This window comes from Ammodytes marinus (genome assembly GCF_949987685.1).
Source record: "Ammodytes marinus genome assembly, chromosome: 3".
In the NCBI taxonomy this organism is placed as follows: Eukaryota; Metazoa; Chordata; class Actinopteri; order Uranoscopiformes; family Ammodytidae; genus Ammodytes; species Ammodytes marinus.
In genome coordinates this window covers 29133500-29277678 of record NC_137232.1, presented here as the reverse complement: position 1 = coordinate 29277678, position 144179 = coordinate 29133500, and the positions used below count along the sequence as shown (strand labels likewise).

At 42.2% G+C, this 144179-nt stretch overlaps 1 protein-coding gene across 1 annotated transcript; it reads right to left on the bottom strand.

The window, feature by feature from the left end:
* Positions 1–46992: 46992 nt before the first annotated feature.
* On the bottom strand, positions 46993–116105 carry clmpb (CXADR like membrane protein b). The gene is made up of 7 exons (XM_080054112.1): positions 115716–116105; positions 66808–66959; positions 61445–61649; positions 58712–58879; positions 57194–57316; positions 56519–56660; positions 46993–52244 (listed from the first exon to the last, which is right to left on the bottom strand). Exons 1-7 carry the CDS (start codon positions 115762–115764, stop codon positions 51905–51907), a joined length of 1179 nt encoding a protein of 392 aa, XP_079910238.1. The 5' UTR covers positions 115765–116105; the 3' UTR covers positions 46993–51904.
* Between the last annotated feature and the right edge of the window lie 28074 nt (positions 116106–144179).

Sequence of the window (144179 nt, the reverse complement as noted above, 5' to 3'; positions counted from 1 at the left end):
CAGAGGAAGTAGGAGCAAGTGTCTCTCTCCCTCCTTCCTGTGCGCCTCTCTCGCTTCACTACAAAGTCCCGTGTTACATTAGAGGGAGCTGTACACCACAAGCGGGGAAATCCTCTGTGAGACTGAAGCCAATCTGAAGCCAGTTTAAATCTCTAAAGAGAAGATTGAGGATGGACCTCCCTTTTTTTCCTGGGGAGTCGCGACTTGCTCCTGTCAATGCACAAAGCCCTCTCTCTGTGCCTTTCTTCTGTCTCCTTCACTGCTCTCTTTCGCTCTCCTTCCTGATCCTGCTCCAGTTGTACCCTTGCTCACTCGCTCGCTCGCTCACTCACTCACTCACTCAGGCAAGCATGCATTCTTATCCACTGAGGTTCAGGCATCCACAAACACTGTAGCGATTTCACAAAAATACAAATAACAAGAACAACTCACCTTCATCACATATTCACGTATTTCTCTATAATGAATTTGGTTACCTCCTGCTGTTACACGGTGGAACATTTTGTGTTGGATTTCATACTATCTGTTCTTAATCAAATTAAAAAAGGTAGGAAAAGGTAAGCTCTTTTCGCTATGAAAAATGTGGTCCTTTTTCCGCTGTCATTAAACTGAATTACATACATCCCTTGCTTTGTGGATGACAAAAAAATTACTTGCATATTAGGCAAGAGGCAATGTGCGTGGAGGGACTCAGACAGAATGTATGGTGCCTCTGCTGTCATGAAATGAATAAAACCCCCTATTCAGACTAAGCCCCTGTACAGGAAGATTTGCAAATTAAATCTCACCATTATCACATACAAAAATGGGCTCAATTTTAAGTGTGTGTGTGTGAATGCGTGTGTGTCTGTGTACCGATGTGCTTACGCGTGATTGGACGGTCTCTAGAGATGTTCTATTTTGAGCTTGCACAACAGAAAAAGGAGGACAGCAAGTAACTTACATGAGAATCTCCCCTAAAACTACAGCCCTCCCCGCTTCTGACCAATAACGCCTCCCCATCTCTTTCCCTTCTGAAATTCTCTGTGCTTTGAGGGGATAACAGCAGGAGGGAGGGAAGGACAGGGTTATAAATAATGCTAGAGTGACCTGAGCCATTAGCAGCTAACATAATGACAGCTAGTTATAACGGTTGGCTTGGAGACACATACACAAACCAACCCAATCTCAAAGTGAAATGTGTTATAGCCTATACAGAAACACACACACATCTGCCCCTGTCAAGTTGATCTGATAGTTAAAAGTCGTAATTATGGAAAAATATTCAACCAATAAACTATATGAAGATCAAATCCAGTAATACAAAAATAAAAAAAACATATGAGTTACTTACATTTTTGAATTGCATGCAAGCTAACAAAGCTGTAATGAAAGAAGCCATGATATTCATCCAAGATAATTAAAAAAGCAAAGTCAATTCATTGTGATTAAAGCGTAAAGCATGGGAGCTCTGATCTGTAAATTAGAGATGGTCGTCTGCAGAAAAAGCCTTAAAAAGCAGTTATGTTTTACATAAAATCAACTCAATCCATGTTTAATTCGTTGAAATTGAATGATTAATTATTTAATTAATGCTCCTGTAAGCTCATTCATTCTATTATAATATCATCAATATTGTCCAGTGGTTGTTGATAGATTTACCATACAAGTGATTTTGTTTAAGTATTGTCAGCCTAAGCTACACAATCTGACAGCATATTAGACGGGCCATGTACATTTGCCACAGGGCCTGCAGGACAATAATAACCTAGTTGCCATGGAGTCTTTATGTCTCAGTTCAGTAGATACATTCATGATATTAAAGTGAGGGCAGCTTTTTCCACACAGCTAATGAGAGACCAAAGAACAATGTGTTGTGTTTAGTAGTACTTTCTCAAAATGTGTGTACATGCTGCATTCCTGTTTCTTACTGTATATTGTTTGTGGGCTTTGTTAAAAATAACTGTGAGAGTCAAAAACGGTTTAATGGGACCTTTGTGAAATGATTGTGGAGGCTCATATGGAACCTTTCTAAACGGCAATAACTTAAGATGGCCCATGTGCTTTTAGAGGGGATTGTCCAAAGAACAGGGTACTTTATATGAGATCCTGTCTGCAGCTTAACATTTAAAGATCCATCACTAAAGTAAATATATAATGCAGTATGAGCCAATATTAATCCACATTGATTTAATAGAACTGAGTGATAAATGTGAACCCTATGCATTTTCAATTCACCAACATAATTGAAAGGCTGTCAGCTCAACAGAACGTCTCTCTCCAAATCAATGAAAGAAGGAAGCAAAGGTAGAGGGTCATTACAGAAGGGAGGTGAGGGAACTTAAAATCATGCCCCAGAGGGAGATAGTGTTATATAGTGACTAACACCCTAATATTGTACATTTGAGAAGGCTTAGTGAAAATGGTCTTACTGTTTATTGTATGTTCACTGAGGATACAATTCTATGTTTGAATTTGATAAGGCAGCTGTGTTGAGGTGTGGCACTGTATACACTACATGAAACAAACTGATATTTTGGCTTAATAATGGTCTAATGGAGTGCAGGACAGGCCATTTCACATTTTCCATATAGGCATGACCCTTGAAGAGGATATTGAGCATGACCATATGTTGCGAGAACGCAGTTACAGGTAAAAAGAAAAAAAAGGGGGAACAAATAACATTTATTGCATTACATTGCCTATATACTCACTTGTTGTGCTTTTTTCATGTGTGGGAGCAGGTTGGTAATTACCTGTGTGAACAGTTTTTTTTGTTTCATGTTTTTTCAACTTAGTCACATGTATATCTTGAAGAATATGAAGAATCTATCATAACAACATATATATAATATTCAGTTTCCCGATCCATGCATTAACTGCTGGAATCTACGCCAATATTGGCAAATTTGGGCAGCTAAATATGATTCACTTCATTTGAATAGACATGTTTAATGGCTTGTCCTTGATTCCCATGACTGATCCAGAAGCCAGTGTCCCTCCACAGGCCCGTACATGTCTATCATGGGTGCTGGTAAATTTCTTCCTAATTTTCCACACTCTACTTAACCTTGGGAGCTGGAACATCTATCAGTCTAAAGTGTGTGCCTATATACTGTGTGTGTGTATGTGTGTTTATATACTATGTCAGGGATTTGTATAGCAGTTTTCTTGAACCTACAGCCTTTACAGGATCCTGTCCTGATTTTGAGGATAAGCTAATGGTAGCTGGTCTTAGCTTTGTTACTAAATATATTTTTCCTTTTTATGTATCTTAAGAAGTTGAAAGATTTTAACTTTATGATGTTGTTTGCCTACTCATACATAACTGCTCAGTAATTCTAGGCAAGAGTAATGCCATTGTGCCACCATGTGGACAGTAATCTACACCGCAGTGCTCCTCAAGTTCAGGTGAAGAGCACACTTATTAAAGAAAGTCTAAAATAATAAATAATGACAATGTGACTGCAATGGCTCAATTGTGTCTCTAATTGAAAAATTATGATTATAATTAACAAGCTTTGCCTCATTAGAGTTAACCCAAGATATTATTACAATTTAAATATAAATCTATTACTGGTTTTAAGCTCTTTTCGCAATCTTTTCTTTAGAATCAGAATATACTACATGATTACATTATTTCAATCTTGCCTGTGTGACCTCTGTGGTCGGTCTCTCGCACAATAACGTCTCGGAACCCAGGTTTTGGCAACAGCAGTTTTTAATGGCTCTGCATCTGCATATTTTATAGAAAACAACAGCGGAGAGAGTCATCAACGTGGGCACGGACAAGAGTGTGTTCACTCATGGAATTCTCTCAATGGCTTTTTTTAACTATTACAGTGTGATCGTATAGTGGTATTTGGTTCACATAAATAAAATAAATAAAGCATAACAGAAGTCTCACTCTTCTTTTAAACAATAAAGAAATGTCCTACATAATAACAAAAATACATTCTTAATTTCACAGAGCTCACATAAGTGCATTAACCTGCTATTACCATATTTTTAGTAACCTCTTAACATGTATTACAAAGTGACAATAAAACACATAAACCAGCAGACAATATTATAGCTGCACAATATTAAAACACCTTGCAAAAGTAACACATAGCTACTGTACATACCTGCATATTTTATAGAAAACAACAGCGGAGAGAGTCATCAACGTGGGCACGGACAAGAGTGTGTTCACTGTAAAGACGGCACATAACGTGAGCTGGCTTAAAACAGGAATTTTCCCGACCAATAAAACATACAAAAGGCGACTTGAAAACAAGCAAAAAACATGGCGAAACGTATCTTTAACATATATATTTTCCTACTTTACATAAACAGCTCAACTTCTAACTACAGTTCATATAGTTAATTATTAAATATGCGCACAGACTCAACACACGTATTACCTCATGGAATTCTCTCAATGGCTTTGGAGAATCCCCAGAATTCATTGCCCTAATGACCCAACTACTCCGTGCAGGTACACGTTTACGACAGTAGATGGCACTGTTGAACCATTTTAGCTGGATTTAAACAAGAACTCAACCAACCATGTTACACCTGCAAGACTTATGCCGCTCCTCCTGCGCTTGGTGCATGCGAGAGTGTGACAGTGTTTACGTCATTTCGCTTGAGCCAACCCCTTAACGATAATATCAAACATGTTTGATAATGTCGGAACGTCAAGACGGGAAGAAGACTGGCTGAAATTGGGTCGGATGACCACCTTAAGGCCAGGACACACCGGCCCGATAATCGCCGTCGTAGAGTTTCGAGGGGACGGAGACACGAATCTGTTTGGTGTGTGCCGTGAAATCGGTCGTAGTTGATGTCGTCGGGCTACTTTTGAACATGTTCAATCGGCGGCGGGCAGTCTTTCAGTTTGAGCAATTTGATTTGTGGAGGGCTAGCGAATCAGTGAAGCCCGGAAGTGAAGCGGGTAGCACAAACAGCTAACAACAGTTAGCCATCGTTTTAATGTGTTTGTTTGTTTCGTTCAGCGAGTACTCACATGCATCAACCCTTGTTGACTGCTCGACACTCTTTGCTAAAAATGGTGCTCTTTATGGTCCATAAATATAAATACGTATTTCTATCTAGTTTATGGTCTAGAGAGCCGTCCCATCATTTCCGGCTTCCGTATTTTTTCGGGCCACAATACAGATTAGCGCCGCCTGCTGTTATGGAGACATTACGTCCCGCGCAAGCGCAGAGCGTACGGAAAGTCAGCAGTCGGTTTGGTGTGTTCTTTGCACTTTTTCGGCCGCGACGGGAAGACTCGAGCTCCCTGAATCGGCAGTCACCATTTTCGGGTAGTCGGACTGGTGTGTCCTGGCCTTTACACCAAACGACTGAGATTACGTGCGCGTGCCAAAACTCCAGCACGACTTCTGTGATTTCAGTCCGACATTGGAAGATTGTCTGCGACTGTCAAAGTGCGTGAAAAGTTGTGTAGTGTAAGCCCAGCATTACATGCCTAACTAATGCTGGGCTTATACTACACGACTTTTCATGCGATTTGACTCAAGCGAAATTACGTAAACACTGTCACACTCTCGCATTGCACCAAGCACGACGCAGCAGGAGCGGCATTAGTCGTGACCTGTGTCCGCCTGTGCAGGCACTTATTTCGGACACTTTTTCCTTGAAGCCTCGGTGGGAGAACCAGCCTGACAGCCGCGCAACCTTAAAGGGATAGTTCAGGATTTTGGACATAGGGCCTGATTCCCAAGTTAGCCTGAGTGTTATTTATCATTGGAGACAGTTTTCAACACATTTCATTCAGTCCTTCTAGTTGCAGAGTTGGCTCGTGCTAGGCTAGCGCACGGGATTGGGGTCAAGCAGAGCTGCTACTAAAACAGTCTTACCCACTCCACAGTACACCCGAGGCTAATCAATTATAACGCTAGACTATCGATGTAAATGTCTGTGTTGATAGAATCATTTTAGAAATAAAAACAACCTCGCATTGCATGAATTATCGCATTTTGAGGGACTACTTTCTCAGCAGAAGCGGAATTTTACTTTGCTATGTAACCGAATCACTACAGCAGAAAGTAAACAGAGCAGCGTGGGACAGAAACTGAAACGAACGACTAGGCAACATGGTGCGTCAGTGTGCATTCAGGAATTGTACAAATACACCCTACAGATGGACACCACAAAGTTTCCACAAATTTCCAGTGCGAGATCCAGAAAGGACGCAACTGTGGCTTGTTGCTGCTGGCTTGGACATCAATACACCGGCGGAAACTGTTCGCGAACGGTGTATTTGTAGCGATAATTTCAGACCGGACGACTTCGAGAAAACCCGCAATAAGAAATCCCTGAAAACTAATGCGGTGCCATATCCGTCTTTTCAGATGCACCAACAGGCACTGATGAACAGGTAATAACTTTTGGTAGGCTACATTAGCTAATAAAGCTTGCCCCTTTCATAATGTTAGCCTACTGCTAGATTGATGATGACGTGCATTTTGGAGAGTGACAACGTTAGCTAATGGTATAGCTACAGGTACCTGGCGGGGCTAATTGCAAACTCCCGTTGTTCTGTCCCGGTCCTCTACTGCAGCTCCAGCGGGGGCTGTCTCTATAGACGCTCTTTCTCTTTCTGCCCTTTGCGCATTCATCTCTCTCAGTTCTTCATCAGTGTATTCCGGCTCGTACAGGTACGGTTCGGTGGATACAACAAATTCCTCATAATCATCTTCAAAAGCAGACGCATCGCTCAGTCCTCCAAACGTGGCCATATCTTGTTTATTGAATAGGCTAATAAAATTCCTTCGTTCACTGTAGGCTACTCTGCGTCTGTAGCAATGACAGCGGCAGGTGAAATACCTATTATAGATCCGGTAACCTAGGTATCAGTCCGCCGCTGCCGCATATTTAACACTGCTGCTGAGACACACCAAGTCTCTCAAAATGCAATATGCAAGGTTTTTTTATTTCTAAAATGATTCTATCAACACAGACATTAACATCTGTAGTCTAGCGTTATAATTGATTAGCCTCGGGTGTACTGTGGAGTGGGTAAGACTGTTTTAGTAGCAGCTCTGCTTGACCCCAATCCCGTGCGCTAGCCTAGCACGAGCCAACTCTGCAACTAGAAGGACTGAATGAAATGTGTTGAAAACTGTCTCCACTGATAAATAACACTCAGGCTAACTTGGGAATCAGGCCCTATGTCCAAAATCCTGAACTATCCCTTTAACACTTTACCGTCAAATACAGGGTTAGGAGTTAAAGTTATTGGGGGACGAGATCAGCAAATAAAGATGGTAAAATAACTAAAGGAAGTCCCCCGCTCGGAATATTGAATTAACTTTTTTTAAATTAAATAATCACTATCGTGTTTGCGGAAATAATATTAATCTCAAAAGGAATCTACTGTAGTTGTAGTCTTGCAATATGAGACCCCCTGTCTTTTCAAAATCTCACTCTGCGACTGAAAACTAATGACTAGTTGTCTTCAGGTGTGAGTTGATTGTCTTTAGATGTAATGGCGCTTTTCCACCGCATGGTATCAGCTCAACTCGACTCGACTCAACTCACATTTTTGGCGTTTCCACCGCAATTTCATGGTACCTGGTAGCGGCTGCTTTTTTGGTATCGCCTCGCTCTAGGTTCCAAGCGAGCTGAGCCGATGCTAAAAGGTGAAGTTGGCAGACGGCCGGCCACTGATTGGCCAGACAATAGTCTCTGGCCAATCAGTGGAGGGCCAACTGCCAACACTTCTGATTGGCCAGAGACTACCGGCTTCATTCTGTTGTTTATTCTCCCCAATTCTACAGGACTTTTGTCGAGTGGCAGAGTCACACATCGGGACAACAACCATCCCTTTTAATGGCCCGTAGCAATATTCTTCTACTTCTTTTAGCAAACAGATACAAGGGGGGTATTTCTTAAACATTTTTCATCCGTGTTTTTGGCGGTTGGTTCAGTTAATAGTGCAACAACTGCTCGTAATTTCTGCTTTGCTACTTTGCTCCGGAGTACGCTTTCAGCCCCTTACGACAACCCCGCCCACGTTCAGGAGGTACTATTTGCGGTGGAAAACGACCCGTGCTGCTACCAAAGAGTCGAGTCGAGTCGAGCTACATGTGCGGTGGAAAAGCGCCATAAGTTTCAGTCTTCAGTCTTTTCAAAGTCTTTTAATAGTCCTCTCGTGTAAGCCCAGCACAAGTGTCACCATATCTCGCTTCAACTATCGCTCTCCAAACCCCTTAAACCCTATGATTAGATTAAAACCCACAAATGTGTAAAATAGCATCCTTTTAAGAAAGACTGCACGCCCCTGATCATTTGTTTTCTATACTTACATAGTCTCTCAAAGCCAGACCAAACTACAGCAAGTAACAATAGCTACTATCATTCAATCTTCATACTGGAATTTGACCATGTGGGCTAAAATCAGTGGCGTCACTAGGCTGTTTTATCCGGGGCTAAAGCCCCGGATCTAATTTGATTAGACCCAAATCTTTTTTGTAAAAAATAAAAAAATAAATATACAGTATACGCCGTCAGATTCGCGTTGAGTGATGGCATTATTCAGCTGCAATTTTGGTCCCCTCTGTCACTTGCTACATTGTTTTTGTTGTGATGGTAGTAATATGTGGTATTTCTGGATTGCGCTTTAAGATTTTCCTGCATGGCCCCACCAGAGTTTCCAAACCAAAATCGCCACTGCTCGGAGGTATACGCCATTTAGATGGGCCAATCTCCCTCCCCCTAATATCACATCAATGCCCTTTTTTTTGGTAAGAGGAAATGAGGCGGAGTAAAAATCTGACAATATAGCGACGCACATAGGCCAGGACAATGGGATGCAGTTGGAGTAACTGAGATTAGCCGGGATGCTACATCCATTTTATATACCATGCGTTCCAATCCTTCCCTACTATTTAGAATGCCAGAAAAAGATTTAGGATGTCCCAATACATGCACGTCAATTGTAGTATTATGAAAATACATAAATTCCCCATTAACTCCAATAGCATTTTTGAGTATTTGCTTACTTAATGTGTCTGCTGGAAGTTGAACTGTGCATTGCCTACAGATGAAAGGAAAAGACAACTTGTACAAAATCCAAATGGCTGATAGGAAAATGTTTCACTTTGATCTTGAAAGGATTACCTACTTCATTCAGGACAAACCTAACAAGCTTTGTACAAGTTGGCATGTCTTATACAACTTTTTGAATGAAATGGCACTGCTTGTCTTTAATAAAATCTTGTTTTAATTAATTCAATGTGCATTGTCTTTTCTTATGTGATTTATTTTAAATTTGATTAGTTAACTGGGTAAAAAAAAATGTCAGTCTGTAGATGTGCAAAGCTGGGAGAGACATACCCCAATAAACTTGCAGCTGTAATTAAAGAAATATGTGGTTCTACAAAGTAGAACCAGGGGGGGCTGAATACCTTTCTCTCCATTATTTTCGACTTCACAATTATATCACATAAAATAACAAACTAAATGAGTGTGTGTGGTTGTAATGTGAGAAGCCACTACAGTATATGTATAAGCTGTGTCTCTTTCTCTCTCTCGCTCTCTGAGAAGCTTACTCAGAAAATAATGTATGCACTATTCATCCTCTTCAATTGTTTTAAACCCATTTATATTAGGCATAAGTGTACGAAGCAATATTAGTTATTATTGAAGCCGGGTTCAGAGAAAGAAGTTTGCTCACACCTGTAGGAACTGATGTGTTAACTTAAATAGATAAATAAACAAGGTAAACTACAATAGATAGAATTATTCAGTTTAATACCACATTACAAGTAAATAAGTCATACATTCTAAATCCTTAAGTCTCAATTGAAAATGTTGATTCTGCAGAAGAATATCATGCGACTGATATCTTATCAATACAATATTGTCAATGTATAAGCAGCATTTTGCTATTGTAGCCTTCGTAGTTAGTCAGGTGGGAATAAAACTGCAATTCACTTATTTCACATAAGGTAGGCCTAACATTTTTTAATTTTTTTTTATAGTGATGAGAAAGGACTAGCACCAAGTAGGCCTATTACCACGAACTTTGCAGCGTAACGACAAAGGTATTGACACAACTTATGTAGGCTGATAAGAGATGGAAATGGGGTCGCTGGTTCGACTGACAGATAGACTAACTATATCTTTTTTGGTTGGGGGCAAATGTAATGATCCAGATCAGGGCAACTGGTGACAGTTGACTCGATGCCCGCAAACGTGAAATTATTAGGCCTACCTACAATATGTTCATGTTGGCCATATGAATCCGATCTACTTAATATTTAGACTTCCATAGCCTACAGCTTGTTAGTGGTACAGTCAGTGTGAGGTAAAATTTGTGTCACACGTGCGTAACAGCACGAAGTTTGGAGTCAGTTGTTGGCTTGGGGCAACGTGTGGCGATCAGATTAATTTGTGGCAGCACATCGGCAAAAGCCTACCACCGGTCGTGTTTAATATACATCACTTGATATTCTACATTACGCGGAACCGTCCAGATTATAAATGACTGTTTTTAAATCGGAGGACAGTTGCCTATACATTTAGAAAACTAACGCATGGGATACTTTTCTTGTAATTATAATTTCGTACTGAATACATCCTATTGTTCATGTTTTCTACTTTGGTTATGTGACTGAAATAAGCTTATCATGATGTTTTAAAAATAAACCACAAATGTATGTGACAGAGATGAAATATTCCTGGTTTATTTGTTGGATTATCTGGTGACAGGTTTGCATAGGCTATGGAGCGTGTAGTTGACTGTGTCGATGCCTTGTGAAAATAACGCAAACCTAAATAAATTGATAGACTGTGTGTGGTTGTATACAAGATGTTCTCGTCAGTTTAAAAAGTTGGACATATATCGCCATTATTCGGAACTACTTGAGAAGGGTCGGGGATTATTCTTCCATTCAGTTTTTTTGTGAAATGTACAGTTTGGGGTAAACTAGCCTATTAGTGTCACAAATTAAGCGTTAAGTTGGCCATGTTAGCTGTGGCTAAGTGTGATAGAACCAGTTTAATTTGTAATTACACTTGGACAAATACCATCGTATTTCAGACGTTTTTCTATCACTACAATGTGTTATTCACTACTCGGAACCAGAGTCATTGCTTAGAACCAATGTAGATTTTAGCCAGGGGCGTTACTAGGTTTCTGTTCTGAAACATCCGGGGTTTAGCCCAAGAGGGAATAGGATATTGCGCATGCTGAGCGCGCGCTGCAAAGAAGTTTGTATATGTAATGATTGGGGGGGGGGGAATAACCACTAAATCGCACATGCGACTACAGGGGCGGGGGAGAAAACAAAAAGCACAAAGCTGTAAAGGGCCACACAGGCTACCTTTTAATATAGCAAACTAAAGCACAAACAAAACCAGCGCTGCCAAGCAGCTGACCGGATAGACCAAAGTAAAACAGTTGACTTGCAACACTAAACACAGAAAGCACTCGGAGACAACCTCTCACTACCTCTGAAGGTGAGACAATGAGCAGCACAGAGCACTGGGGGTCTCAGGGCATATATACCCTCTTCACACCTGGGCTCAATTAGCCAATCAGTGCCACACACACCTGATTGCAGTGCGTGAATCAGTCACCCTTCTCACGGCTCACGGAGGCGAAAGATTTTGTGCCCTCACAGGGCTGAAATATTCTGTGTCCTCACAGGACCACCCCTCTAAGGAAAGGCACCTGACGTTCCAACAGGACCCCCCACCCACCCCGGGCGGAGGCCTCCCTGGAGGTGCTAGTGGATTGGAACAGACTGGCTTGAGGTGGGAAACATGAAACAAGGGGTGAATACTCATGGACCGGGAGAGCAAGAGGCGAACAGTGACAGGGTTTATCATTCGAATGATCCTGAAGGGACCAACAAAATGCGGCGGCAATTGGCGAGACTCTACCCGCAGTGGGAGATCCCTTGTGGAGAGCCACACCCTCTGACCCACCCAATAGTTTGGGGCTGGTCGGCAATGCTGTTGTGACATCCGGGGCCACCAGAATCTCCGTTTGAGTAAACCAATAGTGCGACGAACACCAGGGTGATTTGTGAGGCGTGCAGAGTGGCCCCACTCAAGCACTTGTGATGGCACTCCTGCCGGAACATACCGACAGCATTGGGGCCCCCCTCCTGGGTCAGGCTCCTGCTGTTGAGCCCCCTGAACCACTGTGGCCGTGTCCGGACTGCCATACTAGCGTCCTACATCCTACATACTCACCATCTATATACTACATACTGTCTACTCAAAGATCGATTGTGTATGCGAGGTGCGTCGAAACGTTTTCAGTTGAAGTATACTCAAGCCATGAAGAATTTCTTCTTCTTCTTATAAGATTCAGGCAGTTTAGACGCTGTTTAGCGTATAACCGCCCTCTACATGTTAGATATTGAACTCGATTTTTACAGTCCTGTGTTCATCATCTGTGTTTTAGACCTCTTGTTTTATAATTGTGTTTTTTTGAGGCGGAGGATCCCTCCGACGCTCTCTGTCCGGCTCATCAGCACTCAGCTGTCTGTGAGTTGAGCTGGGCGAGCTGCGGTGTGTGGAACAGCGATCTGTTCTGATCTCTCTCCACTATCAGACTCACAACACTCATTTCACTTAGTGACTCTAATGTTGTTAGGTATTTATCTTCATCTCTTATCTATTGTAAGAGTTTATGAATGACTGCACGTACAGCTGTCAGATCGCGGACCCCAAACAATGTCGTTGCCTAGCAACTTGCTCGAAAATATTTCATTTTCCTGGGCTGGTAGAATTGACCCAGTGCATTGTGGGGCGGTTGAGTAGGAAAAGTATACAATCGATTCATACCCAAAATATTCCCGGAAGTTAGTACTCATCCGGGAATTTCTCGCATACCCAAACTCGCATACCCAACCGTCACATACTCAAATTGAAGTCAAAATGAGTATGAGTAGGACGTTAGTATGGCAGTCCGGACACGGCCTTTGTCAATCTCCCCGGTCAGTGGGGCACAGATGCGAGTAAGGGGCACAATGGGCTCTGGAGAACTGTCACTATCTGAATACTGGAATCGTAGAGATAAGGCATTTAGCCTCCGATTTTTCGAACGTGGACGACCCTTATGTTTACCAATGACTTCACTAAGTTGAACGTACTCTGCAGGAACCCCATTTGCAAGAAGAGACACAGAGGATGAAGAATCAGAGGGAGTCAAGGTCTCAATAACCCCAAGAGTCAGGCGGTCACTGGGGGCAGCACAGGGGAGGCCTACTGAACTGGGAGATTTTGAGACAGAGACACTGGTGGCAGGAGGAGGCTCACATCCAACAGGTTGGAGTTGAACACAGTCTGATTCCATCATGTGAGATGCACAGTTTGGACCCCAGCTCATCACCCTCCCAGTCCTCCAATTGATGTGAGGGTTGTGTTCCTTGAGCCATGGGTGTCCCAGAATGAGGGGTAACTGAGGTGTATCAATAAGAAAAAACGTAATCTCTTCCGTGTGATTGCCGATGCGAATGAAATTGGGCAGGTGACCTTCTCAACCCTACCCCTACCCAAAGGTTGCCCATCCACTGCATTAATTGCGAGGGGACAAGGAAGATCATAAATGGGTAAATTGAGCTTTCGGGCCAGGGTTGAGTACATAAAACTACCTGCTGCTCCTGAATCAACAAATGCCGAGAAGGTGCGCCAGTGTCCATCCCATAATAACTCAAAGGACAAAGGGGTGCAACTATTGGCCACGGGAGGGGAATTATTAAGACTCTGCAAGACCCCAAGGTCTGACAGGCCTACCCTGATTCCCTGCTTATTGTGTTTTTGTGTTGAGGGGCACTGGCGAATGAAGTGACCCACACTCCCACAGTATAGACAAGCTCCACTGCTCATACGCCTCCGTCTTTCTACGGAAGTAAGCCGTGTGCATCCTATTTGCATGGGTTCCTGATCATCATTGTTAAGGGACCCCTCAGGCAGGGTAGGTCTTTCACAAAGGATATCAAACTCCTCTGACATCTGGCGGGTGTATGCCTGTTTTCTCTCTCTATTGCGCTCACAAATTTTGTTGTCAATTCTTATAGCCAATGAGATTAAATCCTCGAGTGAATCTGGAACCACACGGGAAGCGAGCTCATCCTGAACTCTCTCAGACAAGGTATGACTAAAAGCGGTCACTAGAGCCTCCCTGTTCCAACCTGATTGCGTAGCTAAAGTCCGGAATTTACGCTTGCAGAGCCCTGACGTAACCTAAGGAGGCATTTGGCTGCTTTGTGGCCACTAACATTGTGGTCGAACACCCGCCTCATCTCCGCCATGAAGAGGGAAGCGTCAGCGCAGACTGGAGTCTGCCTACCCCACAAGGCTGTAGCCCATGAAAGGACCTTTTCCGAAAGAAGGGATATTATATATGCGACCCGGGCTCGGTCGGTGCTAAACATATAGGGTTGTAACTCAAACACTAAACTACATTGGGTGATAAATCCCTTACACCTCCCTGGATGCCCGTCATAGCGGGCTGGGGTTGCCAGCTAGGTCTCCTGGCCTACAAAAGGGTCATGGGGTGGAACTGGAGGTGCTTGTACTTGGGTAGGGGTTGGCCCAGGTGGTTGTAAACGGGCCAGTATCTCCCGAAGCATGCAGTCATGCGAGGCCCGAACAGTTGACTTGCAACACTAAACACAGAGAGCACTCGGAGACAACCTCTCACTACCTCTGAAGGTGAGACAATGAGCAGCACAGAGCACTGGGGTCTCAGGGCATATATACCCTCTTCACACCATAGATAGTAATTAATATGGATGTAGCATCCGGGCTGACCTCAGTTATTCACACGGCATCCAATAATCCTGGTTTGTGCGCATCGCCATTTTGTGAGATTTTTACTCCGCCTCATGTCGGGGGGAGGGAGATAGCTGACGTATACCTCCGAGGCAAAGTGAGGGACAACGGGCGGAGAGCTGTCACTCAAGAGATCGCGCCAATACATTTTAACCTCCGATAAAATAAAAAATAGCGTGGTCCAAAGAAATTCACCCCCCTCAGTGTTGTCATGGAGATATGAGCTAAACATACAGACTAAAATGGTTTTGTGGCCCAGGCTGTAAATAGGTTTAATAAGACTTTGAAAACGGCCTATCTAACAAGTGAGTCAAAGAAAAACTGCTCGGTCTTGGCACCACCCCCCAGTGGCACTTCATGGTTACTACAGTTGTGGTCACTTCCTTATTGGATGCTGGTAAAAATCGCTGAGGTTGGGGCTTGCTTCACACCTGGGCTCAATTAGCCAATCAATGCCACACACACCTGATTGCAGTGAGTGAATCAGTCACCCTTCTCACAGAGGCGGAATATTTTGTGCCCTCACAGGGCTGAAATCTTCTGTGTCCTCACAATAGGCCTACTTTATTGCGCATGCACATTTTTTTTTATAATGCTTTACCTAAATAAACTAAATAGGCAGGTAATGAAAGGCAAGGCAAGGCAAGTTTATTTATAAAGCACATTTCGGACACAAGGCCATTCAAGGTGCTTTAAAAAAAGCTTTAAATAGCTACCTGCTTATCCCCAGACATCTAAAGTTCCATTCAAGTTATTTCAGAGTAAAATGAATACAAGTGAGACAGACCTTACATTACCAGGGCTGTACAGTGCGACAGTTTTGATCGCATTTGCTACTGAAATTGATCACGTGCGATGATGAATACAAATCCATTCGCACTCGTGCGACAGCTTGATAATGAGGAGAGGCTGTCTTTGAAACACAGAGGAGAGATGCACAACACTGCTTAGAGGGCTCTGAATTAACACTCCAAATGGGGGTAAATGTAGTCTTAGGCAAGTAAGTTATTGAGTCCACCCTCCACTTTGGCTGGTGAAAGATATACAGGTCCTTCTCATATAATTAGCATATTGTGATAAAGTTGATTATTTTCCATAATGTAATGATAATAATTGAACTTTCCTATATTTTAGATTCATTGCACACCAACTGAAATATTTCAGGTCTTTTGTTGTTTTAAAACTGATGATTTTGGCATACAGCTCATGAAAACCCCAAATTCCTATCTCAAAAAATTAGCATATCATGAAAAGGTACTCTAAACGAGCTCTTAACCTAATCATCTGAATCAACTAATTAACTCTAAACACCTGCAAAAGATTCCTGAGGCTTTTAAAAACTCCCAGCCTGGTTCATTACTCAAAACCGCAATCATGGGTAAGACTGCCGACCTGACTGCTGTCCAGAAGGCCATCATTGACACCCTCAAGCAAGAGGGTAAGACACAGAAAGAAATTTCTGAGCGAATAGGCTGTTCCCAGAGTGCTGTATCAAGGCACCTCAGTGGGAAGTCTGTGGGAAGGAAAAAGTGTGGCAGAAAACGCTGCACAACCAGAAGAGGTGACCGGACCCTGAGGAGGATTGTGGAGAAGGGCCGATTCCAGACCTTGGGGGACCTGCGGAAGCAGTGGACTGAGTCTGGAGTAGAAACATCCAGAGCCACCGTGCACAGGCGTGTGCAGGAAATGGGCTACAGGTGCCGCATTCCCCAGGTCAAGCCACTTTTGAACCAGAAACAGCGGCAGAAGCGCCTGACCTGGGCTACAGAGAAGCAGCACTGGACTGTTGCTCAGTGGTCCAAAGTACTTTTTTCGGATGAAAGTAAATTTTGCATGTCATTCGGAAATCAAGGTGCCAGAGTCTGGAGGAAGACTGGGGAGAAGGAAATGCCAAAATGCCTGAAGTCCAGTGTCAAGTACCCACAGTCAGTGATGGTCTGGGGTGCCATGTCAGCTGCTGGTGTTGGTCCACTGTGTTTTATCAAAGGCAGGGTCAATGCAGCTATCAGGAGATTTTGGAGCACTCCATGCTTCCATCTGCTGAAAAGCTTTATGGAGATGAAGATTTCATTTTTCAACAAGACCTGGCACCTGCTCACAGTGCCAAAACCACTGGTAAATGGTTTACTGACCATGGTATTACTGTGCTCAATTGGCCTGCCAACTCTCCTGACCTGAACCCCATAGAGAATCTGTGGGATATTGTGAAGAGGAAGTTGAGAGACACCAGACCCAACACTGTGGATGAGCTTAAGGCCGCTATCGAAGCATCCTGGGCCTCCATAACACCTCAGCAGTGCCACAGGCTGATTGCCTCCATGCCACGCCGCATTGAAGCAGTCATTTCTGCGAAAGGATTCCCGACCAAGTATTGAGTGCATAACTGAACATAATTATTTGAAGGTTGACTTTTTTGTATTAAAAACACTTTTCTTTTATTGGTCGGATGAAATATGCTAATTTTTTGAGGTAGGGATTTTTGGTTTTTCTTTACTTTTTTGCCAAAATCATCAATATTAAAACAATAAAAGGCTTGAACTACTTCAGTTGTGTGTAATGAATCTAAAATATATGAAAGTCTAATGTTTATCAGTACATTCACTCTGCTTTGAGATTCATTACAGGAGATGCTTATGATACACACCATTGTGTTTTATATGAAAAGGTTGGGTGGTCCTCCCTTAAGGAGAGACGTGATGCACATTGGCATATTTTTATATATAAAGCTCTGACTGGAAAGCTACCACTATATTTGACAGAAATGCTGCTTATTTCAGATGGGCTTTATCAAACCCGCTCAACTGACATGCTCATGTTATATGTCCCCTATGCCCGGTCTGAGCTTGGTAAAACCGCTTTTAGCCATAGTGCCCCTGACTCCTGGAACAGCCTACAACATACAATTAAAATAAATACACTCATAACTGTTAACCAATTTAAAATTATTATTTTGAATCAGCCCCTCTACACTTGTAACTGTTTTAATTAGGCTATTATGTCTCTCATTCAATTGATCTGAATGTTTTAAATTGTTGTTGTCTGTGTGTGTGTGTGTGTGTGTGTGTGTGTAAACTTGTTATGTATTCTCATTGTATATTGTGTATATGTACAAACTCGACGTCATTGTAAAAGAGGGTCACCCCTCAATTGATCTTTCGAGGTTAAATAAAGGAAAATGAACATTACAGAAAATATTGAACTTTATCACAATATGCTAATTATATGAGAAGGACCTGTATTATATCAATAGCACCACCACCAAATGGCAGTGTTCAATATCTCACAATATCAAAAACTGAAGATCGAAACAACAACGTGGCAACAATAAAAACACAATGGCGCACACCCTTTACACAGCAATCAATATACAAAGCCACCACTCACAATATACCACAGACAAAGAGCCATTTCACCACCACAGACAGGTGAACAGCTCCCTTCGGGGAGCGCACGTGAGGTTGTGCATTTTTATGCTTTATTGATAGTGTAGAGACAGAGTTGAAATGGGGCAGAGAGGGGAGTGACATGCAGAGCACGACCGCGGGCTGGAATCAAACCCGGGTCCGCTGCTGGCCGAGGCCCATGGGGGGACACTCTACCAACTGAGCTAAGGGCGCCCCATGAGAATCACTTCTTGAACAGAAATGACGTTCTGCGGTCCTTCATGTGCGCAAACCTCTTGATGACTTTGCTGTTAAAATCCAACAGTCCATGGATGAGTTCACTTTCAATAGAAAGCATCGCCAGGGCGTTCAGTCTCTGCTCTCCCATTGTGTTCCATGTAAAAGTTGATTCTTTTAAGAGTTGAGAAGTTTCTCTCAGATTCAGCGCTTGTCATCGGTGTGGTGATGATGATTTGCAGAAGCAACACTGTTTCAGACAAGGCCTCCTGGAGGTTGTTTTCATGAATGGACTTCAGTAATGACAGTGCGGTATTGTTGCCATTGCTGAGCTCACTGCTGGTAGAGGGACATCAAGCTTTCAGCTTCACCTTGTTGTTTATTGGCCATAGTTTGAAAGCACAATCCAGTTCAGCCTCTGGAAAGGCTTGCACAAACTTGGGGAAAAGTGTGCAGTCGATGCGTTTTGCTGCAATCAAATGGTCACTTTTAGCAAACCTGTCCTCCACTTGACTTAAGGCTGTTACATACTCCGCGAGAAGAAAGAACAAAGTTCGCGGTGACAGAGCTGCGAGACGTTCTTTCTGGTCTGACATTACATACTACACGAGAACTCAACTGCCGAACTCCTCACCGCGGCGTATTGTTTGTTACCATGGTAATTGACTCAGTAGCGCCAGCTGATTTCACTTCGCTTTCCTCATTGACTTCAGACTGACCAATCGCACAATAGTTCTCGGACAAGCAGCGAGAAGAAAGTTTGGCCCGGGTGATGTGTCGAGAACAAGCTGCGAGAACAGCTAAACAAGAGCTGAGAGAAGAAAATTACGTCATTTTCTTCTCGCAGCTCTGTCACCGAGAACTTTGTTCTTTCTTCTTGCGGAGTATGTAACAGGCTGTATCGTAGTGTCGCAGGCTTCTGTAGTAGCCGATTGTTTCCCCATGGCGACCAAGACAAGGGCGAGACTGGACAATCATCATTGTGTTTCAGGAAGGTTTATTTCAGGAGCATCCATCAGACAATACATACAGAGGACTTGGTGATAGCTTGAGCATGGGGGGCTGTCCACCAAAGGCTAGCTGTATACGCCTGTGAGCCGTCTTATATCAAAAACCTTGGCCTGATGGTACTCCCTAAAATAGGCATATGGTTTCATATCACAGGTCCCAGCAACAGATGATGTTTATCTATTAAAAGGTTGTCTTCGTCTCTCACAGTGACCTCTTAACATTTAAAGGCCTTTGCTCAGCTACTCTGGTATTAACCATTCAAATCCACTACACTTCTTTCATGACTGCAGCCGTGTTGGTTGTTTTCCTCCTTATTTCCCTCTGCTCCACTTTCTTGCGCAATCACATCCGCTCGTTCCCTGAGATGCCCTACGTTCTTCTGGAAGACGTCCATGGCCCGGTTGATGCGAGCTGTGTCTCTTTTTTGCAGTACACTGTATAAAATGTCCACTTCTGGCATTAGCTCGAAAAAAAAACTCCAAGAAGCGTAGAAATCTCGGTTTCTGCAGGTGCATGGACACACCAAAGGCCTCACTTATGGCTACCCTGTCCCATCCCTCTTGTGTGCGAATGTTGTTCAAAAACTCAATTATGTCCTCACGGCGTTCCCTGGAAGCTGGAGGTCTGGGGATGCGCTTATGTGACGTCTCGGCAAGAGCAGCTGTTCTCTTTGGTGAGTCGGAGAAAAATGTGGCGAATGCTGACAAATCAGCAAAAAATACCTTCAGCTTGGAAATTCTTGCTGAGCAGATCTGCTGAAGTATGCGGTAAGTTGATGTGCGTAACGGTGCACAAAATGCGCATTTGGATAGCGCTCCTTGACAAGAGCCTAAACCCCGCGCACACGTCCACTCATAACTGCCGCTCCATCATATGTTTGGGCGATGAGCTTGTTACCCAGGTTCAGGGACTCAAGAGATGCCTTTATAACATTTGATAAACCAGCAGCCGTTTTATTCCTTCACCTCAACAAATTCCCAAAACCTCTCTGTCACTGTGTTGTTTACCATGTAGCGCAGCACGATGACCATCTGTGACTTGCAGGACACATCCATGGTCTCATCAGTCTGCACGGCTACATAAGGAGTATTTGCCAACTGTTGAGAAATCTCGTCTTTTTAGACACTGTACATGCAATCCAAAAGTTAATTTTGAATTATTGCTGAAGTGCCCTTGAAATAGGATTGAGCATCGTAGTGGCGCCTCAGCCTGGAGTCTCCCTCGCACATTGTGTTAAAAATGCACCTGAAAATGCCGGGGTTTAACGAGCCAGCCGACTCATCGGCTGTGTCTTGATTCAGGGGTTGCAGACTACGTAGGACGCAGTCTCGCGGTCTATGAAGGCTATAGCCTATGAAGGCCGATTTTAAGGCCGGTTTTAAGGCCAACGAGCCTTGTTAAACGAGATGGTCTCCGCAGGTCTCCGTTTACGAGCATTTCCGGTTCACGTAACAAGCCGTTACCTTGCGTGACGACTCGCCGCTCCTGTGCTGCCTAGCAACCCTGATTGCTGCCAACGGAACGGAGGAAAAAAGAAAAAGAAGTTGCCTACCAGACGAAAAGAAAAAAAAGTACAAGGAAAAAAAGAAAGGAAGATAAAAGTTAAGAAGATGGAGCAACACGTTGCTGTTTTGTTATTTTTTATTTTATTTTATGCCATCTCTGAAAAAAGCGCAATGAATCTTGGGATATGTTGGGCCACGAAGGATCCATCTGATGCAGCCTTCAAAACCGTGAAACGAAGGCTGCATTTCTCGGCCGCATATGAGGAGCCTTGCAAGGAGCCTTGCAAACGGGACAGCCTTTGCGCGCCGCTATGACGCAATCGGTCTTCAAATGCAGCCTACGTAGGGTGCAACCCCTGAATCAAGACACAGCCATCATGTCCACGCAGTGCAATTTCGCACTTGCCACAAAGTTTTATAGAGGTTATAATTCTCTCAAGAACATACCTGTTTTCTTCGGCCTGCCGGTTGTGCTGTTCAATGCCACGTCGGTATGCACTGTCAAGCTGAGATGCAACATTTGCTTTCCCCAAAAGACCTAGCTTGATGGCATTATCCACATGAGACACACAGCTTTCGTGTTTTACCAGCATTTCTGACAGGTGTTTTAAATCCAGTGGTTGTCCAGACGGTTTCCCCTCCAAAGAGCAGACATGGAAAGCAGTAGAGCGCCTTTTTTGACGAGCTCCCGGTAAGCCAAGTTTTACGCTTAAACCACTCCTGGTTGAACGATCTAGTCTTGTCCTTTCCCCCTTGAATAATGTTTAAATCCGTCGGGCGATGTGGTCCCAAATGTTTTATCTCCAACTTCTGTTCAAGTGGTAAAGTGCTAAATCGCACAGTAGACAGTCAACACGATTCATCATCATTTAATGAATGAATGAAACGTCAATTTGTTATTACTGTATTACTACGTTAGCCAAGCTAGCAAGATCTGCGCAGCTCCCGCCGTAAACCCTGCCCTTTCTACAAATCGGTCAATGAGAAGCGATTTGGGGCCCTAAACTTCTGGCCCCACGCGCAGCAGCTCCATACTCAGTCCGCTACACTGCAGCAGGGCCCCACCGAACGGAACAGACGAGACGGAGCAACAAACTATTTCACACACAACTACTACACTACAAAAAGTAAGACAATTGCGTTCATCAAATTAAAACTGCAGACATTTAATTTCATTATTAACAATTCATTTATTATAAAACTTATGCTCAATGACATTTTTGACACAGAAAAACTTAAGTTTATAATCCTGCCCTGCCCCACCGGCCCCTAGTGCAAAGACGCCACTGCCTCCGAGGCTAAGTGAGGGCCAAATGCAATGACGGATTACCGCATGGGCAAAGTGGGCACATGTCCAGGGCCCTGGCCAATAGGGGGGCCCTTGATTTTTTTTTTTTTTTGTAATTAAAAAAATTTGACGGGGGTTTCCCCCCCCCCCCTCCTCCCCTGGGAATGGGTCGTAAAAAGTCGGTCGTTTTATATTCGGGGTCTTATATTCGGCCGGGACCAGCGTGTGCGCGCTTGGAGAGAGAACGATGTGTCTAGAGAAAAAAAGGCACGGGAAATGGCCAAAGAGCTCCACATCCCCGCACTGAAATCAAAGCCTCGACTCATTATGGTGCGAGTCAACGTGTCAGGGGCACGAATCGGCACAGCGATCGACCTACAGTGGCTTTTCTGCTGTGGCAGTTGTAGTGAGGAGAGTTTGCCAAGTGCGCCGTGCTTTTACGCACCAACACTGCTTCCGTAATGTTCAGATTTTATAGATTGCATCAAAGCCCTTAGGACAATAAGAATGAGATCGCTTTTTTTAACCGATGTCCATGCTTAGGTGGTGATTATATTAACTGTGTCGGCTGTGTCACTTTACAGTTAGTCGGCAGTGAGATTGGGGATTGGGGTATCCAGGCTCGGGACATGCAATCGGATCGCGGAGCCTGTCACCCGCCTGTCCCCTCGACACCCGTTAACGTGCAGGAATACCCTGTGATCAATTAGTCTTAAACCACAGTGTGTCTGCACGGCGGCTCACACTGGCACGGTCTCACTGTGAACGACACCAACACAGCGTTTCACCGGGTGACGCGCTGCTTCGCTCAGACATTGAGTGTAGGCTCCGAGGGGTGGGCAAGGGTGGGCCAAAAAGCAGGCGCAGAGATCTTACAATGGCAAAAAATTCTGCTCGCGCGCATCTTCGGTGTCTCTGCCCTAATCTAACTGTCTAGTAGGCTCAGGCGCAAAGAGTCTCTTTCTCTTGCGCAGCACCAGAGAGCTTTTATAGAATTGTATTTCGCTCTCTCTCTCTCTCTCTCTAGGCTGCGCGCTGCATTATAATGTGTGTGATTGTGGATTGCACGGTGTGCTAGTGCGTGTATTTGCGTGTTGGTAGGGGTCCATGGCAGGTTTGTGTCCAGGGCCCGTGGTCATGTTAATCCGTCCTTGGCCAAATGTTGTTTGTCTGTTCAGCAGGATGTGCATATATAGTTTCCTTCTGCTGAAGGGCTTCCAACACATAGTATGTGAAGCCACATTTGGCATTGAGAGCACTCAATCTGAAAGAGAAAAGAAAAAAAACTTAAGAATATTGTAACCAGTCTGTGGCCTTCACATCTTTTATCCAGAGTAGGATGTACAGTGAAATAAAAATCAATAGCCGTGTGTCATATTCTGGACTCAAATCTTAGCTGTAGTCCCTTTTCTGTCGGTAGTCAGTCTACCGACAGTCTCTAGGTGCAATGACATGCAAGTTAGGTGAATTAAACAATACATTTGCAATAGCTGTGTGCTCACCCTGTGATTTCATTTTGTCTTTATTTAGAACAAAACATAAATAAGAAAAGCAAGTATGACACATCATGCAAATAAACATAACCCAAAAACAACAGTAATTATAACGTATCATAAACAATTTTTATAAAATAAATGTAGTGTCTGTCTGAAAAGGAGTGAGAGGAAGCCGAAGCTTATGTATTCCCACCCCTTGTTCACTGCTCGCAATTATCTGCTATGCATTTATCAGTTAACAACTATTTACATAATGTGCATTCAAATTATATATTTATACCATACTCTTATATTAACAATTTACAAAGCTTTTTTTTTTTTTACAAAGAAAATTAATAAATTGGCAAACAATAAAACGAAAACAAAGAAGAAAACAAAACCCCAAAATACAACCAGTGTAGCTAATATCACACTCAAAATCACCCACATTCATCATGATGACGTCCAAGAAAAGAGTTTTTGTACCTCTTTTTAAACTGAATTATGTTTGTGCTAAGCTTTAATGCCTGTTCTAAAATTGTATTTTTTCAAATTAAATTCCCCTCTCAAATAATACCCACCCTGTCTGCCCATGAAAAGTTTCTGGATGTTTCCTGGAAGTAATTAATTTCTTGCCTTGAACATGATTTGTGCAGTCTTAAATTGAACCAGATCGGTGAGTTTCAGTACATGTGACTTAAGGAATAATGAGTTGGTATGTTCGAGATATCCAACATTATTTATGATCCTTATTGCTCTTGATCTTGAGGTAACAAAGGTTTCTGCCAGTCTTCCAGCTGAATGTTGGTCTGTACTTAAATTACCAAAACCTCTTACCCAGTCATCGACTTCTGCCCCCGAGCTCTCCTCCCCACAAGCCCGGCACAGCTGGTCGAGGTCATCTGTTAAAATCAGAAAGACATTAATATAGTAACATGTTAATACGGACACAATTAAATTGACCTGTTACAGTACTGTATACCTGAATCCCTCAGTAAAGACATGGCCATCTTCATCCGTAGCCTTGCCACACCCTCCTGGTCCACAGGGTAGTGGACTTCTTTGTTGTTTAGGATTTGCTCTGCAAGCTACAACAATTTTGATAAGTATTATACATTGGGTTCATAATGAATGATGGCCACAGAGAAATCAAAAAGTTACCTTGCAGACAAAAACGGCACAAGATGTGGCATCCTGCTGCTTGGGGTGCGAGATAGTGGCGCAGGCCCATCTCCCAACTGTGCCACATTTCTGTCTGACCAGTGCTCTAAAACAGTAGAGATTGAAAATGTGAGTTAACACTATCCCATGTTAGAGCTTCAATCAAGAAAAGTAATGTTCAATTAATCGCCAAATGAATAGTAAAGAAAATGTTACTCATTAAATGGTTTCCAAAATAAAGTGTGCAACACAATTTAAATATGATTTTTCACTCACCTCGTGATTTCTTTGCATTGAGCCAGTTGGGCCTCATTAGCCCCAAATGGGTCCACATATACGGCCCGGTTCTCTTTAAGATACATGATCTATGGAAATGAAATTCAATCAATATAACCTCTGTACAGTGCATTGTAACATCATATTAAACATTTAGCATTACTTACCCAGCAGCCCTTTCATGGTCCGACAGGTTGATCTAAAAACAAAATTAAGATTGACCCCAGACAGATAAAAAACAACAACAATCGTTTAGAAAGCCACTTAATCTTCTTGAGCGGTTCGTTCTCCCCTGCCAGAGACAGGTCATGGCGTAGGAGTCTATTATATAGCTTCCCGTTTGCCTTCCAACACCTGTACGGTATGCATTCACCACCTATAAAGTAAAGAGTAACTTGTGATCCACCATTTCTTGAACAATGTAAAGGCAAAAAATATTGGAACATTAAATATACACTCAACAAAAATATAAATACACTTTTGTTTTTGCTCCCATTTTTCATGAGATGGACTTAAAGATCTAAAATTCATTCCAGATACACAATATTACCATTTCTCTCAAACTTTGTTCACAAATCTGTCTAAATGTGTGATAGTGAGCACTTCTGCTTTGCTGAGATAATCCATCCCACCTCACAGGTGTGCCACATCAAGATGCTGATCTGACATCATGATTAGTGCACAGGTGTGCCTTAGACTGTCCACAATAAAAGGCCACCCTGAAATGTGCATTTTTTTGCTTTATTGGGATCACCTGGCAAACTTATTATCACAGGTGTATGAGATTAATTCCAATGATCCAAGGTGCCCTGAGACACAATATCATACATACGTTTTATTGAAAAACAAAAAATTAAATGTTTATGACACTTCAATCCAATTTGCATAATAATTTGGAACACGGTGTAACTTACAGGTTTCTTCTTTAGCCAGTGGCTCAGCCATAGGAGAAGGATTCTGCATTTTTAAAAGTTTTGCAGGGATCCTCTCTTAGCTGGAAATAGCGGGTAAGCTGGTCAATGTCCTCGCCTCCTGCCGTTTATTTTGGCGCAGCACCATGTCGCCAAGCTGGAAATTATCCTCCTGGCCCCTCTCCTCCTTCCTCTACCTCACCCTTTTATGGCTTTTGGCCACATTTGCCTTGACGTCCTCATACGTTTTTGAATAAGAATGCAAGAGAGAACGTTATTTGTCCGATACCATAAATAACATGGTTCTGAATTTCTCATTTAGATTGTACGTGGAAATCTTCACCTCTACAGTTTTAGCACCAAAGTGTTGGCATGCATTTAAAAATGAGTATAGTCCTATACCTTTGTATGGTGCCATTCAGTTTCTCGACAAAGCCATTAGTCTGGGGGTCGAAGGCGAGCAAAGGCTCCTTCTAATGCCCAGCCTCTCGCAAAAACCATAGTTGACCTTGAAATTGGAACAAAGTGTCAGCACAGAAGTAGTTGTATATTAGGATTCATAATGCAGCATTACTTTACCTTGTTCCGAAACTCAGAACCTTGGTCTGTTAGCAGTCTTTTAGGTGCACCAAATTTGTAAAAGAAATCAAGAATACAATTGGTGACCTCATCTGCTGTTTTGCTCTTTAGTGGGTAAGCCTCTGCCCATTTGGTGAAATACAGAAGTCAACAATTACACAATGTACACAACCAATGTATTGGTTACCACCTTCGGTTTGAGTAAGTTTACCCACTAGGTCCATCCCAACCAGTTCAAGCGGCTCTGTGACCTGTGGGGAGATAACAAATTAGCATTAGATAAATATAATTGATGATGTGTTGAAAGCTGACAATGTGTGCCATTGTTTCCTTTACTTCAATTGGCTGATACTCCTTCTTTTCTTTGATACTGGCCCTCTTGGACTGGCACTGTGGACACTGCAAAATCTAAACAGAAAGATAATGTTGAAAACTAAGTATTTTGAGTATAGTATCAGAAGGAGTTATCCACATCAGTGTTTCCCCTAGAATTTTTTTAGGCCCGGTGGTAAGGGCTGATAAAGAGTATGCGCGCCGCGTGCATACCAAATTTCTAGAAGAAATTGACCAAAACAAACCCCATTTGGGATGAGCCTCTTTTGACAGCCCGTTAAAAATGAGGGCAAAGGGTTATGCTTTCACATTCAGTACGTTTGTACATGTGGTGTTTCTCACAGGATTTTTAGATCCTGCTGGGTGAGAATGGACCTTATAGGGGGATCTGGGGGCATCCCACTGCAGAAGAAAACCTTATCCATTTAAAGTTAAATGCATCAATCTGGTGCACTTTGAGAGGGGAAATCTGATTAATTCTGTGCTCTGTAAACAACTGTCATATGTCCTGCCTATAATTATTTTCTGTAATAATTTGGAGACACAAGTCATGTAAACTATTGAAGAAAAACACATGGATTTAAATAAAAAACAATAAACACTAAGATCTAATATAGACAGGTCCTGTCTAGTACTCATTTCTGGAATAATCTGAATCACCTCACCTTGAAGCTAGCCTATTGAAATGTTAGCCTGTTGAAAATAAATTAATTAACATTACGATTAGCCTATCAACATGTGTGCTACATAAGGAAAATTCCCTATTCCGACCATTATATTTCATCTACCCTATTTCTCAATTTAAAACATAAAAATAAAGTAGCATTGAAAATACAAAAAAATAAAGCTTGTAGGCCTGCTGTTTAAGATAACTTAACAGTTAAAAACAAGTAAATTAATATGTCCCTTTTAAAATAAATTAATGATTTTCTGAGAATGTCAAAGGCAGTAGCAGTGCACTTCTGTAAACTTACTGAAACGTGTGCATGCCGTTTTTTTCTACGCTGTCTCTGCTGTTGAGATTGGTTGTGTTGCCACGGCGACGTAGCGATTTTAACTTTCTAAGTTTTCCTCAGGACTTTTTCCAGTTCAACGTCCTTTTTTTTCTTTTTTTTACCTTTATTTATAAAGGTATATCCCATTGAGAACAAAGACTCTTTTGCAAGGAAGACCTGTTTTCCTTTCCCACGTTACCATTCACACACACATTCATACACCGATAGCAGGCTAACTATCGACATTCACACGAGGCAAGGTGGGTGAAGTGTCTTGCCCAAGGACACAACAACTATGATACAGGTGGCAGGGCGGGGATCGAACCTCCAACCCTTTGATCATCAGCCGACCCGCTCTACCAACTGAGCCACAGTCACCCTTGTTACTGAGTCCTTAATATCTCCATAGAGCAGACGCTGGTTTTATTTTCGCCACTAGTTCAACGTTTGCTTGCTAGTCATGCTTCTGCTCATTGGCTTCCACGTTTAACAAGTGCGCACGTTTGGCTTCCACGTTTAACAAGTGCGCACGTTTGGCTTCCACGTTTAACAAGTGCGCACGTTTGGCTTCCACGTTTAACAAGTGCGCACCGAATGCACACGAGCATCGCCCCGCGCTCAGACACACACACAGGTCAGCTGATGGGATGATCAAACGAGAGGTTGTAAAGACAGGCGCACACGAGGGGTAGACCGACACTCGCAAATGATTATTACGGAATCAATGAAAAATTTATTAAAAAAAAAACACTTTTTTTTTTTTTTCTTTTTAAGTCAGGCTGCTGTTGGCCTGGCGGGGGTCCCATTGTATAATGGTAGGGGAAACACTGCACACAATTGCAAAAAGTTAGTAGGCCTAGTTGTATGTACAGACAAGAGTTCTACATTTTAAGTAATGTATTTACATCAAACCTTTGTACTCTACAGCCATTGTATCCAACTCACCCACTTCCTAATGTCATCCTCCATGCCAGGCCAGTAACAGCAGCTGATGATGGCACTGTTGATTGTCCACCAATAGCGCTACAGTGGAACTCCACAAACAGCGCATTTGCCTCCTCCTGTTTTTTTGCGCCTGCAGATATAGTGCGACTCTCCATCTAGAATTGTAATGTTATATTATTACGATTAAAGGTCACATATTATGCAAAACACACTTTTTAAATGTGTTGGAACATAACTATGGGTCCACGGTGTGCCTAGGGACTGCCAAAGTTTCAAAAGTTCCGAGCGACAGCCATGTTGTTTTCCCCGCTAAGCGACAAGATGCCCGTAGTACAGCAAAGCATGCTGAATGTTACATACACCAACACAGAATGCTTTTGCTCATACTCCACAAATTTATCTTAACCACAGCAGTCTATTAAGGTCTGGTTTTTAATAACACAACAGATAGGAAGCTACTTGTGCTTTTTTTTAAACGGTGAAACTAAAATAATTGTTATTATTGGTATTTTTGCCTGACTGGTGTATAGCTATTAGCTTTGGGACAAGCAACCAGCTTTTGCTAATAACAAGCTATTTATATTCCCTACAGCAGTCTGACAATGCCTTGTTTTTAGCAAGATAAAGCATTGGAAGGTAATAGAGTCGAAGTCTAACTTTGAAGCTAATTTTTTTCACTGAATTTAGTGATATTTTTAGCGGTTAGCTTCCGAGCTAGCTTCGGGAAAAGCATTGATCTTTTGCTCATAACAAGCTGTTTATATTCCCCACAGCAGTCTGACTATGCCTCTTTTTTAGCAAGACAAAGCATTGGATGTAGGGCTGGGCGATATGGGCTAAAATCAATATCTCTATATGTTTTGAGTATATCTCGATACACAATATATATCTCGATATGTTTTGAGTATATCTCGATACATTTCAAATCTCCTCTAGAGCACATCCTAAATGCTCAATTTAATTTATTTTTTGCATATCACACCAGTAATATGATTTAAGTAGTCTCTGCAAAATGTGTCTGCACTAATGATGCATTAGGCTACATGTTTATATTCTTTAGTGCTTTCCATTGGAACAATTTGAAACTTGCTCATGGCAAAGAGTTTGCACATTTTATTGATTATTCCACGTCCTTCACCACTCCCATATAGGGTGACCAGATCCCAATTCAGCAGATGTGGGACAAAGACTATGTTTGTGCGGGACAATGTGCCGTTTTTTTTAGCAAAATAAACCTGTGTCACCACCGGTAATGCCAGAGACACGGCTTTCTATATTAAAAACAACACTATCTTTAGATCAGCGCGCAGCAGTTAAGTTAGCTACTGTTAAACAAATAGAGCATTAAGGCTGCGGCTTCACATTAGCATTTCACTTGACAAACGTGAGTTGGCTTTTATTTTGAAGTAACAGGAAGGTAAACGCTGAAGCAGGCAGCACCTTCACAGAGCCCACTGAGCCCAGCAGCCCCGGCAGCGCGATACACACAAACGGAGACACACACACACACACACAGAAACTGAGACTGCGGTCTCCTCACAGCTATCGGATAAATGCCAGATTATAAAACACGCATTTAAAAAGGGGGGCTCACTGTCAATAACAATGCGGGACAACGTCTCAATTTGCGGGACGTGTGAAAAGTAATGGTAATTCGTGACTGTCCCGCACAAAGCGGGACATCTGGTCACCCTACTCCCATACAATGTATCCAGCACTTTTTTGTTTTTCAATCTTTTAATCTGTAAAGTGGGAACATTAATTATGACTCATTACAACCACTTACTTATTGCTTATCACCACAAACCCCGTGAAGATAGCAGCATCACTTTACATGCAGAACAGGTTTTGCTCCATAATAGTATGTTTTATTTTATAAAAAATACAGGCACATTTACTTTTAATAGACTTTTAGTTCATTGTTCACAATGAACGGTGTGCACCTCCCTTGGTGCTGCCATGGACCTTTTATAAGAGGCCGATCATAATAAATGTACTGCCGTAGTTGTGTAATGTCGGACCAAAAACTCTCCGTGAAGTCAGAGTAATCGTCCGCCCCCCGGCGCTCGTTAGCCTGTGTAGCCTACTGAGCCTACCTCTCATAAGGTCCATGCTGTGTAGGGCGGCTGCTATCGCCGTAATGCGCGCCCGCCTCCCCCATTCGTTCCATGGACATACAAAGAAAGGCTTGCTCGCGTCTCAGCCGAACATCAGCGAGTTTGCCGGTGGCGGCGGCAAAAAGAATCCAGTTTGTATTCGATAGGGTCATTTCGCAATAGGGTCATTTTATACGCGTTAGTTTTCAGAATGTACTGTCCTCCGATTTTCAAAATGAGAGTAATTTATAATCTGGACGGTTTCCGAGTAATGTAGAATATCGTAGTGATGAGTGGGACACATACAGGCGTTGCATATTAAACACAATCAATGGTATTTGCCCATGTGAAATCACGAACTAATCTGGTCGTCACACGTTGTCCCAAAGCCAACAACTGACTCCAAACTTTGTGCTGTTACGCACATGTGTGACACAAATCTTACCTCACACTGTTCCACTAACAAGCTGTAGGCCAACATGAACATATTGTAGGTAGTCCTAATCATGTCACGTTTGCGGGCATCGAGTCTACTGTCACCAGTTCCCCTGATCTGGATCATTACATTTGCCCCCAACCAAAAAAGATAAATATTTAGTCTGTCAGAGTCAAACCAGCGACCACATTTCCATCTCAATTACTCTTAGTGTCAGTACCTTATCAGTACGCCACCAACTTAGTGATCACCATCTGTGCTAGTTTCTTCGTATCACCATTAAAAAAAAATAATAATAAATTATACGCATGTAAAATGAGCGAATTACAGTTCTATTTCCACCTCGACTAACTATGTAGGCTACAATAGCAAAATGCTGCCGCTTTCCTTATACATTGACAATATTGTAATGTGATATCAGTCACATCCATATAATAGGAGTATTGAAAAACACATTAGTGATGATATGAAAACGGTATGAAACACGGTAGTAGAGTTCATTCACAAATGTAACTGATATCCCACTAAGCCCCAGCTCTCCACGCTTCAATGGTTACACACAAATAGCTTACCACAAACAACATTTCACTAAAAGCGTATGGACAAATAATCACCAATCCTTCTGAAGTAGGCCTAGATCTGAATAATAGCGTTAAATGTATAACTTAAAACTGACAAGGCATCGACAGTCAGCTAGCCTACTCGCTCCATATCCTCCAAAGCCTGTCACCAGATAATCCAACACATGAACCAGGAGTAGGTATTTCGTCTCCATGTCGCATTCATTTGTCGGTTTATTTTAAAACATCATGATAACTGTTTTCAGTCACAGACTACCCAAAGTATGCTACACGCACACAGTAGGATGTATTCAGTACGAAAGAAAAAATAATAGTCTCCCACGCAAAGCGTTAGTTTTCTGAATTTACTGTCCTCCGATTTTCAAACTGAGAGTCATTTATAATCTGGACGGGTTCCGAGTAATGTAGAATATCGTAGTGATGAGTGGGACACATACAGGCGTTGCATATTAAACACGATCGGTGCCGGTGGTATTTGCCAATGTGAAATCACGAACTAATCTGGTTGTCACACGTTGCCCCACAGCCAACAGCACAAAGCCAACAAGCTTTGTGCTGGTTACGTTATGTGACACAAATCTTACCTCACACTGTATATTCCACTAAAAGGCTGTAGGAAGTGTAAACCGATATTAGGTAGATCGGATTCTTACGGCCAACATGAACATATTAAACATTTGACGTTTGCGGGGTTTTGATCAGGCATCGACCCTAGCCACCAGTTGATCTGACACACCGGCAGTGAGACGTGTCGGTTTTTAGCGTTCTCTCTTCTGATTGGATATCAGTTGTGGGATCCCAGAAAAGTTTATTTGCCTATTACATGCAGAGCGGGTGACTGAGGTATCGGAGTTATGAAACACGCACACTATATAGGTGATCACTGTATAAATATAGAGCGATTGAACACATATTAACTAGGGCTGTCAAGCGATTAAAAAAATGTATCTAATTAATTACAGGCTCTGTGATTAATTAATCGCATACTTATATGACACTTGTATGCCTGTTTATAAACACCTGTATAGGCTACCGTCTCGCTCTCTCTCTCAAAAATATTGACACACACACACACAAAGGAGGAAAAAAGACAGGCATACGCTAGGAAGAGTGAGAGGGGGCGGGTGTCCGTTTGCTGTAGACGATCGCAGCTAGCAAACAAAATTGAGACACAGAGGAAGATTGAGAGTTGTTTTGAACCTACATTGTTAATTAGGCACCCACTAAATCAATGCACAGACACTGCGGAGAATAACATAAGGCGTATTACTATACCTTCTTGCTTATTTGCCCGGAGCAGCCCATAAAACGTCCATAGAGCCCTCTCTATGCTTCTTTCTTCACTCTTTAATCCCGTGCGGGCCGTGTCCGCAGCTCCGCTATCGTCTCACCTTTTTTGCACCGGGTCAAAGGGCAATATAGAAGTGCGATTAATCTGCGTTAATTTTTTTAATCGCGTTAATTTTTCTGTGATTAATTAATCGAAATTAACGCGTTAATTTGACAGCCCTAATATTAACATAAATATATCGCTTATATATTTAAATGCACTTTGAGGACCATGTTGCACTTTAAATGTGAATGAGTGTGTGGGAGGAGAATATCTCTAGGGCTATTACTGTTTATATTTCTTTTGTATTGTGTTTTTAATATCAATGATGTTACATTGATTATGTCTTACAAATACTCCTCTGAGGAATAAAAAAATAAAGACTTGAGTGTATATGAAAACCTTTGATGATGATGATAAGCAACATGGCTTTAGCACATTAACACTTATGTTCCTCTAATAGCTCAGGCAAATTGGCTGTGCATCTTGAATGCTTTTTCGATGTCATACAAGAAAAATAAATTAGAGTAGCATGAGAAAAAATCCATGGAATTACACCAGAGCACAGGTTTAACTTTACTACCATTAAGGTACCTGCACAAGTACAGGATTGCATCTATTCAATATGCTCACTAATTAGACCTGATCCTACTTTTTATTGGTCTATAATGAATCTGGCTCTCCAGTCAGAGGAAAGGGAAATTACTTTCTAGGGCCTTACTGAGCCGTTACCCATGGGACTCACCCTGTTTTATCTTTGGCCTGCACAGGATGGAGAAAGGAAGGTGGAGACTAAATCAATTTCCCTGCTTTGGCTCATTAGCTGGGGCCCTTGGGTGAGTCAGGCTCCATGGCGATGCCCTTGGAGGAACGGAGCCAAGTGACTGGCAGCATCATGGCTACTGGAGACAAGAAGTGAGAGACTGACTGTTAAATGTATAGACATGGCATTCCGAAATACAGAACTGACCAACAAGTTTTGCTCACATACAGTATTAAACTTGAACAAGAAATACAGTGCACCAGACAGCAATATAACCTCAAAACAAAATTTTATAATGGGTTTATCCTTTCTTCATATTCATATTCATTCATTTGTTTAACAAGGGAAATGGTGCAGATTCCTTTTAAATTATTTATATTATTCAGGCAACTATGGGGTAAATAGGACAAATGTCTTTTTTCCGTCATTTTTATTCCATCTTTAAAAACATTTAATTGATAATAATGATCAGATACTGTTGACATAATCCAGTATAACATGTACTATATGTAAAATCATTTTTCACATTTTCCATGAGATCCATATTATTTCACTGATTTTTGGCTGCAATATTCACAAAAAAGGATTGTGTTGGTATGGATTGCATCCATGATTATCTTTAACGTCTCACACCCGCATCTTTAAACTATCAGTATCAACAAAGGATTGAATGGACTTCAACATACACATGATAGTGATGCAATTATCCAGTTCTAACCATGACATATGGCATAACATTAATGTGGGTAAACATGTGCTTTGTGATCTAATAAACAGCTCAGTTTTATAATCTCTCTGGCAGCAGTTTGTTAACAGGTCAACTCCAGCAGACCGCAGTGAATTTGAACAGGATTATGGCTTTTGTTGTTTGGATTTTCCGAATCTAATTACCTTGCAGAGGAGCTTAACTGACTTTGCAGCCTATCTGCTCGGGGAAATTGATAATTTTTGGAGCAAACCAACCAGCTTTACATTTATTATTTTATGGAAATTAACTGATGATATAATAAAACTTGAAGGCAAAGCCAAGTGAGGATTTTGTCAAACAGACATAAAATGGTTCTTCTGTGTCAAATCTTATACCAAGCATGCTGTGATGCGTCTGGAGACATTTTGAAAATTCACTTGAGCACAGTCCTTGTACTCTTCACCACATACTGTGTGTATGACAATAAATCAAATAATTTCTAGTCATGTTTTGCATTCCTGCATAGTAGGGGAGAACGGGGTAATTTGTCACATGGGTTGGATGTCACATTCGTTATATCTCGCCACCAGAGCGCGCTAGCTCTGAAATGTTGATATAAAAAAGGTCCAGAATTGGGATCAGAGGTCACATACATAGACTTCCTTGGAGTTCGACTGCTGCATTTCAGGTGAGAGGATGTTTTGTGTTTTTCATGTCAAATTCCAAATATTTTGCTTCTCAGTATTTTTCTTCTAGGCTTTTACACAATGGGTTTATAACAAAACACTTGTTACCCTCAGAAAGTGTGAAGGGTAAACTATAGTTTAGATTGTGGTTAGCAAGCTAATTAGTTGTCAGATGGTTGTTGGCCTTGATGCTAGCAAGAAATTCAAGTTGGGGTTGGTCGTCAAATTTTTTGGGGGGTTGGTTGTCACATGTTATCTCAAGGCTGCAGCCAGAAAAGGAACCCAATAACGAAAGAAATTGTCAAGCTGTATCCTCACTGACACCCCAGAGAAGGAAATAATAGAGCAGGAAAAGGCAGCTAGCAAGCAAAAGAAAAAAGGGCAACAAAATCAAAACAACCCAGTGCATCCCAAACTAGACCAGCTGCCAAGGCTACAGAACGTTATGTAGGCCTATTTGTCAACTTGACAATGCAATTAAACATTCAAATTTGGTCCTGCCTCCTTGCCTTCTTTTTAAGATTTTTCCCATTAAGATAACATTGTGACAAACAACCCCATAGTGTGTGACAACCGACCCCTTGATGGGGTTGGTTGTCACAATGTGTCAGAGTGTCTTTGATGGTAAATTACTTCTTCATTACAATAAGTTGGAAAAAAAGAGAGACACACATTTCTAGCCAACACCTTAAGCTTCAATTTAATGTAGGAATGGCTATTGACAGATGTTTTGGTGATGAGCAATTCTCACTAGAGTAAAAAGTGTGCCTACTTACCCCGTTCTCCCCTACAATCTGTACCACATAGCAGAAATGATCTTGCCATCACCCATTAATCACAACAACACTCAGAAAACTGCACAAGATTATGTCCTCCCTTGCACTGAACAACGCAGAAAATGATTGACCTGTGGCAAAACGCTGTGTGAAAAAAAAATTATCTTAGTATGTTCATTCAAGTAAAACACTTTTATGAAAATGAGAATAGTCTCTCTCTCTCTTGTCAAGGGGAGCCCATTTCTTAAAGATTTAAAATGTCTGGGCTTTGATCTCAGCTGTGTTTGTGGATTATCAGAGTGAGCTGCTGCGTGAGATTTCACAGGGATAAAAGAAAAGATCAATTCCTCAACCTTGCTTGGATCTACCCCATTTTACCACCAGTCACAGCTTTGAGGGAGTCCTCATTAGCACCCTTGTACACACACTGGATCCACTCAAAGCATCCATGTAGGGCACTGTGACAGAGAAAAGTGCATTTGAATCAGATGCAGGGTTCAAGCTGACACAATTCAATTATTTAAACCAAGTCTGCATGGCCCTATATCAAACACAGCCTTATTAGAAATGTACATGTTTCCATATTCATCTGAGGCTCATTAATATACTGTCAAGGCTGTGGGGCTGTGTTACCCATTGCCAATGTCCATCCAATCCACCATCCACAAAAAATGCCTCGGCAGATCCTTAACTGTTTCTGCTCTCACTAGACTGTAGGCTCTCAATGCAGTAAAAGGAGCTGGTTAAATCCATAACAGTGTATGGCTCCCCTGACACTAGCATGAGCCATGTGTTACCTGTGAGGTGAATGGATTTCCAAAAGCATTATGAGCTCCGAGTGAGGTGTAACAAGCTCGCTGAAAGAGGTGCTGACCTTTATGACAACAGCTAGATTTCTAACCGTGGCGCTGTCATTGCACAGTCTATAGCTTCTTGGTTATTGCTGGTTATAAAAGTTGAGAAGGGAGAACTGAAACATGAATAGCACATCTTCTCAGCCTGATTTGCAGTTCAGGGTGTGATACACAATGAACCAAGCCCCAACCACAGCAATTTCTACCAGCATCCAATGAGGAAGTGACAAACAGTGCAGTACCTTCCGGTGGCAACTAGGGGGTGGTACAAAAAGTGAGCAATTTTTCGTTGACTCACTTGTTAAACAGGCTGTTTTCACAGTCTTATTAAACCTATTTACGGGCTCGTCCCCAAAACCATTCCAGTCTGTATGTTTAGGTCATATCTCCATGACAACACTGATGCCCTTTTTCGGGAAGAGGAGTGAGGCGGAGTAAAAATCTCACAAGATGGCGACAAGCATAAGTCCAGGAGAATTGGATGCAGTAGGAATAACTGAGGTCAGCCCGGATGCTGCATCCATTTTATATACTATCTATGCAATGGACATGATCTTTCAATGCATGTGTTTTAATATGACACAGTGAAATAAACATATTGCTGAACATGAATCAATGGAATAGATGGAAAAGAGGAAAATATTTAAGACACATTATCATACCATATGCTACTTTATAGTACACCACAGTGATGTTATCTGTTTAATAAGTCCTCTTGAATCTTCAGTATCCCAAACATGTACAGTATGACATCATAGTTGGCAGCAGTGACTGTTAATTCTGCTGATTGGGAATAGGTAGGTGAAGGAACACATTCATACTCATCCATTTGGGGCGACGCCAGCCTAGGAGGAGTGTTATGGGCTGGACCAGATGAATTCTTTATTAGTGCTTCCCTAAGAGCAATTTAATCAACTGGCAGTAAAATTCCCGCTGACCAAACCCTATACATTATGCACTAAAAGAGCAGAGCAGAAGTTATCAGGTTCTCTAAATAAAAACCCATAAGAGAAGTTGACACGGACTCATAACATGAGATTTGGAAGTTGTAACATCACTGTTTGAAACATTAATCCCCACATTTGGTCAATGACAGTAAACATATTTGCAGGCAAGGCAAAAAAGACATGAAAAAAAGATTCAGCGATGAATAATGTCTCAGACTTATAGTAGTATAGTCTATAGTAGTATAGCCCACAGCAAGAAACCGCAGCGATGTGGCCCAAAAACCTGTCAGGACTGCAGTGACATTCTCATCCTTCCACAGACAGCCTGAGGGTCCACCACCACGATTATATAAAACCTCAAATTACATTCACCTGAAACAAGCTTGGGCAACTGACAGGTCACACCTATGCTCTATTCAGTTAAGCTAATGTTACTGTGTCCCATAATGACACCCAATCATTCTCGGAAGGGGTGGTCAAATGTCAAGCAACAGGAGACCGTTTACATATTCATCTGCAATTACTGCAACATTAAAATTCACCATGCTGCCCAGCAGTGGCCAGTGTGAAAACATTATTTGTACTATGTACAGCAGTCAAAGAGATAACGAGGCACTAAGGAGGAGGATTTGTGTTTTGATCACAAAGATCAGACTGTCCTGCTTTCAGCCAGAGTGAGACACAAAAAAAACATTACATTTATTTCGAACCTTACACAATTCCAATATGATTAAAGCATAATCGATAAAGAAGCTCCTTAGGAAAGAAAGTACCCTTGTGAATTTTAGCCTGGAGTGACTATGATGTAACAACATTGTCACGTTTTGCTTTAATCTGATCACTGTAGAGAACAATTTTTTTCTTCAGCCCAGGAGCTCTCCTTAGAAGCCACACCATTAGAAAGAGGCCCCTTAGTGCTCTAAAGGTGCGAACAAACTGCACACCGCCGCGCGGCGAGTTTACATAGAAAGTCAATGAATTTCGTGCGCCGCCGTGCGGTCCGCAGGAGTTGAAAATATTGAACTTTTTCCCAACGTCACTCGCTTCGGGACGACAAAATTAAGATGGATGATAACATAATAGTCACAGTTTGCTCCCATAAGTTCTGTGAATAGCCTATGTGTCTGTTGCCTGCTGTGTACAGCTATCAGTTTTGCTTTATGAACCAAGTTCGCATCGGTTAGCTTGGGTAAAGCACCATCAGCACAGCAGACTGGTGCTCTCACCATTATACTATCTATGGTTAGCACAAGCGCCAGCATATCCCCAGAGTAGGAGAAGGCTACTCTGATCGGGCGGCGGACACAATATGACCCAATATGATCACGCGGCGTGCAGTGTGTTCGTACCTTAACACTATCACTGAGCAGTGTAAATCGGGTTCAGACACAGTTGGCAATGCAATATTAAAAAAAAAAAATCACAAGATAGATTAATGAGTTTGAGAGTGGTTGATAACTGTTTCAACAGAGGAATAGATCAATATAGAGTCACCATACCTCTGTGGCTAACAGACACTTTTCATATTAGGCAAAGCCCCAATTAGAGCTGTCCCGGGTGACAGCTCCCATAGCAATAGGCAGGGATGTCTGCCGTTATACAGCAATGTCTTGCACCATTACATTGTTGTAACACCTTGCAATAGTCAAGTTCCTTAAACCTTGACTAAACAAGTATCAGCAACCGGCTGGATACAGAAATTAATAGAGGTTTATTCCAGTAACAGAGGCTACACCTTACTATGATAAAAAAATACAGTGTCAAATTTCAAGACCGTGTGTAGACATAACGTTACACAGTACTAGGGCTTTTCGCGAGCAACTTGGAATTTTATTGGTCGAATCGTATCTGCCTGTTCAATCCAGAGATTTGACTATTCGTGATTCTATCTCTCAATCAAAAAACTGCATTGAAATGAGATCTTTGGCCTCCTGTCAACCCAAAATCGGTGGAAACGGGCCTTAAAGGGATAGTTCGGTATTTTTGAAGTTGGGTTCAACTTCAAAAGTTGAGGCACTGGTAGAGGCACTGGTAGACTGTTGGCTTTGAGCCAGGCTTTCAGATCTGTATTAGTGGAGCTGAGGCAGTGTATAAACACCCAACTTTTTTTCAGCAGAAGACAGGTAGCGAGTACATATTAGCCAATTTTGACAAAAAGTGTTCTGGATTAATATGACTGAATGAGACTTTAACATCAGCCATAAGAAACACAACTTACTTCACTTAGGCCTATTTGTCATGTGTAAGAAAAACTGAATATTCAACACACAGAATACACAAAGAGGCTTGGCCAACTGTATAAAAAAACATGAAACTCAAACTACATTCTCAGAAAATCACATATCTTCTAAAATTCACAGTGCACTATGACTACCACAGCCTATTCAAATGTATTTAGCCACCAGTTTACAATAGCAGTATAGCGTGTCTAATGAATGCTGCCCAGTGCCAGAAAGTATAGGCCTAAATGTGTTATTTTCATCAAAACATACAGTATAGGTTTCAGTTTTGCTGCTAATAGGCATACAAGCATTCACACTAAGCATTAGTCCACAGCAGACATTTTGACTTCGCATGGCAGTAAATGCACAGGTGAAACCAATATTATTGATGGTAGGTGTTCCATTAGGCTAAGTGTCCAGGTAAGCTAGGCGAGTAGCCTATGCCAGGACCCATAGAAGTAGCTCAACTAATATGGAATGCATTTTTTTAATCATTAGGCCAATAATAAATGTTTTAATACTGTAGGCCTTGTTAATTACATATTTGCTTTCCCTGCTACCATGTCTGGCCGCACTTTTAATTGCCACATATTACACTCATTGAAAACAGCCAGTCGGGAAAAGCTATGGCCACCATTATTATTATTTTTTTAAGAAGGGTTTTAATGTGTTATGGCAAAATTAACACACACTAATTCACTCAGGCAACATTTAGGTGTCAAGCAAGCTACAGCTATACTGTGGGGAAGCACTGTATCGTAACAAACTGACTGTGCTTTCAACACCCACAATAATCGCCTTGTTCATAAATTATAATTCCTCTTCTCGCAGGAAGCCTACTAAACCCCTTCAACCCCCTGCTGTACAGAAATACATCTTACTTGTGTCGTTTTCTTTCACTGCACGAAGAGCTTGACTTGACTCGTTGGAGGTGTCCATGCAGGAAGGGGATGCTCCTGAGCAGCCTGTCCTCCGCCGGCTCCTCCAGCCTCAGCTCAGGAATGGGATGCCCAAAGGCCATGTCCTCTGTGAAGCGGCTAACAGCTAACAGGTGTGCGAGCGCTAACGATGTTTTAACAACTGGACTGACTGGCAGTTCTCCGAGTCCTCTATTCAGTGAGGGGATACTACCTATCTGCGACATACTGAAGGCTTGTTATTTCCCGCCTGTGCTCTGCAGGCTGCGAGGCGAGATAGAACTGCCACGTGCTCAAAGTGGAGTCAGGGGATTGAGAAAGTTATTTTCACAAATTTTATGCATCGACTAGTCTTTAGCACAATGTTCATGCATTTAACAATATGTGTTACATCAGAAGCTGCAGTGTCCTCATTATGTCTTTACCTGTATTTGATGTCCAAGCACAAAGGCATTTAAACATAGCCTAATACAAAACCCTTACTTCAATAGGGTATACACTTTTCGTGAATTTTCAATCAAAAAAAGTAGGCTATAAATTAAGTTTTTTCTTTTTTCTGAAAGAGTAATTTATATTTTGCCACGGTTATGGTTGTGATTTGTATTATGTGTTAGCACAAGTGTTAAGTGTCCACTGCCACAGACAGGGTTTGGCTGATCACTCAATTATTAGTAGGCTACTCTGTAACACAAGATAAATGTGTTACAGTCACTATAATCTATTGACATTTCAGATATGAGTGTTAAATATAAATCCTTCAGAGACCCCAAAAGACAAATGTCATTGCTGATGTCAAGATGTTTTTTTTTAGTACAAAACGTATCTCTTTCTGGTGTAGCCTATCGTGTAATAATAGTGTGTGAGATAATCTGATGAGCTGTGTATTACTGTAACACTTGTTTTCCAGAGCACACACGTTATGGACAGGTAGTGGATTGTGAGGAAATAATCACTGATTTTGACAACAAGCATTCTCCAGAATCCCTGACTTAATGTGCAGCATATTTGGAACAACATTATAAATTAACATACACTGTGAGTCAAGAGATAAATGTGCAAAGTCAACAGTCTGAAGGTGAAATCCTCAGCTGAGCGATTCTCTTTTCAGTCAGCCAATTTAGAATTATGGACCTCCTTTGTCTAATTTACCTGACAGTAAATTGTACTTGCTCGCTCCATTTCAAAGGATATGGTATCATTGATTGCCTAATTTTTCAATTAGATTGATTAATAGCTTTCAGAATTAAGATTCTAGTTTACTAAATGGATATTCATGCATCTTGCTCTCCTTGTCTAAAGAAAGACAATAATTTAATATTTGAATTATGATAATATTATAATATCTTGTCCATTGTGTATCTACTTGTGCTGATATGCATTTTAAGGACACAGAAATCAGAAATGGTGATTCATCCTGCACCAGCTTCATTAAAAGCTCTAAATGAAATAAACAATTGTTCCAACAAGATAAATAGTTTTTTCTCTCAGATGTAAAGGTCAGAGTCCCATTGTGAATTAATCATCACATGTATCAGAGATTTCATAGATGCATTAATCATAATCCAACCTGTCAGAACATTATCAGTTAGTTTGCAAATCAACCTCCACCAATGGATCATTTTCTCCTTAGTCCATCTATATGCAACTAATTTTTTTTTCAAAGTGGAATCCAGGCAGTAGCAAAAATAGCATGCTATTAACCTCTCTATCAGAATTTATGGCAGCACTATAATTAGTGAACTCGTCAGAGAGTGAAATATACTTTAGATGTGGGTCACAGAGCAGTGTTCATTACCCAGAAATAATCAGTGCAAAGGCACACAAAGCCCTGGTAAAATTCTACAGTATAATGCAAAAAGACTGAATAGAGAAGCCAATTCATACATGTAGCTGAAATACTGGGCTTACCACCGCTCCTTTCAAAGCTGATTGTCAGAGATACAGTGATTAGCTTTAAGATGAATGAGACACACGGATAAAAGGTTTTGAATAAAAATGGAAGCCAACAGACTTTAGCTTCTTTACTCCTATTCATCGTGACATTGTGTCGAACTTGGTGCGCATATCAGTTTCCACCAGAGGGAGCTTAAAGCAAAGCCACGTACAGTGCCTGCACCCAATGGAACCTAGCCTACTAACAATATTACTTTTATGTGCTTCCATTAAGCCATACTCTAAAACAGAGTTATCTGTGGGGACCCAGGAAATGAGATCTGGTGATTGGTGATGAGGTCTATTTTCAGCAAAGAGGAAAATAATATCCAGGTTTTACTTTAATGTAGATTTAAACACATACTACAACTCCGCAATGTTCCAAAATCTGCTGACTATAGGTTACCCATGAGATTTTTGATGAACTCATCCCATCGATGATGTATTATGTGTCACTTTTGATTGTTCTCATCTAATTAGAAGCCATATCTGCATCGAATATACAAAGAGAGCTTTCCCCAATCAACACCAGGGGGCGCAATTATATAAGTGACTTCAATTATGAAGGCCTCGTGCGGTATTAACGTTGCAGATTATAGAGGGAGACCAAGAGCAAAATATGATCTGGTATTAATTAGGCAACAAAGCTCGCTCAGAGCGAAAGAAAATATTTCTTATCTGTGTGATGACATATTTTACCACTTTTTTATTAGAGCATGAGTATCCGTGTGTATGCATAACTGTGATACATCGTGCTATTATGATTTGTAACACCAACAAGGTGTCCTAATACAGGAACTCCAACAACAACAAAAAGTAAAATCTATAAATCCTTATCTTGAGTTCCTGGATGATCCAAGCCATAACCAAATGACGTTAAGGCAGCATATAAATGCATTGTTAAGTGTGTGTGTGTGTGTGTGTGTGTGTGTGGGGGCATGCCAGTGAGATGGGTATATGACAGTGTCATCACACATGGTTAATCATGTGGAACAATGGTCACAGAGGCATAATACAGAGAGCAGAGGAATGTGATCTCTGAAAATGTGATCTTGTTTAATATGGATGCCGTGTTTTGGAAATATGTAAATTAAGCAAGCAGTCTGGTGATTCTATTATCTCCCATGGCTCCTTCATGTGCACTCGCTCAGAGCTCTACTTCCACTTGTTTAACACACTTTTGTGAATCCTTGTCATACCTTTTGCATGCATCCTTTGGGTAGACACAAAGCAACACTCTGTGTATTTTGACCAGAGTTTACACAATACGGCATCAAGGCAGCTCAATAGACCATCAACATAAGAAGAACTTTTCAGGGGGACGGGATGAATGTCAGTCAATAGGTGACTGACCGGTCAATAGATATCGCTGACCTTGTTGCCAAGGGCAGGGTGTCATGTTGAAAGGCTGCAGAGCCAAAGAGATAATTGAGGTGGAGTGGGAAGAAGGAGCCCTCTGCCCAATGCTTTTTCCTCAGCTATAAGACCATAGTTTAGAATCGACTTATTAGAAAAGCTTTGGGGGCATCCACATCTTTACATAAATAAATCCTTAAAAGCCCAATTATTGTTGTGTGTTAAAGCCTTGGATGATTTACTGTATGAGAACAGGATAGTGCCCCTTGAAATAAATCCTTACCCAGTGCATTTGAAGAAAACATTCTTATGGCTGCTGTATGTTTATTGTTTTAACCCATACTTTGTATGAAAAAACATCTTCATATGCCTCTGTGTTGTATCGTAATAATATAAAAGATGGCCTTAAGTAATGCACAGTATAGGAATGAATGCTAAGTATGTAATACTTGTTATTGTGAGCATGACGATGCTAAGTGCTGATGTTTAGCAGGGGTAATGTTTACTGTTTAGCATCTTAGCCTACTAACATTTGCTGTGCACAAAGTACAGCAGATGATAATTGAGAATTGTAGTATTTACTGCTTGAGGAAAAGTCAGGGGATCCAGTGTGTACGATTAATTATCTGGGACTAATATCTGTGAATTATTTGAATGAATCCATCTTGTCAGTGTTGAGATTTTTTATTTTTTTTCTAAGATATTTTTTGGGCATTTTTATGCTTTATTGATAGTGCAGAGAGACACAGGTGAAATGGGGCAGAGAGGGGAGTGACATGCAGAGAACGACCGCGGGCGGGAATCAAACCCGGGTGTGCTGCTGGGCCCGGCCCGGCCCGGGGGGGGGACGCCCTACCAACTGAGCTAAGGGCGCCCCCGGGCCCGGCCCGGGAGGGGGGGGGACGCCCTACCAACTGAGCTAAGGGCGCCCCCTAGACATTCTTAAGATAAGTAAAATATTTGACCTCCTGCTGATGGTGTAGAGAGCAAAGTCAAGGTCACCAAAGTTTGTATGGTTAATTCTTTGAGGACCATGAATGTCTTTACAAATGTTGAAAAAAAGTAACAAATTGGTGAACCAAACACAGCGACGAACAGACGGAGTGACCGACCAACATAAGCATGGCTAGAGCCATGGAGATGGCTGTCAGCACAGTAATTTTAAAGGGATAGTTCAGTATTTTTGAAGTGGGACTCCGCCCATCAGCTGTCCGACACAGAGCTACCTGGGTTATGGGCGGAGTGTTACGTTAGACTGAACCGGTGTGATTTGGCGTGGTAATACAATGGCCAAACTACGCCTAAAAAAAAAAAACTTTAAAAAAACTAAAGCCGTGAAGAAACGCAGAAAATCTAGCATGCATTGAACAAATATATTTTTTATGAAAGCATTTACAATATATATATATGGAGAAAAAAAGGGTTATATCTGGTCTTCTCTGCAACAGTACAAGGCTAACTTCTGCTACCGCGACTTCTCCCCCAAATTGCATATAGGGACTGTGATGACAGCCATCTCAATAAGGTAACATATTTACTATACGTAAGTACCTCATACAATCCCAATTCAAAAATACTGAACTATCCCTTCAAGGAGTTTGGGGGAGAAGTCACTGTAGCAGGAGTCAGCTTTGTACTGTTTTTGTACTGTTTCAAGGGGGTACCAGCAGAAGAACGCTTTTGTGCCAAATACTGTATATTTAAATGCTTACCTTAAAAAATAACTATCGGTTCAATTGTACAAAATGTAGGATATTTTCACTGCTCATTTGTGGACTGATACACTGCAATGCAACGACGTGAGTTGGCATTGTATACATGGTAGAAATACATACGTAAGCATTCATCTTCATGACGGAAACGCATTTTTCTGTTGGCCCCCTGTGCAAAAGTACAACGCTGATTTCTGCTACAGTGACTTCTCCCCCAAACTCCTTAAGATTACTGCACTGACTGCCTTTTCAATAAGCATATCGTAAAATGATACATGCATTTCCTACAATGTAGAAGTCAACCTGCTGTGTATTGAAACTTGCCAGATAGTTCATTAATGATAATGCAGATGAAGTCATTTACCATCACAGCATTTTGAGTAATATGACTTGGTAATGAAACTGAGCAGCAATTGTTTTGAAATCTTTAGTTCTTTGAAGATTTCACAAAAGGATGCTTTAATCGGGTGCTAAACAACTCCAACCTGATATTATTTTATTTTTAGCCTTCCAGGTTAGCTTTTTCTGTTGTAGGTCGAGAATGTAATGCTTTTTGGCAGCCGTCAGGTTCACTTCAGTCCGCCATTCCATGTTGACAGAATTTATTATTGTGAATCTGTATGTACAGTACCTTACAGAGTAAAGAGTATGAAGAGAGCCTCTGACCTTGTCAGTCTCCATTAATATAAGCTAACCTCAGCTCAGAAGAGACTTGGGAGAGAAAATAATAGATTCCCAAACCCTCTGCAAAAAAAGGTTTTGCCAAAACAGTAATTACAAATCTAAATCAAGATGCCAAAAGACCAATTAAGTTGTCATTGATTATTTTATTTGCAAATGAAAGAGTAATAACTCAGAAGTCGTAAAAATATACATTTTTTTTAACTTGTGATATTTACATGGATTGTTTTCATCAAACGAACAAACACAAAATTCTGTACTGTTTTACAAAACCAAAGAGAAGCCACAGCAAGAAAAAAGACAATGAGTAAAAGAAACCAAGTGTCTTACATTTCCCTTTAGTAACACTGTGCTTAGCGTGTCTGCCCTTGACATTGAAACAATGCAGTCAAGAGAAACAGCCAACCACACAGATCCCACATAGGCCGGTGATGAGCACAGCACACAAAAAAGTGCAAAGTACATGATGATACATGATAAATTTGAAATAAAGAAAAGACAAAAATAAAGCTTCATAAAATTATTCTGTGATTATATTTACAATTGTAGATTTTCTTAAACTTTTTTTTATTTTATAGTTTTATATATTTTTTAAATTTGAGCAGAATACAGTTATGTTACATCAAAGCAAAGCATTCCCTTTCGGTTGCTCAATCTCTTATGACATGCAGGTACCCTTGCTTTCTTTCCTTCTTCAGGTTGACTACAGCCCTGTCCATCTCATCTTCCAAAAAAATCTGAGTACATCACATTCCCCCTATAATGATAGACAAGTCCAAAACCACAAAGTCTGAGCATCACTTTGCCCTTCTCAACAACTTTAATCAGAAATAAAACTGACTAATAGAACATAAAACATTGTGGCTACATGAGGTCCATATACTCCTATCATATAACACAGGATAACCATGAATGATTCCATGTTACTGCACCTTTGAGTGTTGATAATGAGACAATATATAGTGCTAATAGTGCTACTGTTTCAAAAAATGGCATCGGATGTGCTGCTGACACTGAGGTGTGTAAGGACTTTCCACTCCTTCTCTACTTTCTCCTGAAATCAGAAAAGCTCCTTAAAATGCATTTGTTGGAAAAAACACAAGTACATCAGGCCACAAAAGCTGCACACATGAGCAGAGAGATGCAACGCGAGGGCTCATAAACTGGGGAATCTGCCACCTGAGACGTCAGTTGCTGGAAAGCAAATCAAAAAGCTTGGAGGAATTTAACAGCTGGAAGACTTGCGTCCCATCCTACACCTCTAGTGCTACTTTCATCCTTGGTGGAGGGAATTTCAATGGCAAGAGCCCAGAGGCCTGGCTCAATATCAATCCTGTTATACCGTTCCTGATTCCCAACACTACTCGCAGATTCCCTTTTCTCTTGAAAAAGTTATTGAAGCATATGCTATCCAGATTGTAAAAATGCATAGCAGTTTCTAGGTGCATGTGTGTTTTGATACAGTAGCTCTTTCTGTATATCTGTGTGTGTTTGTGGTAGTGTATGTGCATGTGAGCCCTCGTGATGAGGTGTAAGGTCCCTTTCTGTGCTGTATTTAGTATCCTGGTTCCATCAGTCAGTCGTAATACCTCCAGGCATTCGATCCATCAGATTAATTCTGAAAAAGCAGAAATAATAAGGATGGCTGTTTGGGCTTTTATTTGTGCTGACTGTGTGTGTGTTTTGTGGGCAATTGTGTGCATTTGCAACTGTGACATAAAGCACACACCTTTGTTTTCCGTGTGGACCTGAATGTTCCATGTGTACCTGTTTATATGTGTGTGTATCTACAACTTCTACCTGTTTAATTGTGTGTGTGTGTGTGTGTGTGTGTGTGTGTGTGTGCCTTGAGATGCCATCAGTACACCCAGGGCCAATTGCATTCTATGTTAAGAGACGGCAAGAGCAGGGATGGAGCGTACTTTTGGCCTCCAGAGCTAACAATAGTTATGAATTATGGACGTGCTTTGTCTCGAGATACCACCCCCACAAGCAAAAACATGACTGCTGTCCGTGAAGCCAAGTGCAATAGGCATATACTTTAGTCAGTGAAAACCAAAATAAACACTGCCAGTCTGCAGTCATATCAATTCGGATAGAGGTTACTTAGCCTGACTGGATCCCTCTCACTCATTGAATGGCTAACATGAGAATGTGTGGGTGTGGCCCAAGGGCTTATACTGAATATACTGTACATGCACACACCCACACATACACACTCACACACATTCACAAACATGCATGCATGCATGCACCAAGCACGCACACACACCCACACACACACACAGTAGCTTCCCTGCTCAAATATGAACTGCTGTCTCTAGTTGAATATAAAAGGTACCACTATAATTACAGTTAAGTCATGTGAAATCCCGTGCGTGAAGTCAAACCACACGTTCTTTTCAGACAGATGTTTTTCAAAACATTTTAAATTGAGTTGGATCATTGTATGTGAAGCTGCGGTGGTGCCTAACATTTTTAAGGTTGTCCTGAGAGTAAAGGCCATGAAGTAATTAGATAGCAAGGGCATGCTCACCCGATTTCGATGCAATCTGAAATTTAGGCTGAATAGTGTTCCATATTAAAGGACAGAATTCACCAAAATATTCAATGATGTGTCAACTATAAATACTTTTTTAGAGAAATTTGGAAGTGGAATTGTTTGACCCAATGGTGGTGCTTCAGGAAAGGTCACATGGTCAATAAAATCACAATAAGTTATTCTTAGGGGATCAATAAAATCCATACATCTATTGGGAATCTGGCCAGTTTGTATCTTAATTTAGACAAGACACTTTTTTCCAACTCTTGCACTTTCCATTATATATGATACTATTTGTTTCACACTAATACTGAGTACAAAGACATAAATGGTCACATCAGAATGGGGAGCTTCACTTGTTCACACAACATGTGTTAAAAAACCCCACATGGTTTAAATTCACTCTTGGGTCCCATTTGACTATGTGTTAGGGGTATATCTCCTCTCACATACCCTTATTTATTAAATTAAATGACATCATGTGCGTATATCTATCTGTATGTACAATATAAAACAAGACTGATTACAGAATGTACAGTACATGGCCCCATGGCATAGGATTGCTTTCTCACCATGGATAATTCACTCTGTTTGGTGCTCCCTAAGCTCCGTCGGTTATTACTAGGGTAAGTTTGTGAAGTTGTTTCTCTCAGTTTGTTGCTACTGTTGACCCTAAAAGCTGGATGTGAACAGAGACTTACCCACCGGTGTGCTGACGATAAGGACAAAGAACCAAAACCATGAAAGGAAGAGGGATTTCAAAGGCACACTAGATAGGCTACTTGCCCCCGTTTTTCTTTTTTTTAAAGATATTTTCAATCAAACTGCACTGGGTCCGTCTGAGGATACGTCAAATGGGGATTGGCTAATAGAACAGCTCGACCAATAACCAAGCAGGGCCCGGTGATTGAGCGAGACAGCAATCGAGTGCCACTCCATTGTTATGGATCCAAGGGAGAGTACTGACAATGATACCATTCACACCCTATACAATGAAATCCTCTAGAATCATACTGCAGGCTCCCTTCATTCTAGACTTAGTAATTGTGAAATTGAATGTCAAGGTCAAATCTTTGTGCCTTAGCTTGGATATTGACTCAGGAAGCTGAAAAATAACGGGATCCACCATCTTTGTACATCACACATTCATGGTTACAGATTTTGGTTTTGAGTTCAGAAATGTAAAAATAGTAAAAAAAAGAAAAGAAAAAAAAGCAACATTAATAATAACCCATCCTAGGGATTGGTGGCACTTCTTAATATGGATGAATGAACACACACACACAAACAGCTATCTGTCACCCTTTGCAACCTGTTCTGACAGAAGAGACGCAGGAGAATGGAAATAAAAATAAAATAATAACAAGTCCAGCTGGTCTAATAGATGCTTATCCCCTATATTTAAAGTATTGACTCGCTATAGGCCTAATACATACTATTTATTTACTCAGGGAAGATATTCAGTACCAAGAAAAGGATGTCCATAGATGTAGACAGGATGTGGGAGTGTGTGTGTGTGGGGGGGGGGGGGGAGTTCGGGGTAACACGTCCATTGATTAGACTCCACCTGCGAATGCTACATCCTTGTACCTGAAGTTTCCCCTGGTGATTGGTAAAGCAGGTGACCTGTTTGTGAGCACAGCTGAGTCAGTGTCACGATTGACTGTGGCTTCTCAGGGGTTTGTTACAAGAGCATGAAAGACCGAGAGCATTGAGGCAGATGATGCACACGCCGCTCTTTGCACTGTGTCTGTCCACATGGATGGGCACAATCGGCCGAGCCCATGGGAGGAAAGGAAGGGTTTGTGGTTTTTAGAGCAGGTGCTGGAAGCATCAAATCGGTGGTGCAGGGTGACATGATGCCCCCCCCCCCTATTTCCCTCCAAGAGAAACACAATAAAATCAGTCTGTCTTACTCTTTCTTGCAATCTCCTCCTCCTTGTTTGGCCATGTTTGAATCCATCTGGCATTGACAACTGCTGTACGACTCCATCACCTTGCTCGGAGTTCGGATACACTTTACTACCCAGCATTTACGTATTCCCCCTCTTTTTCTCCACTGCATGCCTATCCTAATCCCTTTTGATTTGATAAATAAATAAAATCTCAACAGGGGGGCTCTTTCCACCTTGCTGCACATAAAGTAGTGCTTCCCTGTTCCTTCAGAAGCCAAAACTTAGAATATAAGTTCTGCCTTTAGCTACGAGACACAAACAGGGGTTGCATCTCAGGTCTTGTTTTTTTTCTTTTGTTGTTTTTATGTAATTCAGTATTGGGTGTGTCTTACTTTCCCCCTTTTTAAGTATGCATTCATTAAAAGTACTTTTTGACTTATAGTATTGATTCTTATAATTACATCCATTTAACTAGTTGCATTTTCTTTGCTTATGGAAGAGTCTTAGTCTTTAGGGAGGAGTGTTTAGGGGGCTTGGGGCTGCTATGGGAGATCTCGCATGGCTGCAGGAAGGGGGGTGGGGGGGTTTGGTGGTTGGCTTTCAGTCCTTACACAGTCTGAAAAGCCTTGGTCTGGGCGGGCACCATGAGAGTCGGGGGGGTGGGCGCGGACGTGTTCCTGGAGTTGTATTTGGGAGTGGCTGGAGGCTCGGGGGTCTTGGGGGGCACCACTGAGTTGTAGGCCGGAGGGGACTGTGGGAAGCCCGGGGGCTGTCCGTTCTCCTTGAGGGCGGCTACTGCAGGCGGGCGGGGGCGGTGGCCGCGCTGGGCAGCGCTGTTGTGCACCATGGACTGGGTGGAGGAGGCACCGGAGCGGGAGCTGCCGGAGCGGGATGAGGACAGGGAGTTGGGCTTCACTAGCTTGGCCTTGGGAGCCTCAGCATCTTCCCTGTGGTTAAAAAAAACACATACAGACACCAGAACAATGATGACAAAGGTAAATTTCAAATCCATTTTAAAAAGACTGGAATCTGGTATAATTGTATTCAGTCTAAATCTTCTGGTGTGTTTCTGTGTGATTACTGTAATGTATTTTGTCCTTTGTGTTTGTGTCTGGAAAGTTTTAACAGTTGTTGCTGCATGTCTTGGTCAGGGCTCCCTTGAAAAAGAGAATCTTAATCTCAGTGGGACTTAATCTGGTTAAATAAAGGTTAAACAAATTATATTTTATTTGATTATATCCAGTACTTCTAAACGTAGAAAGGAGGAACCCACACACACAATGAACCGCAAAACAGCACAACATGGCGCTACTCCCTAATACTATTGTAAGAGCCTTTTCACATGGAACAAGTATTATATTGGGAACTTAATGAGATAGCCCCCCAGTCTCTGAGTTTTGGGAAAACACATTTGCATGGAATAATGAAATGTGCGCTGGAATCACTATTTCCCCAGATACAATTGTTGAATGAAAAAGAAAAACTTTGTTGTTGCTTACAATGAAAACTTTCCTTTTATAATTATACTTTTATGAGAGAAGTATACATAGTTTACAAATTAGCACAGAGGAATAGAAACTGCAAAAACAACAAAAACTAAACACAAATTTAAACTGACAAGAGGCATTAATCAGCAAAACTAAAGTATTTGGGGATGCATATGTTCCTTGGATGCTATTGAAATTGGGGAAGATGTTGCAGTTATCATAAATCATTCCAGTCACAAGGTGATATTATCCTATTTATATGCACGGCTTGTGATTCTGTTCATGAAGTCAAAAATAGAAACCTTTAAAACTCTGGTGGCTAAGTGGTACCTTCTCAGACACAACGAAGGAAGCATCAGTGAGGTTGGTTCTAAATCCATACCCAAGAGATGTGAGTCACTATGTGGCCTGCTGCAGCGCATTACAGCAAAGACTCTCAACATGGTATAAAAACGGAAAACACTTTGTCACTTCATCTACATTATTTACTTGAAGATGTCCCCCTCAGTAATGCTGCATTATTCATTGTTACATCAGTATATGCACCTGCACTGAACCCAAATAAATGTTTTTGCTTTTACAAGTGTCATTAGCGGTCTGCCAATGCATGCAGAGCTATAGGGTGACACAGAAGGACAAGTGTGATCCCTCAGCTCTAGATGCCAAACACCCACCCACACACACACACACACACACACACACACACACACACATGCACACTGCACAAATACAAGGGAAGTGTGAAAAGAAAGCTCTTAAAAGATAATCGATGAACACTTGACCTTGAAGTTGTTTTTATTTTTAGACACACACACACAGGCAAGCAGGCAAGCAGCAGTAACACACACAGCCAAGCATACATGGGGCTGTTGCTGTGTCAGTTTGCATTTGACTTGGCCCACTGCAAACTGTGAAAAACAGTTTCGGTTGAACTGATGTTTATGTGGCAACAAATAAGGGTTAATGCACAGCTGTCTGTTAAAATCAGTGCTGTTGCTCAACACAAACCCGTGTTCAGCTGAACAGCAGCTAAAGCAGACACTGCATGAACTAACCTTACTTGTATAACAGAAGCTAAAGGCACGTTAGCACGTAATAATAATAATAGTCTGTGCTGCAAATTATATTCTATGACTCCCCCAGCCATTTGACTAACCTTTTTATGTAATATTTTGAAATTCACTTTTTAAAGCAAGTGCTACTCTGAGTCAGAAAACACTGCTGCATAGAACAACAGATATGTACAGTAATGTTACAGTTTGTACTTTTAATTATTGTGAATATCCATGATTCATATACTATATTGTATATTTGCTAACTAAAATACCAGATTTGTTCCTAAAGCTATAGGTCAATTGCAACATTTACTTTACTTTAAAAAAAATTAATTAAAGTCAATTTCAACTCTGTGGCAGGAAGAAAGGAATATCTACATTATCTTTATTTGTCTGCATTTGTTTTAGGTAGATATATACTGTATAAGCTATATGATACATTTTATCTATCACCTCCTGAGCTTAACAACATACAGTCATATGAAAAAGTTTGGGAACCCCTCTCAGCCTGCATTATAATTGACTCTGCTTTCACAAAAAAAAATATAAAAGTGGTATGTCTTTAATTTACCAGGAACAGCTAAGTACTGGGATGTTTTCCAAACAAAGATTTTTTGAAAAGCAGTATTTGGTTGTATGAAATAAAATAAAATGTGAAAAACTGGCTGTGCAAAAATATGGGTACCCTTGTGGTTTTGTTGATTTTAATGCCTGTAACAGCATGTAAAACTGATGACTTTAAACACAAAGTTGGTTGGATTATGTTGTTAAGCCTTGAACCTCATAGAAATGTCTGTTTAATCATGAGAAAATGTATTTTAGGTGCCTAAATGCAAGTTGCACTTCTCTTTGACTCTCTGCTGAAGTGAGACAGAATGGGATCATCAAAACAGCTCCCAAAAGATCTTAAAAACAAAGATTATTCATTGTCATGGTTTAGGGGAAGGCTACAAGAAGCTTTCCCAAAGGTTTCAATTGTCAATTTCTACTGTAAGGAACGTTGTCAGGGAATGGAAGGACACAGGCACAGTTGCAGTTAAACCCAGGTCTAGCAGACCAAGAAAAGTACAAGAGCGGCATATGCGGCGGATTGTGAGAATGGTTGCACACAACCCAAAGATCACCTCCAAAGACCTGCAAGAACATCTGGCTGCAGATTGTGTATCTTTACATGGTTCAACAATTCAGTGCAATTTGCACCAAAACATCTGTATGGCCGGGTGATGAGAAGGAAGCCCTTTCTGCGCCCACGCCACAGATACAGTTGCATGGAGTATGCAAAAGCTCATTTAGACAAGCCAGCTTCATATAGGAAGAAAATGCTTTGGACTGATGAGACAAAAATTAAGTTATTTGGTCTTTATAAAAAACAGATGTTTTGGTGCAAATTGCGCTGAATTGTTGAATGATGTACAGATACACAATCTGCAGCCAGATGTTCTTGCAGGTCTTTGGAGGTGATCTGTGGGTTGTGTGCAACCATTCTCACAATCCTCCACCTATGTCGCTCCTGTTTTTTTCTTGGTCTGCCATGCCTGGGTTTAACTGCCACTATGCCTGTGTCCTTCCATTTCCTGACAACGTTCCCTACAGTCGAAATTGACAATTGAAACCTTTGGGAAAGCTTCTTGTAGCCTTCCCCTAAACCATGACAATGAACAATCTTTGTTTTTAAGATCTTTTGGGAGCTGTTTTGATGATCCCATTCTGTCTCACTTCAGCAGAGAGTCAAAGAGAAGTGCAACTTGCATTTAGGCACCTAAAATCCATTTTCTCATGATTAAACAGACATTTCTATGAGGTTCAAGGCTTAACAACATAATCCAACCAACTTTGTGTTTAAAGTCATCAGTTTTACATGCTGTTACAGGCATTAAAATCAACAAAACCACAAGGGTACCCATATTTTTGCACAGCCAGTTTTTCACATTTTATTTTATTTCATACAACCAAATAATGCTTTTCAAAAAATCTTTGTTTGGAAAACATCCCAGTACTTAGCTGTTCCTGGTAAATTAAAGACATACCACTTTTATATTTTTTTTGTGAAAGCAGAGTCAATTATAATGCCGGCTGAGAGGGGTTCCCAAACTTTTTCATATGACTGTAACTATGGCAAGTATGGGTGCTGTAGCATCTCCAGCTGCACCATCCCTGGCACCAGGTGGTGGAAGAAGGTTATATTTGTATTGCAGCAAGGTACCTTTTTCCTATGTCATTAAACCACACATGCCTTAGTCTCTGTCACCCGAGTTACCTTATTTATGCATGAGATATATATATATATATGGACACAGCTAATGCAAGGCTTTGCATGTTCCTGCTCAGTTTATATGTTAACTAACTTGTTTTAAACACAATTAAGGTAGAGTTCACAGATGTAAAATATTACATCAAGTCTTTAGGAACTAGAGTAGTAGTGAAGTATATATACAGAACACATCTAGAGGCAGCTGGTTTCTGAGAGGTTTACCTTAATTCAAAAGTGTGTTTAAAAGTCCATTCTAGACTAGTCACAGGCATAAAAGAAACAATGGGAGAAACACACACAAGAGTGTCTGCACTCATAATCCAACACATCTGAAGAATGTTTAAGAATGTAAGCATGCATTTAAACTAGTCAAATAGTACAGGATGAAAGAGTTGAAGCAGTCACAGAAGAAAAGAGGATTAGTTAACCTGATCTCGTTGGGAGTCTCCTCCTCCTCGTACTTCTTCTTCTCCTTCTTCCGGAAGACTAGCCATATGATTAGAATGACAATGAGGACACCGAGGGATATTCCCACCACTGCACCTGCTACCATACCCACATCCCTCACGTCTGTGAAAAAAAAAGAAGTGACGAGTCAGTGACGAGATATGGAACAACTTATATTATTCATAGTACTCATTCCTGATTTTTTTTTATTCACAGCTACTTCTGACCCACACTTCTTTTTTTGTTTTTACTGGAAATATACTTCATCACTTGTGCAAACGATTCCAAATTCCAATTTAACACCGGAACCATCAAGCTGTTTCCTGCTGAGCTTCTAGATGTGAAATGTTCTCTCAACACATGACCCAATGGCCATACTGGGGCCTCTGGTGAAATGTATTAGTGTGACAGTGAAACATAACTGTTGGGAGCATGGGTGGTGACCAGTAGCCACAAATATATAAGTTGAGCGCAGTCCCCATTGAGTTGGAGCACTGGCGGAGAGTGGGGAGGCTGAGGGGGAGGGAGATGGAAAGGCAGGGAGGGGAATAAATGTATTTCCAGCTGCAGTTTGAAACAATAACCATCAATCAGAGTGGCAGTTCGGTGTGAAAGGGGGAACGCTGCACCTCTCCCCTTCTCCTCCCAAAACTCACGCTGCATTGTGACCTCGACGGTGCAGTTTTCCTCCCCCACATCATTGCTTGCCGTGCACCTGTAGACGCCCGTGTTGTCCATGGTGAGATTCCTCAGGGTCACAATCTCTGGGTTCTTGAGATCTGGGGGGGGGGATTCAAAACAGTACAGAATGTAGAATGTAAGAGAAAGTCTGGTGAGACAGTTTGTGTGCTATACGTATGTGTGCCTCTACTGTGTATTGTCTTGCACTGTTGCATGTTTACCCTCACGTCAATGACATTTTGCAGGAAAGGGAGACAGAGCTGAACTGTAGGAGAGAGAGAGAGAGAGAGAGAGAGAGACACTGATGGAGTGTTTACTTTAAGAACGAGGCCCGTCACACTGTGGAGGACTTGAAGAGAGTAGCAGGAGCGTGTCTAAGAGAGCAAAGGAGGAGCCCCAAAAACCCCATGGGATATTTAGTCATCCACCACCAATGACAGCTATGTGATATTACCTTTCACCACCAGCGCCATAAATAATGGCTGCTGACGCCGTGCGTTATCGTCCAATGAAAACTAATTAGACCAAACAGGTGTTGTTTGGTGGAGGTCATTAATTTGAACGTTTTCGTCTGGGCACGTGCCATCGCGGATGCCAGTTGAACACCGGAGGGAAAAAGTGAGACAGAGAGGTTGAGACACCAGGGGCGGTTGTGCCGGGTTTAGAGAATACACAGCCGGGAGAGAAATGTCCTTCTACCATTAGCTTTCTTTCCGCTATAAACTGTCTGACTGTTTACAATTTAGAGGCGGATATGCCTGGTTATGATCCAAGAGGAATGTCAGAATACGCACCATGTGAATGAAGTGTGTGTGTGCCTCAGGGCGACTACGTTGTCAATGTTTTATTTTATTTTTGGAGTACAGAATGTAGATGAAGCTGCCAGTTCAGTCTTGTGTATTACGTTTGATTTTCTCCACTTGACACACAATCCAAAAAAAAACACTTGCGCTGACTTCATGCACGCAGGTACAATTCACTTGAGCCAGGCTGACATTTCAATGTCACAGACTTCTTCATAAGCCTGGATCCTCCTGTTTATATAAATCCTCCCCACAGAGTACAAAAAAAACACAGGGCTGTTTCCTGTTTGATTTGCTGGAAATAATATGTATGTGTATGCATAATGTGGTCTGAGGTAGGACTGGTCTAAAGATAAGAAAGGCATTCAGAATCAGTGGCCTAATTGAGACAATCTGAGCCCATCTAAGTGCCCTTTAGTAAAGCATTGTAAATATTATTCTCCCTCTTATCTGCTCGGGGAGCCGCGGGGAGAATGTTCTGCAGTTGTACTGGTCAGTGTTTAACGAATGTACGAATTTGAAGTCGGGAGGACGTAAAGGAAAGGCGGTGTGCCCTGCAAAACACTTCCTTGGATAAATGCAGCCTATAAAAGTCCCTAGTATGGAAATAAATCCTCATAACATTTCTCTGCAGAGGGCTGGAATGGTGAATCAGCATGTCAGCGTATAGTGCAGGGTTCTTTTCCTTACCTATCAGTGCCAGGTTTGGCAGTTTGCCCAGACTCTTGCCTTTGTCCAGCACTCGCTCCCACTTGTAGCTGATGGGGTCGGAACCGTCGCTGGACTTACAGCTCATCTTGACATCGCTGCCCTCCAGGAGCTTCCCATCCATCCAGCACCTCGGCTTGGAGGGTTTGACTGCAATAACACATGACATTACATTACAATACAGTAATAACAATGTGAAACAAACAGGCAAACCTTTGTTCGTTATATCATTGTTTTGAAGAAATACTGATAATTTAAAATAATGCATTTTTTGTGGTGTACTAACAGAGCAGAGTTCCACAACAATAAAGCAAAGGTAAGGTAGAACAGTAATTAATGCACAAGTCTAACATGTAGCAAAAGATACAGGCCCATATACTAATCTGTAGCACCATCAAAATATTCAATGAAAATGAATGAGAGACTCATTATGTAGTGATACTGTGGACTATGTGATTAAATGGACACAGAGACACATTTCCTTATTCTAAACCTTTATTTCTATTATAAACTAAATCTTAAAAGCTCACACACATATTCTGCGAGCTCATACAATCCATCTGCCATTCATTGTTGTTGGATCGGTTAGCGATGACAAGTCTTTAAGTGTCTAAAATAGCTGTATTATAATTTACAATAGATATAATAGGCATACCACTGAGATAATAATAACTCAAGTTGCTTGTTGAACTGAATAAAGTTGTAATGTTTAACATAGACCACATTATTCACTTTCTTTAAATTTTCTTTATCCATTACTGCTGTCATTTGTAACTATACATACACAGACAAATGAATCGAACAAGCCATCACAGTAATTTTCTTAGAGCTGGAAAAAAATAAAACAGTCCCATAGGATACCGATCAATGTGACCCCAGAGCTGGCTGTGAATGCTGGCGGTAATATGTTCTCCACAGGTCAAAGGTTTTGGTCATAGTCCAGTAGCTTGCGGGCACAGTACAGTATAGCTGCTGCCTGCTGAGCCCTGTACAGCTGCTCTGTTTAAATTCATGCTGCGAGGCTCGGCAAAGCTATACAAGCAGGAAAAATAGCACACTGTTTTCTCCCTCCCATGTGACATATTTTAAGATCAGTGGCGAACTAAATTTAAACAGCCATTTTGTATTTTTGTTAACACTGTCATTTTAGCGATGTCGGCTTTTTGTGTGTTTTCGGCCCTGGTCAGCAAAGTTACAGTGTATGAACTTCTGTAACCGGTACATAAAGCCAGTTAGCTGGTGTGTATATTCCTCCCTTTGTTCGTCTAACTCTACTATTCTCCATTCTCCATCTCCATCCGTCTGTGCAGCTCGCAGCTCTGTCGGGGTCAGTTAGGCCTTACTGCAGCGGGCACAGTTGGAACGCGTATCCTCTGCACACACACACAAAATACAAACACACCTAGATTTTCCCGTACACAAAAACAACACACGTGCACGCTGAAGTCAAAGCTCCGCACATGCAAATCCACACAACTCGGCACACACCAAGAACAGTGCACAGGCACAGACATAAACTCTGGCGTGAGCTCAAGTAAATACGCTCACACACTGTCTCATGCCAAGCCAGCTACCAGCTCGGCTGCCAAGCTATTATCTTAGCGTGGGGAGTGAGAGAAAAATGCAAATGTTGGTCTCTCTCAAAATTGAAAGTGTCACCGCAAAGCTGAGGGCAATTTGTAAAAAATCGAGGCACTAACTCACTGGAATGTCTTTACGGAAGAGCGAGGCGAGTGAGAGCGAGAGGATTAACAGACTGTTCCATTAGAAAACCAATAACCGCGGGTTGAACTAATCTCCCATGATGTTTTAATAAATCGCCTGCTTTTCTGACATTGAGAACGATCTTGCTCCTCCCGCTGGACTTTGTCGCTGGCTTTTGTGGTTGGAGCCGCTCCCCTTTCGCTGTCTGTCCTTCAGAGTCGTTTAGCTATTTGAGATATGCAGGCGGAGACATATATTACCACTGAGCCAGTTTCTAAGCCATTTGTAACCATCTGTATGGTCAGCAAATGGGGTAAAAAAAGGGGATGAAATGTACAATGATGGCTTTGCTGTGGCTTACGAGGCACAAACAGGCTTTCCTTTAGTTGCAAGAGCTAAGACATGACGTAGACAAATCATTCTTATAAGTAGCTTTTCATCAGTCGCTAGATTGATGACTTTTTGACAATGTCATTTTCAAATGCTACATTTCATTTCGGCGTGTCCCTCGAACTCAGAGCAGGGGTCTGTTGTCTTTTTTTCTCTCACAAAGGACTTCAACTTATTCGCCCCCGCTGCAGACATATAAATAACTTAAGCAGATGCCTGTCCATGTCACTGGGACCCTGACATAATCAATCAGTTCTCTGCTTTTCCAGACCGGGCTGTATGTTTTTCTGGTCTCACCTCATCAACAAACCAATCCAAAGGAACCCAAACAGCATGAGACAAAATCAAATCACACTGTCTGAATCAAATTGAATCATTAGATCAGTCAGCATGACGGAGGAAATGTGCCAGGCTAATGATCCAGTGATTAGGTCTGCCTGCGCATGTGTGTGTGAGGGAACTTTGTGTGTGTGTGTGTGTGTGTGTGTGTGTGTGTGTGTATGTATGTACAACTGGGTCTGCTTCTTTTCATAACCTGATGTCTGTTTACCTGAGTAGTGCATATCCAACTGCAACCTAAATGTGTGTGAGTGTGTGTGTATTACAATGTGTTGGACTCACCGAGGACAATGAGGTTGACAGTGCTCCAGTGGTACTTCCCCCCAGTCTTGACTTTGCAGTGGTAGTCCCCAGTGTCGGTCAGCTGCAGGTCACTGATCAGCAGGGAGGCGTCTCCACCCAGGTACTCCCCGGCAAAGGACAGCCGGCTGGCGTCACTGCCCCCAGCATCATTGGTGTACACCTGGCCCCCAAAGAAGGTAATGATCTATATGGGAAGAAAAATTAGGAGATTTAAATTAACATTGATTCTTCTAATCAAGTCAGACAGAGAGAGAGAGAGAGAGAGAGAGAGAGAGAGAGAGAGAGAGAGAGAGAGAGAGAGAGAGAGAGAGAGAGAGAGAGAGAGAGAGAGAGAGAGAGAGAGAGAGAGAGAGAGAGAGAGAGAGAGAGGAGGGGTAGCTGGCGTCTGTCCTCCTATAGTATTTTTTTAGACTAAATCCCAAAGTGACATTCTCCTAATGCCTTCTTTTTCCAAAACAGACGGCAAGATGAAATGTCAATTGTCCCACTGCCACAAGAGATTCTGGAGAATGCTTGCTGTCAAAACCACCTTTTTCTTATACAAGATTTCTGTGATGTCAGTCTTAATGTTATTAAAGCAACCATTAAAAAAGGATTTTATATCACTTAGCAATACTTTTGGTGAACTTAATTTTTATGTTCCAACAGCAATACCCTTGACATATTAGACTGGTAGCCTGCCATTGACACAACATAACTGTAATGTCACATGCAGCTAAAACACATTCATAAAGTCTCACTCTTTCCCTTAGGAAAAAATAAATACCAGCACTCATGTGTGACATCGCTAACAATCACTTTTTAATCAACACTTGGGAAATAATATTTAACAAATGAATGCACTTGTTGAAATGCCAGAATCCTGCCAGTGTTCATTTAGCTGATTGTCTGTGTTTGTGTTTGTTTTCTCCTCATGCTCTTTTTACAAGTCAAATTGAACAAATAAAAATCTATTCTGGTGCTGAGATAAAAGATTAAAATAACCACATTGGCAGTAGTGTGATGTTGGCACTAAAAAATTAAAGGCTAGAGAGATCAATGGGTCAAACCACAAATAGCCAACCAAATAAACAAACATTATTATTTTTGTTTCATGTTGTTTGTGGCATGTGATAATGTAGTCTCTATCTATCTATCTATCTATCTATCTATCTATCTATCTATCTATCTATCTATCTATCTATCTATCTATCTATCTATCTATCTATCTATCTATCTATCTATCTATCTATCTATCTATCTATCTATCTATCTATCTATCTATCTATCTATCTATCTATCTATATTTAAGTTAAGTTAAGTTACTTTATTAGTCAATTGAAATTTGTCTTTTGGCATATCCCCTCTCAAGTTACCACACATTTCGGAGGGGGTCAGAGCACAGTGTCAGGATTAGTACAGCGTCCCTGGAGCAGTTTGGGGTTAAGTGCCTTGCTCAAGGAAAAAATGGTAGAGATGGTGGGCACCGTAGATGTAATACCAGCCACTACTAGTTTTACAATTAACACCCTCCTGTCCGGTGCCGGGGATCGAACCACACCAGGTTACTGGTTGGCCACCTTTCCTCTAGTCACATTTAATGAAGATTACTGGGGGCAGTTAATTTCAACATCAACATAAGAGTAGCCTCTTTTTTTCACATGTGAATTCTAAGTGATTCTCACTCTTGGCGACAACCTCATTAAAATCAATATGAAAAGAACGCATGGATCAAACGAGCGCTTGTTGTAGTCCATTTTTGGAAAATAGTGTAGTTTAACGCTAGTGACTCTCGTCAGCAATACTCGCCGTCGCGCAATGACGTCGGTTAGGAAAAGTGGAGTCAAATTCATTTGAAACAGTGCTGTCTTTTCCTATGTTCGAAAGGAAGCACCTTTCATCTCTCCTTAACCCTGATGACGTTTGGGGTTAAGGCATAGGAAAGGAGGCTTAAAAGTTAGGAGATTTGACTATTCGTAGAGCCCCCACCCCTTTGCTCATTTCTATCCTCTCTATGTTTCTCATTGCCACTCTGTGTCTCTCGCTCTCTCTCCCTCACTCTCTCTCCATGCTCATACACAAACACAAACAAACACAGCTGTCACAGTGGCCTATTACTTAGGGCAAGTGAGAGCCCGCAGATGGGGACTGCTAAATGCCGGTGCCACAGTGCATCAGTGCCTAAGAAACAGGGGCACCTGCTGTGATCACAGGTGAAGACTGGCCATTTACATACACACACACACACACACACACACACACACACACACACACACACACACACACACACACACACACACACACAAACACACATTCACACACACACATTCACAGACCTACACACAAAATAGCTTCTACACAAACATCTGGAGTACAAACGCAAACCGACTTACATTATACTGTACCACAGCTACAGGCACAGAGCTGGCACCTAAACAATATATTTTAGAAAGGACCTACATAGGCACACGTCTGCTGCTTTCATGAACTCTGGACATGTGTTACTTCGATATATATGACTAAACCTAACATGTGTATTTATATTTATGCTCCTGGTTATGTATGGGTGTACTGTGAACACATACTTATGACACACAGAGAGGGAGATAGTAAAGGTGCCAGTGAGGAGAATTTGGTAAAAAGGCCACAGGCTGTGAGTGTTAAAATGAGGTGGATTGCAGTCATGGAGTATCCTGCCTTCTCTAGTTTTTTGAATGGATACGAATTCATTAGATGAAACATTTGGTTAAGTTATTTTTGACTTTACTACATTTTTTTAATTTAACATGTTCTTGAATTTCGAAGGAAGAGAAGTAACAAAACAAGATTAAGTGTAACTAAACCTGAACTCTGCCTATACTGTAGATTTAGTCAAAATATATCATTCTCATTTATATATCTTGTTCCCCTATATATCATATATAATTGTTTAAACAGAATTAAACATGACATGATATTATATTCTCTGATCAAGGGGGTTTTGCTGAGGGATTATTCAACACACATAACACAGAAAACAGTCAAAATTCAAACATACAAAACATTAACTCATATTTTTAATTGATATATATCGACAGATATTCATCTGAATCGTTAATGTATTCATCTGAATAGAAGAGTAAGAACAGAATAGTAAAAGTTTGAAACACTTTCCACTCTATTATTTGTGAATATGAATCAGCTCAGTGGGTTTTTTCCTGGTTATAAATACCAATAATGTGACCATTTGTTGAAAAAAGAACTGCTTTAAACATCTTACTATTATTGTTTTACATTTGTTGGGGGAAATGGCATTCTTCCAAGTCTTTGCCATGGCTGGTGCTTTATGGTATAAACAGTACTTTGAGTTTTTTTGGAGGGTGCCCTGTCCCCAGCCTGTATGTGTCCTTAACACATGTCGCATGTACATTTGCTAACAGAGGCTAAATGTTGACAAGATGCGCTTTCCCTCCCAACACGGCCTTCCAGCAGAACAAAAGAATGATTTATTCATTCAGCCAGAGGCGAAGTCTCTTTCCTGATCAAATTTTCAGACGTTTGATTTTAATTAATGGCGCCTTCAATGTTATCGTCACGTTAAATATTAATCGCAATGTAGCAGCCCACCATCTGAACCATCAAAGCACAAGACACTTGTTTTCCCCTTTTCTTTCCTTCCCTGGACCTTCTGTTCACCCCCCCCCCCCCACACACACACACACAAACAACCTTTTCTTTTCTTCCTCACAGTGCAACGCTTCTCTGAGCTAACCATCACATCAGTGAAAGAACAAACGACTTCAGAGGAGAAAGGAAATCTCTTTCTTCCGACAGGCGGTTTGGCGAGATTTTACGCTCTGTCTGTTATCAGATACTACATTCAATATGGGTGAAGAAAGGCAATGATTCAAAAGCAGTGGAATGATACCAAGGCGTCTCCAGAAGCTGTGAGGCACAACACAAAGTTGAAGCTATTTATAAACCTTCAGCCAGGTGATGCTTTATTTAGGACAGAACGGTGGTGCTACTGAAGATATGATGAAGCCTGTCTAATTTTTCATTTGCGTTGCAGTTCATTTGACAGTAAATTATTTAAAAGTCAGAGAGATGCTTGATCTGCTTGGACATAATTCAATGTCATGATGTGAAGCCCTGCAAATGTAGGAAACAACAAGTAAAATAACTTGCAAAGTAAGCAAGAGCACTTTCGTGTGACAGATCTGCAACGTCGACTGGCTTTACTCCATGAGCTAACATTTTGTAAATGGTGTGCTTTTGCATTAAAATAGTGTGTGTGGGGGCGCCCTTAGCTCAGTTGGTAGGGCGTCCCCCCCCCGGGCCGGGCCCAGCAGCAGACCGGGGTTCGATTCCCGCCCGCGGTCGTTCTCTGCATGTCACTCCCCTCTCTGCCCCATTTCACCTCTGTATCTTAACACTATCAATAAAGCATAAAAATGCCAAAAAAAATAGTGTGTGCGTAGACTCACATCAGTTGTGTGTTGTTGAAAACGTGAAGAATAAAGCATAAATAAGAAGAAATCTTTTTTAGGAGAAACACTGCCGTAATGCTGCTTTATCCGCTAGCTAACTTTGAGTTAGAGATTTCTAGCCAGCTTAAACATTCCAGTTCTTCAGGCCAGTGTTAGCCATGTTACTAACGACCAAGCCAAAAGCCAGTCATTAGACGGAAAGTGACAAAAACAGAGCTAAGACTGTTGTAGAGGTTAGAAACGGTACAGTCACATATGTAAAAAAATTTAAAAGCATGTCAATGTTGCTCTTTTGTTTACGCCCGTCATGCTAAAAAGTTAGGAGCAAAAGGTTAGCGTTACAAAATCAGTTGGGGAACATATTCTGCCTCATGGTTGTTCCTCTGTGAAAGGCACTAAAACTCCAAGTGCCACAGTAACTTTGGGCATTGAGTAAATGTGCAACTATTATGGCTCCTGATCAGCATGACTTACATGGAAGAATGATATAAGATAGATAAAAGAGAGAGAGAGAGAGAGAGAGAGAGAGAAAGAGATGGAAGAGGAAAAGATATACAGTATGTAAGGTAGATTAAGAGAAAATGCAGCAGCAGTTGACAGCTGTGTTTTAGCACAAATGTTCCCATTGTACTTTTGAATGTCCCAAAACAAAGGTCACAAAACCTGTAACTCCAGGATTCAAAGCCATTAAAAGTGTGTTAAGTTGTTCTCATGTTTCTGTTCTGCCTGTAGCTTAAGGTGGACAGAAAATGTTGGCAATGACCAGTTAAAGATGCATTACTATTACTAGTAATAATAACTCATTGTTTAACATTAATAAAATACATTTTTTGAGAACTCGATACAGTGGAAAGACGGGGGTTTAAACAGGAGGAAAATAAAATGTTCTCTCACCACTTTCTGTTTGGAGTGTGCTTTCTGCAGTAGCCACTCGATGTCGAGGATGTTGGACGTGGGGAACTGGGGATGGCATGGTAAGGTGGCATTGTCCCCAACGACCTTCTTCATCTCCGTCTGGGCACCCACTGACAGCAGGCTGAATAGAACTGAGGAGGAGAAAGAGAGAGGTAGGGAGAGGGAGAGAGAGAGAGAGAGAGATAGGGAGGGAGAAATATGTCAAATGGGGATACCAGCTCGATCCAAACTTTAGACAAGAGGCAGATTCTTTGGCGAGGAAGCAAAACCATGCCGATAGAGGAAATTGAGACGGAAAACGCAGCGAGAGATATGACCCAGAATCCCAATCACTATCTGACAGATGCTTTGATACGTAACACACCCGCAGACTGAAGAGAGACGGAGCGTGGATTCATTTTTACAGGAAATGGAGTTTGGCATAGGAGGTCAGACAGAAGTATTATGAATATCCTTTTAGTTAACCCCTTTTGACAAGGGCAGTCAAAGAACACATTCTTATTCACAGCAACAGCTGCGGGGAGTTGGGAGGGGAAAAAGGTACACAGCTTTTGACATCCGAGTAGCTACACTGCCTAAAGAGATACAGTCTAGTGAGTCACTGTTTCCAAATGTTTCAAATCAGCCCTGGCCACTTTCTTATGATCGCGTGTGTCACAAAGAAGACAAAATGGAGGGTTGAGATTTAACACTTTCCACAACTATTGCGAAAAAGGACATACACTCATAACAACACATTATGCCACGGAACTGCACACTCTACTGAGTGAAGAGCTCGTCTTGCAGTAAAAAGTAGCAATCATTCTAAGTGTGCGCACAAGCCAGCGACTTCTGGCATCGAACAAACTGTCAAGGCCTGTGTCTCAGTGGGGGGAGAAGCAAGGCTGATTTATTGGAGGATGCTGGACAGCCCGGGAGGCTTGAGTGGAATTAGTGGAGGCGTCACAGGGGTTTGCTGGAAGCTGATGCTATGAACAGTGTTGGGGTGTGTTTGTGTGTGTGGTTGTGTTTGTCTGCGTGTCTGGAGGGGTGGCACACTGATATTCGACCCTCTCCACCTGGTAGAAAGACTGCACAATAATGCAGAGCTCCACTAGGCTTTACACACTCAATTGTGACGGATATTTTTGGCTCTACAGCATTCAACTAAACTATCTGCCTTTAATTTGGCTAGCGAAGAAGCCCATATTTCCCAGGAATTCTGAGTGCCTGAAATAAAGTTGTCCACCCACCAGATGCTCATTTGGAATCACGCAGGAATGTACACATTGTATCAATATTGTTACATCTTCTTTTCATTAACATGCTGCCGACTAGCTTTGAGCTTTTGCTAAATATTTCCTTGTATTTGCACAGAAAAAAAATATTATTACAGTGTGGGACACCTACTCGCACATAAACTACTTACAATCACAGGTGTGATGTCTGCGGTCGAGTGATTCTACCCAGAGCTACTCAATGAAAAAATGCCTTTGTGCTAAGCAGACACAATCGCATGCTGTCAAATGTTCCACAAGAGGCCAAATGTGGCCTGTGAATGCATCAACACTCACTGGGCGCCTGTCCACTTGCTCCCTGGTCCACCCTCATATGAGCCAACACCCTGTCCCATAAGTGATCTCTTGGCCAATCAAAATGTCAGCTCTGTTGCTGTGAAACCAATGAGTCAGTGCTGACGCTGGACACAAGGGCGCCTAACACAATCCACTCCTTCCAAAAGAGCTTCACCCATATAGATTTTCTGGTTGATTTCAGCATTTTTTAAAAATTCTTCTGTCTCTGTCTTCTGTCAGGAACCAGAGCTCCGAGGCTACTCCCTGTCAATCAAGTTGAACTTTTTCCAATTGGCATTTTCCTGTTGGACAGAGAGAGGCCACTTTATGGTTGACAGAGTGTTTGTGAGCCCGTTTTGGCAGCCCAGGAGCGATGGGACAAATTGCTCAGGTCCTTCTGCTCTGTTGGACCACCTGCTCTCTTCAATTCATTGGTCAGCAGAAAAATAAGGGACACCCCTCCTCACAGAGTAGCTCCTGGACCCTGAAGGTATTCCGGTTTATGACTTTTTAATGCAGCATTTGCAGGCTCATATATCTTGTGGGCTCCCCGTTGATTTAAGCTTGGAAGTCAGAAAAGAGAGAGAGAGAGAGGGAAAGCTTTGCATAGTTAAGAATATTGAAGAGGGAGAAAGGTCACACCATATGTGTGAAGTTGGTTGGACCTAATGGTGCGAGTTAATTCTTGATGGTGGTGTAGGGGTCTGCGGATAGACCTGTGCCCACCATCTTCCCTCAGCTCCTCAGACTCCGCAATCAGTGCTCCCACATTCATAGGCAGCCCTGTGCTGAGTTCAGCACTGTGAAGAAGGACTGATAAGAGCGCCCGGCTTCTTTTCTCACCTTGCACCTCCTGCTTAACTGCCCACTGCTTCAACTGTAGTCTCTGTAACTGTAAAGAGTTTACCTGAAAGACAGATAGCGCCAGGGTGACCGCCGAAAGACACTTGAATTTTTTCACTAGCCAACTTAAATTAACGTCCACAATGAGCAGGGTTAAACTCCATTAATAGGGCATTGCTTTTGTCCAACATGTGCTTCATTGCCCTAACGATGAGGTTTTGAGTGTCATTAATTGAATATATTTCACAGAAGAAACAACACAGCTAATATGCTGTGTCTGTGACCAAAAGAAAATTCTCAAGTCTTGTTGGCTTAGGGTAGACAAATCATATGGGGTATTGACTCGCACACATCCCACTTATGTATGGTCTTCCACGGGGGCTTTTGTGTCTGTGGAATGGATCACACAGCTCTCCCAGAATAAGCCTGGCTTGATATGAGTTTGCTCTTGCAATGGGATTGGCCTCATTCACTGCACAGTGTGCACAGCTGGGACGATTGGACTGCAAGACCCCATCATTTGTGTCAACATTAACTATGAGACACAACATAATTCCTCTCTTTGGCAGCCATGCACACATTATGAACAGTTCTTTTTTTCAGTTTGGGTTTGTGGCTCTTGGCTTTTAAATTGCAGCAAGGTGAGCTAGAAAACAATACAAACTGTGAACCATATAAGCTTGAACCAAGATAACATTCCTGGTCTTGGTGCTGCACAATCACATGTCTTTATGAGATTCCATAAGGACTTGAGAAAGGCCATCTAAATAACCATGGTCATCTTGAGGGAGAGATAAATGTAGAGAGGACTTGTGGTATGGTAGTCGGTGCCATATCCTCCATCCCACTTTCTCTTTTGTGTCTGCTTTTCTTCGTTATGGGCTCAGCTTTGTTGCTTAGTTCAATCTTTACCCACAGAAAGAAAAATGGGAGCAGCGTAGCATAATTAACAAAAGAAATCGGGAGCTAACACCATAGGTTCAGAGGGAGGGCAAGTCTGTGAGAGAGAAAGATATACATTTGACAAAGAAGAGAAAGGGGGGGAGAGAAGAGAGAGAGAGAGAGAGAGAGAGAGAGAGAGAGAGAGAGAGAGAGAGAGAGAGAGAGAGAGAGAGAGAGAGAGAGAGAGAGAGAGAGAGAGAGAGAGAGAGAGAGAGAGAGAGAGAGGCCAGGGTGAAATATGGAGGAACCCATTTCTATGACAAGGCCCTAGGGGGAGTTGTGCTCCAGTAAATCCGCCTTACAGAGCCCTGCAATCTTATTGTGGCCAGTGAGACGGACAGACAGACAAACAAGACAGGCCGGCTGGATCTTTCACACTGCCCAAAGTCAAGCCTCTGTATCCCCTCAGTCAGCAACATCGGCCTGGCTGGGGCCCTTTGCAATGTCCAAAGCATATGACCTCTGGTCCTCAAACACAGCAGATCAGAGAGGGGAGAGGGACAGCAAGAGAAAGATGGAGAGAGTGAGAGGAGGGAAAGGACAGAGCAATGGGTTGAGGGAGAGGTGGAGGGATGGCGCAATGCCTTATTCTGAGCACTCACTGTATAAGTCACTGGTGTGGAGGATGGATTGTACCATCAAAAAGGTGTTTTTTAGACAAAGGTTAGCGGAGGCATAAAAGGAGAAAAAGAGGCAATACTGGTCATTTCCTGCTTTGCGCATTCACGCTGCTTTTCGTGTATACTATATACCTGTATGTGTGCTCATCTAGCCTACATTTTACATATATGCGTGGCTGTTGGTGTATTTGATACTATGCTTTATGGGAACACATGCCCTGTAACAAAGACACTTCCGCTGCAGCCTATCTGCACATCATAGAGTCAAGGGATCTTTTTCGCCGACAGTTAACCATGCCTTAGCACAAAAACCTTTGATATGGACTACAGCTATCATCAAACATCCAGACTAAGAGACATATTTAAGAAATATGTAAAGCCTCACTGCAACAGGCAGCAAATGGAACAATCATCTCCCCAACCCAGCCAATCTCAAAAAGGACTGTTTATCTTCTGTCAATAACAGACTTATCAAGGACAAGGATTACATACAGGAGAAAATAACTTCTGACTATGACCTTCAATTCTCTATACTACAGGTGTTGACTCACAAAAAAAGCAAAAATCTGACATGGCAAAAAAAAATACAATCCCTCCATTCTTATTGCTGACATGCAGCCAGTTTTGAGCTGAGTTGCAGAGAGGAGCGTAGGGCCGTTGAGACATCAGTGAAATACTCCAAGCTCGAGGTGCTGTTTAAAAGGTTGTGTCTACCCCGACCAATAGCACGGCAGTCATTTGTGACCCGAATTGGCTTCTCAAATGCCAAACATATACGCTATAAATACCACAAATGTGGCACAGAGATTCAATGATAGGAATTACATAGCCTACTTCCCTTTTCTGAAATCTTTTGAGTAGTTTTTACTAGGGCCCGACCGACATTGATTTTGGAGTGCCGATGCTGATTATTTTCAGAGAAAAATTACGATTAAATCGGCCGATTAAAAAAATAAATAAATACCCAAAATATATATTGAAAAAATTTACTTTTTTGAACCCTTAAATATATATATATAAATATATATATATATATATATATATATATATATATATATACCTTTTATGATGAACATATGTACAGGAACTTTTTCTTTATTGCAATACGCATTGTCTAAAAAAATAAAGTGTAACAAATATGTCTAAATTCAGACATTATGCATTTTATCTTACTGCATCCATCCCTCTGGACCTCCCTCCCCCCAAACATCAGCATCTCAGACTCGATAAACTCATTTAAAAGTCAACTCAAAACTCACCTCTTTAAGGAAGCATAATGACACCTGACTCCACTTCAAACCTTATTAAAATTTTTTCTGTATTTTGTTTTCTTTTTCTTCATGTATGATTCTCTGTGATGTAAAGTGTCTTTGACTGACCTCCAAAAAAGCACCATATAAATTGTATCAATTATTATTATTAACAGTCAAGTGATGACCAATGCCTCTGCTATTGGTTGCAGGGGGAACTGTCAAGTGTAAATTAATCCAATGTATATACAACACACCTGCTGCTGCTGTAAATAGGTTATAGCATTAATAATTCCGAAATATGTGATAATCGGCCGATATAATCGGCCGGCTGATAAATCGGTCGGGCCCTAGTTTTTACATGCTTCAAACACAAAAAAAGCATCTTCAGATGTCCCAGCAGACAAGAGGCCGCCTCCAGTTGTCGGACGGACCGAGTGCCTACAAAAACAACTCCCGTGCACACACTGTATTCACACAGTCGCAGCTCCCTTTTTTAATTACAGGTTCTTAAGGGGTAAGCCTCTTTAAATGCACCAAGTTATCATGCCCTATTAAAACACATGTTTTGCATATGGCACACTAGTCCCCTTGTAGTCTCAAGGTCCGACTCGTGAATATATTGCCTCTGTGAAAATCAAAGGGGCTGTTTTTTCCCTGACTGGAGGCTGAGTCTTTGAAGGGATAAAATCCCCATAATCCCCCTCGCCTCACACCCAGCGACCGATGCTCCCATCTGCTGACACAGAGGTTCCGTCGGTATTTCACAATGAGGCAAATAGAGTCATTACAGAGGAACGAGTTAAGAACAAATAAAAGCTAACTGCTAATTAGCAATAGATTGGCTCCTAAATTCCATGTGTTGTGCCTTCGTCGAGTGATAATTGTTGCTAGAGTTGTGTCACTACTCCACCATTATTATTACCACATCTTGCCAATTTTGTGTCCCCTGATGGAAAGGAGCTCATCCCACTGACAAGCAGCCCGTGAGTTTTTACTGACGTAGTAGTAACAACCCGTAATGTACCATTTATTGAGGAATGACATCAGCGGGAGACAGCTGAAGTCTGAAAAATAGCTTTAAAAATTAGCTTTAAAGTGGCACCTTTCCATTATCTATAGCTCTGTGAGTGCTACTTGAGGAAATAAGTCATCTAGGGCTTTATAAGAAAACATTTAAAAGTGAGGGCTGCCTTCATCTTTGATGATAGGTTTCTAAGAACTCTGGCTGGAGAAGCAATGGGTGGGTTTGAGGAACGGAATCATTTCCACGATAATCCATTGAACCTGGAGGGAATGGGAATAGAGAGGGAGGTCCAATAGGAAAGGGGGAAAGGAAGATGTAATACCACTGAGGTCTGAATAATGTAAGGCCCTGTGGTAAATGCTCAAATCGTGCTGCTCTTATTGCCTTCATTAGCATCCCTTTCATGGCCTCGTCATTGGCGTCACGTCGAGCGATAGGGACGCCATCCCGCTGACAGATTCCCTAAATAGATCCAAAATTAGTTTTGCGACAAGCACTTTTAATTCCCCCAAAGTATTCTGCATTCTGCATTTTCCCTCAGCAAAATAAGGAAGTAGGGAGGAGAATGAGGAAAAGCTAATTACACCACTCCCCAAGGGAGGCAGTCAGTGAAACCTGCTTACAGTGCTATATACTGTACGTCTTATCAATGCAGCATCTGGTCGCGTCACCTGGACTCAGGGGTGTAGCTGTCCAAGATGCAACGGCTACTCCATAAATCTTCTGGTTTAAGCCAGAAACAGTCCAAAGTGCACAGATCTTCTCTACAGGGCTCGTCTTTGATCCAAAATCTTTCTATACTTTCACCAACCTACGCAAGGAAAATGCTGCTGGACTGCATGCTTTTACAATCTTTGCAAAGGTTTACTATGCTTGGTTTGGGGTTTTCTCTTTATAAAAACTCCAAGAATAAACACATGAATATATTTATAAACAATCAAAGAGACTGAAAGAGAACACTGAGACGCTACGTAACATTGTAAGCAGTCTTCATTTTTTCCATCTTATGTGGATTTTGTGAAAAAACACAACTACGTGACACGTGACCAAGTGGAAAGAGTTACAAGGTGGAAACAGTGTCTGCAACCACGCACGTACACACGCACGCACGCACGCACTATTTAAAATGTTAATTACAGCAATGCATCTTAAGAGACTTCAGCCTGACTTGCAGAGTAATCTGCAGAAGCTTGTGTGGTGTCAAACCGTTTACAGGGTTACATTCAGCTTCAGAAACCACCATTGAAGACATTTCCCCTCCCTCTTAATGTGTTCATACAGAACTAGGTCCAAATGTCAAATGGTCTGTTTTGCACCAGATAACACTTCAGTTAAATGGGGCTTGGGCAGTGTGTGACCTCTCTATTCTGCTGCAGCAATGGTTCCTCCCAACATCTGGCAAAGCAGAAGCATACACATGCAGCAAACAGAAGAGAGTTAAGGTCTCATAGAAACATATCGCCAAGGTTACTGAAGCTCTGTGTGTCAGTACATGCATGCGCGTGAAGGCCAAATCCTCCCTGCAGCACATGCAGCACAGCCTTGGATAAACCTCCCGCCCCCCCACTGAGAAAACTCATTTAAATGGAAGACAGAGGAGAAGGAATCCTTTGACATATTAAGACTTGTACAAGTGCTTCATTCTGAAATGAAACCCTTGTTTTTTTTGCAGTTGCGAAGGACATTTTGCTGAAACTCATTTTCCCTAATACTTGTCCAAGACTGAAGAGAAAACAATTGCTTGGATTCAAAGCGGTAAGTCAGCAATATGGGCTATCAGAAGAACACAACTCCAAATCCAGTTAGAGAAATTATATTGGCTTCGACAGAAATCAAATTTGCACAGAACATTTTTACGACTCCGCAGTATTCAACAAACTTTTGTCCAAGGGCAGAGCTTATTTTCTTGGTTGGCGCAGCATTGCGTTGTTATTGGTTGGCAGTGCTTTATGAATAGGAGCGGAAAATATTCATCACAGAGATCTCCAGTATGGGCACAGACACCACAGTACAGGCAACACAGTGGAAGGCCGTTCTTTGCTGAGTTCGAGCTCTGCTTTACCCTGCATGCCTGACAGATGGTGCAGTGAGAACGAAAATGAGCTGTATTCATTAAAACACTGCCGAAGACAGGTTCCCCCCGATGCTGATCAACTTAAAGCACTCCTGTTGGGCATCGGTGTGGTATGATATCATATCAGCAGCACAGCGAGAACTGCTGAAGTTTGGACAGATGGGCTTGCCATAATATAAACAGCCATAACGCCCACACTTCACATATAAACAACCTTTTTTTCTACCTCTTTTCCTGCCACGTCATGCACCCATAGGCACGGTTCTCTGTTCCTTCGGGACGAAAAAAAAAGCCCTTCAATATCCAAAGTTATTTATGTGGTCTAATTTCAATTTGTGGCTGGCAAGCGCGTGAACGAACTCCTCTCACATTGTTGGAGTAGCTGGACATGGGCACTGACCTCAGCAGATCAATACTTAATAAGCTTTTGTGCTGCCAAGTCCATTTTGCTGCAATCTGCAATTTTCTGTGTCCATTAGGTTGAAAATAGAGCTGACTAGGTGTATGACCACAGGAAGTAGAATGTATCGCCACCGCCTAGGCTCTCTCTGATGATGGATGCTTTGCAATAGTATGAGACGGATGAAAACTTCAGATACTATCTACCCCCTGCACTATAAAGTGCTACACCCCTGACTTTTATTAAATGCAATTCAATACCCCAGTGGTGTTTCAAAGAAGCATTTAACAACTTGTGGGGAGACAATAAAAGCCACAGTGGGCTATATGGTTAACTTTGCATCCACGTGACAAACAAGGGCAATAGGAGAATAACAAGAGCGAGCTCATGGTCTGGGCAGCGCGGGGATTCTTCTGGATGCTCCTCAGATGATTCTTCTCCTCCTCTCCCTCGCCTCTATGCATGCACAGATTTAACGCCATTATTTAGGTCACTGCGATTTTCTGTCACTGATTAAAGTCATAGTTCACCTGGGTTTGAACAGCTAAGCGTCTCTCAATAAAGACATGAATTTGCTTTGCTGGATCCACAGGAAAATAGGAACCAAACACAACAAAGCAGCTCCCATGTTGTAGATTTCATCGGCTAATTGAAAACAGACGGGAGGCTAACTCCCTCTCTCCATCCGCCCAGCTCTAGGACGCTGACTCAATGACATATTAGTGCTGTTGCCGCTCCTATGGTATGCATCTGACATATAATTTTACTCAATCGGTTAAAGGTGGAGTCAGCGATTCCAGAGAATGCTTGTTCATAATCAGTGAATATCTCTTCACGATCCACTACATGTCCATACTGTATGTGTGCTGAAAAAAATCCAGTGTTAAAAGACAGCCTAGGCTCTGTAAACAGGCATGTTGCTAGCCACAGTGTATTTTGTTAACATATCCTTTGTTTACATACCAGTTAACAGAGCCTAGGCTATGTATTTACACCAAATTTCCTTTAAGTGCACGCACAGTACAGAAATATATCGGATTGTGAGGAGATATTTACTAGTTTTGACAACTGGCATTCTCCAGATTCGCTGACTCCACCTTTAAGCAGTAAATGACAAAGCAGGCCTCATGCACAAGTATTTGAACGATATTGTTGCAGATGCTCAAGGAGCTGCTGCCGCAAAGGACAAAGAGGTAACCTATCCATCCAAGCTCGTGACTAGCAAGGACACGTCGATGGCTGCCTATTCCCAGGAGGTGAGGCAATGCCACGTCTGTTTTGGCAGCTGGATTGTGAAAGGTGTTGACTGCTGAGGAGGCTGACAGAGGCAGAGTGGTGGCTGCAAGATGGCCAGGGAGGGTCAACAGGGGCTGCAAGGCTTCCAGGAAAGGCCTTACTTATAGTCTCATTTAGGAGAGCTAATGGACCATTCTACAATCGGTCCTTATGATTAGCTAAGCCGATTCATGCAGGACCCTAACCTTATTCACCTGCCACACACACACAAACACGCACACACACACACAACAAACTACAGAGCAAGTATCCACGATTAATAGTAATATACCTTAGAACATTTCAAGAAATTAAAAAATTAACAAAGAACACATTAATTTCTCAAAAGGTCAGCCAAGAAACGTGTGACTATATGTTAACATCATTAGCACTTTGCAGCTTTTTTTTTAAACAAGCAGAGTTAGTTATCCCTAGTCGGAATGTCGCAGGCCCCTAACTGCGATAGCAAAAAAACACACAGAGACACACTGCTCCAGACAAATTTGCCTGCCCTTTGTGCTGCTCAGCGCCGCTCATTCCCGCCCCCCGAATGTCTAGAAAAGGAATGCCCACGCGGCCACATCCGAGGGCGGAGAGAAGATTGAAACCAGATGAATGGAGCTCGGGTACAGCCTGCTCGCCAGGCCTATATTTCACTCCCCAAAGCTTGATTAAAACGAGGTGCGGCGCTAGCTGGACCGAGGCAGCTTATTCCAGCTCAGAGAAGGACATTTGCTTTCAGTGACTCTCTGGGCAAAAGAGGAAACGGGGCGAAGGTCACGACTGAAAATGTTGCAATTGGCTCGCGCTGCCCCAGTAGAGGTTTGGCAGTTCCTGAACTTCCACAGATAAAAAAAAATAATTGCACCATCCTCATTTCAAGATTAATTTTAAATTGGAATCTGCCTAAAAAACAGGGAGGGTGCTGTCACCTTGCATCGTGGCTAAGGAGTTATAAAGTAGGCCATTCGGCGTGGAAACTGTTAACTGACAATGGAAACCAGGTCAAACTGCAGGAATTGTGGAGCAAGTATTATTAACATCAAACAGAAGTTAGATATAGAATGTGAAATGGATCACAGTGAAAAAAGCCATGATGGTAGACATTGGAAAATAATTAAACGTTTTGGGTGCCAAGATATAATGCTTAACTGAATAATAGGCCTTAGAGATTGTCAAGTCTTTTCGGGGTCCTGTGCAGTATCATGGAGCATATGATAGGTTTAAGGCCGAATTCCACCGGCTGCGTCTCCGGTCCTTCTCCGCTCCAGCACGGCAGAAACGAAAATAGAATTAAGAGCAGTCAGTGGGTGAGTTTCCACCACGGCCGCTGCGCCGTCTCTCTGCTCCGCTGCTGCTCCAGCTCTCCGGTGAAATACGCAGTGCTTCTATTTCTGCCGGATGCCTGAGCTCACCGCATCAATTTAGCACAGAACACATCGAGATAGACAGGAACACAAGCGCCGACAAAACAATAAAACCTCCGGTTCATTTTCAAAATAAGACACTCGGTGTTCACTGCAGGTGACATTCTCAAAACAGAGACACATACAAGCATGTCCACTGTTCTTTTACTCGTTCGGATGGGAATAATAACCTTCCGTGCGTTCGTTGTTGTGTAAATACCATATAGGAGAATCATATTATCAAGAGCGATCGCCCGTCACTTTTATTACCGCGGGAACTCCTCGTTCTCGCGACTCCAGCTGTTCAGCGGAGCTGGCCGTGCCTGCTTTGAAAACGGAGCCGGTGGGTATTGCCGGACGTGAGCGCACGGAGCAAAACCGTTGGACACCGCACCCGCAGCCAGTGGAATTCCGGGGTCAGTGTGAAGTATTTTGGGTTCGAGTGAGTGAAAATGTCAGGAATAAATCAAGAATACTTAAGAGCATATCAAGCTGTTTTTTTCGAGATCTCTGAGGCATAATGTGCATGTTTGTGTCCACCGGCATTACAGTCAGTGTTGAGCAATGCTGCAAAACTTTGGACGAGAATTCCCTGGGACTGAGAGGAGAGAGAAGAAAGAGCTAAACATGCCACGTGTTGTTCCCTCCGGCCTTGACCAGTTTGCGTGCTCAGGCAATGAGTGTGTCTTCATCCTGGAGGTCATGTCATTGTGTGGACAATTTGTGGGTGGATGGAGGAAGAGGGTGTCATGTGCATTCTTTCCAAAAGTTTAATGCATTTAGCGAGACAGCAAGAGAGCGAGACTGAGAAGGAGTCTGGGCTCTGTAAGGTGTCCATCGGTTTTTTTTTGTGGGGAGCTTAGCACATGTGTGAGTGTGACTGACTGATTAGTGGCCACTTTTCATCGACTGTCTGCAGTCGCCTCTCCTGAGATAGCAAAGCAGAGTGGGAGAATTTCTCGTGCTACTTTCCAGCGCTGGGCTGGCTTTCTCTCCCATCCCTTTCCAATGCAGCTGGTCGGCCACACTCGCCACTCGATGCCAAACACACTCCCCTCTATCCCCTTGACATTTTAGCTATGTTACCGCTGAGAGAGTTGTGGCTCGCCTGCCTGCCGCCTGCCTGTACACATGAGTAAATGAAGACCAGCTCATTTCATTTGGGCGTAATGTTTAATCTACATTTGCTTGGTCAACGAGAGGTTAATCTCATTACCTTTTTGCTAAATGGCAAGCCCGGGCATCTTCTGACAAGACCAAGGCTAGACACAAGTTAATTAAAAGAGCAATTAAAAGAAGACAGTAAGTCCCGGTAATATGTTAGTTCCCTTGACACAAGAGCAGTCATGTTGAATGGCCCTCATGCTAGTTTGTCTCTAACTAACAAACCCCCTTTTCATTACAAACTAATGGGACTAGTGATAGTGGAACAATAGAGAGACCTGGCGCAAGATTGGCTTGTTTTGTGGTTGAACATGTGCTTCAAATTAACCTTTAACACAGTTTGAGGTGTAACTACTGAGAGAAGCCTTATTAAAAGCAAGCCTCAGCCCAGTACACATGCACACTATTACTGCAGTTAATCAGCTCCAACAGGTTGTTAAAAACGTGACATGCAATTAGCCGGGACTGGATAGGAGGAGACCTAATTGTCATCAATAAGGATCACACATTACAATGGTGTTGCAAATGGGAATCTACTCGGAAAAAAACGTTTAGATAAATAAATAAAAAGCAAGTAGAAAATAAGATAAGAAGAAATATTGAGCTATTTTTTTCTCTCGTGAATACATTTAGTAAAGTATTTTTTCTCCTTTTTGTTCTCTGACATACACTTCATTATAGATTGAAATGTAGATAACTTGTTCATAGAGATGCAAAACAATGTGGCCAAGGGAAATTGAAAGCCTTCGGAAATGTCTTGGTGGGCCTTTTTGTAGAAATAGACTGGAAACTAATGTATCTGGTCAACCTTCCTCATCATGCCCTGTTTAACATATTCAAATATTATGACATCCATTCCAGCTGCCCAGGCAGGCAATCTGTTAGCGATCAAAAACATGACAAAGGCCTATTCATGTATACTTCAACCACGCTATAATTCACAACAGCTTCAGTTCTATTTCAGTGTTATTATAGTGTTCACCATGACGCACGACATACCGCATGAAAATGTAAGTCATCGTTAAAATGTGTTGTCTGAATTTTTAAAGAGTTCTCTTTCTTCTTTTCTTGAATTTTTCTTCTATGGGACCTATGAGACACTTTTCAGTTAGGATACAGGGGAGCGAGGGAGTTGGGGAGGTAGCCCACTAGCTGCCTGCCTTGTGGGTACTACTACCGACTCTAGCCTCCCTCAAGATGAATCCTAAACAGTCCCCTTAGCCTACATGACCTAATCCCCAGTGACATCGCCATGGGGAGCGGATAGAAAGGAAAACATGCCCCGTGCTCAACTTTCAAGTGAATAAAACATTAGGCGGAATGCATGTGAGGTGCAACTGAAGATACGTCATTGAGTTGAAGTATTAATTAACCAGATGATTGAATGTGGGTGTCAGGATTGTGTAGGGGTCAGGATTTTGGCATAAGGTGCCTCATTTTGCCATTATTGAACTAATGAGCAGTCACTTCATCTCAGGCTTATACCTCTGAGGTCCCTCTCTTTCTCCATGTGCATGTTATGCAAATCTATGTCCCACAGTCCTCCCATTTAAAGTTGGCCACACAGCCAAACTTCAGTATAGTTTACGGAGGGTGGTAGCTAAAGTTATAGTCAACATTGTGCTCCTTTTAGGCATGAAAAAGCATGAGGTAGCAATAAATGGATTTATTTTAGGAACCAGAATGTAGGATCTTAGTTCAGGCCAGACATACTAAGTGCTTTGTCCTTCATGCATCAGCCCCTTTGGCAGTATTTCCTTCCTAATTAAAAAAAAATAACAAGGTGCAGAAGAAATACAGCGTAGGCAGTGTGCTTCAATGAGAGAAGGCCGGGCCTGGTAGTGGAATCTTTTCTCTAAAAGTTTGGGGATATGATTTTCACTTTGCCGGTATTCTCCAGGCAGGTTGTGCTGATGCAAGGAGCTTTTGTCCTAAGATTAATGAAAGACGTTTGGCTCTATGACATTTTGGATCCCACGCAAAGGTTAAAAACAGCCTGCGACCAGTGTAAGGTTTATGCTGCGCGCTACGTTTTGCTCACTCGAGAGAAACAATTCTTTAATCCTACACTTTCTACCAGCTTTACCAACACAACACATACATAAAAAAGCAAAGCTCGGCTGTATTTCAAACCATCCTCTTTAAATGCATCTACCATCTGTCCTTTGATCTTCCTGACTAATACGATTTCACTCAAAGTGATACCAATTAGCTCAAATTTGGAATGTTAACATATTTATTTTTCTCTCCACCAGGTGTGTGATTCTGTGCCCATGTGTCACACAGCATGCTGACACTAATAACAATCTGGTTAATGTATGTCTATGCCAGTGTAACAGCTACCTGAATCTTCCATGTGCATGCTGGCACAGCTATTATTATCCATGTGTGAGTGAGTCAGGAAGGAAGGAAATTACAGGTTCCATCTTTCCATCTGGCCAACATCAAGTGACTTACAAACAGTGTGATGAGTTCTTAAGGGCACACTCACACCTGGCCCAGTTGATCCGTACCGTGCTTCATTGCGAATGTCCCCCCTTCTTCCCACTCCGCTGTCCAGGCCAGGTCTGCACTCACACTGCTTCCAAAGATCCGGGATAAGGCATGAGTGCTTCAAACCAAAGCATCATTTGTTAAAAGTCCGTTGTGCACATGGAAATATTGGGTCGCCAAGCTCAGTGTGAGTGCAAACAAGCTAGACTTTAAAGGGCAAACGTACTTGGTAAAGAAGGCCTAGTGTTACTGCGCCCTTTGTCTCTGTCTTTTTTTTGTTACAGAAACTGAAACAGTTTTTGACATCATGCCAGGCTGGGGAATTGTGGGTGGTTGTGTTCTTAAAAGCCTGTGTAAATACCGTCAAGATAAGCACTTATCTATTGTGGTGGAACGGCTAAAATGTTACACTTGGGTTGTCCCTGAGATAAATTGAGAGAATTATCTGTTCTGTTGGGGGCTAAAATCAGCAGGTGTGGACATCAAATCTTACTTGACAATGTCCAAGATTATCGTAAGAAGCTTTTATCAAAATAATTAAATAACATGAAAAGGGCAAATACCGCTGGTGGACCTTAGAGCCTTTGATGAAGAGGCTTAAAAAAAGAAGTCAACTTGCCCCACTGCATGGGAGGACAGGTGCCACTGACCACACAGCATCCTCTCAGACTGATGACTTCTGTGAATTGCACTCCAAATGGGTTTGAGAGCCCATTCTTCACACCTGTTTGTCTGCTCAGGAGAAAGCCAGGAGCTTAAAGGTAGAGGTTACTAACACCAGCATCATCCTTTATCTTACATCTCTCCTATCTCTTAGCATTGCTGTGCATCAGGCCTCATGAGGAACTCCCACACAAACAGCCATTGCCGTAAAAGCACACAGTTTTGCCTCCTGCATGGAGCCTGCTCATCCAAGAGTACATAATGCCTGTGCCATGCATGGCTGGACCTGTGCCAGACAGGATGATGACAATGTTCTCTCTAGAAGAAGAAACAGACATCTCAGCGTTGCTCCTTCGTGCCACATGATGGCCCAGTACACCCTTAACCGCTAATCCCATCTGAAGAGGTATCCAGGTTTGCGTAAAAAGCTCAGATCAAGGTGACAATGCAGCCTTCCGAACCAAGTGCAAACGGCTTTGGACAACAAGTGAAGTTATTCCCCTGGCACAATTCAATTATTTCAAAGAAAGTACAATCTTATGAGTAAACACACAGAACGAAATAGACTTGATGAAAAACTGCCTTCTGCAGTGTAGATTCCATTTGCAACAGACATGTGTTTGTTTATCCCAATGTAGCTAATCAGGAACAATTTATCTCCCTTATCCCGGGCGGATTAGGCGCTAATCTGTTCGCTGAGGGGAAAAAGAGAGAAAGGGAAAAAAAGCTTTTCCCTCTCATCTTCCCCATATTAATATTTCTATTAGCGGTGCTTCCCAATGATGTGATGTGACACTTGTATCTCTGCATGAGAATCCGGGGCTAATAGGGGGATAGAAGACGAGGTCAGTGTGGTTAACGGGGGGGATTTGGTTCTACCTGAGATCTGGCAATGCTACTAGACTGTGCATGTGCCTGTGCCAATGTGTGCATAATTACATGTGCACAATGTATGTGTGCATATAAGAGCATATCTGAGTGAGAGTGAGAACTGCTGGACTTGTTCATGCAGATGTACACTCGAGTGTGTCAGCAGTGCGAGCAGGGCCACATTGTATGCTTATTAAGGCGCCCTGTGCAAGAGTGATGGGGAGGAAGACTTTTCCTGTATGCTTTAATGAGCAGAATAGTTTAGCCTGGAGCAAGGTCTATGGGAGCAAACACGCATCCAGCGCGTGCATCCAGAATGTCCACTTCCCTTCCCATATCCTCACTAGATAGACCATCCATACCTAATTAATTTGTGCAAGCACACGCACAGTCATCTTCCATGCACTCACATGCACATTACTTGAGTTTATGCACACCTAGCAGATCCGTAAAAACACACACGTGCGTGCCGTTCACACTTGAGTAAGAGAGTAATGCTGCACTAGGCAATGTGCTACCGACTCCAATGGAGCGACCTTCAAGCCCCAATGCCCTTCATCCCTGAAATGTCCTTTACTAAAGCCTTGCTCCTATCTCACACTAATGCAAAGGGAGGAGGGGTGGGAAGAACATCTGCATGAGCAATAGAGTGAGGATGTAACGGGTGTTGGGGGGGGGGAACTCCCTTTTTTTCTAAGCATCCATCCTGAATAGCTAATGTATTCCCATCACTACGGTAACAATGTGCAGTTCACTTTACTCATATGCAGCAAGCGTATTAGTTAGACATTATCTATGCAGAAAGTGTTAAACACATGCAGCACAAATGCATGTAGCATGTTAATGTCCTCAGTAATAAACGTGATTTAGATTCTGATCACGACTAGAAGGCCTTGTCCCACCCCTTCAATCCCCCAGCTACCCTGTACAGTGTATGTAGATCATCTCAACTGCTAAAAGCACAGAGAAAAATGCCTAATGACATTTGAAGGGCTGCTCGTTGCCACAGAGGTCCCACTGGCGATTTCTCAACACACTGTCTTCACTGAAGAACACAGAATGAAGATCGTCTTAGAATGCCTGCGCTCTAGTTTTGCGGCTGTTGCTGTAATGTCAGTGGGTTTCAGCAGGAATTAGTTTTAATGTCACTCTGTCTCCCATACCTGAATGTCACTGGCATTTAATTGGCCTGCTTGTGAAATGGCAGTGTTACTTGTGGCTGGGAGCTACGGATGGATGGGAGGGGGTCTAAATATTACACACATCATTGTGTTTGAGCTAGTTCCAGTTTTGGGACCGAGCTATGGCACATTGCACCAGAGCCTGCGCCAAATAGTTAAAGCGCTTGAGCATTTGCCATCGCAAATGGACCAATCCCCATCGTAAACGGACTGCTTCGCTGCTGCATTGTTTTCATTACTGACGGGAATACTACACTATCCAGAAAGAAAGTACACATAACTTTAGCTTTCAATGCCCCAGAAAATGTTGTAGTCTTTATTATCACCTCACATAAAAGCATTACGCAGGTCTCTTTATACTCACAGTACCAGGTCATCTTTGTGGCGCAATATACATTTTAATGTATAGGACTAAATCGATCATATTGTACATTACACACTTTGTAAGTAATGCAGTCAAGTAATGCAGTCAAGAAAAAAATATTGGTCTGTAGTAGCAAATGCAGTACCCTGGGATGTACCCTGGGAGTAAAATATTCAGAGGTCAATGGTCAAACCAGTCACAGCTGCTCTAAAGTCCATGGCCGAGGGGTTCCGGGGAGACACAGACTAAACACACACACGCACGCACGCACAACAAAAAGGGCAACAGTGACACGATGATCATGATGTGTCCAGTATCATATTCGTTATGTTCACGTAATTTTGTCTAACACTGAATAAACGTCCAAGCTATTTCCTGGATCAGAAAGTGATATTTATTCTGTCTTTCCTGTTATGTTGCCATTCTCTTCTTGCCGTCCTTTTCTCTCAACAAATTTAATTTGCTGCTATTAGGATATACAATATGCAGGGTGTCAAACTTCCATTTCAGAGTTGTTTGCAACCTATTTATGGCTAAACAGAAAAACGTAGCCATACCTTAGTCTATCTCTCTCTCTCTCTAAATTCAATTCAATGGTGCCTGATTGGAATGGGAAATAAAAGTTTACAAAATTTACATAAATGGAAGAATTGTACTTTTGCTGTCAAAGAAATATTAATTTTTGACAACGAAAGACAGCAAAAGTTTTTAAAGCTTGACTTTAAAAAAATACATATCACAAATCAGATCGCTATACCTGAATGAAAAATCTAAATTGTTCAGCCCTTGCATACACATGAGCCCACACACATACTGTATCACATTACATGCCAAACTCCTTGGCAACCTCTGTCTCCCATTTGACCCACAGTGACATAAATGTGCGTGATGGGCGTCTCCACTTGTGCCAAACGAGTGGCTTCACAATAGCCTCTTTGACCACAGTAGTGCTGCAGGCAAGCCGCAGTAAAGTGAGCTCTGAGATTCTATTGTATGATCAAGAACAGTACATGGCAAATCTTCAAAGCAAGTGACTATGAGAATATTGACACATCATGATTCAAGCTCAGAATATGAACTTGAGGTCTCGGCCGTGCCAGATATCTTCAACTGAATAGTTTATTTGTATGGTGGGTTCAAGACAAGGTTGCAGTTTGCTGTGACAATGTATGTGATCTCAAGAGTACATTGGCAGTGAATGCAAACATCATGTGTGCTCACTGGAAAATCCATGGCATGCAATAGCCCTGTTGATGACAACCAGAGAATGATCCCTGCGGCTCCTGCAAACAGTAAAGTTTTCAAACCAGAACTGTATATTTCACTCCCTGAGGAAACTGCAGATCCACTGACAGCGGTTGGAGTTTTGAAATGAAACAGGAAAGAGCCAAACGGGAATGTGTTGTGCAAATGTTACTGGAATGGTAAAAACAACCTATGTGAGTTAGGTTTCCACTTTCAGGAAATAAAAACGTTGTTTTTGTAAACAGAACTTAGCGTCTCATTGGAAGCACTTCGACTGGGATAAACACACAAGAGAAAAATCACTCAGCTATTGATAGGGAATAAAAGTGTTGCAAGTGTATGTGACTATACTATGTGTGTATGTGGATGTGTCCACGTTGTTTTTCTGTTTCTTTGACTCCCTGGTTATTCGGTGCAGACTGAATTATTATTATTATGTTCCGGCAATGGGTGAATGTTTCGTCTCTCAGTGACTATACATGGCAATCAGGTAAGTCTGAGGATAAGAATAACCCGCCAACCAAACGGCACCAAAAGTTAACATATCGCTTTGACACAGATACAGAGGAACTGCAAGGACAAAACACAATGCTGCTCTATGTGTCTGGAACTGATTCACGAACACACACAGACAGATAAACAAACACCACGCACACTCATCCTGGTTGACCCTCTGCGTCTATGACTAAACAGTGCAGGCATTCCTCTTTCTGGCTCAGCCTGAGCTTTGTTTGGATTAGCTGAGGGAGAGCAGAGCCCCTTTTGGGCCCTGTGGGCTGCACGGCACACGTCAGCCTGCTGCTGGGCTGCAGTCACACAAAGATACACACCCACGCACACACAAGACAACACTCACTGACATGACATATACTCAAGTGAGTGCACCCCTCACACACACAAGCACGGTCAAACCCAAAAAGAACACACAGCAGTAAGTAAATTTACTCCAACGCCCATAGATAAAACACAAAAAAAAAACACATACACACTCAAGCTGAAACACACACACGACACTGGCCAGTCATCTGGCCTTATACAGGCATGGCAGCGACCCATTGCCTTTCATGGGAGCTGACTTCCTGACATTTTGTCCTCAAGCACCGTGTTCTCTGCAGCCCCACACGTTCACAGCAGGAGAGAGGGAGGGTTGACAGCATAAGAAAGATGGAGAATGCAAAGATAGAAAGAAGCAGGGCTGGATTGGAAATGGATAGGATGGACGGAGAGGGATGGTGGAGAGAGAGAGAGAGAGAGAGAGAGAGAGAGAGATGAAAGAATGGCGGAACACACGGCAGGAGACAGGGGATGAAGTGTGCTCTCGGAGTGTTTAGGTTTTAGTCATTTGGCACCAGCCGCTTCCCCTCACAGAGCCTCTGTTCCCAGACTCCAAAAACACCTGAGAGACTCCCACCAGAACCAAGCCAAGAGGAGAAGGCTGGAGTGTGACAGCAGTCTGTGTACAATCTACGTGTGCTCAATTTAGCAACAGCTAAATTAATTCACACTAAGTCATGTCTTCATTATAAAATATGGAGTCATCCGTTTACAGATGAGCACTGTCTAGTGACAAGGCTTGGCACTTTGCTTACAGAGCTTGTTGACACCGACACATTGTTAAAAGTTGATACCGAACCTGAACCTAATCAAACAATGTATGAGCTTTGTCAAAATGGCAAAAAGGATTTTTAAACGTGGAAATCAACGATGTTAGTGTTATACATAAATAACTACCTGAAAAAGAAAATTGCTCTAGCCAATCCGAAAGGGAGAAAAAGGCCAGGATCCTTGTAGAGTACATGAATGGTTTCCCTACAGTTAAGGATATTGGTACACACCTTTTTTGGTTATGGGAAAAAAAAGTGAATCACAACTTTAACACCAGCGTAAGCATAGGATATGTCTGCTGATAAGAAGTAGTGAAGTGACAGAAAAGCTTGGGAACCCCGTTAAGTATTATGTTCCAGGAAGGGCTACTTACACATCTATCATATTGAGGCCAAATGTACATCGAGACTGCTGAATAAAACATTTTTTTTTATGGAAACATTGGCATGATTTAGCAGCGATTGGGCTCAAATGCTGTTTAGTCTGATGGTTTACCAGTGCTGACCTGTTTCCAATGTGCACTACACAGAGGACTGTGTATTTAGGCAGATTGTATCTAGGCTATTACCACGGTGATTGTTAGGCCTATTATTGTAACTATTATAAGGACTATTTCCTGTTTAATAATTGCCCCCCACGCCCCTCTTGGCCAAGTTCTCGGTCTACCAGTCAGACAATCTTACAACTTTAATATCTGGAGATGTATTTCACATGTTTCAATCTTGTCCTCACACGTACAGGCTGGCATTTAAAGATTGATGAAAATTTAAAGATTTCTTGTTTCCACGATTTTTTGTGGTTTCCTTGGAGATCGTTTTAAAAGCAAGAAGAAGAGACCTACAGTAAGAGCATGTGCTTGAAGGAAAAGCATGCGAGGAGGCACAGAGGTCATAAATAAATACTCACTTATAACTGGCTGCTTTGCATGTGCGGCATGTGAATCAAATAGCCTTCATTTGACAGTAAAATTCCAGACATGCATAAATACAATGATCATAAAGAAATTCTGCTCATTGCCTTGTTAAGTGCGGGGTGAGGGACGTGTGAGGATCCTTTAGTCCCTAATACTCATTATGAATGTATTCCTCAATGACTTGAACATAAAGCTAGAGGGCTAAACAGCATGCGACGATGGGAATCTAAAAGCTCCGAGTTGGTGAAGTATAAATCAATCATGTATAGGCAAGTGGATTTAGGAAATGTTGTCATGTATGTTTATATTGTAAGAGAAGCACAAGCTCTTCAACAGAAAAGCTTTGTAACATGTACAAATATGCTTACTGCTAAAATTATAACAATTTTTGAATGAACTTAGACAGCATGCCTAGTTTCACATTGGCAACCGCTGCCTTTAAAATCTTTTTTGTTGTGGATTAATTTGACCCATTTGAGTCATTTTCACAACTCAAATGAGTCAAGACAAGCATCAGTTCAAATACACACTTGAGAAAACACAACAGCTGGAGTAAAGTTTTGTTATGCTTTTCTGCTCTGTGATGATAGAATCACAATTACGACTAAATGTGGTGTGCTGAATAAGACTGTAATCAAAAGCCCCTGTATGCCCTAGATGCTAATGCTACAGAAGCTTTTCTTCTCACACACTTTTCGTATGTTGCTAACACCGTATACGGTGGCACATCCCTGCCTTCCTGCTCCAACAGGAGGTTCCGGTTGAGTGAACAGTAAGACTGTAGTCTCCAGCATGACTCAGGGGATTCATAACAGACTCATTATAAATGAATGAGTTGGGCTGAGGCTACAGTACATATGTACAGCACGAAAGGCGCAGGGTAATGGAAGGGGTATTTAAGTGTGTTTTTTTACCAAGTCGTAGGAAATTCAAGACCCAGAATATTGATTTTAAGTTTAAACATTATGAGCTGACTTAAAAGCATTTCATGAGCAGCTGGGTGGATGTTTGTGGCCATTTTGTAAATGACTCCACCTTTTGTGCTCCCCCTGGGGAAGGAAAAACAAAGCAGGTCTGGTGTAGGTGGTGTCCAAAATAATGCATATACATGGTGTACGACAGTGAGGTAAGCTGGTGAGTGGGATGACGTCCCATAGTGGCAGTGAGTCACTGTGTAGCGTCTCAGCCAAACTGCTTTTTACGGACACAACAACTGCTCCCAAGTCTGTGTAGAGGAGAACAAGTGTTGTCCGGCAAAACCATCAAGGAGCCAATGTTGTAGTGCGGCTTGAACATGCACCAATATCCTCCTCTGTCGCTGCCACTGGCTTAAATGCATTGATAGGAATAACAGGTCGTGATTCAAGGTAACATAATGACCATTAAGAAAGCGCCCCTTTTTGTGCGCCGCAGACCCTTTTAGCGGGCTCTGGCGAAATACTACATTCCGGCCGAGCCCTCCAGGAAAACAATGCATGTTCCCATCAGTCATGCTACACTGCAGTGCTGCTCCGCAAAGCCCCTCCACTTCCATGCACCCTCGACCCAATCCATCATTTCTGTGTACGGAGGCCTCACGGCACAGCCTGGGAGCTCTCTCTAAAGAAATGTGGATGGGGGGAACAAAAGAGGAGAAGTCAAAAAGGGAGCATAGCAGAAAGACAGTGAGTTAAACAAAGAAAGAGAAGGAGACAGAGGGGATGTACAGGAGGTGGGGCACTGGCAGGATGCTCTAAGTGAAAAAAAAGGTGTGGTGTATGGCAGACTGCAGGAGGCCACTTCCATGCTATTTGTGCAACATATCCCTGCTGCTCTGTAGAACTGCCCCTGCATTCCAAATCACATACTCTTTCTTTTTACTACTTTACATACTACAGTTGATCATAAAAAAGTATGTAGATAGACATACTTATTTATTCCATTACAACATTGCACCTTGCCTTTTGCTTATATATCCGCCGCATTGCTGTTTTTTTTAACACAGAGGGTCTGTTGATGTGACGTAAATATACGGTGTTCATTTGTTTAACTGCTGCCATAGACCCCAGACAGTAAGTAGCCTATGCATATTATAACCCCTAGGACAGGCGTAACAAAGCAGATCAGTTTAGTCTGACCCAGTTGTTGAGTTCAGAGGCCTTCATGACGTATGCATTGTTCTCTTTGGTGATTCACACTTGCAGGTCTTTGTGCAAATCCCAGCAGGCTATCACGTAATCCAAAAGCTATATTTTCACATCCATGTGCTTTACCACCTCAGCCAAAAGCATCTACATGGGGGGCAGGCCACTAGAGCTTCATCCGATTTGCCAAATATATTGACATGCAGAGAGTGAATGCATGGCACATGGCATCACTTACTTATGCCTCTTCTTCCCCCATGGGAAATAAGGCCGATACAATGTGTCTCCATTTGTTTCTGTCTTTGGCAACATGTTGTGCCTCGCCCCAGGTAAGGTTCATTTCAGCCAGCTCAGCTGTAATTGTTCTCCTCCAAGTGGTTTTTGGCCTTCCACGCGTTCTCTTTCCTGTTGGTGTCCATCTCAAGGCAACCTTGGGGATACGCTGACTGTCCATTCTTAGAACATGTCCAAGCCATTTCAGACGTCGACGTTTGATGTCGTCCACCACGCTGTTTCCTCCGGTTTGTCTGTGTAGGTCTTGGTTGGAGATTTTCACTGGCCAGAAAATGCGGCAAATTCTTGGCATCAGCTATCATTTATTGTAGTTCAAGCTGTATTTGCGATACGTACCGCGATACCAGCATTTGCGATATTGATACATTTGAAAAGTTCTCAAGATCGGCAGTGCCAAGCCCTGATTCCCAATCTTCACCTTATGGGGCATTGTTACTTAATTTTCTTTCCATGGGATATTCTCAAAGTCAGTATAAGAGAATCCTTTGATTTAGATTTTGCACATTCAGGCAGCACAAATCGAGTGAGTGACTACTACACATAAGGAAAAACATTTACGATAGTGCACCATTTGTGATGCATATTGTGTAGCCCTTTTTTCTATTGCTATTTCTATTGCTTGTCTGCCTGTCTTTCTTTCCTAATCCCCCTTTTCTCCTCTTTACTCTTTTTCTCCCTCTCAGCTCTTTTCTCCACCCCCTGTTTCCCTTGCTGCTTTCCACTGTCTCATTAGCTGACAGCTACACCGGTGCTCCTATGAGAGGGCCAGATGAAACCCAGAGAGTACTGTGACCTTCGCTACACGAAGGGGCCACTATCAGTGACAAGCCATCAGCTGCAATGCTGTCTGAGGTACCTACACATACACGCACATTCAGTGCACGCACAAACACACAGTACGGTTCTAATAGGCCGCAAAAAACATCATGAGTTCCCAGACACACACACATACAGACACGGCACATTCTGGCGTATCATGGTCTTAGCGTATGTCGGCAGCCTTCAACCTTCAACCAGCTCTTCACCAAGGCTAAAGAGGTGACACGTCCAGTGAAAAAGAAATGACAGCCATTTTGGACCCTCCTACTTCTGTCTCATTCCATCACGTGATCCATTGCTCAGCTGGGGGATGGGGGAGTTATGAGGCCAGGAGCCCGCTGGGGCCAGAGTCCTTGAGACGCATGAACACGTAAACACAAAAACTCACAACACACACACACACAAACACACACAGGGGCCATGCAGTAAATAACGCCCATCAACCTGTGTTTTAATCAGCTTCAGGGACGCATGGTTGCTCCCTGTGATGCTAACAGGCCATCCTTCATCAATACGGCCGGTGGTCGAAACATGGATGTATGGGCTTGGAAGGTCAGTGATCAAGCCCTTTGGTTGACCCCTCTGGAATGATAGTGTCAAGTAAAAAAATGTGGCACCATAAAAACCCAGGATGAAATACCCACTGGGCCGAGAGGAAGCGACAACCAACCTTTAGGCCAGACATGTTCCCCAGATGAATGTTGGAAGTGGACATGGATGGTGATTCCATCTTCTATATCTTCTTCTTTGGATCAATTTGCCGGGAGCCAAAGTAGTATCTGTTAAAGCTGACGTTACCTTTATTATAGTCGATTCTGCACTTTGCGACGGAAGACAATCAGGATTCTGTAGGAACCTCTGCTGAGACGACTGCCAATACAGTGAGACGCGCGAAGAGCCGCAGTCAAGAAAAGAGTGATTGCTAATTGCCTTGATTACAATAGCTTCCCTCTTCCCATTTCCAGAATCCAGACAGGGTTGTTTATTGTATACTGGAATTTTAGAACAACAGTTTACCATTGAATAAATTAACATCACACCTTGGGGGGAGAGACAGAAAAAAAAAACACCTCTACATTCTCTGTTAAAGCAAATCAAAGAAATACGAAGAGAAAACGAGGTGAAATGGTTGTTCATAATGACAACATGGGGATCCTTGATGTCTGGGGTTGGGGCTGAAGCTGAGGAGAAAGAGGGGCTGGGACTGAGACTAGTTTCCACACAACAAGCACAGCGTGCCAAGGAGGGAGGTTGACGTTGACTGACTTGACTGTGCCAAGCTATTTCACAAACTGCAGCATTGCGCAAGGGGCCAGCCTCGCCATACGGGTTTGCGTGTCCACGAACATCTGGCACCAAACCCATCACATCCCATCAGTGACGAGAAACCGGATTCCTTGAGCCCCCTGGCCTCTCATTTAGTGAATCACAACCAGGCTTTCACACATTGACGGCCTTCTACTTCTTCTGTCCATGTTAACATACCAGCCGAGTGACGTCCTTAACAATGTTCCTTTTATAACTTAATTTATTCATCATGGAAGACAGAAATAAATCAACAATTTTACTGTTGAATTTATTAATGTAATATTTGGTTGTGTTTTTCCACCTGAATTTTCTAATTCGGCAAGTAGCTCAGTAGATCAACTACATGCAAAGCAGAATAAAGTTCAGTGCTATTTAGCTGAAGTGGTTGATACTGAACAGCTCCAGCAAATATAAATAAGTAAATTAAAACATGTTGATTGCATCCCACAGGATCTACACCTGCTACCGTCAAAGCGATTTTCATTTTGTCTTGCGTCTGCCTGATTGTTAGCAGCTTTCTTGTGATTAACAAATTAGCAGCTATGCAGATGAGGTGGTTGCTGAGGTGTCAGTTGGTAGCTTACAGAGAACTGTGTCAAACAGGCAAAGCTTGATCTGGTGCACATCCATGGCCTTATGTGACTTCTCCTCCACGTTATGCGTCCGTCAGACACTGTTTGTTTGCAGAATTGACCTCTTGGCAACTAAATAATATGTGTTTTGGGGGCATAAGGGTACGAAAAAAAATATAGGTTGAAAAAACAGACAAGAGAAAGAGGGAGGGAGGGAGCAAAGGAAGGATTTAAGCGATTTTGTCGGACATGCTGTTTCACTGGCCAGAGTTCTTCTGATCTCGGCTTGTCCTCTCAATAATAGCAGACACCTGGAGCTGTACAGACTCCCTGTCTCCATCCTTTTCCTCAGAGATGAAACAGCATAAACCATACTCTGTGACCCTCTGAGGTTTGTCTTCAATTGCTCTCTCAGTGAGTCAAATTCACGCCCTAAATCAATCATCTTCTAATCAGCTGTGCCCACCTCTTAGGCTTTTTCTGTTGTCTATTTGTTTTGCCTTGTTTTTTCCGAGACGTGCCTGCAACTCAGTCAGAAGTGCTATGTATGTACACAAGCCAATGCTTTTGTACATACATAGCACTTCTGACTGATTTGCAGGTGTAGCTTCTCAGATTGACCAGATTTAGCCATTTAGGGCAGATAAATGTCTTTAAATACCCCTTTCTCTGCACAAACAAGTTCCACCAGCCAGGCCTGTCTATGACCAGCATGGCGGGTGTGAGGGGAAGCCAACCTCAATCTGAGAGTAATGGGGGAGGTGTCTCTCTTGCTCAAATGGATCATTGCGCTCCAGCTCCCAGGGTGAGGCCAGAGATAATTTGTAGGGACAGTCAGAATCTCAGAGTAGACACTGATGCAGCCGGATGGGCAGGCTCCTCCAAGACAGATGCACTTTTACTTTCACGGTAGGGACAGGGTTAACAAATGCCAGATGAGATAAGGTTCTACTATGTTAGTTAGTGGTGCTCTTTAAAACCCCTCCAATCCTTACGCATCCCTGGTGAGCGTACCTGTGACGGTTTGTCGGCAGCAGGATTCAAGGAAGTATTCATTAGACGGAGCTAAAGAGGTCATCCAGGCTGTTAACCGAGTTAATTAACATAAAGCCTTATAGCTCATGAGGATGTGTGGAGAGACACGGATTAACACTTTTAAACCATTTAGGCCCTCTATCATCCGTGTTTCATACCTTCTACTTCGCCGTGCTTTAGCTCAGAAATTGCCACCAAGGGCTCCATTTTGCAAAAGCCATGAGAACTGGAGTGATAAGGGTCGGCTCCCACACTGGCCACTATACCAGCATGGCTTCATCATCACAAATACTCATTCAGAAAACAATAAAGAGCAAAAATGGGCTGCACTAAAGCTGCCCCTTGCACATACTTATTTTTTTTCTCAAATGAAAAGCTGTGTAATAATTCATTTCAGTCTTGATCACGCGGGGATGCAGTCATGGAATGTTTTGAGAAACTGCAGTTGCCTCTTCTGTTTTTGCTTTGGACTGCGCCGTCTTCCAAAGTTGAAGGAGGTGATAAAATATTTAGATTGGTGCGACTCGTACATCTTAGCATTGATTATTCCCTCTGCACTCTTGTCTAAATGAGCCTAAGTCAGCCAGAGTTCAAAGGGTTTGTTTAGCAGACCTGCTTTGCCAAACGAAAGCGGACGCCGCACAGAAACCCTGGGTGGGGGGGCTGAAAGAAATCCAGTAACAGGGAAAAAGTGGAATATACTTCAAAGTTTTGCTGATTGCAGTTTTCTCTACCTCCAGAGGGAAGCTTCATAAACAATCCCAAACTGTAAAGCAATAACAAATGCGGTCCTGGATCTGAGCTGGAAAATAACAGAGACGATAAAAGTGGCTCTTTATTTTGTGAGCTTTTGCAGCATTTGCGCTATCAGCTTCTGGCCCTCCCCTTCCCCACATTGAGTCCAGTCCAAGTTAAAACACACCTCATGAAACCTGCTGCATTGAACACACAGTCTAAAAGCCAAGAGCGGGGAAACATTACTTATTCCAATCTCGTGTGTGCTCCCCCCCCCCTCTCCACTTTGAGGCTGCTGCCCAAAAAAGTAGCTCAGAGATTATTTTTAGACTCTGACTTTTTTTTAGATCTTCATTTTAACACACAAGAATTATTACCTCAAATCATTTGTATGGCACTGAAATAGACGAAGAATGATGCCAATGGATCACACAATCTCATTCTGATGTTAAATTTAACCACGTCTCAGAGGCTGAAAAAACGGTCAAAAGTGATATACACTCTTTCAGCGATCTAAGCGAGTAAGACATTTACATGAAGGGACGAGAAATGTATTATTTAAATGTTTTTGGGGGGGGGGGAAATGTGGGTGTCTTTGCAAAGCCGCAGCCGATAAAAAACCCCAACATCGTATTAAATGCAGCGCGCCCGACCGTCACAGAACAATAATAGGGTCTTTGTTTGAAATGGCCATTACTATATGGTGTTTGTCTTGGCTGTGGTGAGATCTCATTCTCGCTCGGTCACACCTTAATTTGCAAGATTGTGGGAGTGATAGACAGGGAGGAAAAGAATAACACGCATGCGAGCACACACACACATAACCACCCACCCACCCGCACACCCACACATACACACACACACACACACACACACACACACACACAAAGCATAGCTATCAGGTTTACAGCGGAGTAGCCCCCTCATGATGATAAGCTTGACCTAATAAGTGATGGAGGGGCTCCAGGTGTTTTTAATCAGGCATTAGGCCTGCTTATTATGACTGACTGAGAGCTTCACAACAGGATCTGCTAAACACTCCTCAACATCTGCATTTCTTCCACTTGTGCCTCCTTTTTCCTTTTTACTCTCTGTTTGTCTGCCCCACATTCAACTGCTCTCCCCTTTCTTCCTTTTGTTCTGCCTCTCCCTCTCTCTCTCCATCTTTCCGTCGCCTTTCTTTCTTCAGTCCCAAACAGGCTTGACAAATTCAGACAGACTTTATGTGTTTATATACGGCAGCTTTAGGTCGGATTTGGACCTACAATTTTGCATAGTAATATTAGAATTACAGTTGCACTCCTCTTTCATCAACACAATACTGATGTATTACGCAGCAGTTTGTTCCTATTTTATTAGACAGGGGACTTGAACATATTGTCTGCACAATTGTGATGGTTGGCTGACTCGAGACAGCGAGGTTAAGAGCTGAAACGGTAGATAGGAAAATAATTGGCAACCACTTTGATAATGATCATTCCAGTCATTTTTCTAAGCATGCAAAAATGACAAATGATATATGCATTCCAGCTTATTTACTGTGAATACTTTCAATTGTTATTAGTGTACTGTGCACAGCAATTCAGAAACATTGGCACAGGCTCTTGGAAAACATGAACTTCTCAATTCCCTATTTTCTGACCTTTTATAGAGCAAATGATCATCGGAGAAATAAATCAGCAAATTAATCGATAATGAACATAATCGTCAGTTGCAGCACTAGATAGCCTACCACAATGTGTCATACTATTTACAGATGGTGCATTAACTAAATTATGCCTCATGATAGATAGCTCTAAGACTGTGACTGCGGCAACAGCATTTTCATGTATACTTCTGTGTGTACATGAGACAGAGAGGGCACTTACAAAGTCAGTGAGTTTATACCTGGGTCTAGTATTTTGATTAAAAACAAATGTATCCGTTACCTGGTTAGGAAAGGGTGAGAGGCCAAATTCCAGCCCGATGCTGGATTCAATTACTCGACATGTGAACTTTGAAAGGGTTAAATATGACATACTTTACAACCATCACACAGAGATTTCTGTCAGCTCTAATTTCTTAGTGGAACACATTCAAAGATGAGGTAAAGACTGAAATCTGTAATGTGTGCTGTAATGGGCTCTAATGCAACTCAAGCCCATGATCTCATGAAAGTCCAAGCCCTCAATCCGCTGGAAAATGAAAAGGCGGAAAAACATTGAACATTCTTCTCTCATTGGCTAATGCATTCTGATTTGAGTTGCTGATCAGAACACACTTAAGGACTATATATATGTCTGTGTTTCTGAGAGAAGAAAGCATATGCCATGCATGCATTGTTGAAATGATATGGGGGGAAGTTGAAAATAACGCATGTGTCAAAGATTTGACAAATTTGAGGTTTGTGTAACACAAACTTTCCCTCTACTACTATCAGCTCACATGCCACGAGATAATAAGGCAGGAGGGAGTGATCCGTTTGGACAGGGAGAAGCTAATGGTTACTCTAATGAACTGAAAGGCACGCACACTGTGCAAATCTATACACAAATATTCATCAATGCCGACTTCTTGCATGACAGAAAGAGCAGAACACACACATGCACATTAGCATGAAAGGTGCGGGCATGGACATTCACCGTCAATGAGTCACAATTAGAAACAATCACAGATACACAAGTATTAACTCTGTGACACATGGATGAATTGAAATATGTTTGTTTTTCATCGCACTGAATTGAAATGTATCATACTCTGGATTTACTATTCTCTATACAGCCCTAAGCCTGATTTGCTGACTGTAAGGGATCCAAACTCACTTTGCTCCCGAGACACACACACACACACACACACACACACACACACGCAGACCTATTTGTATTTGCACTATCTCTATAGCATAATATCTGTGGAGCATCTGTCCGTGCCTGGCGCAGTAGTAAATAACCCATCCCCTTGAAGGGAGGGACCTGCTAATGAAGTCAACTGTATGCTACTGCAGTGCGTAACTCAGTGAGGCTGGCCGGGCCGCAGCATGCTCACCAGGGCACCGTGCCTTGCTTGCTTTTTTGCTAGTGGCTTACACTGCAGCGACAGAGATCGATTCATGAATAAGAGAGATCATGCCGGCTTTTTAACTCGCGTGCTCTCTCCTCTCACTTTCACTCTCGCTCTGCATACGGCAGAGATAGCTTTGAATGCAGTCATTAGAAATCCGCTGATAGGACTGGGGAAGCAGAATGGGTTGCAGATGATGTAGAGAGATAATAGGAGCCTCTCCAGTGTAGGGGGGCCCTCCTCCTTAATGCGTGCCGCACTATCATCTTGATGTCTTTGTGCCGGAACATTGTTCCCCAGTTTGGAAAATGAGGTAAATCGGATTCAGAAAACAAGTGGATTAACTTAATCACCCCTTGGCTTTGACAATGACCTTCGCTTCTGAGGCATGATAAGGATTAGTCAGAAAAAGGGGGAAGGACATATGCCATGCAGAAGGAAAAAGATTACAGTTCTCCCGTGACAGAATGATTGAAATATGCTATTCAATGTTCCTTCATGGTTAGAGGCTGTGATAACAGTCCACGGAGCAATGCATCTTAATGCTTGGCTGGGATGTTCAAAAGAAAACAGAGTGATATTTATAGCCACAGACACAGTGAAATGCCTTCGGTGTTGCTTTTTTTAAAGATAGGAATCTGCTTTTATTGTACATAAACACACCACAATGCCATCACTAAAACAGGAAGCGAAGAGTTCACATTTACATTAGGGGTATCGATTCCAGGTTGGCTAGCATATTCTCCACAATTCCTGACATTACTGCGATGGAAATGGCGCAATCTTTCTTACAGCCCAATGCTACCATTATCGATCCCCACGCACAGGAAGGAAGTTATTCTCAGAGCCGTATGAAAGACAATACAGGTGCACCACTCACTGCACAGCTCAATAGGACATTAGAGTCAACAAGGTCATGCAAATTAATAACAGGCGCTGACCTTCGGGCCTGCATTATGGGACCGGCGAGGTCACCTGAATATGAGGTCGAAGGGCGTGCTGCTACAGGCGATCTGAGGGAAAAGGGATCTCAGATAGAGGAGGGACAGATGGCAACTGATCTCCAGTGACAGAGCGGGCTTGATCAATCGACATGTCCTAACAGGAAGCTTGCAGCTCTAGGAAACTGATCCTTCAGAAAATAAATATTTCTTTGGAAGAGACAGCGAAGGGGAGGATGTGCTGACATGGGTTCAGTGAAGGACGTAGCTGTCCATCGGTGCTGATGTTGTTGAGATGTGGGATTTGTGCTTTTGTTGCTGTTGTCAGCCGGGGAGGATATCTATGAAAGGAGGCTTATTGACGAAAAGCTCTGTGTGCATGTGCATATGTGCATGTGTGTTTTTGTCTGCTGATGTGTCCGTAGATTTGTGTCATAAACAGCGGTGCATGTGTGTTGTTAGCTATGTTTGTGTGTGTGTGTGTGTGTGTGTGTGTGTGTGTGTGTGTGTGTGTGTGTGTGTGTGTGTGTGTGTGTGTGTGTGTGTGTGAAATGGAAGAACTGATTGGCGAAATCTTTTAGCTGCAGACAGACAGAGGTGGATGGTGGTTTGAGGGGCAGCAAACATGCTGCAATCCCTCAACTCCTCTTTTCCTCTTCATTTCCTCTCACTGTCCCTCTGTTCTTTCCCTGCGGCTTCAGTTTCCCTCGTCCAACAAACAGGGTACCGCTTTGGGAGGAATGACGTTTAATATGTGGTGGCTGCATTACATAATGGGAGCCGAGCCGGTGGTTGAGCAACGTCTGCGCGCCTTCATGTGCTGTGACAGTCTGTGCGGATATGTTAAAAAGATGTGTGTGTCTAAGAGTTTGAACTAGAGTGATTTTTAATTATGAGTACATCAGTAAGTTTTGCAATGAGCATATGCTTAGAAAAGGGGCCTAGCTGCAACACAAACCATGCACCTTTTGTCACAAACGTATAACACAGGGTCCCACACTTACTCAGTAACTCTCGACGAGAGGGAAAGTGGCACTGTGTGTTGCGCCAGGCCTGCTGTACTGCAGCAAATGTGAAAGTGAGGAAAATCATACCAGCGTATAATTTTCCTACTATCTGCCATGTTTCTTCCTCCATCTAGTAAACCACTCATAACTGTACATATTGCATACACATATTATTTTTCTAATCATATTAATCTATTTGATGTACAGTTCTATTTCATTAGTTATTATTATTTTACTTTAATTATATTTCACATTTTATATTTAATCTTATTTTTCATTGTACTCATATTTATATGATATAACTTATTTTCGCTACCCTTACATTTTTTATCTGCACTGTCTTTGCAATTTGTTTGTGTTCATTTAAGTCACAGGTTGCTCTATTCACTTGTGTGTGTATCTTGTACATTGTCTTCTTCTATATTGCATTGTTGAAAGGGTGCCTGAGACCCAAGAAATGAATTGCCAATGACTGCCGCTGTAATTGTTGTGCATATTGTACAAATAAACCATGTTGAAGGTTGAATCTCTTCCCATCATATCTCTTACTATTAGAAAGTACAGCATGCCACTTTGACCATGACACCCATCACTCTGAGCGGTGCGCAGCTGAAGGTTTGTCCAATAATGCTGCTGTCCCGTACGGGCAAATCCATGAAGAGAGTTGGAGGACACGTGCAAACACGTACACCACATCCAGTCACGAAGCAGCAGCAGCAGCAGCAGTGGCTTGGTAGCGCGGCATTGGCATTGTCTATTCAGAGGCGAGTGTAAACAGATCGAATGGGCTGCTATACTGCAGTTGCTCGTGCTGACTCACCCTGTACGTTATACCAGCCAGGAAGGAGACTGCAGGACGGGTTAGAGAGACCACAGTGGTCTCTCCTTTGCTTCCCCCTCTCTCCTCCACAACCCTTTCCAAGGTTATCCAGCAGGGGTGGGGGGCGTGGAGGGTCAGACAAGGTGACACTCCACCCTGAAGCAGCTTCACTAAATGGCCACGGACAAAACAAGGGCCCTTCAATAGAGTAGCTGGCTCCGATTAGCAATCTGTCCCCGTGGATACGGTGCGTAAAGCAAGGCCATGGAGGGGAATAATGGAGCCTTTAGACTGTTATAGGGGATTGTTACTGCGGGGTCTAAGCTGGCTGGTTGTCTGGAGGGAGGGGGAGGGGGGTGGAGGTGATGGCGGCGACGCCATGCACCATTTTTCTCGACCAAAATGAGCCCAATGTCACCGTGACAGCACAGCGCTCCTCTGAGGGCACCGCAGGCCAGGGGGAAAATGATGGATGAGTCGCCAAGCAGCCTCTCCTGCTTCATCACTTTGTACACACACACACACACACACACACACACACACACACACACACACACACACACACACACACACACACACACACACACACACACACACACACAACACAAATATGCACTCACGGACAGGGAAATATATACACGGCGTAGTACACTCACACAATGACAATGCATACCCTGCAATATGTTCACACACCGGTACCTGGGGGATGAACACATTCAGCAAACTCACACACACACACACACACACACACACACACACAAAATACACACACGTTCACACACACAAAATACACACACGTTCACACACTACAAATATGCTCACATAAAAGCCATCTGGGGATACTGGCAAACACAAACACATGCATGTACACACACGCTTTGAGTGATTTGTTTTTGTCCACATGAGTTATAATTAATCGCTGGGACATAAACACTCCAGATGCAGATATTTACAGGAGTTGTCAGTTATACACAGTCAGACACACACACACAAACACAAAACAAACACACACACACACACACACACACACACACACACACACACACACACACACACACACACACACACACACACACACAGGCTCTCACACTATGTACGTGCTCACACATTGAGCACACAGCCCCAGCTAATGCCAAAGGATCAATGACAGATCCTCCCTCTCCCTCCCCTCATTTCTCTGACCCAAAAGCAGCAGCGCCCTGCAGCGTTTATTCCTTCTATGACCGAGCCGTAGCCTCCAATAAGGCCCTCGGGTCATCCTGTGGCTAATGCTCCACCTCGACATATCATCCATCCCCCTCGCATATCCCACCGACTCCCACCAGCCCACCATTTACTGCCACACCAGTTATAAGGGTGAGGATGAGGATTACACCCAAAGGTAATTACTAAAGTGCTGATTACCTGCAGAAAAAAATCGTAACCAGTGATGCTGCCGGAATAGTTGATTTACGTCACACTCCTATACGAGCATTCAGTTAAATGAGGCTAGTTTAAATGTAGAATTCTGCAAAGGATGTACAAAAAGAAGTTGAACAATTCAGATGCCACAGTCGTGTACAAAGCAATGCAATAACTCTGAAGCATCATAAGCATCTGTGATCTGATTACTGCATATTTACAGTTACTGCAACAGATTACAGATGTCATGTATATGGAATCGGATTACTGTAATTCCATTACACCTAATCAAATGCTCAAAGGCTCCTCCTCCTGCTCCTCGGCCCTGCTGAGCTCGCAGAAAGCAGCAGCATCCCTGACCGTCCCCCCATGCAGATGCACAACGTCTATGTTGCGGGGCAGTGAGTGAGAAATATGGCCGGCCTCTGGTGAGCAAAGGCGGGTTTAGATGAGTGGCCATCCATCAAGACCCTGCGGTGAAAAATGCTCCCCGCGCTCCATCCGCTCAGACCCCTCTTCTCATAAGAGGGAGAGGGGATTGGGAAGAGACAGGACAGTAAGAGAGATGCCTCATAAACATACTCCCTCAGGTTGGGCGGAGGGTGACGAGTAAAATTCCTCCAACATGGGGCTGGAGAAAAAAAATGTCAGGCCCTTTTAGAGATTGATGGACTCAGCCTCTGCGCTTGTAGTGTTTTTCCTGCGGCACAATACACAGGGGTGTATGGTTATGATTACTTGTAGTCAAGCTACGGTTGGGAGTGGATGGCGGCTACAGCCTAAATATTAGGATTAATGACCATGTTGGTCAGTCTAGCGACACATCATTCATACTGTTTATTGCGTTCCAGTGCCAAGCAGGGGCTGACAATGGCGACACAATGCAACAGTCCAAAAAAATAATTATATATTTGTTTTTGTCAAACCTCTGATATAATGCTGTAAACTGTGACAGATGCGATAAATAAACAATAAGTGGCTTGGAGGCGGAGTACAGGTGAAGTTTAAGAAAAATCAATAACGAGGGCTTTCTAAAACCTGCGTTCTGCTGGCCATGCTAATGCATTGGGATGATAATGTGTGCACTAATACATCAGAATGTCTACCCAGCGGACAGGGGGGCAGGTTGAATGGTAGCCTTTAACCACCACTCTCCCTTTCATGAGATCAATTGCAAAAAGGTGATTATGTATGCAGATGGTCTGGCCGAGAAGGGAAACGATGGAGAAGTGAAGCGGAGGAGATGTGCGAATGGGCGCTGCTCTAGGTGGGTTGCAAGGAGAGCCCGGCATTCCAACACAATACATTTCATTAATAATCACAAATGTTGCATTGTGATTTTCCCCTGAGACCCCGTGTGGTGCAGTTACCAGACGACAAAATTGCACCCAGGTATTTCAATCGTGTGATTGAACTAAAGGGCATCGTCAGTAAAAAAAAGCCAAAGGTTACTCATATCATCTGCCCAGGGCTTGTAGCAACAGAATGTATCAAACTGCGACTCCAGCAGATTAGCTCACATGTTCAATAGGACGGCATAAAGGAGACTCCCGTTGCCTTGTACTGCTGCGCTATGTGAGCTGAATATTTAATGAAAAAGTCATTTCTCAGTGAAACGCCGTCACAAAAGCTCTGTCTCAAGTATGTGGAGTCACATTTTCTGTGCCGTTCGGTACATATTACAGTAATGGCATGCAACCTGTCGTGTCCAGTGTCTGCAATCTTAGCCAGCGGCAAACACACATGGTCAGTCGCCGGCGCAGCCCACTGCTAGCCGTGCAGTTTTCCTGGCGCCCTTGCCACTATTCATCTTTAGTGTCCTGTAACTGAAAACCGTCAGCTCTGTCATTCTCCAATCCTGCCACTTCAGAGGTATCCGTGTCTCACCACCGAGGAGAGGTAATCTCTCAATATTGATCCAGTCACATGGCAAAAGCAAATATGTTAAAGTGGACAGTGTAATCTAGCTCAAACGAGGGATGAAATCTGATGCCAAGAGTAGCCACAGTGCTCTGTATACTTTTATGCACACGCCTGTGCGACTTGAGCACACCTTTTCCTGCTTACATAAGCTTCTATGAATCTGATAAGTTGTGGCAGCCACATGCTGTAGAGGAAACTTCAGAAGACAGGCATTGATTTCAAGCAAATCTGTCCGGACATCTCCTCTTCCTGGTTCAGTACACCTCTCCGCGGCTAATGAGCAGCCGTCTCCAATCCCCGCCGAGTGAGACGTTCCTTTTCATGCCTTGTGTCAGGAAACACTGGCTATTCATTACAAGGGAAGAGAGATGGAAGACGCGAGGAAGAAAAAAACTGTTTGACGGTTAAGCTTGAGCTTTAAGACAGACAACTATGTCCCCTAATCCCTTCTGAGCAGCCATAAGCCTTCCGTTATCGCTCGTTAGAATTGTGCATCCCTTAAACACATTAACTTAGGCCCTAATGCTGGCCTTTTTTATTGTCTGTGATACAGCAGCTTTTCATACCAGCCAGGCACCAGGCTAAGAGAAAAGAAACATGCTAATAGTTGTCAAACTCATTTACTTGGGTAACGAGGGTGTTTTTTTAATGGATGCAGAGTATCAGCACATTTCACAGCAATCAATGTTATCCCCGGAAAGCTCTCGAGGCTATTGCAATTCACTGCCATCCCTTAGACATCTGTCAGAGAGAGTATCTGATGATACAATGTTGGAGGAACACACACACGCACACTGACTGCCACTCACTCATATATGCATGCGCATTGTTGTAAATTCATACTGTTATCTTTCTTCTGCCACACACACTGGATTGGGCTTTTGTTATCAGTATACTCTGCTTTTCTTGAAGGCCTTGTGGGACTCAGATCAGAGCTACATCTTCACTCCACTTCACAGTAAACCTCAAGCTATAGTGGACGCCGCTCTTGACACCGGCCTTCAGGAGCCCAACTTCCTCTCAGTCTGTCGACCGGCAAGAGCTCTTTTAGCTGCATGAATAACTCATGACACACAGGAGCACTGTAAACACTCAAGTCTACACACAGAGGGTAAGACATGGAACAGGTATCAGGCTGTATTTTTAGGCAGCAGTGACTTAGAATCTCTGTGGAAATATGATTAGGAATGTGATAATGTCTTTGTTTCGTGTGTATCCTTTGAGTATTCTAAAGCCATATAAAATTAATATCAGTACTTATTCCGAAATGTAAATGTGTAATGCAGGATGTAAAAGCAACAGTCCACTTCTTTATCTGTAAACAGGGCTGTATGTGCTGTCGTGTAAACCCAAGACATTGTGCAAATGGCTGTCGTTACGCTACCGCCCAACAGCTTACAAGTAAAGAGAAAAACATTGTTTTTTTCCTTTCAGTGTTTGTCTTCCATTTACATTTGCCGCGATTCAGTGCACACAACGAAAATGCGGCCCGATGTCGCCTGTGATCTCCAGCTGGGCTAAGGGTCCCACTGACAAGGGAGGACCACAGCGACTGAGGCAACCACTACAAACAAGCACAGCTTATTATGCATTCCGACTGTGGCACGGCTAAGATGCGTGGTGTTTTGCTGAGACAGCAGATGACTTGCCTTGCTCTCCCTGCCCCTTGCTCAACCAAGGCAGGATAGACTTAATTGCCTCATTAGCAATAGGGCCAGCGAGGAGTGGGCCTCCTCTACATTGTTCAATGTCAAGAGTGCAACCGAGAGGAAAGGTTAATAAAGTAAACAGCGTCTCCCTCTCTTAAATGGAAAAATGTTTATTTTCTGGTATGATGGGTTCCTGGCCAAAAGCGTCATTTCACTCAACACTGACCAAATTATGCATTTGATTTAATCGTATCTACACATTTCATATACAAACCTTGAATACTTCTAATTTAAGAGCGTAACACAGTTTGCTGTTACTCCGTGGCAACTCCCGAAGTGGACTTTTTCCTTTTTTTAAAGCTTGGACCCATCTAGAAAGCGGAGTCATCATGCCAACTTTAATTATTTTAAGAGCCTGAATTTGCTAACTCTGCTATTTCCTTCTCTGCGGTGTCTTTGGACCCCAGACAGCAAATCGAGCCAAATGCTAACACTCTTGATTTCCCTCTTGAAGAAAGAAACACAAAATAAAAGGGGTGTCTGCTGAGAGAGAAAATGCAAGGTCCAAAAAAGCCTCATGTTTAATAACTTTGAGAGAGACATAAAACTCGGAGTATAGCCCGGTTGTCACTTACCGCCTCACTGTTCACGCACCAAGGAGCATTTCCATCCTCATTCAGGATGTTGACGGTTTGGACAGCAATGATAAAACCATGACAGGCATCTTGAATGCATTCTTAAGCCTCTGTCGTTGTCTCCATTAGAAATGTTCTATAAGTCAGGTCTGACAAACTACACGATGGGCCAGGCTAAACAAGTGTGCACCAAACAGAATTGCAAAGGACTTCTAAAACAAATGGAGGGAATACACCATTATCTTCACTGAATGAGCTGCTGGTTATGATTGGAAAATTGTTGGCATCATTATGTTACTCTCTGAGGTACACTCCATTACAATAGTGGGGGTAACAAGCACAAACATGTACCACATGCCCTTAATGTCCATGCAAAGCTATTGCTGCTCCCTGCTCATGGATAAAACTAACACAATACAGAGCCTCAAGAGATAAAAAAAAAAGCAACATCCACAATATAGATGCTGCAGACTGCACCCTTACTGCCTGGCACTTTAAGACTTAGGCTACATTAGCGGCTACACATCTGCATGGGCGGTATAGCGTAAAGGCTCCATTTCATCAACAGGTCAAGTCTAACGAGTCGGAAAAAACAAAGGTGGTGGTGCCATCTGTTCTGAACCACTTTGCTGGGAAGGGAGAAAATTGTGGGAGGACAAGGGGGAAAATATAGCTTTCTCAGCACAGATAATGTAAACTGCACTTTGACCACACCCAGAGCTGCTCTATCTATCTCCTGTGGAAGCAAACTTCTGAACCTTTCTCCCAGTAAAGGCCTCTTCGCCCTTTTTCCTTGTGGAATATAGATGGGTAGAGCTGTAGTACAATCAGCGACATTACATGCTTAATTTGTGGACAACCTAGCAATGGATCAATGGTATTCGGTTTACAGTGTTGTTTTTCGCTGAGCTATGTAAGATCAAATGGCGGGCGTTGTGGTTGGATAATTAAACCATCCATCACACAACAACATCCACTGCACTAGAACAGGACTGGTACCCAAGATTGTACCTAAGTTGTTTCTTTTAACAGTAGCTAATTAATGGCAATTACATGAGGCCAGGTTTTATGACCAAAGAATTCATCAGCAGAGTTGCATATCTCATGGAGCTCTAAAGGTAATTCCCAAAGTTGTCTTACAGTTGATAAATAGATTATGCCTTCTTTAAAGTTTTTGCACGATCTACCCTTTTTAAGTCCGAAATAAAATATTTTTTCTTTCTCGCACTCGGTACAGTTCTGAATTTGCCGGATGGCAGAGCACTGACTTCCACAGTGGATGGACTGCTCCAGATAGGGTTCAGGCCTTGTGCAGGTAACCGTTTTGTCTTCCACCACTATAATCAATGGCCACCAAATCCCATCCCTTCCAAACTCCATCCATCTTAAGGTCTTTCCAGGGCTGCTGGGCAACGACCAATAGGGGCAAGAAGATAAATGTTTAAAGGGCAGGAGGGCCTCTCCTGATTAAAGCCACTAACGCTTTAGGGAAGACTGGCGAGCAAAAGAGGAAATGGAGTGAGACAATGGAGCATGCAGGTTCAAAACACGTAATGGAGTGTCCTGCTTGCAGGGCTAATAAATGGCTTCAAATTGAAAGGAACAGCAGGCGTCTAAATAGAGCGACGTGGAACATTTCCTCCTGCTCATTCATTCAGCTCCCAATTGTAAAAGCGGGAGAGAAAAAAACCTTGCCTGGCTTGCCATTGTTTGGTGCAGCGCAGGTTGCTTTTCTCGATCTGCAATCAATACTGGGGATAGAATTAGCCGCTGAGTTACATGCAAAGTGAAAGAAAAGTCAATGTTTTGTGCATCTGCAACACGCTTGAAATACATAAAATGAATTCTGAAATCTTTGTGTCGGCATGAAGAAATATGTTGCTTTAGGATACATGGGTAGGGCATTGCATGATGTATGCAGTCTGGCTGTGAGCTGTATGTTCTTGCTGTACCTCATCTCAGCAGCACAATGCTGATTGGATGTCCAAGATGATATTCGGACATGATAATCAATAATCACAGTGTGAGATGAGACATTGCACAGGTTGGGGTCTGACAGGTGCACCCCATGACCAATTAAAGGACTAAACGTATAGAAAAAGGAATGATCAATTATTGGCAGACAGTTCACTGGAGTTTTGACACTTTGTCAGTCGTTGAAAATGTCAGCCCAGCAAACGTTAGTCCAGCCTTGTCCAGCAGTGAAAACATCAAGCTGCTTAAATCAACTGTTTGGACCAGCCAGAACTGCTGAGTTCAGAAAATTATTTTTTATCATCTTGCGTGCACTGCAGTGAGCACGGTTAGGCTTAGTCGACCTTTGGACATGTTAACAAGCTTCCAGGTGACATCAGCCAATGTCACCCCTTGCCGCTCATTGGGTGTAAATGTTTTATCAATAGCTTGCTTTCTCTTCCTTTGTGTCATTGATGTAAGCACTGTGCTAAGCTGCATGAAACTGAAAGACACCTCAGCATTAGGGATTTTGGTTTTTGAGCTGTTTATTTTCCTGCACGGGCGGATAGAGCAGCTGCAGAGTAAAAAAGAAAAAGAGATATACCCGGTTTCAGAGACAGAGAACATAGATCAAAAGCGTGTTCCGCTCGGAGAAGACAAGCATGCAAGCTTTATTTCACACAGCCAGTTTTCACTACAGCAGAAAGCACTTGAAAGCACCACAACAGGGCTGGGCGCTGATAGCATCTCAGCTCCATCCACTGATAAACAAACCATTTTAAATGGTATTTCTTGTAAGATGTGTGAATTTTGATCGCCCATGCTCTCACAGCTGTAAAGCACTGGCTTGGTGATGGATGGAATCCTATTTCTAGCAATGTCAATAGCTGTAAAGAATTAATATCAGGACAGATCTTTAGTGGGGCGAATCAATGGGAGACTATTCCATGCTCCACCTCGCCGACAGCATCAGCCGTTATCTCAGTGTTTTGTTCTCTCTTTGATCTCCTCACTGCTAACATAGAACTATCACAGACCTTGATTCAAATATGTATGCACACCAGCAGCAAATCACTGCATGTTCTAAGAAAATAGAAAGCTTTAATTGTACTTGCTTCATTGACTTTCATGGCTATTCGCAACTGCAAATAGGGCAGAAATCCTCCCTTTGAGAGGAAATGACCATGGCTGTAAAGATTACAAGGAACTGAAGGCCAATGCAAAATTTCAGTGTCAGAACTGGCTTTTCTGGCTTTCTGAAACATGTATTGGATACAATGGACTAATTAGGCATTTGTGGTCATATTAAATAAACTTTCCTTATTCAATAATGCTTCATTTGGCAAGTACAAAAGCAAAACGAAGATGAATGTGAATTTTTTTTTTCAACTAATTTAATTGTTTAGGAAAAGCTTCCAAACAAAGATAAAAAGATTATTCCAATCCTTGTTTGTGGACATTTTGGGAAAATCAACATCACTATAATGTCTGTATAGTGGATATTAAGCTACAGCCAGGTTATATAAACTAGCTTAGCCTAAAGACTGGAAACAAGGAAAAGCTAGTCTTGCTGTCAAAAGTCTGCCAACCAGCACCTCTCCTCTAAATTCCACTAATTAACATGTTACATCTTGTATGTTTAAGTTGTTTTACAGAGTGTTTTATGTACCGGACTATTTTTTAGGCTGGGATCACTTACCACGGAACCAGCAGAAACTCCAGGAGGCTTACTGGGCCCGGCCAAGAAATAGTCATTCTTGTGTTTACCGCTAAACGTTTTTACACACTTAATGGTATCTGACTTCTCATATAACTTTTAGCAACATGTAGAAAAACAAAAAAACAGACAATTCCCAAAATGACAAAATATTAAAATGTTTCCCCCTCATGTCAATTAATCTCATTCATGATCAAAAGTTTGGATCTACAAAGGATCGTATGGTTCTCTTATTCTATAAAACAGCAGGTAACTGTCGTGATCCTGTGGGTAAGTTTATCTGCACAACATGTCTTGTCTTTAATTGTTGATGTGCAGCTCCAGAGCACACCTCACTGTCATGTGTGGATTTTGCATGTGGCTCCAGTCATTGTGGATGTGCGCCTCCCCAGAACATCTGTCAAAGATTAACAGTAAAGTGAAATAGGCAGTTCCTGTTCGTACGTTCCAAAATAATCTGGCAGTAATTTTCCTAGTGAAGGATGGAAAGGGGGCAGGCTTTATAGGTCAAAAACACTACACAAAACCCAGCTCTGTCTAGGCGTGTGTCTAGGGCTTTACAAGATGCCAGTGACAAAAGGCCCACACAGAATAATGCTGGGACAGTTAGTACATTACGGGTGGGGCAGAAACATAGCAGGAGAGAGAGGAAGAAACTGTTAAACAAAGAAATAGTGTGGCTGCAACATAAATTCAGGACACACCACACACATTCCACCAGTACGACCTTTAGTTTTACCTCGGATGTCTTTAGCTGCTATAAAAATACAATCTGCCGCGACCCTCTACAAGTAAAAATAAAAGCACTTACAATGGTACAAGGCAGGTACACTTTCACCTACATACACTGTCTCATTCGAAGCAGGGCATCTAACTTGCTGCGACAGAATAGGAAGACCTTCCGACTAAAAGCACAGCAATCAATGAAACATGATGAATCCCTCAGGTACAAGAAGAAGAAAAAAAATAAAAAGGACGGATTGTTATTCAGGGAGGCAGGCTGTCATTCAAGGGCCGTACCCATCGGGGCGGGGGGAAAGTGCTTGGAAGGCAAATCGGTGTTTGTTAATGATATGGGTCAATTCTTTTGAGGACGCCTGGACCTCTGTCCTCATCTGTAGGCCTCTCCCATCACCCATTGGTAGACAGAGGGTTGGTATTCCAGAGTGCTCTGCCCTTTCTGAGAAATTCAGATTTGCCACTGTTGCTTTGATTAATACAATCCTGTCCTGATGGAAATCTGTTTACACTTTGTTCGGCATGTCACATCGCGGACATTGAGGGCCAAAGTGAAGTCTTTTAACTATCCGTAGCAATGCACTGCTAGCTATTAGCTATTTTTCCTATCAATTCAATTCAAAACAACTTTATTATTCCCACTAGGGACAATACACAGAACACATGTCACATATCAACAGCCGCATATTTACTCTACTGAAGCCTATACCCTATATCTATTGGATATTGATTCCTGAGAATGTATACATAACTGTGACGCTGTGCATTGTCCCTTTGCTCAGTCTGTGTTTGAAAAACTTCTGAAAGTGTTGATATGCTGGAATTGCAGTGCCATTGGGAGTCATTTTAAGTGTTTTTCGTTTTTACAACGTGAGATGAAGGTGAACTCCCTGTGCAGGGCTCCACATCTAACTGAGAAATGCCTTAAATACCATGCAGGTTCAAGTCCCGCTAAAGCAGATCTGCCAAATTCATCACACGCCCGTAAAAACCAAATATTTTGAAAAGCCGAGAATGTGCGAAGGATATGCCACACGATAACGCTGCAGAACAATGCGAGTCAAAAGGAGATCAAAACAAAGCCTTAATGTATCATAGCTGGACGTCAAATATCAAAATGTCTATGGGTTCAGAGGAATGTCAGAAGTCTGTGGCTGTGTATGTGTGTGTGTGTGAGTGTGTGTGGGAGGGTGATGCAGGCACAAACACATCAAGATGACACTTCATAACCTCTGGCTCAGGAGGCTCCTGTCATCTTCACATTTCAGAGATCCTCTCTGCCTACCCCGGCAGACATGCTAAATATAGAATGGGGACAGAATTTCTGTTTGGAGCCACTGCTCTCTTTATCTACATCTACAACACGAGCAAGCTTCTCACTGTTGTTATACGTACATGTGTGCATGCATGTATGACCAAAGACTCAAGCATCAGCCCACACACTAACGTTAAATGTAACTGTATTCCGATGATCACTCGCAATGCATTGTCGTACAGAGATCGATGCTCAAACGACCATAAGACTACAGCAAGCGGGCGGGGTGCAGAGTTTCGGATCCCATATAAAAGCTGCTCATTCTTTCCAATTACATTTCTGTCAAGTGACTTACACTGTGTTATTTCTTCTTGGACAGTCATTTTCAAATTCCCTCGTTCAGAATCATTTAATCCTGGCACCAGGACAGATAGGCAATCCATCACTAGTCTCCTTTTACCTGGCCGAATCCACCACACTGTTACTGAGTTACTCTATTTGACCTTGTTCCGTTTCCTACTTTGTTATCAACAGAGATACAGGAGGGAGCCACCAAGCTCTCTGTGGCAATTAATTGTGCTACTTATCTGTAATATGAACGGTGGATATTATATATCCAACAGATATTAAATTAAGGCTGTCTCAGGACTTGCGGCCAAAGCCAAATAAAAAGGAACGAGTCCCTATTAATGACTATTGACTCCTTTATAATAAAACAGCCACTTCCTCTCTTCACTTGGCCTTGGTGTTGATCTTGAATTAATAGAGTCCATAACTTTAGAGCAAAAAATGTCCTTCAATGTGGCACAGCAGAGCAGCCTATAGCCTGAAATAGCTACATATCTCCCCTCTCAGGTAAAAGTGTTTTTTTGGCTGACTGGCAGATATTTTGTTCCTGAATGAAAGACACAAGACACCAGGTCGCAATTGTCCTGGACTTTCACCTAAACAATATCATTTTCAGCTGCACAAATTGTTTTGTATAGTCGTATCTTGTGACATGACAGGGAAGGAATAAAATGCCTCACCATGGCAACAACAAGTCATTTAATACTCTAGGCACAGGCTGATGGTTATTTTAAGAAAAGTGCACTGTTATTATTTGTATAGGGAGACAAAAATTAGCACACTGTACAATTTAATATGTAGGCTACTGTTTCCACCTTGCCGTTGCTGGCTTTGCTATGCCAGATAAGGACTGGTTTTGGTTGTATCACCATAATTATGATGATTGATTAAATCAAATCAATATCTGGTACAACAAGGCTGACACCAAGAAAAGGTATCGGTATGCAGCGTCCACTGCCGAGTCAGCTCCTTTAGTGGAAGCTCAGCATCAGTGACCATCTCCACTGAGTTGACCCATGTAAGCCTTAACAACTCAGTACGTATGCAGCTCCACACACCATATTTCTATTTTCTACACTGCTTATCTTATTCAGGGTCACAGGGGACTGGAGCCTTTCCCAACATGCATTGGGTAAGGGGCATCTCCCCCCGAGAGGTCACCACAATAGGTGAATAACTGAATAATGGGAGCAGAGGATAACAGACTCTTTAGAATCAGAATCACAGTCAGTTGTATTGCAGTGTATGTTCCCACACAGAAATAATTTGCCGTGGTGTGATGTTGCTTCACACAATGAACATACAATAAACATAGAGAACGTTCAAGCAAAGTCAAGTCTCTCTGTGCATTCACAAGCCTACAGCCCAGCTCACAGTAAGCATAAGCAAAGTGACACAATCAAGCTGCAGGTCTGACCTAATGGAATGAAAAATGAAACACAGACGATGGAGGCTTTTGATTCTCTCCAGACTGTGAAACCATGATCAGCAAGCATCACAAAGACTAGAGCACGACTTCTGGCCTGGAGCCAAAGCGGGCGAGCTGCCAGCAGCTCTGGGATGCAGTATTCCTCTTACAGCCACTCTCAAACACGCTTTTACTTTTACTGTAGTGTTTCAAAACCTTTTCAGACCACGTTCCCCATATCACGTTAAGTTCATGTTTACGACAGAATATTCCCAGTTACACCCGGCTAGGGAAATTCCACCGCAGGTGATGAGACAGCATCAGGATGCGTGAAATCTCTTACTGGAAGATATTTTAAATATATATTTTAAATATATATATATATATATATATGTATATATATATATATATATATATATATATATATATATATATATATATATATATATACACACACCCTGTCTCACAGTGCCACATAAACAGAAACTTCCAGTCAGAGAGGTCACAATGGAATTAAACAGTCCCACATTGAACACTGAACCTGCAGTATCCTTTAGTTAAAGGTTAAAGGTCAAAAAGAGCAATATTGGTATCAGTATCAGGAGCAGCTGTGCTGACATAAACATCAACAAATACATGCAGTTAAAATGTCCAAAAGGACACCCAAATAATGGGCCAAACAGTGTAGAAAAATATGGAAAATATCTAACCTTAGTTGTGGCTTACATTTGTATTTTATTTTGTTGAAAAGAAGTAAAATAATGAAAATAATTTTCTTCAGTTTTGTTTTCGCAGAAGGCTATAAGTAAGATGAACACACAGGGTCAATAAATCTGGACAGCAGATGTAAAAGGGAGGGGTCAGGTGAACTTTTATTCCCGTTCATTTCCAAACCTTTGAGAGCTCCCCCAAGTGAAGCAGGCTGTGCTTTTCCATTTTTTTTCAGATATACGTAAATAAAAAGCTTAAAACAATTCTCAACATGTGCACATTATAAAGTGCAAGGTCGTCTAACACGTAACAAAAAAGACAATAACATATGAATACAGTATATTCTGACATCATTCTACATTTGCCATGTAAGTTGCTGAGGACGTGTTAAACAATGCAAAGGTAGCCAATAGGCTATGTAGCCTATATGGAAATACTCATTGTACACGTGATAACGACATGGTATGAATGTCCCATCTCGACAGTGTCAAATTGTCATACAAGCTTCACTGCTTTGTTAAATTCGCCTAAATCTTTGAAAGGGGGGAATGGGGTGGTGACTTACCCAGAAACAAAGAGCGAGATATTGCAGACATCACGGCTGGAAATCCCATGTATAGGCAACGGAGCTGGAAACAATGCGCTCTCAGACTGCCTTCAAACGCATTCGGCTGACCTAAGTGCGGGCACAACGACGCGGCAAAGTCAGCGAATCGAGGGGCGAAATCACAGATGAATTAATCTTCATTGAACGTAACACGAGTCCAAGGACATCATATGTTGGTGCACGCGCCGGACATGCCTTAAGCCTCCCAAACGAGAAGAAACGTGCTCGCCTCTTCTAATGCTAGTCGTTATGCTCGTGGCAGGGGCTATAATACTTGGCGTCAAATCAAAGTTAACCCGGGCTGTCTGGCTCTGGCGTGGGACGTGTTGTCTCCGGGTCCCCTCTGTCTGTCTTTCTCTCTCTCTCTCTCTCTCCCCTCCTCGGCAGTCTCTCCTGCTTTCCTCCTCCTCCACTGCACAAAATGCCAGAGAGAGAGGGGAGGGGGGAGAATAGGTGGGGATGCTGAAGGATGGAGACCTCTAGAGTCTGAAGTTCTCTTTTACACAGCCCGGGCATCCTGCAACATACACTATAAACAAGGCTCGATAGATGATAGGAGGTGAGTGCCTTTGTTGGGAGTTGCAGGCAGGCACCATTATTTGCATATGAATATAATTGAAGCTGTATTTAATTGTGGTTGTGTGAGCAAAAAGTAGTCTAGCAGTGCAAATCTGCATATAGGTAAAAGAGATGATTAGTCAACTGACAGACAATTAAGCTTAATCTTAAAAGCAAAAATGCCCCACATTTCCAAATGTAATTTTTGTTTTCATCTCGTGTGATCACAAACTGTATCTCTTTGTGTTTGGGAACATCAGTTGGACAAAATGCACTATTTGATGACATCACCTCTGGACTTGAACATTTGATTTTGTAATTAGACATTCAACAGAACTAATGATTGATCATTGCTAATTGCAGACCTAGCATTCTTAGGCTGAGCATAACAAAGGATTATATTTAATTATGTATTGGAGGGCTTATTATTTTTGAAGGATTTGGGATGCTAGGCTAACCTGGCATGCTTTTACACCACAAAACAAGAAATAGGGCATATTTTCATTTCAAAAAGCATGATATATTTTTCTCGACTACATCTATTTTGCAGGCTCTGATGACACATTCTGGTGATCAAAGGCACGTTGGATGTCTGATCTGAACCAGAAGGCATATTTGTGTTCGTCTACCATTGTGTTTTATTTTCCCAACAGCTTCACAATTTCACGATTATTCGATCAATCTTTTTCAAAACTGCCACATTTGATATATGCCAGCTCTGGCTCTGGGTGAGATGTTTTCCAATATGGGCATGGTCTAAGTTAGGTAAACAAACAACAAAAAAGGGAGGGGGGATGCTGTTGTCTACTGATGGCTGCTCTCAGACCTCGAGACAAATGAATCCTCCTCTTCTGTGTCTCAACAATCTATAGAAATGACAAAAGGATTTTCACTCGCCAGTGGGCCCCCTGCCGTCTCTCTCTCTCTCTCTCCCTCTCTCTCTCTCTCTCCCTCGAGTGGCTTGCTCTTCAACACCAGCCTTCCTCCATTCCTTTCCGTTCCAATAACTAGATAGCTTGAAACAATATCTCACCCGCACAAGTGGACACGCACGCTCATACAGCACCGCCTCTCTCCTTTCCCCTCCCTTTCACCAGGGACACAAAGTAACACATGTTCACAAGGGAACAGTTGATTAGGCGCAGAGGGTGCGACAAATACACACAACACAATTCCACACGTTGCAACAGGCAGATAAGACACAGCGGCGAGGTGATGTCTTCAGTATTGTGCGGCCCAGTAGGCTATTTTGCAGACAATAACACTCTGCCTTGTTTTGGCTTTGCTCGTGCGGCTCTGTTTATCTTTGTGTTTCCAGCTGAATATGAAAGGTCATGGTCTCAATGCAAACTAGTCTCGGCAGAAGTGGGGTATTCACAGAAGTCACGCCACGGCACATGAGTGTACTAGTAAAGTACAATAAGCGAAACCGACTCTAAACTCTTGCAATATCAGCTGTCAAACTGTGATGGATGGCTGTAACAGAAATGTTTTTCCCCATAAATAAGCACAGCAGTCCGACTTTAATCTATGTTCGAATAAAAATACTTGATTGAAAAAGCACCTGATGGCCAACATATAACATCAATTTCCACCCCTAAAGCAGGATTTTTTCTGCAGAAAGATGACATCTGGAGTCAGGTTAGAGCATAAGGCGCCACAATCCACTATAAGGCACAGAGGTTATCATGATGTGCTGCTTTTGAAAGATGACCTCACTCATGAGTGACCATACTGTATCACAAGGCTATACACATGATGTAGGGCAGATTCCATTGTTGATAGCAGTGATTCTGTGATACGGTTTGCTTGTCTCGCGTGGCAGTGTAGATGGTGGCCATGGTAGGCAACTTGTCTGCGTTTGGTGGCTTGGCCTTGGTGCACGATATCGCACCCCAATGCAGATGGCCTCACAGATGGTTGATATTTATACCACGGGGCCTTGAAAAGTCACTAGTGTGGAAACTGCTCTTTCTCCCCGATTAGTTTCACATCCCAAAGAACACACAGCCACCTCAAAGCACTTCCATGTCTCACAGCGCTGAAGACATATGCCCACCGGTGATGAAATGTCTGACGAAAACATTGATATGGTTTTAGAATAAATATTTTCTGCTGTTTGGGCTGCCCCTTTCCTCTGAGGTGAGGATGTTGGTGAAGTCTTCCTCTTTTTTTTCAGCCCATGAAAATGTAATCCTCCTAAGTGCAGAAGGTCCATGATTTTTTAAAAATCTTCCCCGGCCCAACACGGCTTGCATTTTAGCTGGGAGCACTCCTGACTTATGTACTTTAAGTGGATTTGCAATTTAAATTGGAGCAACAATATGCATCCCGGACCCCCCCTGGTAGAGACAGGAGTGCTGCAGTGAGAGTGTTGCCATCCGCCAGAACAGCTGTATCTCCCTGGCCGTGACATCACAGGGACTTGTTAGTGCTTTGTGGACGAACAGGAAGACACCCAGGCAAACCCACACCAGCACGCGGAGAAGCCTGGCTTTGGCCATGTCTCTCTCTCCAGACCCTTAGGGAACGAGAAAAGTGGATAGTTAAAAGGATTCTCGAGTAACAATGTGAATGCGGAGAAGAAGAAAAAAACAAAACACATCCTTTCTATTGTTTAGGGCCTCTCTATTTTTAGCAACAAGTGTACGATGCTTTGCGTTAGTGTAGTCACGGCTTGCAGATCCTTTATAGTTTAATGAGGGCGGGCCCACACAGATTTATGGCGAGCATCTCAAGGCAAGGCACTGGCCACTTGGGCTTATTGATCCAAATTCGGATTTTGTTTATGGGTCAGTAAAGCTCTTTCCCTTCCTTTACCATGCAGCCCCACCCCGGTAAACATTCCGATTGTCAGCTCCCTCTTAAGCCAATCAAATAAATGTACTCCGGGTCTATGTTCATTATTTGAGCCTCTCTTTAAAACGTACAGCAGATCCTGACAGCCAGTCCGAGATGTGTTGAACAGCAGTGCAACCATGCATACAGTATATGAATAGGATCCTGAGACTACAGTCAATGTTTTGTTTCCTTTGTCCAAGCCATTTGCATGCACACATGACTTTGACACTGAGGCAGGTTTATTAATATTACATCTTTACACAAATATAACAACTGCTTACATTTGATCATGCAATGTTAAGATAGGTTTTTGCATTCTGTTTTAGTCATGACTGCAGATCACTTATGATCTCATGAGAAGGAGCAAATTCCTATTTTAAACCACTTCCCCGTCATCTTTTGCTACACAGCGCCGCAAGCCCGGCGTTCTTCTCCTTGTGCTGTGAAGCCCAGTGAGTTCAAAAGTGGATGTTTCTCCTCAATTTATTCATGAGCCTTTTGGCTGTGAAGATGAAGAAGAGTAGGACAGGGTTCAAAAACATGTTATCATGCTTTAATTAAAGGCGAGTGGAGATGACCCGGGAACTCAACAGCATACGCAGTTTTAGTTTCACATCTATTAATCTGTGGTGCAGAGGTAAATGAATGAGCGGACTGGGCATGATGGAATGAATGAGCGAATCAATGAGGGAGTTCATCAACCAAAGCTAGAATAAAAGGCCGCATAAAGCAAACACGCATGATGGTGGGTCATTTGGAAGAATGAGTGTTTATGTTAAATCGCATGACTCTGCCTTCGGGAAAGGTACTAATATTAAATTGTTCCCTGCTCCACTCCAGGATAAACAGATCAATCACGTTTGAATATAATTTCCAGCACATTGCACGCCACATTAGAACTTGTTTTCCTCAACACAGGCAGGATACAGCATTTCCCCCATGTCCTCTGGCGCGGAAAAAAGGGCCAGTCTGTTGAATACAAAATTAAAAATTCACTACAATTTTTAAGACAAAGGAGTTTGTGTTGGTCTATTTAGACAAGGATTTTCATGCATGTGAGAGCATGAGGGCACACTTTTCTGACGGATAAGCTCATTATGGATAAAAACTGATGGCAGTTCAACCCATCTCACTTCGGTTAACAGACTTGTGTAACATTAGATAAACAATCTTTATGCTCATCACCAGGACATTTGAGTTTAGCCTGTGAGGGAGGTTAGGGTACCACATTGAACCAAGCAAATTAGCTGATTAGTCTCGGATCTAAACCTAAATTGAATGCCTTCTTTGTCATTGATCGCTTCAGGCTTATTGACTCAGGGCGGTATGCTTTGTGAGCCCAATTTCGTTGAGCAAACACTCAAGGCTGTTGCTTGATTGAGGAATAAGCGGAGGGGGCTGGTGGTCGGGTCGTATAGGTGAAGCACTGTTTGTTTGATTTGGCTGATTTTGAGGATCATTGGTCCCTTCCCCCTCTGTCTTAATCCCACATACCACAACCATGTACTGCTGCTGCCCTCTCCTTGATGAAGTGGTCTCCATGCTGGTCATTGGGGAAGTGAGTGATGTGAGCCATATGGTGGCGAAGAGCCGGTATAAATCAGCAGACTCTTGGCATCATACTGTATGTCAGGTGTGTGGGTGTAGCTGGGAGACATCCATCTTCCACACATCTCTATTCATCACTCGAGGAAATGACCAAGCTGTTGGTAAACACTTTGAGAGTATACACCTATAGGGCATATTTAAAAATGTACCCTCAGAATAACATGTCCTACCACTGGAGATTCAGTTAATGTGTTGGTTATTTAAGTAGTGGTGTTACAATCCGCACACAACACAAATTGAAGGACACCACTGTTTCTTATTCCAATTGTGAAGGGCAACTTGGAAAACCGATATCGGGTGTTTAAAGGTGAAGGCTTCCTTTGTGATGTCAAGGGACTTTGAACAAACCTGCTCCATTTGTCTGTTAAATGTCTAAGGGATGCTCCTGCATTCCCGCACGCACTCTCTGCCAGCGGAGCCCGCAAGGTCAAATGTGTGATTGCATTTTTGAAAGGACTTTGAAGAATTATTTGTACCAAATAGGCCAAAACGACCTGATTTAATTGATTGACATGAATTGATCTGATAGGTAGGTTGTTGTTCATAAAAAACAAAACAAAACTAATTGCAGAGACAGGAATTATTATGAAACCGGAAAAGGTATTTAAATAATTTACAGACGTAAAAGTAGATATTCATGTAGCCTTAGCATAAAATCCTACATTTTTCATGAAGCTATAATATAAAAGAAATTGAACATACCAGCACCAATAAATGCAGAGCATTTATCAGCTGAAGAGAAATGTTTCCCACAGTAGTTGGTGGAGAACAAAACAGAGCTTAAAGGAGAGGGATTGTTGGATTTGAATGAAATCCAACATGATTGCTCTGTATCTGTTGGATGTTTAATGAAGAAACCTTTTGCCCACCATATGAACTTAAAATATGATAATATGTCATTGCTATGCTTTGATTATATTTTTGCTGCCCCACATTACACCCAGAGAAATATACAGTATGTTGCAAAATCATTGTGCAATCACCAAAAAGTATCCATTTTCGACAGTATTTCAGCAGTCCATATAAGTTAAACGTATGAGATATGAACACAATTAATTTCCATATGAGAAGAGAAATACTGAACTCTATAGCCTTGTAAAAGTTTGTATTTGTACTGTTTCTTCTTTTTCTTTGCTGATTAATTAGAAACAACTCACCAAAGGTAAGGCTTGATCTGTAAGAAATGTTCTACCATAGTCACATTGTTGTCACATATTTACATTTGATAGTTTGACAATGGTCAGTAATCAAGGAGTGACAGGCTCACTTTTCTATATGGGCATGGTTTTGAGCTTTCAGCTATCACTACAATATTATATTATCATTAATATTCTACAATATTTAAATAAAGACATTGTTGACTGATAAATACATACATTGGGCCAGAGCTGAAGGGCAAAAGAGCTGTGTGAGTATTTAAAAATAAAACTACACATAGGAAAATATATAGAATACATTTGTGTATGATAGGGGGCGGGGGGTGAATAACCCCATAATTGAAAAAAAGAGCAATTTCTGATGGAAAAAAGGGGATTCATCGCCGACAATTCCATGCCCCGAGCAGGGGGACTATTGTAAAGCCCAGGCAATTTTCCAGAGCAACTATATGGGCTGAGGCGTGACTGATGCAGTGACCAGTCAAGCAAGATCATTTCTTTGACAAGCCCTACCAAGAAAGAATGACAAGAAATGAAAAGTTCAGCACAAAGCAATGATGGCCTTATTGGGCAAACCTGGACGCTATATGACACACACACACACACACACACACACACACACACACAACCACAGATCTGACGGTGCAGGGATTCCTTTGGAAACAGATGATCCTGAGGCTTCTCACTGTGCCTCACTGAGCCTGGGTTACTCTGATGAAATATCAGCCATGCTCCATACATATCTCTTCTTCTCAGGAGTTACGGGAAAAACACGTTCATCTCTACACTGACACAGTGTCAGCGCAGTGATCAAACCGCTAGAAAAATTGGCTTTTTGGAGAAATACCAAAGGTTGCCAGAAGACTTTAACAATACTCCAATAAATGCACACACTCCACACCACCTCTGTCTGAGCCTGTGGTATGTGTGCTGTTAGGTCTACTTAGCATTCTCAGTAGGAAGCTGCTAATCATGCTGGGGGGATTTTCGTACCATCTGCAGGCGACCAGGATTTACACACTTCCATAAATCAATCAATTGATGTGTCCATTCATGAGTTTTTTTTTAAACTGGTGGTTGGTAAAGCATGATTTCTCAACTTCTGCACTCACAAACGACAGTCAAATTGTCACACACATATAAAATAAGCCCATTTGTTGAGGGGAATTACATGATTACATGGGAAATAAGAAGGGATCAGGGAAATGAGAAGGGCTAAGACTGAAGGTAAAGAAGAGTGCTCTCTTCCATCTTTCTCATTTCTGTGATGTTTTCAGCAAACATTTTGAATGATTAACATTGCCTACTGACTCACATCAAATCTGTTTTCGTTGATGGATGGGGTGTAACAGCAATAGATTATCGCAAACCGAGCGGCGGCTGTACGGATAAAAAGTTAATTTATGGTTATCGCCGTTTCGATTTATCACCTTTCTGGATGCGAGAACACAAGTCTCCTTCTCTGTCCTCACCTTTTCAGGCCGGGTACAGGTTTCATTCATCACAAAAGTAAGAACGAATCTTTAAGATCACTCCTTTTTCTTTGGGATGGAAGCACAACTATTAGCACCTACATTCAGGTCTTATCCCAGGCTAGCTATTTGGGGTAAATCAAATGACTTCAGTTTAAGGCCTCTGAAGGTGTCTACGCTGGTGTCTATCTTGATTCTCTGCCTCTTTTCTCACAGACAAGTTTATTCATGGCCTTCCTAATTTGTCCCGATGGGATCTCGTCATGTGTACCTATAGTCACAGCTTGGAGAAGACAAGTCATGATGAGAGTGGTTCCACATAAGACCAACATTAGCTAGGATAAAATAGGCACGGGTAACCTCTCGCCTCCTGGGAATATAAGGTGGAAAAACTCAGCCCAGCATGTGTGGTATCCAATACAGGTAATGAATATGATAATGACGCTTTGGTCAGTCTCATATGTCAATCACGTTTGAATCAGGTAAATTGGCATTCACTATGGAAACTATCAAGCTTGAATTGATGCAAACACTCCAGAGACACAGACAGACGAAACACAATCAACCGAAGCCACAAGTCCCAGAGTCCGCTGGGAGGCCTCTTGTCTAGCCAACTCTAAACGGAGATTGCTTTTAACCTCTTGCTACAAAAACAGTGTGCTATTTAAATTTATTCAAATTCCCAAACCACATAAATAGGCCTATGACAAAAATTGGTTGGATTTTACATGCATGTGCTTTTGTAGGTATTCTGATTTATTACGGTTGACATTCATTTTAAGAATCTGTTTTTGCTGGCAAAGGTTCGGTGACTGGTGCAGTGAAACATTTAACATTGTTATAGTTATAGTTATTATTTTGTATCCAATTGACTCCTGCCTTTGTGTATTTTAGTAAGAATGTCATGACACAAGTTGGCCTAATCTATTTCACGATTTTGCGTTGCTAGCCGGTAATTTGGAACATACCGCGCACGTAAAATACTGTCAGTTGGTTATGCTGTAGGAATGGCTTGAGAAGATTTTGTGGGCGTAGTTATGATCATTTTTCGTTCTTAAATTTAAATGACAATTTGTTTATATCGTAAATTTGAACCAATCACAACTACTAAAACCAGTCAACATCGATTTATCAAAGGTTAGGAAGGATTTTCTCCTATTTCAAACTATGATAACGTTTCATCTTGATAATCCTAAAAGCTTCAAGTGTAGCTCGTCCATTACCTTATCACTTCCCTCTTGGTCTGATGCCAGGAAACATATCCTAATAGCTGATTAGATAGAATGTAGCCACATGTTTGTTTAGAGGTGTTATTATTGATTGGCAGGTGAGGGGAAAAGAGAATTGTGCTATTCAAACATGAAAACTACTAAAAAAAACATGAACGTTCGCTGACAATGCACTGCACAATGAATTGAGACAATCAAAAGCTAACAAACAGAGTTGGCTTAACCATATAGTCAACATTAGACGAGGTAGTAACATTTCTTGAATCTCTCTTTTTTTATGTCCTAAATCTTACACTGCTCCATATGAATGAAATCTTTCCCTGACTATGTAATGCACCAAAGTAAGTTTAAATTGTATTGTATTCCCATATATATATTTTGAACATCATATTGTGGTGTGTGGTGTATGTGGCACTGACCCGGATTTTACATTTGATTTAACTTTGATCTGAAGCTTCATGAAAAACAAGTGCGATGCAGTACTTGTTTCTTAAGAAAACATCTCGGAATACCGTTTTTTAAATCGATGCATACATCTGAATGATAAAATGTTTTCTTTTTTCTTTCTAATTAAGATCGAAGAACTTAAAAACCTTTTCCCCCACAGTGCATCACTTTGCACTGACAATTTGCTTTGGTTTCTTGTGTCGGATTCATAAAACTGCATCTTGGCACAGAGTAGTTTAGCAGATATGTGATATGAAGACATCTTGCATCAGCCTTTCCAGACTGGAGGTTCTTTGTGCTTGAAACCGCTGTTTATTTACCAGGGAAACACAAGCTTGTGACACTTTCTCACATGTAATGAGCTTGGACACCAAACTGGGGTTTTATAAGAAACAAATTACAACCTAGCATGCAGCTGTCACTTTGCTTTAGTCAGGAGGGCCACCCACTAAATATCACCTAGCTCATTATTGTACAGAGCGTTATGGCTGCTGCACATGAAAAAAAAGAACCCCTCTCTTGAGGCATTTCTAATAAGGACACACAGTCATGTACCACAGTGAAATCCTGGTATTTAATCACCTTATCACAATGTGTATGTGCTGATTTTGTAGCTAGACCAGTGTGCAGTATATTCACCTAATTATATTCTCTAATAATATATTGCACTGGTATGGGATGTGTCAGGCCTAATACTAATCTCTTCTATAAAATGGTGAAAGTCAGTTTGACTGAATGTACACTCACAAGATAAGGTTAAACAAGGTATTCCTTTTTTGTACACGACGTGGCCTCTGGGCATAGTTGCCATTTATGCATGAGTGAACTGGTCTGCACCACGCGGGGTCAGCTGCGCTGAAGGTGGATTACAGGGCTGTATTTTAATGCTTTTTCTTTTCGAACAGAAGTGTTCATTAAATACACTTAACAAGGAACTTGAGTGAATTAAAATTTCCAGGTCTGCTCCAGTGGACATATTCACTTGCATCGCAATCCACTTTGAACGTGCTCCAGCACTGAGAGTACCTGCTACTGCTTCATGGCAAACACAAGTCGGAGGATTCTGACCCACGTGACGCTGACTGATTTGTGGCCCCCACATAAATGAATTCACTGGATCCGGGCCAACTATGCTGCATCTCTGTCTTCTTGTCCTGTCACCACCTCTCTCGTTTTCCATCCAGAGTATTTCACAACCTCAATTCCTTCTTTTTTATACTCCTTCTCTGTGGGTGAGGACATTCACTGTTATGATGTGTGTAAAAGCCGTGGTTGACTCTGCAGGCCCTCAGCCTTAATAAAATGTATGGTTAAAGGTTTGGTCAGCAACAGGCTTGTTGCCAGCTACAGTGGTCCCCCTTTGTTAAATACCCTTTGTTTACATGCCTGTTTACTTTGGCTGTGTATCAACACTGGATTTTTTTTTCAGCGCATACACAGTACGGGCGGATCATGAGGTGATATTGAAAAAAAAGCAATTTTGACAACAAGCAATACCAGAATGGCTGACTTCACCTTTAAGTGCCACAGATTATGCAGAAATGCATTTCTGACTGCTTTAAATCTTTCTTTGACCACCACTTCATAAACAAAAGCAAAAGTTGTGGCTTCCCTTTAGCTGATATGGGGTTGGAGTTTGGGGAATACATTGCGCTACACATGAACTGTAGGCTTTGTTCAGGGCTTTAACAATGAAATGAGAAAATTATGTGTTCTGCCCACCAGGCTCACTTTGTGCATGCGGTAGCCTTGACAACTACGCATTAAACTTCAGCGTTGAACGCAGGTGGCAAAATGACCTCTGCACTGCCATCAAAGCACAGATAAGAAAATGCCATATGGTTGCCATAATTATACCTGTCACATTCAGACCCAAAAATAACTCTCTGGGTGCAGAACAGTTAAATCATTATCTTTTTTATACAGATGAATGGGTAGAATAGAGGAGCGGCTTGACTGTTCTGCTCCTCTCTCTTCATCTAGAATGACAGCTCACAAATTGGATATTTTTAGAGAATGACATAATCACAGAGAGTCATATCAATCTCATGTCTTTGTCTCTATCCAAAAGTTCCCCTGCAACAATATGATCGAGGCAATCAAGGGAGATATTATCTTATCTTAGGATTTAAAGTGGATGATAACACTGCGTTTCTTAGGCAAGGAGCTAAGTGGTGTGTGTGTGTGTGTGTGTGTGTGTGTGTGTGTGTGTGTGTCTCATCGTCCAGTGACTCTGTTTCTTCTCTTTAAGCAGGATGGAAAAGGATAGTTGGGGTCAAGAGAAAAAAAAACCTGAATGGAAAGAAAGAAGTGTTTTGTAGTTTTAGCAAGGGCGAGAAGGAAATGACAAAGGCCAAAACAAATGTTTGAGTAGAGAGAGAGAGAGAGAGAGAGAGCACACATGTGAAAGAGGGACACTGAGGAGGAGGAGAGAGAGAGAGCTCCTTCTGTTGCTGCACTCAGAGTGTGATGATTGTTTAGTGGAAGAGGAGGAGTTCTCTCTTGCCTGCATTAGCACTGCAATGTCAGTAAGGACTTGTGCACATCACCGAATGTATGAAGGAATATCTGCATAGCTCTAGAGAAAATCTATTTCAAAACCTTCCTATGCTGGTCACACATTAGCCTCTGAATGAGTCTAATTAAGACATGTGAAAAAACAGCACCTATACAAATCTTTAATGCCCTTACTGTAAGTCTCGCTGATGTATGTCTTTCTTTTCTCGGTGGCCAAATTCTGTCTATTTGTCTGATGCCGTGTGTGAGATAAAAAGAGCTGTGAGAGCGTGACACTCTGCAATGTGTCTGCACAAAGGCATGGAGCTCAAAAGTGGAGTCAACGATTTTGGAGAACAGTTCTTTTTTTCGGCGCACAAAGAGAACGGACAGGTAGCGGATCGTAAGGAGATACATTCCCCAGAATTGCCAACCCCACCTTTAACTACGGGGCATTGCACAGATGCTCTGCAAGCACATGGTACCATTTGCAATGGTGCAAGAGAGCACGCAGCATTCTCAAAGAAGAAAAGACAAAAACAGGGAATAAGAAGAGGGAGGGGAAACTTGGATCAAGCCAGCTTTTTTTTTTAAAAAGCTGCCCTCCATGGTATTTTTCTATACCTTCCAGCATGCACCTCCTAATAATAGCAAAATATACACACATAGCTCAGGGCCACCGCAAACAGAGTGGGGAGAGGCAGACCAGCGTGCCTGGAGGATAGATGCGCTAGGTTATGGTAATGCTTTTGGAAGACAAGCCTCCCTCCTCGGGACATACTGCTCACTTCACCCAGTCCCTTAGCCCTGTTTAATGAGCTCCAACAGACAGGAATTAAGTACATGGAGAGGAAGCGGAAGGCAACTATGGAACGGTGATGTATCGCTTGTTGTCCATAGCAAACAAGAACCATTTTCAGACATGCCATAAAGCACAGCACAGCACATACAGTGAGAATTTACCTTGAGCCTGATTGAATACCAAAGCCCAGGCCAGGTAAGGAGCACACTAAAGAATACCTTTACAAGGAAAACAATAGTTGCTTGGGTCACCTAACTGTGTGAATGTCAAATACAATGACCCTGATTACATCCATTTCAAGGTAGCACTATAGCGACGTCATAGTCATGACAAGGCCGGGAGTTATACTAAATAGGTATTTTAAATTAATTAAATACTTCCCTTACATTGGGTAAGCGCAAGCAGGCCGGAACCATTATAGTTGCAGATCACTCTGCCACCACTCAGACTGACACTCATTCCCAGAGATGTTTACATATCTGGCTACTGTGGCAGAATATCCTCTGTCAGTTGCTTTTTGTGATAGGTGAATACACAATTTTCATTCTCCACTGGCATGCCAAACAACCGGGAACAACACCAGAACACTGCATGAACGTGAGTCGTGCTTGAAGGAGTGTTTTTTTTTTGTCCAGAAGTAGAGGATGCTCGTTGAACTGAGAATGGCGTTCGTGTGAAACAGCAAACAAATTACCTCAAAATGTGACAAAAAAAAGTGCCAAACCTCAGTTGTGCAAGCAAAGAATGGAGGAACTCAGACAAATGGTGTGGTCGCCCCCACCATTTGAAGTGAGGCATCGTTCAAGCACGGCAGATGAAATTCGAGAGACAATGGAAAACACATATCAGGCAGTCGTCTGCAATATGATTTCTAATTTGCTATTTGCTTTGGCAATGTAAGAGAATAACATGTCTGAAGGTTTAAATTGAATGCACAGTGGAACAATGAGGTGGGGGGGTCGGGGGGCGGGGGGGGGGGGCTTGTTGTTAACTACATGTGGGTCACATTTCTCTACGGGTACCTCCACAGATATGTCTTCAGGCATTACTGGAAGCAAGATGGCATTCGTTTACAGGACAGAATACCATCAGTGTGTGTATGTTACCACGAGTAGGTGTGAACCAAAGGGAATAATTAAGTGTACTACATAATGCATTTTCTCAATGTCTTACTGTGAGATCTCTGTGAGGGCGATTTATATAAAATTAAAAACACATTACCAAAAACTTTTTACTGACACCTGGCATCATCACAGCCGTATACCAAGTATTCCAGAACACCTCATAATTCCCAAGTTGTAAGAATAATTTTAAAAAAAAACATCTGCATTCGTGATCACAATGGAGGAAAAATTGTTTTGATTGATGTATTGATTTTAATTGGAATTGATTGATTTTACATTCTGCAAGTTTTCACACACAAATAAAGCACCAATTAAATGTTTCTCCCCTGTGATGTATCAGCGATAATTCCTCTCTACAAAGACGGCACTGAGGCTTTTTAAATCCCAAGCGATCGTGTCATAATCCTGCAAATTCAGGAGCCTAATTGGATTTTTCTGAAAGGCCCCGGAATGGCAGCAGAATATTAAATACTAGGCTCTGTCACATTGGGTAATGGAAAAGGGGTCAAGTGGAAAAGCCATCGACGACACGCACCCCTACTGTGGCCCAGTAAGTACATATTTTCGCATATCATTTACCCCCCCCCCCCCCCCCCCCCCCCGATACCAAGATGTGGTCAGTCACCAGAGCCGAACACTAATGGCGAAGTTAAACTGCGGAACAAATATGAGAAGCCATCCTTTTCTACATCCAAATATAGATACTGAGGATTGTGACATGGAACATAAGAACTAATTAAAGCCCTGTCTGTGTGACGCACAGTGCCACGTAAACCCGTTTGACTTCGATCTGCCTGAGAGTGAGGGTCTTCGAGCCCTGTCTGTCTCGCTCCACATTTGCAAGAGATCCCAGCAAAGCCAGACAAAAAAACGAGTTTCTCTCCAGTTCTCTTGACATAACTGGCATGTGAGGAGGGGAAGTAAAAGAGAGAGAGAGCGGGCAGGAATAGGACCAACTAAATACTCTGTATCTCCAAGCTGTCCTCTGAAAATGCAAATAAAGCCTGGTTGAATCCACTGCGGCTCAGACACTGGCTAAAGGGGCTGCTGTTTATGAATAACACCTTGAGAGCCGTGACCCAAATTTGCCTCAAAAATAACACCCTGGAAGACCGGAAAACCAACAGGGAAACATGGGAGATAATAAAAACAACCAAATCTCATTTACATTTCAGTCACACTCTCGGGTGCCGCCAGCATTATTTATTGATAACGTTTTGCAACAAGAAAAAGAAGGGAGGAATTGTGAAATGTTGTTGGTTAATAACAAGCACATTGTGCCGAGTACAATCAAGTACTGGTATTCTTTTGTAATAAGTCTCCAAGATATGCAAATACAGTCAGTATATACTGTACCTCGACTGGTCGCTTTTACAGCTTGACTTTTCATTCATCCCCTTAGGTTTTTACCATCAAGCTGTTTCCCTGACATCTGAGTTACTGGGGGCGTTCTCTTTTAATTAGAGGCTCAACCTGGTCCACGGCCACCGCCTTTTTTTCTCCCCATGCATATTTCAGGCACATCCGTCGAGGTGATAGCTCTGGGCAGCCGCTGATTACCTCCCCATCATTTCTTTTAATTGCACCTAATGCCATTTAACTGCCTAATGGTTGTCATACTTGGAGAGAGCTGGAATCGGAGGTGTTTATGAAGGGTGAACAGTCATTTGGCCCCCTCGCTAAATACTTCCTCGTGAGGAAAAACCCTGACAGGACCTGAGGAATCGTAAAAAGGTCTGTGTGTCGTAATCATGCCTCAGTGTGCGCATTAATGAATGCAGAGCCTGATCCATTTTAGCAATCTGCCCTCTGTAATGAAAAGAAGGCAAGGCTTCACCCCGCAGCACTGCCTTGTAAGTCAAGTCAGTTAGCGCACACACGCATGCCACCTACTGTGACTTGCAGATTGAATTTGCCATTCAATTATTCACTAATCTCTATCAACAACAAAAATGCCTCCTGTATAGTTTTGCCATATAGGGTATTTGCATTTAAAATGGCTGGCAGCACTTCAAGGGGTGGGCTAGTGGTGGTGGGTCTGGCAGAGAGGTTTGTTTATAGGATACAGGTGGTTCAGAAGGGAACACAAACAAGCTGAAAAGAAGGGAAAGATGAAGCTGGTTGTCTGTGGTCATTTTAATATTGAGAGCTTGCATGTGTTGTGTGTGCAGTCTGTTTTTAAACTACTCCATTGTGGTGCTACCGAATGTCAAATAGATTTGTTTCTCCCAATTCTCACCCTGTCAAACCTTAAGCAATTCAAAGCCAGGGTGCACAGTCCATTCCTTTCTGTTTTACGCACAATGTTATTGTTATGATATCTTGGATGACAAATATTCAAAAGCTGCGTAAACATTTTGCTGAGAGTGTATGCTCTCTTGTTGCTGTTTTTTTCTTCTTCTTCCGTGCAGGTGAATACCGAGGAAGTGGCTGGCACTTCAAATCTTTTCATACACTAATACACGAACGCTCCAAACCACAAAACTAACAACAAAGCTGTACAAAAGCCTGCCTTGCCAAACCTCCCCCCCAGACGCAGGATCTGCAGGCTGTCAAGAGACGAGCATTGAATTCACTGCTTTCCCGATACCTGAACGAATCACTAGCTGAGTCGAGCCGTATATCGCCAACGTGCAGCACCACCACTGACACAGCGAGCCAAGTTTGAGATTTCAGTATCCGGGTCATGTGCTTATGCTGAGAGCTGTCAGCAGCACACTCCAGTGTGTATTGAAGTATACGTGCAGCATTAAAGCACTGTGAAGAAGAGCGGTAAAGGGGAAACAATGCTGATGAATACAAGATTACAGAGGAGTTTTTCACAACATCAGAACATAAAGTGGGGCTTTTAATTAAAGGTGCAGTCAGTGATTCTGCAGGATGCTTGTTGTCAAAATCACTTATTGTTGAAATCATTGAATATCTCCTTGTTATCCACTAGCTGTACTATTTGTGCGCTGAAAAATAATCAGGTGTTGATAAACAGCCTAGGGTCTGTAAACGGGTATGTATACAAAGGGTATTTAAAAAAGGGGCCCACCGTAGCTAGCAATGGACCGATTTATTTTCAGCGCACACACAGTGCAGACAGGTAGTGGATTGTGAGGAGATATTCACTGATTTTGACAAAAAGTGATTTTGTCAACAAGCATTGTCCAGAATCGCTCACTACACCTTAAACTGATATTTCTCTGAATATATCATTTGATAATTAGTCACCTCATTGAAAATGGAGTGGGGTTTTGAAAATACTTAAATAGGTTGAATGAACAAATACAACACCAAATTGTATTGTGTTTATTTGTTTCTACGTTAACATTCGGAGGTTACTTTAATCAGCAATTATCCTGTGTAATACTATGTGCATGCAAATGTCAACAGCCCGTAAAAGGTCACTTTCTGATTTGAAATTCAAGCGTGATATCCAATTGGAAAATATGCTGATATTATCTGGGCTAAACCTCTGGCTGTTTAATCCAGTTTGTGTTATTGCTCCTCTCCTAACTGTGACTGCATTTACTGAACAACTCTTTTTTTCCCCGGGGTAATCCTATGGATAATTCCTGAGCCTGATCATCAGAGGAACTTTTCTGACCTGACTCCTATGCTGTGGGACCTCTGTGTCTGCTCCGCTGTCTATTTTCTCTCTTTACCTCACCCTTTCTCCCCCAACACGGTTCAACCTCTACTCAAACTCTACCAGCCTCCCCGTGCCTGCTTTACACTCCACTGAGCCCATGTCATCATCCCTACATATCTTGCCAGGTAGAATTGGCCTCCTTTTCTCCTTCCTGTTGTTCAACTTCTAAAAATAAAATCTCCCTTTTGCGGAGCTGCCACGAGGCTCGGGTCTGGTCCTCCGCGGGGCTTAAAACTTCACTTCCCTGACAAACAAACAGACTCCACTTTCAAGAGTCAAAAGCGAACATAGTTGTCTGGTCGTTGGGGCAGAAATGTTCCCGTAACAGTACTAAAAAATATATAGTTTATCCATAAACTCAGACAGGATGAGTAGAACAGATGTAGAGATACTGTCAATCTGCTTAATACATCCTATTGATTTCATTTTATTAAATACATCAACACAATGTAAATCTGTTATCCCTGGCAAGATGTCAAAAAAGGCAACATGACAATAGATTAATGTGACACATTTAATGAAAGTTACTTGTGAAGAAAATTATAAAGCAAGCCATTGAGACCGATATATTGCGGCAAAACCATGGGTAGAACATGGTTAGCACTGAATATTGGACATGAATTTGACAGATGTTAACAATTGTCATGCTTTCTAGGTAGCTCTTTTCTAAGGAACTCATCATAAAGATTTAATAATAGCAAGTCCCGCCACATTTTCTAGCTAGCATTAGTATTTGTTACTCACCTGAAGATCTACCATGCAGGGTTTAATTTGCTCAAATTGCCACTTTTAGAAGACAAAAATCTGATGCTGCTATTTAGACTGGCCAGGGATACTTTCTCACAATACGAAAGATTGTATTAGTAGAATCAAGCTCATACAAGTAAAGTACAAACACAATCAAAGCCTTTGATTCAGAAAGTCTACAACCCTGCCACCCTTGCATCTAACAATTTGGTACAATGTTAAAATCTCTAGGATAGCAAGTTTTAAGTAATTTGTTTGCTCTTTGTTTGCTCTTGTGGAAAACAGTTTGTAAAATACGTAAGCTTATAGCTTTGAGTGAACCTCTGCAGGCCATGTCCCTGTCTCCTCTTTAAACCACAGTACATGCACTATAAATGAGTCGCTCATTTTGACATTATGACAGCAACTTTGTTGAATTTCTTAAGACTTACTCTGTTTTACAGTTAAAATTACAGCTCAGAGGGTGCTGAGTGGAATACAACTGACAACAAAGGAGCACAGATCCCTCCACACTTGAAAGCTTAAAAGCTTCAAACAGAATAGAGAGCAAACAGGGTCATTTTTTAGCCCCAAATTTATAAAGTAATTCAATGCATTTTCTTCTTTGATCTCAGGAATTTGAAGCATGTTTGGGTAGTAAAAAACATTTAGACAGGCAGGGGTGCCTTTAAAATGTAAGAGAAAAAAAGTCCTTCTGCTGATAGTCATCAAACATAGATGAACAAGACAAGTTTGACTGGATCGGACTGCTAAGCGGCCTAGTGCGAATGTGAAATAGGACATGAGGCAGGAACTCAAGGATAGGACAATGCTGCGTTTGGGACGTTTTCAATAATATATTGATGCACTAAGTTGAAGGTCAGACTGTGTCTCCCTGCACAGCATTGTCTAGTTTCAGCTGTGCCTACTGAATGGGAAAAAGTGCTGAATAAGAAATAAGCAGCATGGCTGGATAAGTCAGCCGAATAAAGAAAAAGGAAGGTTAGTCAGTGGAATTATGACTTCAGGAGGAATATATGATGAAGTCTTCCCATGTTTGCACTTGACTGACACAAGACAAATAAATCCCAAAAGTACTTTGTCTTCTCAATGTATTTATCAATACAAATGTATAATGTCCAAATCAAATTAAGATTTGCTGTCATAGGAAAAGTAAAGAACAGTATTACACTTTGCTGTGCTGGAAAACACATTAAATGTACTTAACATTTTCTTATCCATCTTCCAAACATATTGAAAGTTGCCCTGTTTGTTGACCTTGCATGTAACTCCCCACATGTGCAGGATAAACAGCCATTGTTGACACTCATCATGATACATTTGAATTATTATCATTATTTGATAATGATCTGTCGTTTCATTCCCTTTCGGAGGATCACTTTGATTTTTGGTGGAAAATCTATTGAGCCCGACTGTGGTACATAACCAGTGCAGGTGGTTGCTCACCTTGCTCACTGGTCAAGTTCACAAGTGAACAAATCCTTATTTCCACACAGATGGGACTGGACAGATGGAGATTTTAACAGGGCAGCTGATGTCCTTGGGCACTAGAGAATTAAAGTCTTGTGGATTGAAAGTAGGTAACTGCCAAACATTGTACATTAGGTGAGTGACTAATCCTATTACTTCTAGCCCCACTTTCACCCCTCAATTTTTTTTATTTCAGAACTAGCTTTGAAATATGAAAAATAACTAAGATGATATAGGCTATGCATCCTTTCAATAGAAAAACATCCATAATTAACAATCATTTTAAGTAGATGTTCTTTTTATCTTAATTTCTTTTGAATATTTTTGTAACAATTTCTTTATCATTCATATTGGATTTTTATTCTTAGACGCATTCTTGCATCCTTTTGATGGTAAGCACAAGTTTGGTTTGACTTCAACATCCATCTTTGACTCTGGCTGCTTGATCTTAAACTGCCCTGAGGTCAAATGTGCGTAACTTACAAGGATCATACCTATTCATTTACCCACCCCTTATCTTTCTTCACTCAAGAAGTGATAACCTTCATCATTTTCATTTTTAAGGAGGGAAACTTACCTCCGCACATCTTACCGGGAGATTTCTTGACCCCTAAAGGACCCTAGGACAGCTAAATCAAATCCCTTTGACATTACTGGGACATTAAAATGAAACATGGCATTGACTGCAGTGCTCTGTTTTAGTGTGTCAACATTCTTTTCATTCCAAAGCTGCAATTGGCGATGCAAAGATGATAACATATTGAACAATAAACTAAAATGGCATGCTTTCAACATAGCATTCAGCAAAATGCAACGATAATACATTTTTTAAGTGTAACTTGGTGACATTGCGATTAGTACTATTACTGACTATGAATTGATTTACTCCATATATCCTCACTATCCCCTCCCTTAAAGATCCTACCGTCTTACAAGGCGCTCACTATTCCACTATGGTATGTGTAGAATGGAGCCATAATAAAGCAGCATTGATTTTTACCTCCGTGATTTTTTAAAGGACAAAGGAAGGGGAGTCCATTGCCCTGGAGAATGTGCCTTAATGGGAATGCGGAGAGATGCCTTGTCTCCTGGCAGGTGTCACTCACGGGGACCCACTGTTTGTCTGTATTTCAAGGGACACACTGCCATTGTTTTGTGCAAAAGTCAAACTTAGTTATAATTAGTTTGTGATAGGAGGTGAGCTAACAAGCTTAGGGGCACATTTTGTTTACGCACTCCTCTGGTTAATTTCTCAAGTGTTGTTTACTTAGTGCTTACAATTACAGAACACGTTAGTGTGCCTGTTGGGCAATGTCATCAGGGACTCACTTTATATAAAGTTTAAGGTTTATAACATAAACCATATCAAACAGACACGCAAATATTTTTTTATGATGTGATTTAGGCTTGCTCATCACCAAGTCTTATTGAGGACTGGGACATTAATCAGGCTTTGAAGAGAATTTGCATTAACATTTAAATAGATAACACTTTATAAAAAAAAACTCAGCCTAGAGTTTGAAAACATCAACAAAATACTTTACAGATTGTCGGTGTGCATACCTGTGCACATCACTCAGGTAGAACCAAATCCAATCATGTCACAAGACTGCAGCAAAGTGAACAATGAATCACAGCAGTTAATTGCTGCTCTCTATTACCCAATGTGTCAAACCAAAAAACGGATCCCGCAGGTGTAGTTATTTTAATTAGTCTGCTCAAAGCAACTGGAGGAAAAAGCCAGCACTTTTACCAGTGGGGGTGGGGGGGGGGGGGGGGGCAAGAGAGAGAGAGAGAGAGAGAGTCAGTCAAACTCACATAGAGGTGTTGTGCTTCATAATATATTGCCCCAATCCCTCTGTCAACAGTTACACCAATATCGGATAGGCAATTCTCTGTAGCTCGGTACGAGGGGGGTGGAGCGCCCTGTGACCTTTGGAGTAAAGGAATGTGATCTCAATTAGCTGCATATCAGAGGGAGAAGGCTGGTCTTAAAAGAACGTAAACAAATGCCTTTATTTCGGTATTTGCTCAGAAGCATTGGCTGCATTTTAATATCAGTGCACTTCTTAAACCCCTTTTCACTTACAAAGAATCTTAACCGGTCAATTGCTTTGGGTAGATCTGAAAATCTGAATCTGAAATACAGTGTTAATCCATGGTTGTTCAATCAGAGATCAATAATAAAGGATTCAACCCCCGCTAACCCTAACCCTAACTGGTAGATGGATTCAGAGCCAATCATAGCAGACTGGGCATTTTGGAAGGCAGGGCTTAATGATAAAGGCTAAACAGAGATTTAGCATTGGCACTGTGAGTTTTTTTTGGACACTACACCATGAAAACCTTTACTAGTAGAACCCCATATTACAATTTTAAACCTGAACATTAGCACAATATGTGACCATAACAGATTTTTCAAAGCAACCGTTGGACATTTTGGGGAATCAGCTTATTTGCCATATTGCCATGAGAAAGAAGAAAAGATCAATACAACCATAATATCTGTCTGTAAATAGTTAGCCACAGCCAGCAACTGGAAACAGGGGGAACGGCAAACGTGCCTCTGTCTGAACAAAATTCGCCAACTACCAGCAAAGATCACTCAGTGTCATGAGTTATCATTCGTTTAATTTGTACATAAAACGAGGTATATAGTATACACGCATGACAGTTTTACATGGAGGTTATGTACCGGACTATTTCTTAATTGGGAGCGGTGAATCATTTAAAAATAATCATTTACCCTTGTTCTAATATATATAGGAGTATATACTGCATATTTATTCAGCAATGTGTCAGACAAACACACAGACAATTTTTTTTTCGATGATTCAATTTAGAGACATAGCAGCATACTGCAAGAGCAGTGACACATCATCAGTAAAAAGAAGGTTTTACACAGCTGGGAGTGCATGTCTTGCCAGGATGAAACCACATTCAGTGGGCTGTGCACACACTCACTCGCGGCCGATACATTTAAAAGAGTCACCTTGGCTTGGATGTTGTCACCTGTCTGTCCGCCTGTCTTTATTCTACCGATGCAGCAGTTCTTCTGATATGAAAGATTATAGGAGTGAGTGTATGTATATGTGTGTGTGTGTGTGTGTGTGTGTGTGTGTGTGTGTGTGTGTGTGTGTGTGTGTGTGTGTGTATGTGTGTTTGTGTGGCATTTATTACAACACATACTCATACAACCACTTTCAGAGCATCACACGAGCCACCGCTTCAAACTACTACATCTCCGTCGATAGACAATTACCTCAGTCCTGTGGAGAATTTATCTGCGGGTTTGCCTTCACCAAGGAATCATTTGCAAATTCAATTGAGTGAAACAAAAGGTTAATAGGTGTGCGGGATGGCGGGGAGCATAAATAGTTTGCACAGGAACTTGGGGAAAATACATTCTAGTGCCTGATAGGCTTGGCAAAATTTAGTTTTATGATTATACGCGTGCAAATGTGTATCGATACATCAGATAGCCAGATGGTATGGAGCCATTGTGGGAATGGAATAACTGACAGGCGGAAGCGCTCTCAAGACAGATCGAGTGAGCAGACTGGAGACTTGGAGCAGAGGCACCACACAATGAAAGACTACTTCATGAATAATTAAAGCACACTATGTCCTTGACAAAAACAACTACAAAAGCTATGTACAGTATTTGGTAAAATGTACAACATTGTACTATGTATGTATAGAATATATTATTAAAAAATGAATTATATACAGTATATTACATCAATGTAAAGATGAAAACATGAAAGAAAATACACAAGCAATGCTCCAATGGTATTTGTAGAAACAGGGTGACTAAAACCTAGTTAGCATTGGTGCTGTCTCTTGATGGCATTGACCAGACTGTGGCAGCTCAGAGCAGTGGGTAGTCCTGTTACCTCAGCAGTGTGTATGCTACCCCGCGTTTGGAATCACTACACTGAAAAAGCCAACATGCCGAGTCCAGGCAGAGTCACACAGTAACATACGGGGAGCTCAAATCACAGATGGGACTGGCAACGATGGCTAATGTCGCTCCCACCCAGCCAGTCAACTGCTTTTGCAGCCATTGGAACTGTAGTGATGGTATTAAATATTTCCTCCCTATACCCGCCTACACAGATATTGGACCAATCAAAACTGTACCAGCACTGTCAGTCGTAATCAATAATCCACACCTCCTGGAGATATTTTGGAATTCAATTGAAAAGTTGCCAGAGTATGATTGACTACTTCCTTCACATGATCTATCTATCTATCTATCTATCTATCTATCTATCTATCTATCTATCTATCTATCTATCTATCTATCTATCTATCTATCTATCTATCTATCTATCTATCTATCTATCTATCTATCTATCTATCTATCTATCTATCTATCTATCTATCTATCTATCTATCTATCTATCTATCTATCTATCTATCTATCTATCTATCTATCTATCTGTGGGAATCATGAAGTAAGTCACGTGACTGTCACATGACCGGCCTGCCAATTAGGCAGGAAGCAATAAAAGTTTGCCGGTGTCAACACACTCCCTCTCGCTACTTTGCTGTGTGCACCTCGGCTCTCACCGGCCGTTGCTGCCTAGCGATAAGGACACACGTTTCCTCTCTTAACGGAGAGAACTGGGGCCAGTTCCGGCAGGTAATTCCGAGTGTTTTAACCACCTGTTCTATAACCTGTTGCGCTACTGCATTGTTTTAGTTCATGTCCGTTTTATATTACCCGTTTTTATTGTATTGTTTCAGGTCACTGAACGTGACAAAGGGTTGCTGTGGCCAGTAAGAAGCCTCATTACGGGTAAACTAAGCACACATGTTTTGTTTTGTTGTATTTTATTTACTTTTAGCCATGGTTTCTATAATCTTATTTCTATATCATAGAGTGGAAGTCCCTCACCCCTCCTTCCTGAATTGCTGGGCCACAGACAGGACTAGTGTGTATGTTGAGGATACTCATACAAAGTAGGCTAATCTACATTGTGACAATATTTGCTTGGTTATACCATCGGGCTGGCAACTAATTGTACTTTGTTTTGTTCTTTTAAAAGGGACCAGGCCAGCCACTGTTTTCTACTGTTTTTTTATATTTTCTTTATGTTTGTTTGTTTTATTTTGGTAGAACCTGTTAGTAGCTCTTATGGCTAGAATTTTGTGACTCAGATTACTCTCCTTCTACATTTCAGGGATCTCTGTACAAGGCTGGGCCCGTAGCGACACATGTCTAAGCTTTCTGTGGTGGGACTGCACGGTTTGACACTTTATGTATTGCTAAATGCACATTTCTTATTATTTACTTCTTATGTTACATATTTTGTAGATAGTGCATGTGTTTTCCCTTTTTGTTTGGTGTTGGCTTTTGTTGCTTTTGTTTCTTTTGTCCTCCACAGTGGCTATACAGCGTGCACGCGCGGACCAGACCTTTTTATACCAAAAGGAGAGTAAGCTGTCATCTGAGACGTCTACTATTGCATCCCTCTCTTAAGAGGGTTTTAATCTATAGTCTTCAATAAATAAGATATATTTTTGCACCAATTCATGCCTCCATCTCATTGTTCATGTTAGGGGAAGATACATCGGTAAAAACGACACACTCATAGCTAATGTAAACGGGTTCCTCCTGCCCATCAAATTGGAGGTGGCGTTGTCAGGCATATAAGGTAATATCTTACCTATGGTTACCACATTTTTTGGCGTTGTCGGCAGGATATATTAAAGGGGCATGAATTTCTGCATTTGTTTTGTTTTGCTTTCCTTCTTTTTTTGGTTGAAATAGAAACAGTGGCTGGAGCTGGACATCGGGACACAGATGCTGGGATGCAGATGAACCTGTAATGGGATCCAAGGGCCGGTGACAACAAATTGACTTCATTGTTGGATTCCCTGTATTCTGATAATACCTAACTCTGTGTATCTCATTTCTGTTGTTGTAAACCACCCTACAGAAATGAGTGTTGATCAGGAAGTAGAGGAACTTTTGGCTCTACGTGAAGAGGTACAGAGACTACGAGTGGCTAATGAGCAATTCGTTCAAGAAAGAGGTGCCAATTCAGGTGCAGGCACTAGTTTTGCTAGCACAAGTGCTAATGTTAGTGGGCTACCTCCCAAAGAAAATGTATATTCACCCAACCAGACTGTTGCACAATCTGGACGTTTGGTATTTATTCAGAGGGAGAGAAAGTGCCCCCAGCAGGTGCCGGACCACCAGACCAGTGGCACTCAAAATGCACGGGACGACCAGGAGGGACCTGATGTTGTAACACAGCATCAAATTGGAGTTTTTCCGAGCCGATCAAAAACTGAACTGGCAACCCTACAGAGCACTGACCCTGTTCTTAAAGTCTTTCTTTCTTTCTGGCAGATGGGAAAGCCACCAAATAAGGAAGAGCGCTCGCAACTCCCGCAGGCGTTAAAGAGTCTCCTTAAACAGTGGGACCGCATTATAGAAAGAGACGGCGTACTCTATAGGAAAGTAACTGACCCACATGGTGACCCCTATATTCAACTTTTGTTGCCCACATGCCTTCACCAGGAGCCAACCGAAGCTGGTAACCCCTACATCGTCACCATGGCTGACGGCACTGGCAGTGTTAGACGGGTGAGTAGGACCGAGATGAGGGCGGCACAGCTGGAAGGTCTACCGTCGGTGCCAGTGGCGCCCGGGCCAGACCCAAGGACTCCCCATCAGGAGGATAGTCCCGGCAGCAGTGATGAGGAGGATGCTCTGCTGTGGATAAATGGGACATTGTCCCCTCGACATGCCCCAGATGACCAACAGGCTGCAGTTCATGGAGGTGATTCCATCAGACCCGGGGAGAGGCAGGAAATGCCACCAGCTCCTCGACGGAAAACTAGGGCTACAGCCGGAAGAAATCCAAATCCACACAACCTCCCAAGGTCCACAGTGGCAAGTGAGAATATAGTTGCGGTTGTAAGGGCTGCTGCTCCCCTGGCCCCTGTAGTAATGGTCAACCCCCTATTTAGACCTTGGTTGTGATTAATGTTATCGTCGGGGCGACGACACTTTTTAGTGGGGGTGTATGTGGGAATCATGAAGTAAGTCACGTGACTGTCACATGACCGGCCTGCCAATTAGGCAGGAAGCAATAAAAGTTTGCCGGTGTCAACACACTCCCTCTCGCTACTTTGCTGTGTGCACCTCGGCTCTCACCGGCCGTTGCTGCCTAGCGATAAGGACACACGTTTCCTCTCTTAACGGAGAGAACTGGGGCCAGTTCCGGCAGGTAATTCCGAGTGTTTTAACCACCTGTTCTATAACCTGTTGCGCTACTGCATTGTTTTAGTTCATGTCCGTTTTATATTACCCGTTTTTATTGTATTGTTTCAGGTCACTGAACGTGACAAAGGGTTGCTGTGGCCAGTAAGAAGCCTCATTACGGGTAAACTAAGCACACATGTTTTGTTTTGTTGTATTTTATTTACTTTTAGCCATGGTTTCTATAATCTTATTTCTATATCATAGAGTGGAAGTCCCTCACCCCTCCTTCCTGAATTGCTGGGCCACAGACAGGACTAGTGTGTATGTTGAGGCTACTCATACAAAGTAGGCTAATCTACATTGTGACAATATTTGCTTGGTTATACCATCGGGCTGGCAACTAATTGTACTTTGTTTTGTTCTTTTAAAAGGGACCAGGCCAGCCACTGTTTTCTACTGTTTTTTTATATTTTCTTTATGTTTGTTTGTTTTATTTTGGTAGAACCTGTTAGTAGCTCTTATGGCTAGAATTTTGTGACTCAGATTACTCTCCTTCTACATTTCAGGGATCTCTGTACAAGGCTGGGCCCGTAGCGACACATGTCTAAGCTTTCTGTGGTGGGACTGCACGGTTTGACACTTTATGTATTGCTAAATGCACATTTCTTATTATTTACTTCTTATGTTACATATTTTGTAGATAGTGCATGTGTTTTCCCTTTTTGTTTGGTGTTGGCTTTTGTTGCTTTTGTTTCTTTTGTCCTCCACAGTGGCTATACAGCGTGCACGCGCGGACCAGACCTTTTTATACCAAAAGGAGAGTAAGCTGTCATCTGAGACGTCTACTATTGCATCCCTCTCTTAAGAGGGTTTTAATCTATAGTCTTCAATAAATAAGATATATTTTTGCACCAATTCATGCCTCCATCTCATTGTTCATGTTAGGGGAAGATACATCGGTAAAAACGACACACTCATAGCTAATGTAAACGGGTTCCTCCTGCCCATCAAATTGGAGGTGGCGTTGTCAGGCATATAAGGTAATATCTTACCTATGGTTACCACATATCTATCTATCCATCCATCCATCCATCCATCCATCCATCCATCCATCCATCCATCCATCCATCCATCCATCCATCCATCCATCCATCCATCCATCCATCCATCCATCCATCCATCCATCCATCCATCCATCATTGGATGAGCAGCTACTGTGCCACATTGTAGCTATGGCCTGCTGGGATGGAGAAGCATCACCTGCTGTCAGGGCGGAAGACTTCCTATGTCTATCCAGTGTGTTGATGCATATTCCCTGCTGTCCACTCATTCAGCATTTCGCCACAGTCTTGTCTAAAAATACTTTTTACATTTCAGCAGGGGTAAAGCAAATTCACCTCTCCGCTGGTACTGGGCAATCCCTGGACATCTGTTGAGTGAGGCGACCTGAGAGATGGGCCTGTGGAGAAGAAAGAGTGGCCGTCTGTTTTGGTCTGCGCCTTGCCCTGAGATCGTGACGGTTAACGTTACTGGCTGCACCAAACAGTAAGAGCTGGTCTGGCCAACAGCAGTGAAAAACAATTACAAAGAATAAAAGGAGACCCAATTG

Coding starts and splice junctions, on each gene's coding strand:
- clmpb (XM_080054112.1), bottom strand. CDS start 115,764: ATGGGATTTCCAGCCGTGATGTCTGCAATATCTCGCTCTTTGTTTCTG. Junction 61,650..66,807: donor CACACTCCAAACAGAAAGTG/GTGAGAGAACAT, acceptor CTTCCCATATAG/ATCATTACCTTCTTTGGGGG. Junction 56,661..57,193: donor CGTCGAGGTCACAATGCAGC/GTGAGTTTTGGG, acceptor TTTTTTTCACAG/ACGTGAGGGATGTGGGTATG.